The sequence below is a fragment of the Conger conger genome, chromosome 11 (assembly GCF_963514075.1).
Source record: "Conger conger chromosome 11, fConCon1.1, whole genome shotgun sequence".
Taxonomy (NCBI): Eukaryota; Metazoa; Chordata; class Actinopteri; order Anguilliformes; family Congridae; genus Conger; species Conger conger.
This window is the reverse complement of record NC_083770.1, coordinates 37,820,384-37,964,562: the sequence shown is the minus strand read 5'-3', so window position 1 is coordinate 37,964,562 and position 144,179 is coordinate 37,820,384. Positions and strand designations below refer to the sequence as shown.

At 42.6% G+C, this 144,179-nt stretch overlaps 1 protein-coding gene across 1 annotated transcript; it reads left to right on the top strand.

The window, feature by feature from the left end:
• Positions 1-27,414: 27,414 nt before the first annotated feature.
• galnt9 (polypeptide N-acetylgalactosaminyltransferase 9) lies at positions 27,415-137,756 on the top strand. The gene is made up of 11 exons (XM_061261760.1): positions 27,415-28,474; positions 49,946-50,126; positions 71,572-71,738; positions 76,768-76,942; positions 89,995-90,192; positions 99,592-99,709; positions 122,338-122,523; positions 125,899-126,036; positions 128,878-128,973; positions 133,602-133,769; positions 135,894-137,756. Exons 1-11 carry the CDS (start codon positions 28,234-28,236, stop codon positions 136,038-136,040), a joined length of 1,815 nt encoding a protein of 604 aa, XP_061117744.1. The 5' UTR covers positions 27,415-28,233; the 3' UTR covers positions 136,041-137,756.
• Positions 137,757-144,179: the final 6,423 nt, after the last annotated feature.

The following is a 144,179-nucleotide window of genomic DNA, read 5'->3' as shown; positions in this document are numbered from 1 at the left end:
CAAAACAACAGTCTGTAAGTAATTCCGTGAGCGTACGTTTATCCACTTTGCCATGGGGTGAGTGAGTGATGATGATAACCAGGCCTAAAGACATTTACTTATATCAGCTGCATTATTCAGGGTATTTAATAGCCCCTGTCTCACATGGGGGAGGTTGCGATCAGGAGAGAAGCACATTCAGTACCAGACATTTTACGCAGAGATTCATAGCACAGGTATACAGCAGATACATCAACACCTGCATCTATAGGGATAGCTCGACTGAAATAGTGTGGGGGTTTAATGTCTTAGAAGTGTGCTGCATTAATCTTTTATTACTTTTAAGTGCTTTCAGAACACATTGTATTAACCTTTTGTTGCTCTTAACTGCTTTAAGTGTATAATGATAATGCTGTTTCTATACTACTGCAATGTGCCTAAAGACCTTTCATTCGTCTGTAGCCACTTGGGCCGAGCTCAGCCGTGATGGGTTGAAATGTGTATGCAAGAAATTATCATTGAAACAAACTGTTCTGTGTGTGAAATTTTTCACCGGGAAATTTCCCAAAGGAGTGACCGATAAAGACCAGACAGTGTGGTCCGTTATCATAACAACTGTCAGGGTAAAACGGCGAAAAGAATGAAAATCTAAACAGGTCCAAAGGGCAAGATGTGCCCTCTTGATGACCGTTGCAAGGAAATCAATGACGTTTGAGGTAGTAGATTGCAATTGGGCAAAGATTGTTGCAGACTAGAAAACAATAACGTAGTGTGTTTGGCTTGTGATAGGACAAATGAGTTTTGTGAAGGCAGTCTGGGGGTGCCCCTGTCTCCTCACCTAAGGGCAAGTATTAAACCTTCTGTAACTTTGTGTTTGGGAACCCTCTCGCTGCTCTCCAAGGTGCTAAGAGACTTCCCAAATGTACATGTGCTCATTTTCTTACTATGATTGATTCGTTTTGAATCAAGTATTAATTTGCAACACCACAACCCCATCTCACCTCAAAGAATAGGAGGGCCAGAACTTTGTTCTCAATAATAGCAAATACAAATACTAATAATAATAATATTGCTTTGTTTTGATGGTGATGATGATGATGATAATGATGGTGATAACAAAGGTAGTGATTATGAGTATAAGAAATTATTGTAAATGTCACATTTTTGGCTTGGATAGTGAATCCTTTTGAATGAAACAATATATATATTTTTAACAATAAGAGACAAGAGACATAATAATGAAGTCATAATAATATTGTCCCCTGCTTCATCTTGGTTGAGGGGAACTCAACATTATCTACATTGTCCATTATATACAGTAATATTGTATTCCCGTATTTCAGAATGTAAATATCTTTCACTTGGTTTGTGCTAGCATCATAGCCTAATGGTTCAGGAGATTGTAACCCCACATTTGTTGGTTCAATTCCCAGTTGGGGATTGGGGATTGCATAACAGTTACACTTGGCAGACAATCTAATTCAGATTGAGTTACAGAAGTGAAAAACATCAGTATTTAGGCCAGTTTCTAGTTCGCTGATGTATCATCATTGCCACCAGTGATAATCATATTTAATGGTCGGTCGTAATGAAGTTTAGTTTCTACAAGAGCAATGGACGATTTGATGTGGTCGCTATCATCCCTGTGCCCGTCGCTGAGACATATACTGTATTGAACTTTGACCCCATCGCTGGCTCAGTTGTCATGACAACCTCATCTGTCACTTTAGCAAAGTGTAATCAACTAGCTTCCGTGCCTTGAGCTCGCAATGACGCAATCGGGGACACATCCTTAGTTATACTTTTTATGAGCGTCAGCGGTCAAAATCAAAGTGGAGTGATAATGCATGTTGGTGAAAACGTAGCGGTATCCATCGTCTGATCATACGTCACCTAAACTGGCCTTCAGTCTCAAGAATACGTAGCGTGCGATATAACCCAATCTTACTGTCATACCTATTGGGAAGTCTTGTCTTGTTTAGCAAAAAAAATAAATAAATAATCTCTTTTTCGGTTTTTGCAGTGTGCAAAGATTCTCTCAGTATAACCTCTCAGTGTCTCTGGCGTCTGCTGAATGCTTTAACATAATGGAATTGGGGGCTGTAATACGCAACCTCTTCAGCAATGACACTCCAGTGCCTCTGTGGGCCTTTGTGAAAATGCCTCCAATCAAGGCTCGCCGCTGCCGATGACAGGGCGGTTAATTCTGGAAAACGCACTTGGAATAACGAGCTGCTGTTTGCTTCAGAAAAAAAAAGGGAATGAATCCTGACAGAAGAACTCCATCTCCCAGTGTGCATTAGTCACAATGCAGGGGAATTAAGTTCCAGTCGACTTTCCCATCTGTGAGAGTGAAGCGGATGCCATTTTGAAAAACGGTGTAACTACACAATCCAGAATTCAAATGGCTTTGCTTCTGCGAGCTAAAGAACCACTTTTTCAATTCCCCCCCTCCAAAAAAACCCCTAAAAAAAAAAAAACCAACAACAGCCATGAGAAAAGGATTACATTGCCTTTTTTCTAAGCAGTTTTCAGCTGACAGTTTTAACTGGGTGACACACTGCTTGTCCTATATACTGTATGTGTGCCTTACGAATTTAATGTGTTTTATTGATTGGATTGTGCCTTAACATTTACATCCACAGCAACAACAAAATAAAGCTGAACCATGGCACAGCTGAAATGTGACTTTATATTTTCTTTACATAATAAAACACGCAACGTGTAGGAGGGAACCGGGAGGGTTTGGAAGTTTTTCTTGCGAAAAAACTGTGAACACTCAAGAACATGAATCATGCTGCATTCTCTTTTAAACAGAAGATAATTTAAAAAAATGAAAAAACGGGACATTCTTGCAATCTGAGAAGCTTGCCGGCACACTATGGTCTATTCAGCCTGGCACAGGTAAAATGATATATATACGCAAAAGCTTGATAAACCAAAGTTACGATGCCCTCTATTCTCTCAAAAGTGTGTTTGTTGTTTTAGATATTCTGTGCTAGTTTGTGTCCCCTGTTCCTCCTCACGGGTGCCCTGGGAAAGGGCCTGTGCTGTAATCGGATGTGTGGTGCAGGGGATCGGGGAGGGGCAGGGGTTTGGGGAGGTGCAGGGGTTTGGGAATGTGCAGGGGTTTGGGGAGGTGCAGGGCTTTGGGAATGTGCAGGGGTTTGGGGAGGTGTTGGGCTAGAGAGAGGGTAGAGGGAGGGGCCCTAACCTAAAGTCCCCTCCCTTCCGGTCTGGGTGAGTCACTGTACTCAAGCAGCCAGACGCCCATCGCAGTCTCTCCTCCCCACTGCATTCGCCACCTAATTATTTCTTCAGGGGAGACTCTCGGGTCTCTATCTTTAATTACAATCACACAGAGGGCGAGAGAGGCGTTGGAGAAAGGGGAGAAATATAGAGAGAGAGAGAAAGAGAGAAAAAGTGTGGCTCACCAGGCTCTGTGTGGGTGGCTCTTTCCTGCCCCCTTGCTACAGAAAAAAAGGAAAGAGAAAGAGAGGCTGGAATTGTTGTTTGGTTCCAGCGGCAGGAATTACGCGAAACAACTGGGATTGCTCCCTGGGCTCAGGGAAAAGGTGCCGTGGAATTGGCTCTTGAAAAAGCAGCTGTGATAGGCTCAAATGCGACGTGACTTGGCTGGAGAGAGCGTGTCTGCTTTGTGTTCCAGGAGTGGATTTGGGCCTGGCTATCTGCATGCTTCTGTCCCACAAACCAGCACCAACACCTCCACCCCACCAATACCACCAACACCAACATCACACATAGTTTTGGGTTTGGGCCTGGGGTTGTGTGGTGACGGAGGTCTGTCTGTGTGTATCTGTGTGTGTTTGTATGTGTTTGTCTGGGTGTGCGTGTATGCCTGTCTGTGTGTCTGTGTCTGTGTCTCTGTTTGTGAGTGTGTGTGCACATATGTGTTTGAGTGTGTGTGTATTTGCATGGGTGTGTGTGTCTGTGTGTGTGTGGGCATGCAAGCGTGTGCATATACTGTATGTGTTTGAGAATGTGTGTGAGCATGTGTGTGTCCGTGTGAGCATGTGTGCATATGTGTGTTTGAATGTGTGTGTGTGTGTGTGTGTATGTGAGTGTGTTTGTGTGGGCACGTGTGTGTGTGTGTGCTTACAAACATGTGCACATACTGTACGTGTGTGTGTGTCCGTGTGAGTGCATGTGCATATGTGTGTTTGAGTGTTTGTGTGTGTGTGATTTTGAGTGCGTGTGAGTATGTTTGTGTGCACTCACGTGTGTGTGTGTGTGTGTGTGTGAGAGAGATATCATCCTCCCCATCCTCCTTTTGACCTGATTTCAGTGGCTGAGACTCTAGCAGCTGGTCTGACTGCAGATGGGGACAGGTGAACAGGTGAACCCCCCCCGGGGCTCAGACAGGTGTGGCCTGTGATCCCCATCCCACTGACCTCTGACCTCACTGTCCTCCCATCAAAGCAGACTGCCAGTACAAAGCACCACCTGGGCCTGTACTCAGACAGAGCACTATTTCTTTAACTTTTTTAAGATCAGCACCCAAACATGAGATTTAGTACCTTTCAGGGTTCAGAACATGTACTAGCAAAGACCAGTGGATTATAGACTTATTCTGAAACCCAACTCATACACTGCCACCACCCATTTTGTGTCCTTGGCCGTAGTTTAACTCCGTGGTCCTCACTCCTGGTCCTGGAGAGCCGCAGGGTATGCTGGGGTCCTCACTCCTGGTCCTGGAGAGCCGCAGGGTGTGCTGGTTTTTGTTTTCATCCTAATATCAGCATCCAATTCAGGCCCAAGAAACCAGGTGAGGTGAGTTAACTGTGTAATTAACTGCTTTAATTCATCAACTAAGTGCTGGGTAACAACAAGAGCCAGCACACCCTGTGACTCTCCAGGACCAGGAGTGAGGACCACTGGTTTAACTGATCAAAGACTGATATATAGACTATGTACAGTATATGTATATTGTTGTGTGACTTCGATATGCACTGTTTTGTATGTCGCTTTGGATAAAAGCGTCTGCTAAATACAATGTAATGTAATGTACTACAGCACTTAAGGCTGTAGTCGATAAACATCAGACATGACCAGACACTTAGGCAGTACCCACACTCTCAAAGAGAAGGCGTTAATATTCATCACACTTTCTGTGTTACAATTTTTGTTAACTTCAACACATCTGGTGTCAAAATTACTACTTTTGTCTCACAAATATAAACAAGGGAGACTTTTTTTACGCAGACTGTGTTGAAAGCAGCACAAAATGTGTTGTCTTTAACTAGATATGGCGATGTGTTAATAAATGACACGCTACGCGATTCACTGTTTTTAACACATCTGTTTTGAGAATGCAGCAGCTTTAGGGGAAACTGTGATTGTGGCATAATGAGTACTCTGTGACAATAAACCGTGTCCACCAACATTTTTCATGGGCTTTTAAAACAATAACTTATCAAGCGCAGTGCCTGGGACGTCCATTCGTCTTTGATTAGATTCTGTGATGCAATGATTCATATCTGTGCCTGCCTCTGTCATTACTCTTAATAATTACCTGCACCAATTCTCCCATCAAATTCAGGTACACTGGTGAAACATAATTGTTTTTGCCATAAATCAAGAAATGCCCAGACTCCCTCAACGGGTTTTTGGTCCATTAATATCAACGCCTTGTAAAGACGGGTTTGTGCTTGTATTGATAAACTTTCTCATTAATTTTTATATTCATGGCAAATGTCTCTCCTTGTACAGAAATGTACACCAGCCATACATACATCCCATATTATCTTTATTGGAAACAGAAATAGATTTGTTTGGTGTTTTGGACTGAAAGGTTTTTAAGGTTAACAAACGCAGTTCAGAGAAATGTTCTGCATTTGCATTGATAAAGATTTCCATCCAGGATGCCCCAGCGAGACCGCAGGAGACATCAGGAGACATCAGGAGTCATGAAACTGTTCGTAAAATGAATGCAATATGTTTAGAAAAAAACTGAAATTCAGTTCATGGCTATGTGCAAGTTTAGAATATTAACCCATGAAACATACCTGGCTGTTCTTTTGTGTTTAGAATGTCCATAATATTATATTAATAAATGACCTAGAACTTTATATAGCATGGATTTTATTTCTGAGAAATGACAGAATGCTACATTTATCAGTGTAAATACAATTTGACAACCCAGCTTTATGAAAAAGAACATTTGAATTGAAAATGTTGCGATACATTAATGAAGGCATTATACAGTACATGCCTCATGAGTTCTTGAACACAATACATGTTGGAGCAGTGTCACCACAATATTTTTGTACAGTACAATTAAAATGTAAACTTTTTAAAAACAGCATTGGGTTATTTACTTGCTGGTAACTTGTTTCCTCAACTGGCCACAAAATGTAACTTTTATGATTTTATTATAAAATGTTTTTAATCTCAAAATACTGATAGTTCTGTGAATGTATTTAATTTCTTTAAACATTTTATCAATCACAATGTATCTGATTTAAGGGAACCATGTTCATTTTTATAAATGTATTAGCATGAACCATACTATAATGTTATCAGCATATACTAACATCTGACACTAACAAATTGCTTAGCCTTCTAGATCCACTGGAATATTTTAGAAAGGATGCTGATATGCTTTCAGAGAAAGCAGAAAAATATTCATCTTCAGTCTTTATGAGTTGTTCATGTCCTCAAATGGACTTTAATAAAATATGTCCTTCAGAGTTTGACATTCATTGTTGTAACAATTCACAATTTGCCCTGCCAAGCTAGCTGACTATAAAACATCCTTGAGCCATCTTTTCCAAAGCATGAGGCTATATCTCTGTGGCTAAATTCCAAGTTTCCATTGTTTCTCAGTGCCACCCCAAATGAATGTTGCAGGAAATTGGTTGACTGAAAAGTTGCAATCTTGTCAGCAAATTCAAGGAGTGTGCTGTGCTTTGATTGTCACTTCTTGCATTTCAAACTTCTTTACCTAAAGCAATAAAAAAACAACAACAACAACAAAAACCCAAAAAACCCAATTTGAAACAATCTGAGGTTATGCTGCTGTAGTTTCCTCTTTTTTAACAGTAGTCTTTGAAACTTCTATGCCTATATCCTGTAGAGTGTTTGATGGTTAAAAAGGGTTTATTTTGAAAATTGAAAGTATTGTTCTGCAAAGGACAATTCCCCTTGGAGCAATGTGGGCCTAAGGGCCTTGCTTAAGGGTCCATCAGCTGTGCGGATCCTGCCATGGACATACCAGGGCTTCATCCACCACCGGATCACCTTAGCCACTAGGTTACATACTGCCCTATTGCTAAGCTCACCAATGTTGTTAGCAATGAAGCAACTAGTTGACTCATCCACTGTTTTGGTTATGTCTCTGATTGAGTAATTCTGATTTTCAGCCTCTGATGGTGTGATTTAGTGGCATTGACACTTCTTTGGCCCTTATGTTGAGAGACGACCCTTACAGACTCCAAATGCAAATACCACACCTAGAATCAACTCTAGACCTTTTGTTAGCTTTTGTGTGCATGAATTAACGATGCAAAAACACACAGCTGACCAAGAAACAGCTGAGTAGCCAATTGTCTACTACAGATTGTTAAATCAACTCATACATAGAGGGACTTACTTATTGTCCCTGTTGGAGTTGAATTAAAACTGAAAATTTTTACTGCGTTTTTAAAAGAGCTGTTATTCCTACATGGATCAGCTGATGTGGACACACACTTGTCCAAATGACTAAACCTCGTAGAACATGCTAAAACATGTCAAAGTGTTAAATTATGTAACAGCATCTATTTTATAAAGTCTATACATGTTTATGTCACGTCACTGAGTATCTAGGAGAAACACAGCTTGATTCACCTCTACTTCAAGTTCCTGCATGCGTCAAGATTCACAACAACCTTCTGTTCAGTGTTGGAGCGCACTTTTCTCCCATTTCAAAATGTGCTGAAAAACTGAAAACATAATGCATTATCCTAGAGTTCCAGGAAGGACACAGTAGGAGCAAAACATTAAAAAAAAGACTTTTTATTTGAGTTTTTGATTAAATAAAAACAAAAGCTGGCACGTGATCAGTCCAACAAAAGCAAACTCAAAGAGCGTAGCATTTTGAAACTGAAAGGAAAACACTTTAGCGGTGCCAAGTTCAGAATCTCTCAGCAGGGCTCCTGCTGCAGCTTTCAAAATGGCAGAATTTGAAAGAAAGGAAAAGAAGAAAAAGATGGGAAACGCATTGAGCTGCATTGGCCCACAATCTGAATGTAGTGATGTAACAGTGGAAGGGGTTGGTAGTGGGCGGGTCACATGACTCTCAGACCCTACACCAGGACTACTGCCTTTGGGGACCAGAAGAACAAAAGCACCAAACCCAACGCCCGCTGACGACAACTGCTGCTGGACTTGCGCTTGAGAACACCCTAATCTTAAATATGTGATTGGAATGTTCTTAACTGAATTCGTCAGGAACCGGGACAGAGGAACCAAGAGCAGACTCAAGATAAGGTGAAAAACGGCAGGCTTTTAATAAAGAATGAACAGAGGGCAGGCAGTGGTCGATATCCAGGCAGACAGGGTAATCAGAGGCAATCAGGTGCGTAAGCAAAAGGCAGGCAAAAGTCCAAAAATGGGTAAGCAGTACAAATGAGCAAAAGTACAAAACATAATCCAGAATCAAAATACAAATAAGAGGTCAAACAGGAAGACCAAAACAATATTCTACAATATTCGCCGTATCCGTCATCTGCTGACGGAGAAAGCCATCCAGCTCCTAGTCCAGGCGCTTGTCATTTCCCGCCTAGATTACTGCAACTCCCTCCTAGCCGGTGTCCCAGCTTGTGCCATCAAGCCCCTCCAGCTGGTTCAGAATGCTGCAGCCCGCCTGACCACCAGTCAGCCCAGGTCGGCTCAGGTCATCCTCATTGGCCTCCACTGGCTTCCTATTGCCGCATGCATCCAATTCAAGGCCCAAGTGTTGGCATTGCAGGCTGCGAAGGGGACTGCTCCAGCTTACATCCAATCCTTAATCACTCCCTACTCCCCAGCTAGACCACTCCGGTCTGCCAGCTCTGGTCGCCTTATGGTTCCCTAAACCCCCCCCCCCCCCCCCAAAAAAGAAAAAGAAAAAGAAAAATATAAAACAATTGTGATTACAATGACTGTATTTTGTTTAGAACAGCACTTCATGTGTATTTTACTAGTTTATGTGATGCTTTAGCTTGTGGAAGAACCTATGCACTTGTAAATCGCTTTGGATTAAAGGCGTCTGCCAAATTACTAAAATGTAATTGTAAGTGGAACAAAAACCAAACAGAATACCACACAGGCAATGGAAATGGAAATGGGGATGCGGAGGCTAGAGCCGGGGACAGGAAAATAACAGGTACAGAGTCAGGTGCAGGATAAGACGAACAAGCAACAAAAGGACAGGCTTAAATACAAAACTAACAAGCACACAACGGGCAACAGGTGCAATTAATGACAAGAGACAGAAAGGAAATACATATAACGAGTGGAGGGCGGAGACACAGGTGAAAAGAATGAACAGGCAGGACAGAATGGACTACAGAGGGAGAACAGGGATATAAGACACAAAAATGCAAAGGAAACAGAAAAAAAGCAAGGAAAGGGAGTGAATACACAGAAAACACAATGGCAGAAGGGCACGGCCGTGACACTAATGCTGTAACAATCGCTACTGGCGATTGAAAACAACGTTCTAGAACACTGACTTGGAATTTTGAATGGAAAAAAAACATTCCAAAAAAACTACTCTACAAAGGGTTAAGTCTCATACTTGAGCCTCAACTCCCAATGCAGGGATGAGCGAAACACGAACTGACAAACACTGTAGATGCATTTTCATTTGAAGTACAGTTTATGTAATGAATGAATCTGTGCGAGATGCAGTTTGTGTAATAAGCCGCTGCAAGGCGGCTTTGATGAATTCCTCCACTCTCCTCTTAGATTAACTTAAAGACAGGCAATTGTGTTGGGCACCTGTTTCAATTACATCAGTCCCTGCACCTGCCATTCCCTCACATTAACAAGTGGCCTCAATTAACCTTGCTTAAGAACACCACCGACAACGCTGCCATTGTCTTCGCAAGCATTAGCAAAACACTTCAGCATAATAATCGATATGTGCGCCTAGCCGTAGTCATAACAAGTTCAGTCACTGTTAATCAATGTCGGAAACTGGGAAAACTTTAATATTTACGACAAGGTCAGGTGTACTCTGCCTGTCCACAGAGGGATTCTGTGCAGAGTGTTCCTTAAAGCAGAAGTGCACGTTCTAATCTTCCTCGGATATGCCGACCCGAAAAATGAAAATGTATATAAAAAGCAGATAATGCACCATCCAGTTGTGATGGTTTTGGACTTTTTATGAACACTCCCCTCTCCCCCCAATGTTAATGTGTCTTTTTTATTTCACCAGCTCCTTTATGCTATAATCCCCACCATGCTTTGTGTCTGCTCTGATAGATAAACAGAATCTATCTGTTATTATTCATCTTCTCTTTAACTGTAGACTCCCCTCAGATAGAATGGTCCATACGGTCCAAAAAAAACTAAAACTAAGATAATCTTGTAAGGCCGAAATCTGGCATTATCACTCAGGGCTGGTCAGCTTGCTGGCTTCCTCTGGTATTGTGGAATATGTAGCTGTAAAGTAATTTAGGAGCATGCATCATGAACCCCCCCCTTATCTCCACACCCATACGGGCAGGAGCCTGTGGGGGAAGACTCAGGCCTCCAGTCGTAAAACTCTTACGACAGGGCAACATTCTTTACTGCACGGGAAGGTTTCAGAGGGCACGGCCTGTTAGGCCCTGACCTTCTCCTGAACCCCCCTTCATTGTTCTCTCCCTCTTTACTCAGTCACTAAATGATGTGTACAGCATTGGATGTTTCATGACAAAGTCAGTTTAGATAATATTCATGTTTGGTATTATTCTGATTGTTTCAGTGCGACTGGTGCAATGGTTTTATTTCTGCAACAGCAAACCCTGTACATCATAACCAGGAACCAGGAGAAGCTGTGTGGAGCTCTGCCCCAGTGAAAGCCATGTGCCTCAACCCCCCTGCGCTTCCTGGGGAGGCGTGGCTCCAAATTACAGATGGGTGACTCATTTCTAGGGTTAACATCAAAGGCCAGAATTTGGATTTAAGGACAGCAAACTAAGCAATCTGGGAGAATGCAATCCGTGCACGTAGTTTCTACGTACAGGGTGTCTGTAGCCAGACTCCCGTATGTAGCTTTTATTACCAGGTATGACGTTTACGACTCCGTAATTTGGTTTGCATTGTAATGTTTTTATTTGGAACTAGTATGCAATTACGTATATGTAACCGGCCTGGTAAAATAAAATTGTTAAAACTTGATCTGTTTGGTTTTCCTTACTGACACTTAATGTTACACAGGGAATGCGTGGTTTACCCCCTTGAACTGGTCTAGGGAGGATGATTATTTCCACTTACTGTATCACGGCGTATAGCACCCGTAGACCTATGTTGGTAAATCCCTCGCTTGGTAGTTCATTCATGTCGAGCACAGCCGTAGCTATGTTGGTCTGCTTGGGTCCCTAGGCTGTAAACAGATATACCCTAGAGTAGCTATTCCTGCGACCTCTGTAATGACTACAGATAGCTAGTCAGTTCGTGAGACGTGCACATTACGCGCGATGTGACATGCGGTGGTACCAGCAGAGGATTGTTCAGCGAGTTCTTCTCAGTACAGGATTCCTATAGCGATCAAGTCAAAATTATAAATACGACATCCACTAAAGTGGATAACTAATCTAAATTATTATTCTAAAATGGAGTCAGATAAACAAAGGTGAATCTATTGGCCCTATTGTGGAGATTCTGGGTCAGCCCCGGACCAGTAAAGAGCGGAAGGCAGAGTGATACTACTGCCTTTGTATCGTGGTTTGTTTATTGGCTGATCTAGACTGTCTACATAGGGGCCACTACTTTTTAACCCTATTAGTATTCTTTCAGCAACACCAGAAGGACGAGCACGCTGATACCTTCAGCCCTCGCTAAATTCCGTCGTTGGGTTAGCGTTGGGTTTTACAGTCTCGACAAGTAGTCTGAAAGCTAGGACCTAAAATGTTCTTATTTCTTTACTTTTTAAGTTAAATAAGACAAAAAGGTAAGAAACAAGGTAAGAAAATGTCCCTTCTCGAGCAAGCAGTATCTCAAAACAAGCAAATATTTTCAACTTGAGAGAGGAAAAAAAACAAAACAGTTGTTAAAACAGATTTTCTTTTTCAGTGAGCCTATTCCCTTGACATAAACCCAAACAGTGCAGCCCAGAGAGGCTGTGGAGTGCTGTGTACGGTGTGAGACTGCGCAGTCTCCAGCCCACACACTCTGAGCTGAGCGTAGCTCCCCACGCTCTCCGGGACGTGGTCTCGGAGAGAAACGCATGCTCTACTTAAGCTAATTCCAGCCCCTCTGTGATCATTAGTGCGGAATTAAGAACACTTCAGATCCCAAAATTGTTTTATAGAAATAAATGGGCCCACTCATTTATTTTACATTATTTTAGTACTTTCTTAACATATCACAAGTTTCCTAACAAAAACGTAATTTAGCTTCAGCCGAACAAACAAGTGCAGTGCGTCTTCACAATCAACTGCTGATTGCAGGCACATAATTCTTTTTTTTTTTTTTGCAGAAATAATACATACATACACTCAGTGATCACTTTATTAGGTATACCTATAGGTATACCTTGATAATGCAAATGGGGCAGCAACTAAATGCATAAACGCATAGAGACGTGGTCAAGAGGTTCAGCTGTTTTTCAGACCAAATGTCAGAATTGGGAAGAAATATGATCTAAGTGACTTTTGACTGTGGAATGATTGTTGATTGAGGGTGGATTGAGTGACTCAAAAACTGCTGATCTCCTGGGATTTTCATGCAAAACTGTCTCTAGAGTTTGCATATAACCATAATAACCACACATTACAACGGTGGTATGCAGAAGAGCATCTCTGAACACACAATGCGTCAAACCTCTAAGTGGATAGGCCACAGCAGCGGAAGACTTAATCAGTCTAATAAATACCTAATAAAGTGCTCACTGAGTGTATATGCATGTGTTTATTTACACTGGTTAATAAAGCACGTCTCCTGCATATTCTCTTTACAATTACAGTACATTCAGCCAGACACATATGAACATAATGACTGGTTTGTAGATCGACAATATGTACAGCTAACTAGACTAGCTGCATTAGGTAGGCGGCTAATTCATGAATGGTAAATGGTTGGCATTTATATAGTACCTTTAGCCAAAGCGCTGTACAATTGATACTACTCATTCACCCATTCACGCACACACTCACACACCAATGGTGATTGGCTGCCATGCAAGGTACCAACCAGCTCGTCAGGAGCATTTAGGGGTTAAGTGTCACGGACACTTCAAGACACCCAGGGTGGGATAGAACTGGCAACCCTCCGACTGCCAGACAACTGCTCTTACCGCCTAAACCAATGTTGCCCCATGAAGGATGTTCTTCCAGCTCAGATGGCCATAAGAGCGAAAGGCTCTCAGAGTTCCATAAGAGACACGGGTCTCAATAGTAAAAGACGTCATGATTCACGTCTCAACCCGCGGGAGTGAACGTCAAAACACGGCCAAGATTATTTACAACGCAGTCCTTAAATATAAAGTGGAAGGTGCACTAATCATAAGTGTACTTTTCAGACAGTGCACTTTTACAGTAGAGCTGTAGGAACTGGCACTCGGGGAAACGGAAGGCGGAGAAGACATATATCTCTTCATTTTTTTAGCTGTCCCAAATGTGTGAGCTTGCTTGCTGCTGGAAAAAAAAAATGTCTAAAAAAATAGATTGTGCTGCTGGAGTAAGAAGGACAAAAGAAACCCCAGCATAACCGACTGTCAGAGTGGAAAACATCAGCCCAGCACAGATTCTATTTTTAATAGCAAGCCATATTTCAACTCGCACATTTACTTATGTAACCGTGGAGCATGCTATAACACATCTTCCCTGACAGGCATTTCACGCCACAGCAAACTGGGCCGTTTCTGTGCTGTTTTATCAGTTATAGGAACCAGAAGCCGGAACGATTGGTAAAGAACTTCAACTGTTATAACATATAGCCATACAGATGGAAACAACTCACTGATCATCATCACTGTAGGATGATGACAAATAGAGATGGTTATGAAAACCGCTTATTTAAAATTTTTCAGTTGCTTTATTTTTTTTCAGCTGCTGTCTTCTGCTGCTGTAGCCCATCCACTTCAAGTTTCAACATGTTGTGTCTTCAGAAATGCTCTTCTGTCTAAGACTGTTCTAATGCATTGGTTATTTGAGTTACTGTTGCCTTGCTGTCAGCTTGAACCAGTCTGGCCAAGGTGTTTTCACCCACAGAACTGCTGCTCATTGGATCTTTTAACATTTTTTTACATCATTCTCAATAGACTCTGTTGTGCATGATAATCCCAGGAGATCAGAAGAATCAGAGATACTCAAACCATCCCGTCAGGCACCAACAATCATTCCACGGTCAAAATATCACTTTGATAAAATTGCTTTCCCATTCTGATGTTTGGTTTCTGCCACACAATTGGCTGATTAGATATTTGCATTAACATACTGGCGTACAAGTCTACTGTACCTAATAAAGTGGCCACTGAGTGCACATATATATATATATATATATATATATATACAAAATGTGGGGGGTTTTTTCAGAGAAGAAGCCTAAGTGGCTATTAAGTTCTCACTGCCTGTAGAATCATACAATACACTGCATAAATTACTCATAATTGTATCTTCTCTCTTCTGGCCTTGTCAAAATGAGATAATCTTTGCAATTACAGGGATCTAAAAAAAAAAAAAAACACTGTCAGTCAAACCTTTGTAAAATCAATGCAAAAGTAAATTAATATGAAAAAGAGCACTCTGTTCTTTTCTGAGATGGCTAATTAGCCAAAGGCTTTCCTGCGCTATTACCGCTGTTATTCTGAGCAGAGAGACGTACAGTATGGTGCTGCCGGCTCTCCACCGCTTCTGCAATGTACACTGACCTTCAATTGTCCACTGTGGGGACCCATCCATCTGTTTATTCATCTTGAGGCTAAATTACGCTTTGGCGACAATGTGTTGCGCTACATGTCTGTGGGAGAAAATGATGCAAATTCAACACTTTTGGCGACCGGCCGACACGTTTTAGCGTGGCCGACGGGTGTCCTGTACCTGCAGATATTCTGTGAGGTTGCAGGTGCCTGTGAGTGCCACGTGATTGGTTGAATGAAATGAAGACAAGAGGTTTCCATGGCGACGATATTAGTTCACTACTAGGCTACATGTTTTTATGAACGAAGATGTTTTGTTTACATAACTAGCTAGCAAAATGGTTGCTGTGGTAACGAAGTGCACTGTCAGCAGACTTCGTTGCTGAAGCATAAATTTGCCTTTGGGGCTAATGTATCCTGTGATCTCGGGACCCACAGTCAACCATTTTAGTAAATCTCATGGTCGGCAGCATCTACACATTTTTTCTCATGTTTGGCTCCGGACCTGACACCAGCCTTTCTGTCAATATCAGAACAGGCAGAGACATGCATTATGGGTACTCTGCAAAAGTCTGTCTGAAAAAGTGTTTCAGCCTTGTGATGAGACTTAAAATCTCTTGACACATGAAATTGTCTTACCCCATTGCCAAAAAGATCATAGAAATGAAATTTTAAGTTGAAGTCGATGTTGTCCAGTGTTTTGACCTTTTGGTTCCATTGTGTTTCTAAGTGCGCAAGCCACAGCTCCAATAATTTGTATCAAGTCAAAAACAGCAAATCTTTTCAGTGAGAAAAAAAAAATCTTCACTGTGTTTGAGCTTCTGTAACTTTGTTCCAGCAATATTTGGAGTACGTTCTCACTTTCAGAAGAGACCAGGATTATGCCTGTAGTCAAAAGGGATCAAGAATAGTAACTATTTTTATTTTGGGTGTGTAATGTTTAAGCTTGTGTCTGGAAAAGGGGCGATACTTAAGCGATTAAATGGAACCAAGTTAAATCGGACACAAGCTGGGGCTGGGATCTGGCAGGAGTCACGTCATTAAAATGCCTCCGCTGGGGAGCTATAGGGACGTATGGGCTGATCGGCTCGAGTCAAAATGGGAGGAATGCGTAGGAATTCCTGGATGCATAGAAAAATCCCGGGCTCACGAAAAACAAGGGAGGGATCACGCTCAACGCTTGGAAGGGTGAAATCGGTAGCTTAGAGGCTGAGCTTAATGGTTCCGTGTCATATGAAATTAACCATGTCATTTGTTTTAAAGGAATGCCGTTGTTCCCTGCAGGGATTTCTGGGATATCATAAGGTGTGAGCTGTACCATTGGCTTACCAATGTGGAGCTGCACTATTGACCTACTAATATAGTGCTATACCATTGGCATTCCAATGTAGATTTGCACTACTGACTTACCAATGTAGCGCTATACCATTGGCTTACCAATGTAGAGTTGTATTATGGGCCTACCAATGTAGTGCTATACCACTGACATTCCAATGTAGCGTTGCACTATTGACCTATGAATGCAGTGCTATGCCAATGGCTTTCCAATGTAGAATTATTCTATTGGCATGCCAATATAGATCTATACTATTGGCCTCCAATAGAAGATTGATCGCTTACTTTTGGCAGAGAATGGTGGAGTAACAGCATGCATTCTTAACGTGAATATTAATGATCAGATGGCTTGAAAGAAAAGAATGGTAAAATAAAGTACAGTATTAACATCTCAAACTGAGGAGAATATCATGTGCTATTTTGAATTCATACTCTTGTGCCCTTATGAATCAATTTTTGCCAAATTCTTGAAAATTGGCATTGAATTTAATGAATATCAAAGAATTTTCATTCATTTTGATTGATATACTGTCTCATTTTTGGATTAATATTGAATCATTTCTACCAACTTGTGTCGTAGCATCTGTCTCTCTTCTTCTGTGTGCTTCATTTCATTTTTAGCAGCAGGCCCAGATATAAGAACAATGTTCTCGCAGTGAATCCTATCTTGGAACAGTTAATTTTGGCAAGTTTTATGAGACTATATTTTTTCAATGCTTCAGCACTGTTCTCAAAGTTGAATTTCAGCTGAAACACCCTCATAAATGCCTTATACAAAGTTAAGCACAGAGTTCATTGTGGTTAGATTGAATTTGGGTCGTATTTACGGTCCAGCTGTAGAAGAGACTGAGAAAATATTGATTAGGTTTTTTTTTTACTTCCCATTAAAGTTTGAGTAGGAGAAACAGAGCTGCCTTTTGATGTCTGGAAACAAAGAGAACCAACACCTCTGTAGCAGAATCCAATCCTTATTACTCCCGGCCAACAATATATTCACCCTTTGTGCTGTAAAATCACAAATACAGTATGTGATCAGAATGTTCTTCACCGAACATTCTAATGCTGATGTAACAATCACTACTGGCAGTAGTGAAAGCAAGTTCTAGAGTTCTAGAACACTGGCTTTTGAATATTGATAAAATACTTATAAAAACAAAATTCCAAAAAAGCTGCTCTTCAGAGGGGTTAAAGGGCCTCTGTCCACCACCGTCTCCAACAAGGTCAGGGAATGCATAAAAGCTTTTATCAAGGTGTCCCGTTCTGATCCTGCACCACTGCAGAGAGGTCTGAAAACAGTGTGCGTAAGGTCTTTGAGTGCTGGCACACACAGGGAAGCTTACATCTTCATTTGTTTCGACTGGCTGTAGTAATGTTCACTGGGCTGAGGGTTGCTGTGCTGCTGACACTATAGATACCTATTATCTACTGAACTTCATTATGGGTCTGACTTGGCGCCATCTTGCCTTAAAGAGCTTCCTTCCAGAATGCGGTTGGTCTTCACAGCAGTTTGCCAGGTTTGTTTTTCCCCCCAAATAAGGGGTGTTTAAAAATATGCCCATAAAGAAGACAATACAGGAATCCAATAGGGTACGAATTGACTCCCACTTCTCTGCAAGGTTTAAGCACACTGAGAAAAACGAGTGTACTTGAAATTGACTATTTGAAAACTATCGACATAAAACATTGTGATTACACAATTTAGAGGGCCATTTTGAAGATAACTTTTCGAATGACAGTACGAGATACAGGTAATTATTGAAAATAATGTTGTTTACATACCTGACCTGACATGTCATACAGTATGTTCTGTTTTAGGACAAATGACGAGCTAAATAAAGGGGTAGTTCACCTCTAAACCCTTAAACCCTGAAATTGCCCCATCTTGGAAATGTGAAGGCATCTCGATCTAGAAAATTGGCTTCCACCAGTGTGGTGGGTTAAAAAAATAAACAGACATCTGGATGGAGACTGGGATGGTTGCACATGAATGTAAGAGGTTTGGGGGATAGTGTTTCTGAACGAGGGGGGAGATGAAGTAAAGGCTTATTGGTTTATAAATGAAGGTTTTTGGCTGGGGCCAGATTGGATGTCAGCACTTGAGCCGATGCCATTTTGGCAGAAGGTTTGAGGGCTAAGAGGCACTAAAATGGAGGTCCTGCTGTTCAGACACAGCGCTCCTCTCAAACCTCTGAGTGCCACAGCGGTGACTCCATAAGCAGCTGTGACAGCCACAATTTGGGGGGAAAAGGTAAAAAAAAGAAATAAAATGAGAAAAATTGAGAAAACTATTTTTACATTTTTTTTTAAAGAAGCTTTTTACTAGGGTTTGCTTGATTAGCATCTGTTCAACCAACAAGACTATCCACCTGTATCTGAATTCAGGGAGAAATCTGTGACAGGGAGTGGCCTACATAGGAAGTTGTGTAAACAACAGGAAATGAGCAGCGATTGCCTTTCTTATACACACAGGTACAGGTACTGCACACCAGCGTTCCATATATTTTTATAGACACATTTGTTCACAGGATACCTCTAAAGAGAGAATAAAATAAAGACACTGAAAGTAGTTGTTGAAAAACATTCAGTCCATCGTCTTTGTCTCAGGCTCTTAGATTGTAGTTTAGTTAAACCTTATGGCAAGGACGACAGTTATGAATAAATGATATCATCCCTATACAGCGGATATACTGTTTAAGGGAGAAGGCTTTGAGATATCTCTGTCTCTTTCCCTTTGAGAGGGCTCTGGCCTTTACCACTCAGTTAATGTTGCATTCCAAGAAACTCATTATCACCGATCGCTTACCTAAACAAATACGCACTGAATCACTGCCGTTCACCTTGACGTGTTTTCAAACAGAGTGCCTTGAGGGATGCAAAGAATCTGTCCACTGAATGATCAATGCCAAATGCAGAACATTGGCCATTTCATTGGGACATCTAACCACGCAGAGAGCAAGAGCAGTATGAAATGTAATAGCATGATAGTAAATGGGCGGCACGGATGGCGCAGTGGGTAGCACTGCTGCCTCACAGCAAGGAGGTCCTGGGTTCGAATCCCCGTCGGCCGGGGCCTCTCTATGCGGAGTTTGCATGTTCTCCCCGTGTCTGCGTGGGTTTCCTCCAGGTACTCCGGTTTCCTCCCACAGTCCAAAGACATGCACGTTAGGCTGATTGGAGAGTCTAAATTGCCCGTAGGTATGAGTGTGTGAGTGAATGGTGTGTGTGCCCTGAGATAGACTGGCGACCTGTCCAGGGTGTATTCCTGCCTTTCGCCCAATGTATGCTGGGATAGGCTCCAGCCCCCCCTGCAACCCTGATCAGGATAAGCGGGTTCAGATAATGGATGGATGGATGGATGGATGATAGTAAATGTGTTTTTGGGGTATTGTGGAAGTGTATTCTTTTTAAGGTGTCGGTGTTATCACAGTAATCTTCTCACATAAGTCAAAACTCATTTTATGTTGAGTACAGGAACGCCCTGTACTACAGGAGCTACGACTAGGTCAGATCTTTTATTTGAACGCCTACGATTTAGTCAAAATAGGGAAATTTGTAATGAAAGCGTTAATGAGAATTATAGTTGGAAATAAATAATTTAATATCTGCCTTTTGAAAGCTTCTTTCTGGAAGCCAAGAAAACATTGAAAATGTCACATTTTAAAAATATGAAATACATTTAGAGGAATTTATTTAAAGGAAAAAATAGTCAATTTAAGTTAAGACTATAAAAGTTTTCAGGATTAAAAATATTGGCAAGGCAGTTTTGAAATCTTTTTCACTTTTGTACACAATGCCTGATTGATGTAATTATTTAATATTCCCCTGGCTTGAATGAATATCAATAGCATATGATATTGATTGATTGCTGACTGGACTTCTACTCAGGTACTATGAGTTCACTGATGACATTACAAGACTAGCCCTTGATGAAACTTGATTGAAATTCACAATTTGGGGTTTCTCTGTTTCAATACATAAATGCACTGAAGTACTGCAAGCTTCAAAAATCCTACTATCATCAGAACATTTTAGCGTAGCCTACATGAGAAGATTCCTCTTGGAGCGGAGCTGGGCAGCAGCCCAAGCGCTGGGTTTCTGTGAGAGCTAATGAAGGGAGCTGGCAGTGTGAAAGAGGACTGCTGCCTGACGACGGCGTTTTGACCTCCCTGCCTTCAGTCGACGGAAGGACATGGGTGAGGGAGGGGGGAGGAGGAGGGCGGAGGAGGAGGAGGAGGGCTGGGGGGGGCTGGCACCCTCCCAGACTAATACTGCTAAAAGGTATTAGAGTGGAAGCTGTGGACTGGCCTTCACAGCGGCAGCCCATCCCGCACAAGCCCCCACATCCCAATTATTCATCCGCCTCACCCATGCAGAGCTCACGAGCTGCAAGAGGATTTCACACAAACAGAGTAAATAAGAAACATCCACAAGGCCGCTCGTTTCAATTAAATCTGAAACGATTTAAAAAGTGGATTTAATGCATGTAATTAATATGTACATATACATACAAATATTTCTATATGATTTATTACAGCAGGTATACCTTCAAATGGCTAATATGCCATTCAGTTAACTCTGAGCTAATCATAGCATGTGCTTCCCTTAATTCTTTCTGTTAATCTTTTAGCACGAATCATATATTTCCTGGATGTATTATGTTATGTGAAAGCTTGTTCAGCTGTGTGTGTCTGTGTGAGACTGTGTGTCTGTGAGAGAGAGAGTGTGTGTGTGTGACTATTTGAGTGATATGCTGTTAAAATTTCTCCCTAGCTCATCTGTTTAAGCAGACTGCTTGACAAACCGTATCAGCTTCTTTTGAAACGTGATTCATATTCAGCACAAAAAACGTAATTAACTTTTGCAGATAAAGCTGATGGTTTAGAATTTGCTTTTTGTCATGCACTAGGGGAAAAAAAACACTTCTGTGTCTGCTGGACCTACCTGTGAAAAACAAAACAAACTAAATAACAACAATAAACAGGAGCTTAGTCTCTCACCACTGGGAGAAAGCCTTTTCACGAAGAATACGAGCTGCATTTCAAAAGGAATCTTTTTGAGTGCCGTGTCATTTTAAATCTCTGTGCACATTTGCATATTAGTCTCCCCGTCCTTGGAAATAATAAGCAATCTAATTTGCTCCTCTGGATCAGGTTAAGGCTCCGGCTTCTTAAAAAAAAAAACTGGAAATGCGACAATCACACCTCGAAAGGAGGAGAAGATGAGACTGAAATGAGATTCTCACAAATATCAGCAATATATTGTGTGCTTTAGGCAACAGTGAATTTATCATTATTCTCACCCTCTGTTTTATTGAATCTCTACTATGAATTTACTTCTGATAACCCGAGGACTTCTACCCCAGAAAAGCTTATTGGTGAGATGATGCTTTCAGTGGTGTATATCTCACATTTTAAGCATAGCAGTATTCAAAATTACATTGTTTTTGCATTTACTTGTCACTTATCTAACAGCAACTTGCATGCTGTAGCTTGGGCCTGTCGTTTTATCTATTCATATGCCGCGGTAAGGTTTATGCGCTGAAGAAATGCAGTTTAAGTGCCTTCCTCAAGGGCGAAACAGCATAATTCCACCTTATATTTATATTTACATTCTAACCATCCCCCCCACTGCCGCCAGGTCCACTATCCAAATCATTACGCTGCGCCACGCAAGGTTCGCCGCTTCATCTGGGAACTGACTTGAGTGCAGAGTGCATGGGCCAGATCTTCTCTCTCGTCTCTCCCTCTCACTCTCTCTCCAGTTCGTGGTTCGGGCGCCTCTTTAGTAAATGTTTCTAAAAGCCAATAAAGCGCTTTATGCGAGCAACCCATAATCCCTCATTGGATTTGGTATTAAAGTTAAGTAAATCAAAGAACGTGTATCGCCGCGTCACGTCTCTGCAGAAAGTGGGATGAAAATTATTGGGACGTGACCTATTTTGGGTTGTTCTAATCAAGGTAAAGTACAAGCCACAACTCTGCGTTCCGCGCTAATTTACTGGAATGGTAATTCATTTGAAATCACTGATCGAGCAGGTCTCTTGGCGGACAATCAGAATCAGCGCGGGGAGGAGGGACGAACGCACGCTTTGTATTCGCGTCAGTATGCCTCTCACATGTAGCTTCATGCCCGGTAACAAATATCCGCGGAGAAAAACGACTTTATATTATGAGAGAAAATACATTGAAAATGGTTAGAAGAACAACAAGAACAGCAGCGAAAACCATCATTATCAGCAGTGACTGCAATATGAGAGCCTAATCGTGATCTATAAATGATACAGTATGTTCTATCTATTGCGCCAAATAATTGCCCCTCAAGGAAACATTACACTACAGAAAATGTCTGTCAATGTTTGGAGTGTTAATACAATGGATGCCATGCAGAGTGAGGCTAGATTTTATTTAATTTAAGTCAGTTCAATAACATTTCAGAAACAGATTGCATTTCAGTTATTTAATGGATATAAATTATCAAGGAATATTTTGGATGCTTTCAATTAATTAACTGAATTTCAGTTTCATTTCCAGAATTGAGTTCCTTACACTATCGACTATGGGAAGCAGGGCTGGTTTGATCGCTGCCGTATGCACCACCAGGGGGCGCTGAGAGGAGCAGCGGAGGGTTTAGTATGGGCAGCCGTGTGAAGGGGATGATACCCTGTGGTTAGCGACTGAGGGGCCGGAGTGAAGATGCAATGATGGATCGCAGGTAGGAGAGCGCAGTGCCCTTGACCGCCTGATAGGCTAGCGCGGGCCAGTGAAATTGATGAATCTGATGCGAATTGCTGTCAGTCAGGGGGCGGCGAAGCAGATGCCGGGCGCGGGGTATACCTGGAGTGGCTGAAGAGCAGGCGAGCGGTCATGTGGAGCGGCCGGAGGAGCCCCGTGGAGCAGGCCGACAGGCTGAGGATCAGGGCTCCTCTGTGGGGCCCAGCCCGGCACACGCTGCAGGCTGAGGATCAGGGCTCTTCCGTGGAGCCCAAACGAGCACACACTGCAGGCTGAGGATCAGGGCTCTTCCTTGGGGCCCAAACGAGCACACACTGCAGGCTGAGGATCAGGGCTCTTCTGTGGGGCCCAGCCCGGCACACGCTGCAGGCTGAGGATCAGGGCTCTTCCGTGGGGCCCAAACGAGCACACGCTGCAGGCTGAGGATCAGAGCTCTTCCGTGGGGCCCAGCCCAACACACACTGCAGGCTGAGGATCAGGGCTCTTCCATGGGGCCCAGCCCAACACACACTGCAGACCCGGAGCAGGAGAGGAGTGGGGTGATGAGAGACTAACAGATTGCTCCCGTGCTGTTCAGCTAAAAGCCTACAGGACTGCGTGTCGGGGGTGATGTTCGCTTGTAGCTGGGAGTGGAGGAGAGCACCCAGGATTTTGTGATGCTGCAGGTGTGCAATCAGCGAGGTCTGTCTGAGGGAGAGTTTTTCAAAGTGCTTTTCTTACTTTCTTAGGAATGCAGTATATATTACACACACACATACACACACACAGAGGACATTTTATGGACTGATGGGGACATACAGATTTGATTTTAGATTTCATTATTCGCAAAACATCGTCTTGAAGGGGACTGGATTACGTTCAGCAACACATTTTTTTTAATCTCAGAAAACATTGCATTTTATGTCTTTATAAATGCGATGGCATTTAAATTAATCACATTTTTCCATGCACTTGTGTGGTTGCGATGCAATTTTGAGAAATATTTTCAATGAGAAGGGTAATTACTCTAAACCTTCACAAATGATGCAGTCATTACAAAAATACAACTACGGTGTCATTGTAAATGAAGAAAAATGTTGTTTCAGACCACCTCCATGCCACATGAAAACAGACATTTTATACACTTTAAAAGGTCCACATTCAGTTCTGTTTGTGGAGCAAGCACATTTGTGTCATCGATAGACTGATGGATGACTATTAGCTTCCTGCTGGGCATTACGGCATTGCTAATGCTTGGATACAGCAGCACATTAGCCATCGGCAACACAAAGGGACATGTCTGTGTTCAACAGGTCTACTCACCGTGTTTTTAATTTCAGAACACTCTGTTCCTCCACGCCCATGTTTCAGCCAATCACCTGTGCCGACCAGCCAGGCACGTGGAGAGTGGAACAGCTTGCCACAAAAAACTGTCAGATTTTTCACATCGGGTGTCAGGAAGACGGGAGGCTGGAGCCCGTGGAGCCAGCCTCTGAACACGCTGTGAGCTAGCGGCTGCGGGTTCAAACCCTCGGGCGTCTCGGGGGGGGGGATCTGGGTAGTGTTTGCCTCGGCTGTGCAGAGGCGAGGGGAGAGGTTGAAAGAGCTTCCCAGGATTAGAGGCATACTTTCTTGGGGTGAACAGCAGACAACCTGCTTGACTGAGAGAGACAGAGGGAGAGAGCTCCATTCTATGGAAGACTCAAAATACACAGGAAATGCATCTCACTTCATTTAGTGAATCAACCGTTGGCCCTTCTCCTTTCTCTCTTGAAAGGTGATCACCACTGTAGGTCTCTGGTGCGCGATGCAGGGCTCTCATCCCAGCCCAATGAAGCCCTCCCAGCCCTGGGCGATGCTGTGGCCAATTGCTCATTGCACTGCGGCACTGACCTATTCTGCATTCGAGACCAGATCATGGGGCCCATCCAGGCACAGAAACAGAACCTTAACAGGGCGAACCACCCAGCAGACCACAGCTGACACCTTTGAATTGTGTTCCATAGTACCACTCATGGACACATGACTCTTTACATGTTGCCACTGAGTTCTATAGCAGCAGCCAATCAGATGCACAAATGCTTACTAATGCCACTGAGCTCTATAGTGTCAACCAATCATGCACACATGCTTACTCACAACAATGAATTGTATAGGGGTAGTTACATTGCATTACATTACATGTTACTTTTGTCCAAAGCGACTTACATTTTGATTAGACTAAGCAGAAGACATTCCTCCCTGGAGCAATGTAGGGTTAAGGGCCTTGCTTGTGGCTACACCGGGGATTGTACCACTGACCTTGCTGGTCCCAGTCATGTACCTTAACCAGTACAATACAGGCTGCCCTAGTTAGTCAGTGGGATGTTTACATACTGAATACTTTGTCATTCCGTACGGCCCAAAAGCTCGCCATAAGAAACTTTCCCATGGGGATCCATTGTGAGGTCTGCATAAGCAGATTTAAGTGCGGAGCAATTTAGCGTCTAAGTTTGACCTCTCTCTATTGTTTCTCTCTGCTGATGCCACTATCGGAAGTCAAAAATCACCTCTTTAATAGGCCTTGGGAAAGAGTGTTTTAACACTTCAGCAAAGAGTCCCCTTCTCTACACAGATCGCACAAGGGTCGCCTGACAGGAAAAGAAGGTTAGCCTCGCAGTTGTAAGTACTGACTCCTTATGTGTTACATCTCCGTTCCTGTAGCCAGCTGAAGAACCACTTCCAGCAGAGCAGGCAGGAGAAGAGCGGTAACGTGAGCTTCTCAAGGTCCAAGCAATACTGAATCGTGTTTTTGTTGGTCTTTGTATTTACCAGGTTAAGAGAGCAGGCCAAGATGAATAGCCCCGCTACAGTTTACGAGCATGCATATATAACAGCTGTCCGTACTGTTCCTGAAATATTCGTTTATCTGAAGGGTGCGTCACAGAGGAAGGACGACAAGAGACAGCTGCAGGATTTTGTTCAGTGTTACTGATTATCATTACATTACATTACATTACATTATTGGCATTTGGCAGACGCTCTTATCCAGAATGACTTAAGGTTGATTAGACTAAGCAGGAGACAATCTTCTCCTGGAGCAATGCAGGGTTAAGGGCCTTGCTCAAGGGCCCAACAGCTGAGCGGATCTTATTGTGGCTACACCGGGATTAGAACCACCAACCTTGGTGTCCCAGTCATTTACCTTAACCACTACCATTATCGATTGATTATGGACAATATTCAGGATAAACAATTTCGCCTTATGTTAAAATATGTTTCTGCAAATTCTGAATGTGATTCATAACTCTTACATTTGTGTTGATGCTGTCAAAAGAATATTGAGAAATCCCCACCAAAAAGCAGAGTAAATGTATTCCTTAAAGTGAAGCCAAGCCTAAACATGAGTGCACTATAGTCATATAGGGCCCATGGTTTGTAGTTCCCATGGGGGTTAGGACAGCAGAATTGTTGTCTGTCTTCAGTTGCAGATTGAAGGCCCAACTCTACGGACCGGATTTGGTTCTCCTTCCATGCCACCCAGTAACACTCCCACTTTTGCAGTAGATCAGGTTCTGCTGTTTTATGGTTTTCCTCATATATATCTAATCTGTTTGAATTACGTAGGCTATTTATATTTTGCTTATTGGTTGTCATAGTTAATTCTTGTTACTGCTTTAGTGATGTCACACATATAGGCCATACTTGGTCGTTTTGGAAATGTTGTTAGCCCGGTCTGGCGCTTGTACTCACATAAATGCGCGTATGTATATGCCGCTCGGGATAAGAGGAGTCGGTGAATAATACAATGTATTGGGGTTATGATGCATCATGATGCATAGCATTTCGTTATATTCCGTTAAAAGCCCATCTGATACAAATGGAGATTCAAAGGTAATACGTCAAAGCAGTTAGAAGTAAAAGTGCAGTCACACATGGATTACAGTAATGTATAGCATTACTAACCCTTGCATGAACATAGTTAGTACCTTACCCAGAGGGTTAACACCCCTCCGGTCAGTTTTACGTTGGAGAACTAAAATAACCCCATATTTCCCAAAGCCATGTACAGTAAACGTGATATTTTAAAAGACATCGATGTTACTTTCAATTAATTATGAAGAATTCGTATAGCGCAAATCAAATATAATTGTTTCACTAATATAACCTCATGTTGTTGTTTTTAACCTAGCATACAGTTTTTTAAATATGTGGCGGTTACGGAATGCCTATCGCCAATTATATTATATTTCCCTAACAGTTCTTGAATATTTATGAATGTGCCTCCCAACGTCACAGCGTAGCAGAGCTTTGCCTGCGTTCTGCCAAGGAGAGACAGAAACAGAGGGAGAGGGTGGGACGAAGAGCTTGCAAAAGAGAGAGGATTGCTAGCTCACCGCACAGAAAGCAGCGAGCTTCAGCAACGTTTGACAGCATCCAAGAAGAACGCCTATTCAACTTTCCCCTGGCAAATATCGATATGTGCTGCGTATTTTTATTTTAATAACCTCTTATGTAAAATGTAGGAGATCGCGGAAAAAAAACGTTACATATCTGAATCGATATTATCAGGACGAGTCGAGTGACCACAACGTCTTTGAGAGAGGAAATGTCAAAGCCCCGCTCGAGGATATTTTTGGTACCTATTCGGAGATTCTAAATCGGTTTTCTGTGGACTGATATCGCGAGTGAAACGAAACTCGTTTTATGAACGCACAAAGAGACGAAGCACTGTTTTGATTCGCGTAGATCCGTGGCGATTGCAGGCTGAGCAGAATTCTCTCTGCTTATTTATTTCACCGGGACGGCAGAGAAAGCTTTACTGTATGATTTCTGCACAGCGCAGCCAGCTAGCCGTACTGTAAAGATAATAATTTGGCCCTGCACTGTGTCAAAAAGAAATGCAAGCTTTCGTTTAGCATCCTCCACAACCTTGAACTTCTCCGCGAGATTCAGTTTTGCCATAGTCTGGGAAACTCGATACGTGGAAACGTTCCTCCAACCGACCCTCAGCCTCCCCAGGCGTGCGACGCGCATCTCCGTGGTGCTGAAAGGATAGCTCACGTTGTTTTAGAACAACAGAAAGGTGTCTGTTCTTTCCGGAGCGGAACTAACATCATTACTAATGGTTTGGTGACCTTTTCTTTATATGGCTTGATGGCTCCAATCTGAGTGCCTTTAATGGCTGTGGCACGCAAAATTAAAACTTTGCTGACTGTTAACATTTTGGTTTTCGTCGGGATTATATTGTTCTCGGTGTACTGCAGAATTCAGGATCGCTCCGAAGAGCTGGTTCAGATCGGAAGGAGCTCCGATCAAAGAATCCGAAGTAGGAATGGCAAAGTTACCAACTTGGTGGACAGGCAGTCCATACTTCAGCGGCTGGAACACCTTGAAGACGTAGTCTACAATCAATTAAACGGTATTGTGTGGATTTCTTCATCTATTTATCACAGTGATTACAGATAATACTATTACCAGTGAAAGTATTACATAGGTGTGGATATTTCAATGGAACTATGACAATAATCGTAATCGCATTATCTCACGTTCCAAGGAGTCCAGTCCAGTTATACTTGCGAACTTCTCTGAACCAGTGTCAGTAGGTACACAATGCGTGGGCCGTCGTTTGTTAATAAAATACATCAGGCATTCTCCCATCGCCCATAAAGCAATATTGTGGTGACAGGTTATATAAGACATCATAAGCCACACTCTGTTGTCACATCAGGCTCTACAGTACGTTCCCCCCCTCTCCACGTGCTTTGAAAATCTGTGTGAAAGAGAATATTCAGTGTGGTCAAACGTGTGAACTCTGTAAGACCCGAATTTTTCATACACAAGCAGCCTTGTGGCGGGGTTGTGCTTTACAAAGCCGTCTTCTAACTACCTATATATCTAGCTATCAGTCAACATGAGCCGATAGCCACAAACACATAATGGATGTCTCAACGTTTCAACGGTAATGCTATTATTACCTCTAAGGGCCCTCAAGTGTACTCACTTATTCATCAGTTAAGTGCAAAGACCCCCATCCGCCCACACAATCACACTTTCATCAACTGTCGAAATATTAAATTGTCCACTGTCTTTAATGATCCCTCTGTGGCATGTTTGACTTTAATAGGCTGTGAATCCCATAAATAATGTTTGTGTTACCTGTGATCTAGCAAATGCTCTTTAATGGTCAAGCAGAAAATTGCTTTTTATGTCCATTAGCCATATTATTGTATGGAATGCATTTACCCACAGAACAATTGGAAAATGTAGCATTTTAATTAAAAAAAAAATCAGTTTCAGTTTATTTGATTTTCATACCAATTTGAAAACATAAAACAAAACGGGAAGCCTTTATTTACGGAAATTCAAAATCAGGGGTGACCAATCCTGTTCCTGAAAATCTACAGTCCTGTATGTTTTCATTTCAACCCTACAGTATTTTGGCACACCTGGTTCTACTAATTAGCAACTCAATGAGATTGCTAGCTGTTGAGTGAAGTGTACTTTTTTAGGGTTGGAGTGAAAACCTACAGTCCTGTAGACCTCCAGGAACAGGGTTGGTCAGCCCAGGGTTGTGTTCGCCTTTGTCGTGTTAAGTATCTTGAAACATAATTATTCTCTCATATCGCCATTGTCTCTTGGTGACAGATTGGGGAATGGTACTATAGCTGTGATATAGTTGATAGATTTAGCAACATATTGGTAATTTCCTTTGAAATACTGGAATCAATGAAAACAAGATAAATGCTAAATAATGAAATAAAGCGAACAGGGAGCCTGAAACCTGTTGAAATGTGTGTGTGTGTGCGTGTGCGTGTGCGTGTGTGCGTGTGCATGTCATTATGTGTGTATGTACTGTATGTCTTTAAAGTGGCCATTATCTGTAATTGTTTTTACATTTCCACATCTTGTCTCATACCCATTTAAACAGCACTCTGTTGATTTTTACTGTCTAACAGTTTCTTAGAACAGTGCGCATCGTTCCTGGAATGGACATTTAATGTGAGCAATGGTCTAAAAATTAACATGCGGCTTTATGCTGTTCTAAATGGCTGAAATCATAAAAGGAACCCTGGCAGCACAGAGTTCCAGAACCTCTAAACAATACAGTGCCTCTCAGCAGTCAATACAAGGCTAAGCAGACACGTCTTGTCCAAAAATTACAAATGCAGTGTGTTTCTTTAGTCAGACATACAATGACACAGAGCTGTGTTTATTGTACATGCATGCATCCATGTTCGCTTTTTTACTCAATCAACCCATTGATTATTGTTCATAAATTGAACAGCTTACATGTAATAATGGTCATTCTTAATGGCTTTTGCGACCATTGGCAGTCATGTCTATGAAATGAACCATTGAATGGAACATATTTGTGGAGCATTTATAACCAGCCAGCTTCCATTTTAATGAATAAACCCAGTTTGTATAATCTGTTTCCGCCAAGAACCGGCAACCAATTATTATCAGCTACCAATTTACATAAATCCTGAATCAGGAAAAAAGCCAATCAAGCAGTTAATTAGCAATGCATCCCCTTTAAGTACATAGCATCCACACAGGACTGGCATGCATCATTCTAATCTTATTCTTCAAGCCTCATTGCAGTTTTTACAGAGGGGGGAAAATTGTTTTCCGCATTGGTACAAATGACAGGGCCATTATCGACACATAACAGAGAGCATTTTGTGGAGAAAATGGACTGTACCTTCAGTTAGGTTTAGAGCTCAATGCAATCGCAATACACAATCATGCAGGGATCAGCAACTCATGGTCCTCGAGGGCCGAGAACTGCTGGTTTTACCTGGGAGTCAGGTGTGAAGACAGTCTGGCCAATCAGTAGCACTTATTACCCAGGAGAAAAGAAAACCAGGACTGGATTTGGATTTGAAGGCCAAAGTGGATGATCCCTGCAAGTAAAGTATCTCACCAGCGCTCGTGAAATAGGGGTTTTTCCACCACTCTGAGGGGCAGCTGGATGTGTATGGTCACACTCCAGACCCTGGCAGAAATTCAGCCGTGTTTTGTCCCTTTCATCTCGAAGTGGGGCAGAAGGGCAGTTTGCTGGAGGAAGCCCAAAAGCGCGGGCCTTGAGTATTTCCGTTTGATCCTATTATACTTCTGCGGAACCACAATCATTTGTATATGAAGGAGGTCACTCTGCCAGTTGGAATTATCCCCTGCATCTGGAGACCGGCCAGCTCTCACTGCTGTAACAAAAAAGTACAATTCATCTTCTGTGTGAGATGGCTTTCATACGCCAGCAAAGCCGCCTCGTACATATCTGCCCCCGGGGGGCAAAAGCAGTGGGCCATTACCCTCTCCGTATCCATCCCTATTGTGCACGCATCGATACTTTCGTATTTTTGGAAGCGCTTGCAAAGTCTGCGCCTCCTATTAATCACGCCATACCGCCGTTGAGGTAGGTTTAATTTGAGAATCTTGCGCATCAGATGGGGCAGCCTGTAGCGTAGTGGCTAAGGGGCTTGACTGGTACCTGGAAGGTTGGTGGTTCAAGCCAAGGTGTAGACACAATAAGATCAGTGCAGCTGTTGGGCCCTTGAGTGAGGTCCTTAACCCCACATTGCTCCAGGGGGGATTGTCTGCTTCTTAGTCTAATCAACTGTAAGTCCCTGCTGTGGATCAAAGCATCAGCTAAACTATAATATAATGTAATGTAAGGTCCAGCCTGTAATAACGGGCCCTTTCCTCACCTGTGTTCGGGCCCCAGTGAAGGACTGGCGAATGGCATTTCCCACAATGCCTCTGGAAGCGATCCGTCGCACACGTGCGCCGCTGACATCTGCGGCTGGCGTAGGCGAGCGCTCTGAAAAATGTAGCGCCGGAAAAAGAAGCGCGGAAAAACGAGAGGTGCTTTCTTTTGGTGCTTAATTCCAGTGGGAGCGAGAGCCACTGCACTTGCTTTTTTTTGTTGTATTATTAACTCTATAATTTTCTTCATTTCCAAAGGTTTGAATGCAGAGTTACATTTGTAGGCCGGTTCAACTCGGTATTACCGTAAGACACACTGTACAGGCTTTGGGATGGAGCATTGCGAGCCTTTTGTAACTGTGATAGAGCGGTCAAAACTCAAAGTCAGGTTGAATGAAGAGTGATGGTACTTAATGCAGAAGAGAGTCTCAGAGGGACTCAGAGAATCAGAGTGGCCATCGCGCAGGGTCAAGTACAGCGAAAAAACCCTTCTCTGTCCACTGTGCTCGCAGCACCGTATGGTTATTTTTAACGCCTTGTGTAAGGGGGGGGGGGGGGGGGGGGGGGGTGTTACTTCCTCTGGAACACAAAGAGTAAGGAGTGAAAGTCCATCTTCAGCAGAAACATCATCTCTAAACCCGCGGAATGATTTATCGTGCACTGTTTCCCAAACACTATTTATCAATAACAGGATGCATCTATGCGCTATGAGTGGAAGTCCACATTAGACTTGTGAAAAACAGGATGGATATGCTGGCAGATTGCACAAAGCTGGTTTAGAGATACGCAGGATGTTAACCTTTTTACTCCATGGCTTGCTATAAAAGCAGGGTGAATTCAGGCAGCTCAGGACCCTTCAGTTCAGAGTCCTCCCTCACCACCAGTCTTATCATTTACAAAAGATGACCTGAATTCACCCTAATGTAACACAACAAAGAATAATAATGAGAGAAATATTAAAATATACAATCCAACAGTCTCTAAAACTGTTACAGGTAGATGACAGCTTCTCAATGTGTTATGTAGTGTGTGGAAAAAAATATTTGCTTCTGCCAGTTAAATGTCTTAATGCAGTTCTTTTGGCCGGCTTTATCCGATTTCCATTTCTGACCATAGACCTCACTGTTACACTGAGACAGCAGCCATTCATACTGGCTGCATCGCCCACCATTCTTTCACGTTACGTCCTGAATCATTTCAGCTATGGGAAATTCTTCAAGGATAAGTTCTGTTCAGAACTAGGGGGCATGAACGGAAATTGGCAAACGATACAAAAGGATTTTTTTTCACACAGAGAGTGGTCACTGTGTGGAGTAGCTTACCAGGTCATGTAGTGGAGGCAGAAACTCTGGGAGCTTTCAGGACCAGGCTTGATATGGTGCTGGATATGCGGTAAACTAAGCATTAGATAGATAAACTGATTGATTGTGTAGCATGCATGGCTGCCATTTTGCACCAGAACGCTCACCACACACCAGCTGAGGTGGAGAGGGGAAAAAACGATGTTTTTGACAATTGAATCACTGTAGTGGTTGGAAAAACACAAACATTGCTGGACTCAATGGCCTGTTCTCATTATTACGTTATTTTATGTTATGGTATGTTATTTATGCAAATGATTATTTTACACAGCACTATCACTACACAAATGGGAATGGATATGGGCTGAAAATAATAAGCGAGTGGATTGGTGTTGCCAAAAAACGCCCCTTTAAAGCGCAGGTGTCAGAATCGTGTCCTCCAGGGCTGAGGCGTCTGCTGGGTTTCTGTGCGTTTCGGCTCCAGTGATTTATTCAGGTGGTCGGTCGGCTGAAGAATCCACATGCCTTCTTTTCAAGCTCTTAATTGGCTGCTGATTGAGCAGAGGCCTGCAGACACTATGGCCTTGTAAGGCCGGAGTTTGACAAACCTGCTCTGAAGGTATAATGAGCTTAAAGAGACTATAACATTAAATCCGCCAACGGATTCAGACTACATTGTATGGTGGTTATTGTGGTAAGTATTGAGCAACAGCAAAATTAGAAATCAAATGCATTGCAATATTGACTTTAAGGTGGTGAGGGAGGTGGGGCGGTGAAGCAGTCCAGACCACACGCACAATCCTGATGTTGTTTTCAATGCAGATTTTGCGTCTGACTTGAAATGATATGTTATTACATGTTATTATAGTTATTTACATTACTTTGAATACATATTTGATGGATGCATAGTGGATACACCCCTCTGTGATAATTTATGGTTATTTCAACTATTTCCTGCCACTTTTCAGTCAGTATAAAGATGCAGTCGATTGAGAAACTGTTATTACAACAACCATGAAGTTTTGAAATTGGAGGACAGCACTCTATGTGAGCTGAGACATGAACAACAGAAGTCACATGAGCATAATAACAGAATAATTTTAAATCGTGCGCTTTACTGATAAATTAGCCCGATATGCAGAACCCATGTCTTATACGCCAAACCAATATTCCTTCTCTCCCATGGATGTATCTCCCATTAATAATTGAAAATTGAGGTAGACTGGCGTGTCGAAGGAGAAATGATAAAACATTGGAGAAACACGTTTGAAGTAATAACATGTAAATTTGGCATGATCCGCACAGCGTATTACTTATGACGGCCCATGAATTAATTTAGATCCACCCCTCAGGAAATCCGCGAAACGTACGCCCTGCCATCGCTGAGAAATGTTCTGCTTCAGGACGAGCGCTGATATGCCTATTGCGATTTCCATTGAGTGGAATCGGGCATCGGATCATAATACGCCATTTCTGAGTGTTGAAATGCCCACGATTGTGAAGGCTCTGTGGTCATTCAGCCCATATCAGTGGAAGAAGATGCATTATTGCTTTTCTCGCCTGTTTGTGTAATGTGAGTGACTAATCCCATATTGGTTGGTACATGGAAGAAGAGATAAGGTTAAGGAACTGCCTAACTGTGTACCCCCAGGGTAAAACGTATTTTACATACAAGTACAAGGCAGTAACTGATTCATAGTTCATATTGACGCACATTTTGATGTGTGCATGTACAAAATGAATTGTACTGTAGTTAATACACAGTAATTGTTCATAAAATAGGGAACAATCTTTTGATTACAGAGAATGAATATGTAATATAATACCAAGAGTTTCCTCAGACTCAAAAACAATAGACAAAACACATGATTTACATTTACATTTTAGTCATTTGGCAGACGCTTTTAATCCAAAGCGACTTACAAGTGCATAGGTTCGACCATAAGTCAAAGCATCACATCCAGAAACTAGCAAAATACACATGAAATGCTGTTCTAAACATAGTTGTCATCATAAGTGCATTTTTTTTTTTTTGGGGGGGGGGGTTTAGACAAGGATAGGGATATCAGAAAGGAGGGGTAGGGAAATCAGGAGGGAGGACTAAGGTAGAGTTTGAAAAGGTGGGTTTTGAGTCTGCGTCGAAATAGGGGGAGGGATTCTGCTGTTCTGACAGTGGTAGGCAAGTCATTCCACCACTGAGGAACCAGAACGCAAAACAGGCGTGAATGACACGTTCCCACATTTAGATACGGTTAACACATTTTCACCTAAATAATTTAGCATATTTTCACATTTGCATTGCTTTGTTTTTGGGTAGGATGCACATATACGTAAATACGTATCAGAAATGAGTGGTTTCACCCAGAAAATAACATTTAGTTTCGATGAAAACGATTTTGGCCGTAGTCTTTGTATGTTGGGATGCTTACATTCTGCTGTTTCGCTATGTTAGTACTGTAAGGCACAAAAACATCCGACTATTTCCTTCGTTCTACTTTAGAGTCATTGACCTCAATCCATCTCCACAGTACCGATTGCTGAGTTACTGAATGACAGTGGCATCCATTTTTTAAGTCTGCTGTGAGACCTTCTGAAGCTGGAGCTTCAATATTCAGAGTCACTTTAACAAGAACAGACATTTTAACTTCAAATCCGCTTCACTGATAAAGAATGCCACGATGAACTAAGCTGATATTAAAATCCTTTTTGTGTGTGTTGCATGCAGTTGGTAAACAGGCATATTGTCTCACTGTTTGATCCCCTGTGTTTTAATTTGAAGAGACTGCACGGTCCCCTGTGATTTAATTTGATTTTGTGGGTTTTTTCACACCTTCAAACGCACTGCGCCTGCCCTTTGAATCCGCAGCGCAGCAGGAGGACGCTCAGATTACTCCGGTTTCACGCCGCACTGTCAGGGCAGTTCCTGCTGCAACACGGAAGTCTCAGACTGTCTGCCGCTTCTCTTTGGAGTGCGTTTGAAAACACTAAGACAAAACATTATTCCCCCTGTGAGAGGCAAGGGTGAATCTGCATGAAATGAAAATATTTTCAAAGGGAAGAATTATTTTGGAATTGATAAGAGGTGGCTGTGAAATTTTTTTAAGTACCCATAACACACCAGCAGGTAACTTATTTATTTATTTATTTATTTATTTTTACGATTAATTCATTTATGAAAAATGAGGAAGAGAACTTCCGAGAAGCTTGAAGGTTCAGGCTGGGGCCTGCAGTGTGGGAACGGTATCGACAGGAAGAGAATGTAGGTCAGTAGTCGAGGGCTCCGGTAACCTCTACGAATGTATGCACTGCTTCAGCTACTTTATGATTCATCTTTGGCAAGGCATAAGCTATGAGCAGAAGGACATCCAATGATGCCCCCCCTCCCTCTCCTCCTCCATACGCCCCTCCCTCCCCTCTTCCATACACCCCCCCCCCGGCTCAGCAGTGACAGAAGAAAATGAAAATCCATTCCTCAGATTCCTCTCAGCCTTTATTCTGCATGTACCAGTAGGCATTTCAGGCCCCCTGCTGAGGTAGCTTCATCTAGCCCCATCCACTGAACACACGACACTGTGAAACTGCGCCATTCATCCTGACACACTGACACAAAATGTCACCAATTACACTCCATATTCATGCTTGAAGTTATAACATGAGAGTACTGGGGCATTTGCTAAGTGTATCTTAGCAAGACACCGAGAAGAATTAGGATAGATATATGTTGGTGATTGCGTGTATGTCGTATTGTCGAAAAGGACGTGATTTTTCACTCGTTATTTTAACTATCTGTTGTTTACATATGCATGAAAGGCACCGTAGTCATGCTGAAAACAATTATACTTGATTACCTTCACAAAAACTATTTTCCGAAGAATGTCACAAGCAAAATGCAGAAATTGTGGTATAGCACCATGACCACTGGTGATATTGAACTGACCAGGAATGGTGAAAGACTGCTCTGTGATTGGGTAGATGCTGAGTAGGACACGCCCATGAAAGCAGAGAACGTATGTGTTTTTCCAGTAGCGGCCATTTTGTGCATTAGTACATGTATTAGTGCATTGATATTATCTGTGCAATGCAGTGCAGTGAGGTGAGAGAGTGGTGGTGGCCCCCCGGTGTGTGAACAGCCATCACTCAGGGCACGGACGTGGACAAGCATAGGTGCGTGAGGAGTGCTTGAGCGAGAGTGCACACATCACAACCAGGAACGAATAAACAAGCAGTGTTTACACCAGGGCTTCTCAGCCCTGTTCCTCGGGATCTACTTGCCTGTAGGGGCAGCCTGTAGCCTAGTGACTAAGTTACATCACTGCGACCCAGTCCTTGTGCAGCCACAATAACATCCGCTCAGCTGTTGGGCCCTTGAGCAAGACCGTTAACCCTGCATTGCTCCAGGGGGGATTGTCCCCTGCTTAGTATTATCAACTGTAAGTCGCTTTGGATTAAAGCATCAACTAAATAACTAATTATTATGTAGATTTTTAAACTGTAATTTGGCACACCTGATTCTGCTATTTAGCAGCCCAACGAGATCTCTAGCTGTTGAAGGAGATGTGCTTTGTTAGTGTTGGAGTGAAAACCTGCAGGATGGTAGATCTCCAGGAACAGAGCTGGGCAGCTCTGCACCATCCAGAAAAGACGAGGACAACAAAGGATGATGGAAAATAGTCCACAGTTTAATCGTTTTGCTTTTACTGGGCTGTTGCAAGTCATGCTGTTCTAACCTGGCCTACTCTTCTCCGCTACTGCATTGTGGGTATTCAGCCAAAGTCCCCCTCCTGGATTTTTCTCACAATGGTTCTGTAACATCATAGTGAGAAAAACATCACAGCAGCACAGGGAGAGCTGTGAAGGCTCTCTCTGTCAATGGTGCTATTTTATTCCGATTCATACTGGAAGCCCGAATCGGATAGGAAGCACCTCGCTGCAGGCTCTGTATAATACAGGAGATCCTGGCCGCTCCGAGCACTCCAAGTCTGGGAGAAGGAGTCTGCTTGGAAATATTCTTCATGAAATATAATTGGAATAAGCTGGTCTAGCTGGGGCGGCACGGATGGCGCAGTGGGTAGCACTGCCGCCTCACAGTAAGGAGGTCCTGGGTTTGAATCCCCGTCGGCCGGGGCCTCTCTGTGCGGAGTTTGCATGTTCTCCCCGTGTCTGCGTGGGTTTCCTCCGGGTACTCCGGTTTCCTCCCACAGTCCAAAGACATGCAGGTTAGGCTGATTGGAGAGTCTAAATTGCCCGTAGGTATGAGTGTGTAAATGAATGGTGTGTGTGCCCTGCGATGGACTGGCGACCTGTCCAGGGTGTATTCCTGCCTTTCGCCCAATGTATGCTGGGATAGGCTCCAGCCCCCCTGCGACCCTGTTCAGGATAAGCGGGTTCAGATAATGGATGGATGGATGGTCTAGCTGGGCATGAGCTGGTCAACCAGCAAGTGCTGGCAGTTTGTCTGAGTGTGAGTGCTGGTAGTTTGTCAAGCTGGTCAACTTGAGCTGTTTTTTTCGGCAGGGCTGCTCTTTATCCCTCTTCTGATACTGCCTTTAGAAAGCATTTCTTGCATATTGCCTGCTTTACTGTAATTCATTACATTTCATTACATTATTGGCATTTGGCAGACGCTCTTATCCAATTCAGGTAACAGCCCCCATTTTCAGAGATTCTGAGTGATAGTCAGATTTTGAAGATGTGGATTGGAAAGTATGATTTAATATACTTTGGGGAAATTTGACCTTGCCGAGGGTCATGACCTTTAGTAGATGAACAGATAACTAATTGGGAGATCAGGGTTAATTTGCATTTAATAATAATATTAATTCCTTGAATTTCTATAATGCTTTTCTCACTAGTGCTTTACAGTGATGAGGGGGAAACTCACCTCAGCCACCAACAGTGTGTAGCATCCACTGGGGGCGATGCAGCAGCAGACATTTTGTGCCAGAATGCTCACCACACATCAGCTGAGGTGGAGAGGGAGATAACTATTCTTTACGCAATTCAATCAGGGGATGATTAGGTGGCAGGTTGAGAGAGCCAGGTTGGGAATTTAGCCAGAACACCGAGGAACCCCCTACTTTTTGCATGGCGAGTTTGAGGCATTTAGAAGACACTCTTATGCAGAAACACATACACAGCTTAGAGTGTTTTGCTTTCCATCCAGTTATAGAGTTGAAGTGATTCAGGTTAAATACCTTTCACTGGAGTACAATAGCAGTGGCCTGCTTGGGTATCGATCCTGCAACCTCTTAGCTTAACACTCAGTTCCCTACCCTCTATACTACAATGCATTATATGCTATACTTGGCAATGTGACAAGATAAGTATTCCTGCTTATCATGGGGTGTGCCTTTTTTGGCGATGAGGTAATATTGTTGAGCTACAGGGAGACCCCGGTGTAGCCATGATAAGCCTTGAGCAAGGCCCTTAACCCCACATTGCTCCAGGGGGGAGAGTCCCCTGCTTAGTATAATCAACTGTAAGTCACTTTGGATAAAAGCGTCAGCTAAATAATTGCAATGTAATGTCATGTAGAGTTTCAACATGTGTCAAGAAGCCCCACCTCCTTAATAATTCAAATTTTATTACCAAGGTGTGTGTCCATTATGGGCAACATTTTTTTGTTGCTGGTGTTGACTTGTGTCTGTCGGTATTGTAACTGAAAATGCTTGAATCTGACAGGACAGATAGCTACTCATAAAAAATAAATAAAATAAAGGCTCTATGATTGCAGTTTGCTAAACTACAGTATATCATTGGGAAAAATATCACCATCATGTAAAATGGGGTTCTGAGAAAATGTGGGACTCTTTCCTATGTAAACAAGGCATAATGTAAAGTGATATTTCTATCAGTAAAACAAGAGCTGGAACAATCAGACAGCCAATCGCATCTTCTGCAGACGTCTGTTCAACTGACATTCAGAAAAACGATGAATATTTGCCCTTTGACCCCTTCCCCCATGTGTATTGCTTTCTGCGGCAGTGAATCAGTGCTTTATGATGCAATGTTACAGCCTTCATGTTTACAGGCAGTGGCTTTCACAGTTTTTTCGCACTTTTCTTTCCAACAACGGATCGGCCGGCCGCATTCCACTTAATAAATATGTATGAACTTCCAGCGTCACTTTAAACATGCATATATGCATTCTGCCTTTAAATCATTCACGGTATGTCTTTCAGTGTGGAGCGAAACTCATAAAAATACTCAAAATCATATACTTTTTTTTTTGGGGGGGGGGGTCGTTTCATTATTTATCACTGTTATGATTTTAATGCGTCTTACTGGCTGCGGTGAATTGAATAGATTTGAGGGGCGCGCTGAGAGAAATGTGTTTTTTTGTACACTTTCAGAAATAAGACATTTCTACTCCTCAAGGATCAAATTTACCACATTTTGCACTAATGTTCTCTTTGGGTACAAATGAGTATGTTTTCCAAGCAAGAAAGGTAAAAATGTATTATATATAACTGGCGATGGGTAAAATTTTATGTACATACCCTCAGTGAGCACTTTATTAGGTAGACCTGTACCCCAGCTTGTTAATGCAGATATTTAATCAGCCAATGATGTGGCAGCAACTAAATGCATAAAAGCATGCAGACATGGTCAATAGGTTCAGCTGTTTTTCAGACCAAATGTCAGAATGGTGCAAGGGCCTGATCACACATTACAACAGTGGTATGCAGATGAGCATCTATGAACACACAACATATCAAACCTCTAAATGTATAGGCGACAGCAGCACAAGACCAATAAGTAAAAAAATGAAATAAGTATGAGATACCTAATAAAGTGCTCAGTGAGTATACATGTTGCCACCCCAGCTACAAGCATTTGTACCTTTTTAGGCACTTTTCATACCTCTATTTCTGAGAGTGTAACTCCGGGCTCTTTGATGGTGTGTTCTCCACGGGGGACTTACAGACGGCAGACTCACTCAGGTCATTTATGTCTCTCAGTTTGTGTACTTCCTGTGATCTTGGAGGCTGGTGCCACAAGCCCTCTTTTTGTGTAGTCTGTCTCTATTTCTCAAACACCCACTCCACCCCCCCTCCCCATCCGCCCGCCAACACTCCTAAAACCCTTTTCATGCCTCCCACTACCATATAGCACTGAATATGAGAGAGAGCTTTGAAGCAGTAGCGGTCCAGGTCATACAAAAGAGTGCAGAAGCAATGGAGATGCTGACAAAATGATGCAAAGCCTGTGGTGCTAGTTATGCCGGGCAACTCGAGAAGCACTGCCCCCTCACACGATGCTTACGTCCATTGATAGGGGCTGTATAGAGCACCAGCCTTACCCGTTCAGGCCCTTGCTCATTTTACACTGCTCTGCCATGCTGTGCTGCCTGCTAGCTGTTGCTGCAGTGCTAGAATTGTCCCACTCTGGAAATCATACAAAAGCTGCCCTGCTGTCTGGCTCATTCTGCATGCTAAAGCCATAGTGCTGCCTGGCTCTTTCTGCACGCTAAACCCATAGCGCTGTCTGGCTCATTCTGCATGCTAAACTCACAGCACTGCCTACCTCTTTCTGCATGCTAAACCTATAGCACTGCCTACCTCTTTCTGCATGCTAAACCTATAGCTCTGCCTGGCTGTTTCTGCATGCTAATCCCATAGCGCTGCCTGGGTCTTTCTGCATGCTAAACCCACAGTGCTCCCTGGCTCTTTCTGCATGCTAAAGCCATAGCACTGCCTGGCTCTTTCTGCATGCTAAACCCACAGTGCTCCCTGGCTGTTTCTGCATGCTAATCCCATAGCGCTGCCTGGGTCTTTCTGCATGCTAAACCCACAGTGCTCCCTGGCTCTTTCTGCATGCTAAAGCCATAGCACTGCCTGGCTCTTTTTGGTATGCCGTCACTCCTGTGCTGTCGTTGCTCATATTGAATGCTGTTGCCACGTTTGGTAGGTGCATTTGCTCAAAATGATCCTCCTCATTTCTAAATCATAGAATTTTTTTGCACTCCCACCACCACCCCAGCATCCAATTGTGAGCTCTGCTTCTCAAGACCCCCATAAGGGGGGGGTTTGTAGTTCCTCCCCGTTATTTCAGTTGGCTTACAACAGGGAGTGATGAGAGACAGAGCCTTGACACCAAAGTTTGCATTTACATTAAACCTCAGTAAATATTTCTTAATCCATTGTGAGTTGTCTGACTGAAATAAGATAAGCGTCAAGCGAACCCAGAACGCTAGCAGGGATAGCTACACTTGGAGATCACCTTGGTCGGTGACACGGTGGTGCAGTTGATAGCATTGTTGCTGCACAGTAAGAAGGTCCTGGGTTTGAATCCAGACCGGGGCCGTACTGTGTGGAGTTTGAATGTTCTCCCCGTACCTGTGTGGTTTCCCCCGGGTACTCCGGTTTCCTCCCACAATACAAAGGCAGGCAGGTTAGGCTACTGGGTTAGGTAGCTGTAAATGAGCGTGTGTGCTCAGTCAACCTACCCTGTATAAATAATGGATGAATAAAAAAAAAAAAAGCAAACCCCAAAACATGTAGTCAGGTGTCCAGCCAGTTGCATCCTGGGAGCAAAAAGATATCAGTACGGGTACTGAACTAACGGTGGATGATTTCAGTACTTATGGGTCTTACCTCTTAATCAGTGTGAATTAGCCTGTTTTGTTTAGAAATGTAAAATGTTGTCTAAACATTTTGTCTAACATGCTTACTAAAGGAGTATCAATTGCTGTAGGTGCCCAGTAAAATGATGTGGGTTAATTTAGCTGTCACGGTTTATATAAAGTCCTAGAGGTGTCAGGTGTTCTGTATCAGAGTAAAATGTACCCTCTCAGAGTCGATTTAATACGGAAAATTATACTGTGCATATTTCATAAATAAAAACAGCTTCAGATGAAGTCTTTGCTTACACGGTTTAGACAGGGTTACGCATCTGCATTTCCAGCCTCATCCATTTCACAAGTCCAGAGATTACTGCGAAGGTTATAATGCGTCAGTATTCAGCCATGTGAATATTGCATGTGAGGTTTCAACTGCTAATATTTTTGTGTCGATATGCAGTCAGTTTAAATGTGTCTTTAAGAAAACATCTGCCTTTTGAAAGATATGCTTGTCGTTTTACAACAGCCAGATTTAATCAAAACACCAATCTAAAGCATCTAAAATAGAGTATTTAATGATTATTTTCTTTGTAAAAGGCACCATCGGATCAGTCCCTTCGGAGGGAATTGGCTCGGGTAAATAAGTGGGGCCTGTCTGATTGGATGTTGTGACATCATTGGAAATTGTGCCTCGCCTTGGTTGTTTCTGTAGCAGAACAGCCCAATCAGGAGTCAGCATCGCAATCAGGAAACGGTGTGGGATTGAGAGACAATAACACAAAGTCACAATCAGAGGGCGCAATCAAGCCCAATGTCGTCTCGTTTCAGCCCCACAACGAGACAGCGGTGCCAGCCCTCAACCAGACCCCAGCGACGCTCACACATTCACGCTTGCCATATTTCAAAATCACGGGGGTGTGGGGAGGGTGGGGTGGGAAATGTTTTATTTATTTTTGGATTACACTGGTGGATATTTGCAGTCGGGTTAACATAGCAAAAATAAATATGAATTATTTATTTAGTGATTTTGAGTTGAAGGCACAGCGAGCAACGCATTAATAATATAATAATTCACCCCGTAATTGAGTGGAAAATTTTAATATAACAAATAATTATTAATACTTATCGGGAGACGCAGGACGCTGGCAATATGCAAATGCGTTCGGCGCTTACGGTAAATATGCACACAGTAAGAGCTCCTTATTCTCCGCTGTCTGTGGCGTTGGATAACCTCACGCTCCCTCCTGAAGATAACGTAATGTTATTCCTTAACGCTCAGTGACAGGGCACTCGCAGCAAGCCGCAGGGAAATTTCTATTATTCCCGTATTCCCGGGTCTTCCCGAGTGGCTCCATTGCATTGCATTGTCTGGGAGTGACACCACCCAGGGTCAGATCATTTAACAGAGTCAGAATCAATGTTTTTCATTTTTCACAAACGCCAAGAATCTATCAGCACAGGCAATACAACCTGCCAGTGCGTTTCATTAGAGAAGCCCATCAGCCTTCGACGTGATGGAGAAATTCTGCCTCCAAACCTCTTAGGCTGGGGGCGCGTGAGGGTGAATAAAAGAACATATGGTCAATAAAATAGCTGTGGCTACTATTCTAACCTTACTTTTGAGCAAAATGCAGAAATAAATGCATTTACAAAATATTGAGATGGTAAAATGTTGCATTAGGTATTGGAGATAAGGCATTGAGAAGGCCAGGGTCAGAAAAAGGTTTATTTCTGGAATGATCCCCACATTATATAACAGATATACTGTAATATGTTACTGTAAATATTGTGGCTTCCCTTGTACTGTATATCAAGAGTGTGAAAGAAATGCAAAGTAGGAAACTGCCAAAATGTCTGTCTTAACTTTAGTGTTTTTAAGTGTTAAATCTTTAAAGGGTAAATCTTAATTTCCTTCTCTCAAGTAGAAAATACTTAAATACATTGGCTTGTTTACTGTTACTGCTTCCTGTTATCCCATTGGGAAATCTTGAAATGAGTCAAACCTCATTGGCATTATTTTTGACTTAAATTCTTGTTGAGATTGACTTTTGACATTTGTGCCGTACAAATCCAGCACTCTGTGGCTGTGTGTGGCTCTGTGTGCAGCTCTGTGTGTGTGTCTGTGTGTGCCTCTGTTCTGGGTGTGTGTGGCTCTGTGTGTGTCTCTGTGTGTGGCTCTGTATGTGGGTCTCTGTGTGTGTCTCTGCTCTGTGTGTGTGTCTCTGTGTGTGGCTCTGAGTGTGGCTCTGTGTGTGGCTCTGTGTGTGGCTCTGTATGTGGGTCTCTGTGTGTGTCTCTGCTCTGTGTGTGTGTCTCTGTGTGTGGGTCTGTGTGTGCCTCTGCTCTGTGTGTGTGGCTCTGTGTGTGTGTCTGTGTGTGTGTCTGTGTGTGTCTCTGTGTGTGGCTCTGTGTGGCTCTGTGTGTGGCTCTGTGTGGCTCTGTGTGTGTCTCTGTGTGTGTCTGTGTGTGTGTCTGTGTGTGTGTCTGTGTGTGGGTCTGTGTGTGTCTCTGTATGTGTCTCTGTGTGTGGCTCTGTGTGTGGCTCTGAGTGTGGGTCTGTGTGTGTGTCTGTGTGTGTCTCTGTGTGTGTCTCTGTGTGTGGCTGTGTGTGTCTCTGTGTGTGTCTCTGTGTGTGTCTCTTTGTGTGTCTGTGTGTGGGTCAGTGGATGGTCTGAAGTGGTGAATAAACACCAGACTGCAGGATTGTTAAAATAATGAATCTGAAGAGCTGGGCATCAGAAAGGAAGTACATCCCCTGATGACGCATAAACGTCCCACATAATGGACAGTTCCTGCCCTACACACATACACACACACACATGCACATGCACACATACACACACACACACACACATGCACACATTCACACGCACACGCACTCACGTAATGGACAGGGCCGAGCCCAACACACACACACGCCCACACACACACATGTAATTGACAGTACCTGCCACACACACACACACATGTAATTGACAGTACCTGCCACACACACAAACACACATGTAATTGAGAGTACCTGCCACACACACACATGTAATTGACAGTACCTGCCACACACACACACACACGTAATTGACAGCACCCCCCCCCCCCCTCACATTCTGTGGTGACATTGAGGTGATTCGGCACTGGAGGAGAAATAAACGCCCCCCCACCCTCACTGAACCCCCCCTTCCTGGCAGATCCACAGAATTCAGTGACGAAGATATCGTTCCCCCCCCAACACACACCCCTGTGCATTTAGCAGATTGTTTTCCAGTGTCATAAATATAGATAGATAGAACAAACAAAAGACAGGTCTTGTCCCTTTACCAGAGTTCTCCTGTTCCTAATGATCACGTATGGATCTGCGCAGAAGGGCTCATTCACTGTCACACAGCCGACAGAATTCGAATCGCATTATGTGACCGGAGGACGGAATTAATGCAGTGTTTGAATTCCGGACCACATTAACATACATATCTGCCTATCCTGATAATTGCTTGCGCAAAGAACGTTTCAATTATTTATGCTTCACTCGCATTTCAATTAAGCCAGTTTATCCATATGGTGACTAATTTACTTATCATAGGTACACATTAACTTTAAACATGAAGGACTTTTTTTTATCAGTTGTACAATTTCACAATATTTGGAAGTTCTGTTTTCCTGACCCCGCCAAATTAGCACAAACAAGTCAAGCATTACACCATTTGAGCCAAAACAGCAAGGGGCATTGCAACTACTGAATATTATTCTCCAGGGTACACTCCAGGAGAATTGGAGGCTTATTAATAACCACAGAAAGAGAAACAATAAAGACGAAGTTCTGAAAATGGCCCGGTCGCTTTTGTCCTGGCTCTGCGAGCGGGTTTTAATTACGGCCGCTGTGAAAGGCTGAAAGCAGGGGGGCCGGATCTGATCCGAGACGATAGCCAAACGGGGAGAGGCTACAGACTCATATTCTTCTCCTTTCGGCTCTGGATGAACTATCTCGCGGAGTTCACTGAGAGTGCCTGTTCTTGGACTGCAGCGGAGGGGTGGTGGTGGGGTGAGGGGGGTGGGGGCAGAGTAACGAGAATAGGAGAATACCAAGCACAATAACACATTTTGGGAAAAGCGGGAACTCTGGGGGATGATGAGAACTGGCAACCCCCCAGTGAAGACACAGAAGGCAGCCCAGAGATAGCCATGCCCTTCCCGAAACCTCGGTAATGAAACTCCGAACCCCAGCGCCCCACCCCCCCCCCCCCACCCCCATTCCGAGCTGCCGGCAGTAATCTCTCTTCCGGGATGAGACAGATTGCATCCATGCAGCTCGTAAGCCAGCCTCAGTAAAGAAGCTGGAGGTTTCGTAGGCTTTGCCAAAATGGTGGCTGGCACCCGGGATCACCGCTGATTTCTACTCATTGTTTACTCTCGGAGTCTCTGTCCATCTGGTCCAGAAGCACAACAGCAGAGTGAGAGGATGTGGAGGGTATATGAGCCTGGGAGCGGGGTGTGGCTGACGGTGGGACGTCCCTCTGTTTCACGCTTGGGTCGTCCGTGCTCGAGTTGCTCCTTATGGGCAGTGTGATGTTACATTAGATTTGACATTATAGTCATTCGGCAGACGCTCTTATCTAGAGTGACGTACAATAAAGGGAAAATCATAATCAGGGACAAGTGCGCTGAAAACCCGAGAGGGAAGTATGGTTCCAAGTGCTAAAAACTTGAACCCTTGTTGAATAATCAGATAACTGACCAAGTAGGAATACGACAGTTTTTGCAACTAAAACACCACGAATAGTAGAATAATAGAAAAAGAATCCTCTGTTTTGTATGCTCAGAATGGAGTCTCATTTGTCAGTTCTTTGAATCTGCCCAGGGGTGCATACCTACTGTTTGAAGTTCACTACACACACAGATAGCCATAGGAAGGGCTCACATACAGTACATGATCCATTCACAGATTTAAACCAACACTCATTAAATCCAGATGGGGGCATCAGCAAATCGGGCATGATGATGTTGTCTTCATTTCTCGTTTCTAAAATGGCAGCCCTCCTCCCCCATATGCACACCCCATTCCCCTGCTTAAAGGTCAGAGACAAAGACAGCAGTAACTGACAGCTCTTTTTATTTTTCTGACTGCAGTCGTGTTCGACTCGGCGTAGCGTCATGATTTAAGGATGGCAGCGTTTGGCAGCCTCAAAGAAATGTCAAGGAATTCAGACGGCGGTTGCAATGCCCAAAGAGCTCTCCGGCAACAGGTTCTTTATTGACGTTTGATGAAATAAAATTTGTCTCGTCGTATATACGGCGGTGATATTATACTCGGCTTCTGTCGTGGGTCACGCCCCGCTGAGCGCACAGTAAAACATTCTCACAACGTTGCTACCATGTAGTGGCAATGTTATAACATTGACAGAACATTCCAGTAATATTGCGTGAACATTATGGGTTACAAGGGCTGTGTGTTTCCCTTGGATGTTTTTTTTCTCCCTTTCCCCCCTGCTGGTAGCAATGAATAACAACAGGGCAGTCTGTTGGACCCTTGAGCAAGGCCCTTAACCCCACATTGCTCCGGGGGGGGATTGTCCCCTGCTTATTCTAATCAACTATAAGTCACTTTGGATAAAAGCATCAGCTAAATATGGCATGAATAATAATTCCCTGGAATTTTTCTCTCGCTCCAGCAGTAATATCCCTCCAGCCTCCGAGTGGGAGTCTCGATGCGCTTTATCAAATGCTAATTAGCGCGAGGCTGGAAGTGAAAGGTGACATTCGGCTCATCTTTACAGGAAGAGGAGTGCAGACGGCTTAAAGGCCCACACACATACTTTCTTATGCTTTTTCAGCTTTTCATATCCCCCTGGAGCTTTCGATTTGCGTTCCACACTGATCCAAGTAATACAACTGCAATTTTGGTAGAAGTGTGCATATTTTAGAGCCTAGCTGCTATTTTGCTGAGCTGTTTGTAAAACATTACATTACACATTACATTATTGGCATTTGGCTGACACTCTTATCCAGAGCGACGTACAGCAAAGTGCAAAACCATAACCATGGATAAGTGCACTGAAAGACCCGAGAGGGAAGTACAGTCTCAAGTGCTGAGAATGCAGCAAAGATAAGGACAAGGGCCTATTTGATTAATCAGACAATGGGTTATATCTAAAACTGTTTTTATACAGCACAACGCAATGGAATGACACTTATGCAGGAACAATTACAAGCTTACTTAGCCAAACAAAACTGGCAAAAATACTTCAGTTTTCCGTCTGTGCTTCAAAAACGATTTCCCACCTGACATGACGTACGTTTTTGCGTAATTATCGGATGATGTTGATAAATGCTAACGCAGAGAGCTGAGCACAGGAGGCGGACGGAGGGAGGGCAGGGTTAGAGACCTAGGTCTCGGTGCTTTGTGAATGTTTTATGGGTGATTTAGAGAAGGCGGATGCGTGTGGACCTTCCAGGTGTGGCCGCTGCTTGTGTCTCCGTGTCAGGGTATTTGCTCACTGGAGTGTCGGCAGGTTTCACCCCTTTGAACCGACCAGCCGAGTGTGACAGACAAACGAGTGCATCCACACTGTGGCTGTAACCCGAGGGACACGCTCCTGCACCTGTGTCCACCTACGACACAGCAAGAGAACCAATATCACGCCGTACAAAACACACATACACCAAACAAACACTGCGCATGTTTAACCCTTTGAAGAGAAGCTTTTTTTTTATTCATTTATTTATCTAACTTGGTGTTCTAGAACTCCACTGCTTTCAGCTATCGGTAGTGATGGTTACGTCAGCATTAGGAGGTTCGGTTAATCTCACACCTTAAAGGGTTAATGAAACTCAATGAAATGAAAACCTAACGTTCTCCTCAGCTGCATGCCTCTGTGCGCACACAGCATCCGGACAGATGCACTTCCCGGCTGATTACACAATGTGTGCGTGAGTGTATGTATGTACATGTGTGCTTGTGTATGCACAGTATGTGCGTGTGTATATGTGTATACGGTATGTGGGTGGGTGTGTGTGGGTGTGTGTAAAAATGAACTAAAAAAAAGACTTTTAGTCTTAAATGTAGACTTAAAATCTTATTTCTATAACTCTTTTGCTAGATAAGACAAAAAGAGAAAACATTTTAAACATTTCAAAATTTGCCAATGGGGTAGGATAATTTCAGGTGTCACGCAACTTATACAAGTTAATATTTTCCAATAAAAGAACTCGATTTTATGTCTCATTATAAGATTAAGATTATATTAAAACGCTTTCTTTCGTTGTCCTGTCCGTGTTCCCCCAGCGGGGTGGACTAACGCCCCCTCCTCTGTTCCGCTGCTCACCCCAGGTCTGGCCAAGCCCATGGGCCTGGTGGAGGGCCCCGGCGGACTGGGCCAGGGGGGACTCGCGGCCACCCTGAGGGACGACAGCCACGAGATGGAGGGGAAGTACGAGGAGTACGGCTACAACGCCCAGCTGAGCGACCGCATCTCACTGGACCGGACCATCCCCGACTACCGGCCCAAGAAGTAGGTGCACACTAGCGCGGACCACAGGTCCTTAGACAGTCTCAGAAATAAAGGTAGAAAAAAGGTCACTGGGGCAGTACTATAGGTACATACAATTGTTCCCCTAGCCAGCAATATATCATTAATTTGAACATTTTCCGCTAGTAAAAATTACTCATTTTTACCCAAAGAGAACATTACTGTACAGGGCACAAGAAAAATGTATCTCCACTGTCACTTTATTTCTGAGAGTGTACACACATCAATGATGAGAATAAATGGGCTGAGAGCACAGAGACACACTCCCACACACATACTGTACACATACACACACACACACACATACATACTGTACACACATATACACACTTGTACATGCATGCACATACACGCACACATGCACAAACATCAGTTCCTTGCCATGTTAACAGCAAATTCCTTCAGTGCTACCGCACACCACTGGTGCAGTGAAAGGAGTGGAGAAGTCTCAAGAACACAGTGGAACCCAAATCAAACAGGCATGGTCTGTGACATTACAACAAAAATGGGACAAGTGTGCTTGTTCTGCCTCTCAGATATCACAGAATTAAAGTCAGTTTTTATCAGAGAGACAAAGGACACGCAGAATCAGTCACGTGTTATATTTAGAACATGGAGGGTGGGGGGTAGGGTGGGGGTCAGGCAACATCTCACATACAGTATGTAGTCTCTCAAAACAGTGCTGTTTATATCGACTTGGGGAACAAAAAGACAGAGAAATGGAAAAAAAGAGAAAATCTTGACAGCAAGAGATGGGCTGTTCTTCTGCCTTTGTGCGAGTACAATGGATCCACTTCATCCCATCCGCTTTGTTCTCCTTCCAAATCTGTACTTGTCTGCACATCCGAAAAGGGGGGAAAGTTAAACGAGAAAGACTAATTAATAATAAAGCAGAACCAAAGTGCTTATGGAAATGGGATTTACTGGAATTACTGTCACCGTGACAAAAGCGCAGAAATCCGAATCGGGAAGAGCTATACTGTACTGTACTGAGTGGGATTTGGGTCCTACAGTACACATTTTTCTTCACTGGCTGGTTTTACGCTCGTGTTCCTGCGCCTCTGTCTCTGACAATCATATTATTCAAATTATTTATACCCTGTATGATTGGGACAGTTTGTATCCTGGCAATAACATGCTCCAATGGTATTCCAGATGAAGCACATGTTTTATGCCACCATAAACGTCTCCCAGGGATGCGTTAAAATAACGATCTGAAACAGCGTGAGGATGCATCGGCATAAGAGCGCATTTAAAAAGAAAGAAATAAATAAAATCCCCCCAGTTCTTGAATATAAAAACTCCACCGGAATCGCTGTTACTTCTTTCCATTTGCGCGAATGAAAACCTTGCCGAGAACCATGCCAAATATCAGCTCATTTGCCGGAAGCTGCTTGAGCTCAGTTTTGCATGCAAAGCACTACAGATATATTACTGTTGGGCTCATTTTTCACTGTGACACTCGAGAGAGTGGTGGGGGGGTGGGTTGTCAAGGGGGGGGGGGGGGGGGGGGGGATCCTTTCTCCAAATAGTAGTAAAAGTAAAAGCAATACTTTTATTACCTGAGGTAAGATTTCGTTTCAATTGGCCGACTCAACGCTCAAGCATAAAACAGTGCACATAAAAAGGTAATGCCATCCATCTGCACCGGGTCCTGACAGCCAGACTCTCCCTGCGCTCCTGCAGGAGCAGAGAGCGGGAGGCGCGTGATTGACAGCGCATCGCGGCCTCGCCAGTCGCGCGGCGGAGTAACGCAACACACTCCCATCATGTCAGGGTGTGAGGGAGAAAAATACTGCACACGGTTTATTCTGCTCTACTGTCTCCACTCTGTCATAAATCTATCATGCTAATAGTGTAGGATGAATACGTACTGTAACAGTCAATAGATTACCGATGCAGGGGTAGCCTGTAGCCTAGTGGCTAAGGTACATGAATGGGACCTGGAAGGTCGGTGGTTTAAGCCCCGGCGTTGCCATGAAGTCTGCACAGCTGTTGGGCCCTTGAGCAAGGCCCATAACCCCACATTGCTCCAGGGGGGATTGTCCCCCGCTTAGTCTAATCAACTGTAAGTCACTTTGGATAAAAGCATCAGCTAAATAGCTTATTATTATTACAATGGCAACTCACACTGGCAAGTTTACGAGCCTATATAGAGGGGTATATGTATATATATTTTTTTTTCATTTAATTTATATATGAAGAATCTATATATAACATAAACATACTGTATCTCCCTCTGTGCCTTGTCTATAGTTTGTAGGCAATGTTATTATGCTCCTGCAGTCTAATACCGGCCGTGGTTTTAGAAAAATCATTTTGTTTAAGCAGCCCTTTGGGAATATTTTAAAATGCACTCGACAGAGGCCACGCTCAAGTGGGATGTGTTGATGGAGGTTTTAATCGCCTGAGACCCTGCGTCTGTGTTCTATTTGAGAGGACATTACATCGGATTGACATTACACTGGCTTCCCTGAACTCTATACTGTATTTCTCTCAAAGGTACAATAGGTAAGATTTTTGTTTTAAACATTGTTACAAGACCATTGTAAATCCCTTCCTATCATTGAAAAGGGCTCACTGACATGTTGACTCACCATGCCATCTGTTTACAGTCCTTAAATTCGGGTTTCAAAATATGCAGTTGATGGACCGACACTCTGTACCAAAACATTGTATAGCTGCACAATAATTCAAGCTCATTGGTTGAAAATTGGTTCTAATTGCCACAGCCAATGGCGTAAGAGGGGCCTCAAAGTCATTACATTATTGTATTGTACCTATTGTATCTATTGTACCTTTTGTACCTATTGTACTTTTAACATAAGGGACATTCATGTTTTTGTCATCCAAGACACTTGTATTCTGTCAAACAATGTGGAATATTTTTTTCTCCTGGGTCTCAGGAGGGTACTGAACAGAATGTGTCGTAGTCTTTGGCTAGCACTCAATCAACTTAACACGCAAATTAAAGTGTTACTTGTGTTCACAATTGCTTCCTTGATTGTGGCGGTCATCGAATTTGCCGAAATGTGTTTGTGAGGAGAGGAAAAAGAAATAACGCAGCAAAATTGCGTGTCAAAGTTACGGACAAATATCGACTGAACCCAGACCTCTGTGTGCCATGGAAATAATAAGGCTTTCTATTACCGCATGAAGCCTATACGTTACTCTGGTGTGTGTGTGTGTGTGTGTGTGTGTGAAAATAATGTAAACAAATGTAAGAACGTCGTTCTGGATAAAAGCGTCCGCTAAATGCCTTGTAATGCTAATGTGAGCGGGCTGTTGTGACTGTATTGGCAGCGAAAGCTCTAAATAATGTGCATTTAAATGACTTTAACAAGATAAAGTATTTAAGCACTCTGTCCCTGTTTTTCCCCAAAGTGCTCTAGAATCTGCATTTCATTGAACAAGCTGATTCTCTGAAAGAAAAAAAAACCATACTGCTCTCTCCAATTATTTGGAAGCTGGAAAATTAATAATAGTTTTGTATGGCTCCACAACAGTAATATTTATCATAATGAATAACAAATAATGTTTCTATTAATTGTTGTCAGTAAAGCTTTTCTTGATAATAGGATCTAATTCAAGGTATCAATCAATGGTTATAGTGCTGAATATTCATGAAATGGAATATTAAAACAGGCATTAAATAACGTAGATTCTCAAAAAATACTCAACAGTAATGTAAGCTGCATGATTATTGCTATCATCAAGGCTAAATTGGCATAATAAAAATTAGCAGATATGGCTGTGGTTTATGAATAATGCAGCTACAGTAGACCATAATATTTAAACTATTGTCTTTGGCCCGGAAAATGAAAAATATAAAATAAAATAAAAAAAGCATGGCAGAAAATGCCAATGGAATATAACAAGGCTGATATAGTGTAGGGGGATTCTGTAAGAAAACAGAATAATAAGGAAACACGAGACACAAATAGCAGTAGAAATGACATTGAATAATCAGATTTTCCTTGTCGATGCATATATTCACATAGAGACCACAGATGACAATGGCGGAGATTCCACTGGGAATATAATTCAGTTATGTCGGAGCGTGATGGATGCAAGGACATCAGCTCTCTTTGGAGATATGGGAGTAATGGGGGCATGCGTCATAATTATTTATCAGTGCAGCAGAGTGACCTATCCCATGCTGCCCTGTTTTCTCAATGCGTTAAACCACTGGAGTATTGGTTCAAAAGTACAGTATACTGAAATTTAAAACATACAGTCAAGGCAATTATTGTGAATGTAAGGAGGCTGGCCAAGTGCACAATATAAGAATTATCTTAGAAGACGCTTGTTGGTTCTTTGGCTGGTCTCCATAAGGGAATCCTTTTTAGCTCTTGGTGGATCCCCTATGGAAAGTGTGAAAAGCTCTCAGAACCATTTTTCCTGACAAAGAATCCTCCCTAATGGTCACATGTGCACTCTTCACATGTTCGCTGTTCACATGTGCTTTTTGGACATGCTGTTTTTGAACATGTGAATTTTTGTTAAGGGCTTGATCTAGATAGAACACTCTCAGAAACAAAGTGAGGTATATATTTTTGTTCTTCAAGGATTACATTTCCCAAATGTACCCTGAAGTTAATTATATATTTCTGGCTTGGGGTACAATTGTATGTACCTGGCTATAGGGTACCGCCCCAGTGACAAGCATTTGTTTCTTTTGACTGCTTAACCTTGTGAGAGTATCATTACAGATATTTTTTTCCATTTTTTTCATTGAATTACTGAAATACATAGTGTGGAGTCACTGCATATTTTGGCATATTTGGCATATACAAGTTTCCCATTGGAAGTTGCAGTGTGAACTTCATATAAATGAATTTATATCCCTTACATGAATTACATTATAAGACTGCAAAGAAGCACAGCTGCCTTTTGCCTGGTTAATTTAGAAAAAGTTGGAATTCATTTCTTTTTCAAAAGGGGCAGGCCTCAGAGGTCAGTGTTTTCTTCGATGGGACTGAGAAGGCAACTTATATTTTCCAGTTCGTGATTTCATAGACACTAGTTCACTGTGCTTTTTTTGAAAATGACTATGCTTTTGAATCAGATTCCTTTCAATGCTGCCAGTTAGAAACAGCTAGCCTTTGTTTCAGGGATCCCTGCAGTTTCCATGTCTCATGTATAGCCCTCAACGGCAGTTGACGTGGTTTCATGAGTTTAACTATGCCACAGTAAAGCCATGAAGCTGAAAATCTGGCACAAAGACACATCCACCATCTCTGTGTTCTCAGTGTACTGTTAGTTTAACGTTCATGCATATCCCTGCTGTAAGATCCAGGTATGAAAATGAAACTGGTCTAGCTGGTCCTAAGCTGGTCTAGCTGAGTATGAACTGGTTAACCAGCATAGCCAAGCTGGTCATGAATCTGGTCAAGCAGAGTACAAGCTGGTCAACCAGCTAGTGCTAGTAGCATGTCTAAGCTGGTAGCTAGTCAACCAGCTGGTCTGAACTGGTCAACCTGCTACCGGGTGTTTCAAAGCCTAGCCTGAGTTGTTTTTTCCAGCCGGGAAGTCAATAGTTTTAGAGCCACTGTGGAGAGAAAGTAGAACCGGCCCATGGAAAACAACATTCATTTCACAGCAGCTGTTCAAAGCCAGGTCTTTACCACCCGAGGGGGGGTGCTCATTGGCTCTCATCCTGAATGTTTAAAACTGGAGTTTTGGACATGATGTTATATTGGTGGAAATCCATATCCTTTGATTCTGTGTGCTTGGACCATCCAAGGGGCCAGGCTTCTGGCTGTGCAGTCGGGTCATCTTTGAATGTTTTCGGGGAGAACAACTTCTGACTCACTCCTCTGTGTGCTACTGAACTGAAGAGAAGTTCAGAATACCGTGGCGTATAGAGCCAGCTTGTGATTAAACATATGTTGTGCTTCTGGAGGTGAAAGTTTTGACAGATTGAGGTAGCAAGGGGCTCAGTAAATAGGGCAGAGAAAGTGGGGAACAGTTGTACCCTCGTGTTCCCTCCAAAAACATTATAATACGAGTGATATATGACTGTTACCGTTGACTGAGGCAGAGGGGGGAATCGGGAAAGATCTTAATCCGTTTGATAAATGATTTGTCAGTTCCAAAATGTTCCAAGTCTGAGAAAAAAGGAAGGACCAGCTTACTCAGTCTAAAACAGTTTCCACATCGGTGGTTGTGGTTATAGGAAGGGCATTATTTACTCGAAAGATTAATTACATTATAAAATGGGCACGGGCTGTCTTGTGAATAGCCGCCTTTCATACTGGGTGGACTAATGAATAGATTATTTAGTAAAACCATGTAGCTCATTTTAGGATCTAAGAAGTAATAATGTATTGTTAAGGACATTTTCAGTATCTATTTTATGTTCTCATAGATTGGGGTGAAATATTTAAAAGGAGTCATATCTGTTTTGGTCTGGGTATCTGTTCCTAATGAATTTGTGATGACAGATTTTTTTCCGTTTGATTTGTTAACCGCCTGCCCTTATCACAAAATTCAAAGTGTTTCTGCCTTGGTCGCAATGCAGTGCAGCAAATTTAATTTTCAGCATATCAGTGTTATCAAGTATATCAAGCATATCATATCAAGATTTCAGAAGCTGAGTATGTTTTTATCAGTATGTTTTAGAGAACAATTCATTCTGTTTAACTTTTTCATGTAGTTTCACTTCTTGATTATCAGCCTTTGTTCTATTTGAAAATACATTTTTGCTGCTTTTGTTCTCCAGCGCACTGGATTTGAAATGAAACAATGAATATGAAGTTAAGGTACAGACTGTCAGTTTTAATTTGTGGGTATTTACAGTACATCCATATCAGGTGATCTGTGTAGGAATGAACATAAATCCAAAATCTAAAACACAATCTAAAATGACTTGCAGATCAAAGCATTAGCTGATTAATCAGACCCATTAATATGTTAATCAGAGCAGTTTTTCTATATATCAGGGGTGTTTAACTCCGGTAGTGGAGGGCTGATCTGCATGCTGGTTTTGGTTCCAACCGATCACCGATCAGCTTTCTGACAGCTCTCTAAACTACTATGGTGTGCTATCTTACACTCAAAGTCTGGGGCTGTAGCTTGTGCTCATGATCAAAACAGATTTGTCAGATATGATTGAACAAATGAACAAGTTCGGGGCACAAGTTGGTACAAAATCCTGAAATGGATCTCATCTTGTTGTGTACCCCTAATACAGGCCTTTATATTACATATATTACATTATATGGAAGTATGAACTGAATGACATTTGTTTGCAGCGATGCCTTGAGTTTAGCCCCAGGAGGGGGTAGTGCATTGGGTGGGGCCCCAGAAGGGGGTAGTGCATTTGGGTGGGCCCCATGAAAGGGTAGTACTTTGGGATGGGCCCCAGGAGGGGTAGTGCATTGAGGTGGGTCCCAGGGGGGTAGTGCATCTGGACGGGCCCCAGGAGGGGGTAGCGTAGGGTAGTTTTGATGGAAGGACTGAACCTCACTGAAACTCAACTCAGAGTTCATTTTCCACTGAGCTGTTTTTCATACAATTTCTGAGTTATTGTAAATATCAAGTTGTTTCAAAGAGAACAACCAGTGTACAAATGGGATTATATGTACAGCTTGTTTATTTGTGTTCATTTTCGGAAATTCTGAAAGCCAGAATAATTAGTGAGTCAGTAGGTCCAGGCACGTTTGCAGCTGAGCTATCTGCACTGCGTTTTGGACCATTAGTAATGGGGATAATCATCAGGTAAGCGTTGCCCTTTGAATAAGCATTTTATTAGCAAATAACATACTATGTGCCTTTCTGAATAGAAAGGGTGGACATGTTGCATCTCAGCTTTTGAATTAGTCTCAAGGAAAGTGTGCTTCCTGGATTAAACACTGCATACTGTATGTCTTTAATCATGTAAATTAATTCAGGATCCTTTAATTTTGAGCAAGAGACTGCATGCCTATTTATAGTTCTATCCATTGTGCCATATTGTGGAGTGGACTGTATGTCCCAGTAAGCTTTGCTTATTACCAGCACTTATACTGTATCTAAAAATAAAAAATGAAATGTAAAATAGGTTATGCACAAAATCAGACAATATAAAGAAAGGGGGCAGTACAGGGAGAAGCAGATACAGTCAATGCGGCATCTAAATACAACAAATACATTTTTGTGGAAATTCAGCATAATGGGTATGGAACTGCGAGGTTTGAATCCCCAGAGTCAGCAGTGCCTCTTTACCCCTGAGCAATGGACAGAACTTTACCTGGAATGCTTCAGTGACAGTTCAGTGTTATCAATGCAAGTGACATTTTGTCCAGTATTTGTTGTGTATTAGGAAGATATGGCCTATGAGTGTAAATATCATATTAAAAAATTCAGTATATAATATAATATATAAAATACATATTCACATTTGTAATTAAGAATTTGTAATGAATTATGTTGAAGTTACTTAGTGATAAACTCTTAATAAGCTCGTATTACTCAGCAATAAATATGTTATGAATGTGAGCTCTGAAGTTCACTCTACATTAGATTCTGCTACAAAAATGTAAACGAACCATGAGAGGGAAATATGTGAAGAAGTATGTGTGTGGAAAATTCCCCACAGAAACCTTTTCTCTTTCCTTACACTGCAAGAAGCAAAAAATAAGTCAATATTAACAAGTATTTTAGTCTTGTTTTTAGACTTAAAATCTTATATCTATTACTTTTTATTATAAGATAAAAAGATTGCAAATTAGGTCAGCTAGTTGGACTCATTTCAGCATTTGTCAATGGGAAAAGAAAGCTTCACTTGTCAACTTGTAACTTAAAACAGGCTAATGTTTTATTCTTGAGTGAAATAAAAATTGTACCGTAAGTCTCATTGCAAGACATTTTATTCAGCACATGTACAGTATGAGGGTCAATGGCTTCTTTGCTTTACAGCATAATGAAACCCAGCCAATTGTCATTTATGGCAGAACATGAGACAGTGATTGCTGGCATCCCTTACACAAAGGCAAACCATTTTCTGTGTTTCTCAACTTCAATAAGCCCATAACACAAGGGGGTGGGGGGCAGGGGAGGGGGAACACAAAAAGAAAATAAATTAGAGGCTTTTGTTTGGTTTGGATGATGCTAGTTTATATTCCACGCTGGTAAGTGAAGATAAGCTTACATTACCGCTAGCTATAATCACAATGACATTAGCTGAAACCAGTGTTTCTCCAGCAAACGCATATTGCGCTGTGATTAAAAAAGGAAGTTTACTATGCGTGTTTATGCCTCTTCAGATTTTACTTTGTGAACTTTGAAATGAGTTTTCAGTCAAATAGTTTCGCTCTTCCTCCTGAGTGGCTGCTCAGTAAATTAAGTTCTCTTCCTAAAAGAAGTGAAAAATGTTACCCGTGTTGCAGCCTCATCAGCCAATCCTGCTAGCACAACAATCATCTCATAAACAGGAGCTGGGAAATCAATGCGATCAGTTGTGACTGCGGTTCATGCAAAAAGACAATTACTGTTGTGAATTTGTGTAGGTGCAGAAAAACCTTCACTGAGGTAGCTTTGAATGTGTATATTTACGTGTCCAGGCATGACCATGAAAATGGTGGGGACAAACTCTTCAATTTGATTCTATTGTGTTGCATTGCACAGCACCCTGTATTGTTTTTAAAATGCAGATGAAAGATATTCTCTTACTAAATGAAATCGCAAGCTGTGTTTTTATGAATGTATTTTGGCAACAGGGGTATGACCCCGGCCTGTGTCATTACCGGGCTGTTCCCATGGCAGCAGGATACCGCTGGCTGTGACAGCGCTCCCATCTCCCAGGGGGTGGGGGGCAGAAGGAGAAGTCCTGCCCTGTGTTTCTTTCCACCCATTAACTCAGCCAGCTGATTTCACTAATTAGGTACTCTGCATGGCTGAAGAATTGTGTTATCCAGGTGACTGGAAAAAAATCCTTGGGAGGACATTAACTTTCTGAAACTGGGATTTTTCCACCTCTGGTAGGAGGGTTACCCTGGCTGGGTTGTGTTGTTCAGGGGGATCTCTCCCTGCCATAATCATAACTGCAGGTTACCAGTTGTGTGGCATCAGTGAGATCTCTTCTGGAGGCCTGTACTGTGAACAGCAGTGGGAAGCCTGCTAGCTCTCCTGTAGACCTGTATGGACTAGAGTGGGCAGCAATGAGAAATAACATTACAGTGGAGGTACACCTTGAAACATCAAACAAATTGAAAGTTACAATAGTGTTCCCTTTGGGTACAAGTAAATACCTTTAACAAGCAAAGGAGCTACACTTGAATTATTAAACAAATGGCTAGTGGTACAATTGTATGTACCGATAGGCTACCAGCTCAGAGACAGGCTTTTGTACCTTGGGCATTTTCCGTACCCTTTTTCCTGACAGTGTAGTGTGGACAGCAGTGAGCAGAGCTCTGAAAGATGCCTTGGAGCAGTGCTTGTGTATCACCTGTGGAGCTCCTGGCACAGGTGTGGGTGGCAAGCAATAATTCAAAATGAAGAAAATGGTTACAAAAAAGTGCAGCCAAAGCTATCTAAACAATATTATGCTTAAGGATATAACTCATTTATTTTCATTAAAATCCTTGATGAACCGTATCATCCTCTGGAAAAAAAATAATGCTTTCTTGTTCATTACCTGGAACAGATCACAAAATATGATTTATGTGCTGAGTAAATATTTCTCATATTTACTTATTTGTAATGTACATCGTTTTGTTTTTATTTCCACTGCATTATACAAGCTGCCTGTCGAGTAACCATGGTGAAAATAAATGAACATTTCCAAAGGTTCATATGCGTATGACATGTTCACCATTAGGCTGTGCAACAAAACAGACCTTCGTTAAGCTAATTTAACTCCAATCAGAGGGATGTTCAATTTCAATTACCCTTTATCTGCAGTGCCGTTGTACAAGATGTGTGAGGTCATTTGTAATTAAAGTACAGTACACTGTAAAATGTTGAGTATTAAATCAACTCTTACAGTCTTACAGGGACTGGACGGTAGCATGAAAGATGAATAAATAATAAATAAATACGGATGGCGCGGTTAGCACTGTTGCCTCAAAAGAAGGAGTTCTGGGTTCGAGTCCCAGTTGGCTGGATCCTCCCTGTTCGCCCTGTGTTTGTTTGGGTCACGCTGGGTACTCCGATGTCCTCCTGCACTGAACAACGTGCATGTCCAGTTAGGAACAGAGTGCTCCTGCCATTGCCCTTGACCAAGGCAGTTGGTCCCCCGGTGCTGCACTGTGGCTACCCGCTGCTGCTAAGTAACTAGAATGGGTTAAATGCAGAGGACAAATGACCCCGCATGGTTCAATAAAGCACAACGTATCTGATCTTATATGGTCCCTATTCCCTGTTAGAGTGGATTTGACACCAGACATTTTTCTGTGTACTCTTTGAAAAGAACACATGGTCCCATCTACGGCAGACATGAACCTCTAGTTCTGTCTTCAATATCAAGTGCCATTGATTTCCTTTCCTTTTGATGTTGGCGTTATGTTTTGAAATCCGCTGTAATGTATACAATGTTGGGCAAATTTTGTTAAATATATGTCCTTTCAGCCACCACATTCTAGACAGGAAGAGTGCTACCAACTGACTGCACAAGTGGCAAATTGGCTCCTAATTGCACAGGAATTATTGAACAGAGCTCTTTGATGACTAGGGGGCTAATAGACGGTCTTCATATCCCGTCCGTGCCCATCTGATATAATATTGATTTCTCCTCTTTGCTTGGGTTGGAAAGTCTATCTAACCAACCATTAATTTTAATTACATCCACCCGAAACCCACGCTGTGGTTCACTGTGACGATGGGACCGTGGAGGACTGAAGAATTTATTTTCTCCTTCTGAATTCCCTCACAGTTATTCAGATCTTTGAATATAGAATATGAATATAAATATACCCTCAGTGAGCGCTTTATTAGGTATTTATTAGACTTAAGTCTGTAGCCTTGGTGTTATTGGTGTCCAGAGATTCTCTTCTGCATAGCACTGTTGTAATACGTCACTGCGGCTGTTTGCATTATAATTCTGTTATTGGTTATGTCTGAATGTGACCTATTTAATTCACCATGCATTTGCACTTACACTCAGTGAGCACTTTATTATGTGTTTATTAGACTTTGGATTTGTGAGAATTATTGGTCTTCGGCTGCTGTTGACTAAAGAGGTTTGATGTGTTGTGTGTTCAGAGATGCTCTTCTGCATAGCTGTTGTAATGCGTGGTTATTTATGCTACTGTCACCTTCCTGTCAGCTTCGACCAGTCTGACCCTTCTCCTCTCACATCTCTCATTATCAATGTATTTCAGCCCGCAGAACTGCTGCTCACTGGATGTTTTTGCCCCATTCTCTGCAAACTCTAGAGACTGAAAATCCCAGGAGATCAGCAGTTTCTGAAATACTGAATCCACCCTGTCTGGTACTAACATTCATTCCACGATCAAAGTCACTTAGATTATATTTCATGCCACATGATCGGCTGATTAAATATTTGCATTAGCAAACTGGTATACAGGTCTACCTAATAAAGTACTCAGTGAGTGTATATATTTGAATATAAATGATGACATTTGCGATCCGTGTAGGTCAGTTTATATAGGATAATCACATTTGTCAGATTGTGTGTGTGTTTTTTTTAAAAATAATTTGCTATGATGAAAATGAAAATACATATTTATGTGAATTTAGGGTGCCTGGGCTCTATATTTGTAAATGAAAATATATTACCTGTTAGTATATGGTAGGTTTGTTTCAGTGTAATTTATTTTTCTCCAATTCACATTCGATCAGAGCCTGTTTTTATGAGGTATGCTACTTATTCATATTTGGACACATTTTTTCATCCAACTTGTTTACTGTTTAATTCCATGGCAGATTGTGTTAATACAATTTAATGAGAATTGACACTTTTTTTTTACCATCTCTGCACAGGTTTACCAAAAAATTTGATGTATGACAGTATTTACGGAATGAACCGAACCATTTGCCAACCCGAATACAAATAGTTTGCTGTACTGGATTTTGTTTCTGTTTATTTCTAAAAAAAAAGAAAAAAATTTCTCAACAGTCTGCTGAGCTCCAGGTGTAAAATGATACTGGACAACTGCCCAAAAAAAGTTTACAGTTTCGCCGTTTTCTCGAAGCACAGGGATGCTATTAATCCGCGCCATCGGGAAAGTGGGATTGGCGATTGCTCCTTTTGTTTTCTCAGCTACTCGATTATCTGTCACTGGCCGATAACTACCGGCCGGGTCTAGAGGAGTGCTGGTCGGCGTGGTTCATTTCCCGGCCCTTTGATAGCGGCAGATGGGATCACGGAGGCTACCTCAGCGCTCGTTCGGAAATAAATGCCTGGTGCCCCCTGGTCTTGCTCTGGAGTCTGCTCGGAGATTATCTCCTCAACCGCTGGCGAAACGACACAAACGGAAACGGCCGCGGCTTGGAGCGGGGACGCTCCGATTGGACGCCGGGAGTCGCGGGCGCCCCGCAGGTTATCCCAGGTTAATGTGAAAAATTTCCCCCCGCAAATAAAATGGCCGTCGCGCGATGATGAACTGCCACTGTGTCCGCGGACGGGCGGCGGGCGACCGGGGGAGACAGCTGGGGGAATACGTCTTAATCTGGCAGTCTGCTTCTGTCAGAGCTGGTTCCCGCTCAAATTATGATAACTTGCGCTGAACTTACTTTCATTACAAGCAGATGAGCCGATCCCTCATCCAGTTACGGCCTACAAGCCTGCCCGTTCTGTCCGACAGGTACAAATTCCAGGTTGAGCGATGGGCTGGACTGCATTCAGTAACTGGGGTAAAGGAACTACGGGATCACTCTACATTTTCAGCAGGAAGGTCTTTGGCTGTAAACTCCACTCTACCCTCTTTTCACTGACTGTGATCTTTTTCCCTGCAGGTCTAATTGGGTTTTTATTTCACACTCAAAGGCTAAAGGCTTCCTTTAAGGCCAGTCTATCAAATTATGTCTAAATATAGCTTAAGCAAAACCATGCAATTGTCTTTAAGCAATAACTCATGTCAGGCAGCTTTTTATTGTGTCTGTAATATCTATATTATTATGTTTCATAAAAGCAATAACTCACTCCTGGATGTGGTATATATAAACGTTATCACAACTACAGGGGTTGCGACCCTCTGCTGTGCGTTGGGCCGAACAACACCCCGTAGCTGTGATAAAATTTCTATATATGGGAGAGTGGGGTCTGTTGTGAAACATGGTCGATTGTTACGCAATGTTTTATGAGCATGAAATTGATACAAAACCTGTCCGTTGAAATCCAAGGTGAAAATGGATGTGTAGGGAGGTGGGCAATGTGATTTATATCTGGCTAGCTTGTTTCTGATCGGGCAAACAACTTTGGGTAACAATGGACCCGTGTGTAACAGACCCCGCTCTCCCCCACCACTGCCTGTCATGAGCTCTTGCTTTTATAAATCAGTTACCAAACATAATAATATAGATATTATAGACACAATCCAATAAAAATGTTTTTATTAACAAGAATAATTTCCAAGAAAGTAGTTCCCCCATACTAGTAAGCAGTGGGAGGTGGTTGCTATGCAACGTTAGTTAACTGTTGTCCTGCCTCCAGTATAGCAACATAACATCATTATCAGCATTAATTTTTGGAGATTTTTAAAGAATTTAAGTAATACATGGAAGTTATTATCAATGAGAATTTTATGAAATTATGGAAAAGACATTTTAAACTACACTTACCTATAAGTCAAGAAGTAGAACTGTGTCAGCTTTTTAAATTCATTCAGAAATTATATATATTTTTTCTCCTTACATTGAGACAGAGCATTGCTAGAGAACTATTGTGGCAAAACTGTCGCAAAGACACATTATTTTAGAGATATTGCTTTCTGAAATACTTGGATTGGCTGATTTTCAGACAGTGATATTTGACATTCAAAAAGCACGTAATTTCTTGGAAATGATATTTCTTTGTCTCGCTGGCCCGTGTTTTTGTCTGAAAACGAGTTCTGTAATCTACGGCCAACAGTGACTCGGTTGGTGTGCAGTTGTCGGTGTACAGCAAGGTGCCCTTTAAGCACTGTGATTAATATAATGTCATGGTTACGGAGCTGGCTACAGGTGGCTATGGCGATGGAGGCACAGACGGAGCTGCGACAGGTCTGCGACATAATGACAGGCAGTGGCAGTGTGATTAGGAGGGGGGTTAGGATGATTACAAGGACTGGCAGGGGCCCTTAGAAATATTAGAATATAGGATTGTCTGGGGTGACCTTGGATGGTGGGGCCCAATGTGAGATCTATTCATGGGTCCCAAAATCCCTTGCAGTGACCCTGCATACAGCCGTGGAATCCCTGCAAAATGAAACCCACCCTCTCCCTAGGCCTGGTGGGTTTGAGTCGGTTTGCTTTCGGTTTCTGACTCTGAACAGAAGAACAATAGACACTGTGGCTTTCCATGACCCGGGCTGTAAAGTTTGGAGTGACTAGGAGTTTATTGTTCGAACATCATCCGATTTAAAGATATCACATATCTTTGAAAGAATATTTCTGGCATTCACCACAATAAATATCAACCCTGGCAAGGATAACGGTGGCAATATTAGGAAAAGAGTTACAACTGACATCTCTAAAGTTTTGTTTTTGCCCCTGATGTCTGGTGAAGGCTGATAAACTAGACAATGGCAGTATCCTGGAGCAGGCAGGCAGCAGTAGTCAGTCACTATGTTCTGGAAACTTTGGGTGACACTGGATTACCTATGCTTTAATATCACTGCATATCTCCTCAGTTGGAGAAAGGTTTATTTAGAAAATCCTTACGCACGTTTATTTAAGTCAGCGGAGGAGGAGGAGAACCGATCAAGGGTAAATAAAATATGGTGAGTAGGTTTGTTTTTTAAAACATCATATTGCTGCAGATTTTTTGGTTATTATGTGAAAACGTGGGTTTATACTGAGTCCGTACTATGCTACGTTGGTTTGTAGTGAAGTATTCATGAATAAATGGAATGGCTGCTCCTCAGGGACTGAATACTGAGTCAGTTTTGTAATTAAGCGTATCAGACAGAAAAGTTTCACCAGTGTCTGTGAAAGTCGGTGAGAGGTTGAATAATGACCCTTCAGATCTTGCCAGTAGCGTGGAGAGGATTGCTCCTCTGATACATTTTACCCAGGAAAAGGAGGTTTACCGTAGTATCTCCACTTTGAAAAGGGAAGAGAGATAAGAGCAGCCGTTCGTCTGGAGGCTGAAATCACTTCTTTTTTTTCAGCAGCTTTGCGGGAAAGCACAATAACAGATACTCCGGTGATTGAACTTTGCCGTTTGTTGTTGGTAGATCATCCAGGCACTGTTGATGATGCGCTTCGGTCGAGTTATCAGCGACCCGTCCGGGAAAGTGTGCAGTAAGAGAATACTGCATGGCGCATTCGCTGGTGACTGATCTCCAGGAAAGCTCTCGGACAAAAGACCGCGTATCCTCCGCGACTGAGCGTGCACTCTCCGAAATAACGCTGCAGTCCAGGTACACTTTTGTTCTTTAAGGAACTGATTTACCAAATGTACCCTGTTAGGTACAATACTATTTCGTTGGGCAGAAACAAGTACCTTTTATAACCAAAAAAGGTAGAAATTAATTATTAACCCAATCAGGAGGGATACAATTTTATGTACCTATAGGGTACCACCCCAGGGACACGCAGTTTTGGTACCTTTTTTTCTGCGAGTGTCCACACATCCTGTACTGGAAGGCTGTATATGAGCAATCTGTGCAGGCCTCCATTAGCTGTGAGGGAGTAGTGACACACTGCGTACCATCTGGTGCGAGCGTATTCCAATAGGACAACCTACCGTCGCACCCAGACTCACTACAGAGACTCACACAACCTCATATTTACAGCTGACCGTGTTTCGCATCATTTAGCCTGTGTTATCTGACATTATTTAGCCAGATACATAGCCTGTTATCCATTTCAGGGAGGTTGGGGCAGTCTATAGCCCAGTGGCTACAGTGCTGGACTGGGACATGGAACATTGGTGGATCAAGCCCCAGTGTCGCCACAATACGTTCTATGCAGCTGTTAGGCCACTTAACCCCACATTGCTTCAGGGTGGGATTGACTCCTTCTTGGTCGAATCAACTGTAAGTCACTTTGGATAAAAGCGTCAGCTAAATAACGTGTAATGGTCATTGTACTGAAATTGTCCGCTACCTCCTCAGCAGTCAACTTAAAGACAAGCTGAAATGTTACGGCAGCACTTTTCCATCCATGGAAAACAATTAAAATTTAGATTTTACGTCATCGTGTAGCAGTGGACTTGTATGTCGATCAAATGTCTGTCAATTTTTCGTTCTCCTCCAATCAATATCCTTTTCACGCAGCAGTGCGCATCCTCATTTGACGTTATTCATATCGACTCCCCGTTCAAAAATACCCCCGAAAAGTGTGTTTTGTTCGTGTACACGTCATATCATGGAAGCTAGGGCTGCCCTCACTTCCATTTCACCTGGTCTTTAATCTTCTGCTGTTTGTTGCCACTGGCGAGCTGTCTTATAGAACAAGCTTTTGAAATGCTTTGCTTGCCTGTAACATGTCTGTATAGTTCCGGCAATACATGGAAATACGTAAAAACTGCTTGTATTTGTGACCAGTTAAAGGGCCTCAGTTAATTGTGAATGAAAAATAGGTTCTTCTTTCTTTTTTCAACGTTCAGACCATTTCAATCTCCATTTCAAAAACCACTCATCTTAAGATGTTGTTGAGATCTCCAGGTTATGTCACAAATTTACCTTTCGTGAAAGTCAAGAGCACGTCCTGACAAGTGCTTTATGGGCTCGTAAAAGCTTTAGTGCTCTCCCTATATAAGAATCACATTTTCTGAATGCGATTGGCTCCACACAGTGCCGGAGTCCTGTAAGGGAAATATTTTATTGGGGCTTCTAATGGTTTTATCCCAAGGGTTCTTGATCATATATCACTGTGTGAGATCATTTCAAATGTAACCCCCCCGCCAACCACAAGACACCTCACCTCACCCCTTTCAGAGAAGATATCTACTTTAATACCTTTACTGTTCCATCGATCCATAGGAAGCAGTTCATCGCAACTCTCATTTACTTTACATACGCACCAAAACACTGCGTGAAAACGCCAGTTATCATTAAATCATTAAACTGGAACAGTGGTTTGTGCCTACAGTGCATGTGCTCGTATGCACAGCGTGTTACGTGTTCAGAGACGTGTTGCCGTGTACTGTATGTGTAGCGGTGACTGTGATGAACGATCAGAGCCGTTGGAAATGAACACGGTTCCTTGTGGATGTAGCTTTATGACCTCTTTACGGCATTGATTTTTGGTTGGTGATCAAGAAAAAGCACGTTGTGAATAAGTCTTTAATTGTTTTAAAGTGTGTGTGTGTGTGGGGGGGGGGTGTTATTTATTTATCCCCTCGTTTCTCCTCCGTTTCATAGTGCCCAGTCATCAGCACTCTTTGGTACAGCGTCCGCTATCGATTTTGGGAGAGGACAGACAAGCACGCCATTTCCGCCTAAGCATCCAATGCCAAGTGTCGCTTCTTATCACATGACAGTTCAAAACTGAGCAGAGTTAAAAACTGGCTGGTCTTTTATTGCCCCTAATTATAATTAATAAGAAGAATCATAATTTCAATGTTTGGTGACATGTCCAGGGTCCTGCCTATTGCCCAGTGCATGCTGGGACAGGCTCCAGAACCCCCCAGGACCAAGCCCAGAAAGGTAAGTAATGGATAGATGGATAGACCTCAATATTTGTTTAGTTGAAGATAGACTGTCATTTTCAGGCTCAAAGCATCAGGGCGCACATGGTAGTCATTGTGCATTTAACAATGGCAAGATCCAAGCCATGCGATGGTGCCAAAATTGTGTCATGGAGAGAATAGGCGAAAGGAGAGCTCTGACTGCCCTCCATGATGGTTCATTAGCTGGTTTCATCACAAGAACATCTGCCGGGATGGGAAAAAAATAAAAATCCGTCTGTTGTCATTTTACAAAGGAGTGGAAAAAAAAGAGAAGTTTGACTTTGGAGGCATTGCAGTACAGTTATTTAGCTGGCACGTTTTATGTCCTAAGCTACTTACAGCACCTGGAGCAATTTGGGGTTAAGGGCCTTGCTAACTGGCCCAACAGCTGTGTGGATCTTATCGTGGCTACACTGAGGCTTGAACCACCAATCTTCCAGGTCCCAGTCATGTACCTTAGCCGCTAGGCTAAAAGCTGCCCCCTAAGGTGTGTGAGAAGTCCAGATTCTGGAATATGTTTCCATGTCACTGCATCCCCCCCATGTGTTTTTTGCCCACTTTGTAATATTTAGAGCCTATATAAAGTATGTCTATTTATGCAATATTATTAGTTGTTAATGTTTCATTTTTGAGTTGTGCTCATTGTTATGCAGAGTATAAACACCTTCTGATGGGATTGCTGTTTGACATGTCTGAAAGGGGATGGGCAGCCCGAACATGAAAATGCTGATGCGGTACATGCGGTTGCTATAGGAATCTGGCAGCTGGCACAGCGTATGTTTGTGTGAGACTTGGCAACCGCTGGCAACCGTGCTCGGAGACGCCACGTTGCCATGAGAACCCAATCATCTGGGGGAGATGGGCAGCAATGAATTATGGGATCTTAAACAAAATATGCACACACACACACACACACACACATAGACACACACACGCCCCTCTCATTTGCAGGTCTCATCCTGTGATGTTGAACGGTGTGTGTGTGCGTGCTATCATAGCATGCAGTTCAGCTCATTAAATGGGTCGTCGAAAAACAGCAACGTGAAACGGGACTCCAATTGGTGGTCCCCAGGGCTGGTTTCCATGACGTTCCTGTGACAGGCCTAATCAGAGCAGGTCTAGTTCTGTGGTTTCAGAGCTCCGTCCTCCTCTCTCTGTATGCCTTCTCTACCTCTCACCACTGCCTAAGTGAGTGAGCCAGCCCAGTGAGAAAGGCCCCGTCGTTCAGCAGCCGTTTGGCGTTCTCTCACAAGCAGACGCCTCGACCGGCCTTTCAGCTAGCAGGGCTGCTGTTCTGCTGATTCGGCGAATGCTGGCAGGGTCACAGATGTGCCCGTGGTGGCTTGCGCGTGGGCCACCGTATGCTCCTCCATGGGGGGTGCTGAGATTTTCTGCTTCACTTCACAGCTGTGAATCAAAAAGTGTTCTCAGATTGAAAAACGGATCGCTGCCTGATTTTCCCCCTAGATGCACAGGACGCTCCCTGTGCTTTTGAAACACGAAAATACTGAGTGTTTCTGTTACTTAGCTGAAGCTTGTATCCAAAGTGACTTACAGTTGAGTAGACTAAGCAGGGGACAATCCCCCCTAGAGAAATACGGGGTTAAGGCCTTGCTCAAGGGCCCAACAGCTGGATCTCATCGTGGATCTTATCGCACACCAGGACTTGAACCACCAACCTTCCGGTTCCCAGTCAAGTACCTTAGCCAGTAGGCTACAGGTAGCCCCTGAGTATAAGAATGGTGATGGCCTCTGGGCGCCCGTGGTACACATATATATTCCACGTTCAGCAGGGCTGTTGACTCAGCGCGTTTAGTAAAAGAGAAGCATTAAGCTGCAGCTTACACGCTATGACCCTCTCTGGGCCAGATCCAGAAGCTTCTACATTTCACCTCATTGTTTTTCCCAGTATATATATATTGTATGAATAATTTACATTTATTACATTATTTATTATATTGGTTCTAGATCATTTGTTTTGTAGGTCGTCCTGCATTAACCGTGTTTAAGAGCGGGAGCTCATCTTTCCGGGCCTTTCCGGCAAAGGAAGGGTACAGTTTGTTCAACGTTGGCAATGGTTAGAGACACACAGCTCAATTGTGCCTTGATTTCGGCACTGACTTCAGTTGAATTCCCACTTCAACTGACTTCAGACTTCTGTCACTTGGCAAGCTACAGTAGGTCTGGCAGGAATGGTCAACACAGACACCAGTGCATTGATTCTGCAAGCCATGTGTGCTTTTACCTGGGTTTGGGCACTTCTGCTATATCCTCAAAAACCCGGAAATTAATTTACGTCCCATGTAAGGGACATTAGTCTCTGGTCTTAATTTCAAGAACCATACATTCTATTATGCTGAAACATACACAGACATTCAATATACATAAATTAAATAATATATATTTTTAATATTCTCACTGCAGAAAGTTGTGAGACACTATTCTGTCAAAAGAAATGTAAGGACTTAAACTTTTCTGCTCGGTTTCAGGAGGATATAACATGGGGCATTATGGCTGAGGCTGGTTTGCTAGCTGAGTCGTGGCTATGGATAAGCCCTGGGGTCCCCCATGGCATCTAGACCCAATCAAATCAGCGGGTGTGCTCCAGATCCGCGACAGCTTAGCCATCGGTGGGAAGTGAAGTAATCACGCTCCGTTTCTTCACAGGTGCAAGCAGATGGCCTATCCCGACGACCTGCCGCAGATCTCGGTGGTCTTCATCTTCGTGAACGAGGCGCTGTCGGTCATCCTGCGGTCCGTCCACAGCGTGGTCAACCACACGCCAGCGCACCTGCTGAAGGAGATCATCCTGGTGGATGACAACAGTGACAGCGGTAAGAGCAGCACGGAGCTCCCCCGCCACCTCACTGCAAAACACAAAAAATAAATCACTCTTAACAAGTATCTACCGCCTCATGTGTGCATAACGTTGTTACAATTAGGGGAAAATCTGAAAATGTGGACTTCCAACTAGCAAGCTAGTGATTGTACCAGATAGCTCGAATTGTACAAGCAGTCCCACCACTGTAACTAGCTGGTATCTGAATAGCAAGTATTTAAATTATGAGTAGAATAGGAAATGTGGATTTTGAAATAACTTGCTAGATTTCGAAAAGCAGTTTCGACTACTGTAGCTACAGTGGTTAGTATTTGAATAGCAAGATTGTATTTGAATTATGAGCATATGGGAAAATATATATAAGGAAATGGGCAATATGGACTTAAAAATAGCAAGCTTGTGAATGTCAAATTAAACCCTCAACAAAATAGTATTTTCACAAACAAAAAGGCTGTCAACAAAAGGTTATTTTCAAAACCTGTGTTTTATATTTTAGCTTTTAGCTGTGCTAGTTGCCAAGCTGTTTATTAAATCGCAGATGGTGCCATGTTATTGGTACACAAAAGTGTGCTTGATTAAAGTATTTATACACTTTTTTTAATTCTTTTTAATTAATTTCCAGACATGGTTTTCATAAAGCTCCAACAAACAAAATAAATCAATAAAAGCAGCAGGAGAAAAACAAAGTATATATTGACACTGATTTAGCAGCAATGTACAACATATATTTATTACATTATATTGTTTTACATCTTGGTCTTGAGACCATCTTAACAACAAAAAAATGGCAAGTTTAAAGAGGACAAAAGGTCAGAAATCCAACACAGGTCTATACTGTGTGGAGGGAGTGTTAGGTTGTACTTTTTCATTTTTGTGCAAACAATACTGAGCACGGGGTATACTTTTCATGGATAAAGCACTGTTGTCAATCTAAAAATGACTGTACTCTTTTTACAATTTGCTCATTTAAATTTTCAAGCATTTAATTACTGTCAGAAATGGGCCCTTACGCAGACTGCCAGAGTGGGTCATGGGTAATTACATTTTGAACAGAGAACCATCCTACACAGCAAGTGGGTTCTTCAAAGGCTCCGTGGATGTTCAGCTCGTCAAAGTCTGCATTAAAAACCCAAAAGGCCCCACATCTGAGTCACAAGAGCATGAAAGACAACAGCTACTGTCGAGTATCTGGACTACTGATAGTGAGAGAGCCAGCCAGGCTCAGTCTCTAGCGTGCTTATGCAGTGTGAGAAGGTTCATTATTCTGGGTAGGAATGTCATGAACCGCAAAACACATTCAAAGTTCCTTTTAATTAAATCCCTGAGGTGTTTGTTTGCCTTTTTTTTGTGGTCACTGATCCGCTGAAGAACAGAGAGGCTTTATTCTATGATGACACCCACTTACTGTAGGTAGCTTCAGCTTCCGCCAAGGGCGATAGAGAGAGGGGGGGTGGGGGGAGAGGGAGAGAGACGGAGAGAGAGCGGTGGGGGGAGGGATGAGAGATAGAGAGAGGGGGGAGGGATGGAGGGATGGAAAGAGTGAGAGAAAGAGACTTTCTGTGCGGCGTGCAGCGATTGTCAGATCTCTCTCTGGTTTTCCTCTTGCCAAACAGACAGAGCTGGATCGTTGCGGAGGTGACTCTCTCGCGGAGAACAGGCAGAGGAATGCACTCCCTCGGAAACGGATTGGCAGCGTTTTTATTTTGTAACCTTGATATAATTAGCATGTTCCCTGGACGTGCCTCACAGAACGTGAGCTCATCATTTTCTGAACCCTGCCACTGTAATTATGCGCTTCTGTTTGTGTGCGCGTGGATAGAGAGAGAGAGAGAACGAGAGAGGAGGAGAGATAAAGAGGAGGAGAGGGGGAGAGCCTGGGGGGGTGTACACTCAGATGCTGTAAAGAGTTTAAAAATAACAGCGAAAAGATGAGACCTGTCCTTTGGTGAACCGCTGTGAACAGTCTCCACGGTGATGGCAGTTGAAGTTCCTTCACCCATACATGGCCTATGGCACCCAGTGCGGTCCCAGAAGCCCGCTGGTTTCTGAGGAGTTACAGAAAACGGGACACTGAGGGGGAGGGGGGGGGGGGGGGGGGTGGTGCTCTGCTTCCCTGGGACAGGCTAAAAGGAAGGCGGGGGGGGGGGGGGGGGGGGTGAATAACATCAGAAAAAGGGACATTGGGTGAGATGTGTGGCTCAGACCATCGGCTGGCAGAGTCTAAATGTCTAAATCCATGTACTGTATGACCCCCGCTCCCCCCGGACGGCTGGTGGTATGGGCCTCCCCCTGCAGCACCCTCTGCACTGTCATCCCTCCTCCATCTGCTACCCTCTCTGCTTTCCCCCACTACCCTCCAAAGGAAGGACGGACTGTTCGCTTTTCCTTAAAAAGAAAAAAAGAAGGACCTTGCTAGAGTCCACACCGAACCTTTAAAATGGCTGACGATTCCTGACACCGAATGATGAGACATTGGCTGCATTCAAAAGCGCGTACTTAGCATACTGCTCGCGCTACATTTCAATGAAAACCAGCCTACAATTTTGCATGAGTAGTACGCTAGTAAGCGGTTTCCAACGCAGCCGTAGATGCAAGAAGTGGTGGCTCCACCTCCATCCTAGCCTGGGGAAGGGCATTTTGCACAGGGCCAGGCGCTGGTCCACCGATGGTCAAACATGAACATTAACATGCGGGGCTGGCTGCTTGACCTTTCGTCACTCGCCTGTCTTGTCTCCGCCTGTTGAGCATTGAGCATTTGCCCTGTGAAATGACTAGAAGAAGAATAAGTGAATAATGACCTAGCCACCCTCCGCCCCCCTTCGCTGGAGTAAGCATGGTTAGGCTTCTATTTGCAGCTTTCTGTGCTGTGACATTTCACAGAGCAAGTTTGACATTTATGAAAAAAAAAATAAAGTGCCATTTATCTCTGAGTGGGCTTGAGAGGGTGTTCCAAGCAGGGTAGCGTCTTTTAGTGGTGTGAGAGGGGTGCACGTCTGCTGTATTTCAGGACAAACGCACAATTTCACACACATGCTCACATTCCCCTTATGTAAAACTTTAATGATTCTCTGAAATGAATTTCCGTCTAACATCACAAGTAAATAGATTATATTTTAATTATATCTCAGAAACACTGAGCCTTTTAAACAGACCAGCATTGGTTTGACGGGGAAATTGAATTTAAATTGAGGCTTTTGGCAATCGACCAAGTCACATTAAACACCCCAGTTCTCTTTCCACTGTGGACTTGGAGTATTTAAAATTATTACGCTATTTATCGTCAGGCTTTCATTCTGCAGATATTTTTGCACACTCTTTTTTTTGTGCTTGGGAGTTTTTCCCTGGCTTCACAGTGACTGTGGCTCTTATCTCCCTTTAAATAAATAAGGAGTCCTCAGTCTCTGTCATCATCTTTCCTTTCAATTACTGTAAGGCTGCAGTCACATGACCCAACAGACCAATCAGCTGCTTCTCTTGCTACTTGCCTGTATTCTTCTGTTATGTCTGCAGCATTATGGAGGAAGTCATAGTGAACATGGTGTCATCATATTGATACTCCAAGGATTTTTCGATTTCCTTCTAATGCTATGCATTACGTTTTGCCTTTGATTATAGCTTGTATATATTCTTACAGGGGTTACCGTGCTGCAGAACCTCTTTGACTTATTGTGTGTGTGTGCTGGCTACTGTAGCATTGTTGTGCTTTCCACAAGAACAGATTATACTTCATGAGACGCATTTGTTTTGGGGTATATGTTGTGCATGCATCCACTCGACAAGTTCACTGAAACATGGAACCACAAAATATAAATAAACTTTGCCCAAATGGAAAGTTAGATAAGAAGCTCCAGACCTGTTTGTGATGGTGGTATCTACACACTGACAGAAACATACATTAAGCTTTATCAGTGTAGTGGTGATTTATCTCCCCTAAAAAAAGCTTCAAAGCAGTGTCAAAACAGTTATAGAGCAGCCTTTGCAATATTCCAAGCAAAAAGCGAAGCTCTGTGTGACCTAGGGAGGTGGGGGGGGGGGGGGGTGGGGGGGGCTGCACATTTCAGACAGTGATCCATCTCCCCAACTTGGTGTCTTAACCTGCCCTGCTGAAAAATACTGAAGCTAGGTTTTGAAACTAGTAGCTGGTTGACCAGCTCCCAGCTCAGCATGGTTTAGCTGATTGACCAGTTCATACCAGCTCCCAGCTTGACATGGCTTGACCAGCTCAAGCTATGTTTCTGGTAGCTGGTTGACCAGCTACCAGCTCAGGCAGGCTACCAGCCCTAGCTAGTTGACCAGCTCATGAACAGCTTGACCGGCTCAATTTTCAAGCTGGCATATCTGGACTGTACAGCATGGTGGCGATACCAGTATCTGTCTGTTTAAAGAAGACAGACAGCCGTGTATAGATATGTTATCTGAAAACCTGGAGCGGAATTCTGTAGTGTGACCTTCATTCAACCGCGTAGAACGTGATGCATTTTTATTACCTGTTTTGTAGAACAGTGGGGAGTCAATACCATAACATTGTGCACACATACACAAAAGCACGCAGGCACACACACACACACATACACACACACACACACTGCAGACACATTAACACATACACACACACACACACACACACATACACAGTTACTTACACACACACACACACCGCACACACACTAACACACTAACACACACAGATATACACACTTTATTTATCAATGAAAATATTCTCATTAACGTAATGTATTTATTCAGCATTAGCAAAAGAAAGCAAGATGGACAGGTATGGTATTTGCTGAATTATCATTCATTATATTACATTAGTTATTTTGCTGACAAAGTGACATACAGTTTATTTGACTAAGCTGGGGCCAATCCCCCCTGGAGCACTGTAGGATTAAGGGCCTTGCTCAATCTTTTCGATATTATTGTGGCTACACTGGGCCTTGAACCACCAACCTTTCAGTCCCAGTAAAGCTAGGTCATAGCCTGGCCCTATCTCAAACCAAACTGACTGTCTGTGTCTTTTGCAGTGGAGCTGAAGTTCAACCTGGACCAGTATGTGAACAAGCGGTACCCAGGCCTGGTGAAGATCGTCCGGAACAGCAAGAGGGAGGGGCTGATCCGAGCCCGGATCTACGGGTGGAAGGCTGCTACCGCGCCCGTCGTGGGATTTTTCGACGCCCATGTGGAGTTCAACGCAGCGTGGTAAGAGCGAGATCCTTTATCCCAGATCATTAGTGGTGCAATGGTACACTCTAAAAACCGTCCGTGAATTTTACGGTAACCGTCTGGAAAATAGTACGAAATTGTTAATAATTGTTATATTTATGGTGAAACACTGTAATATGTTTAACATTTTATATGATAATGTTCTGCCAACCCAGTTTGCCAGTATTTCATCGTAAAATGTACAGTTTTTTTCAGTGCGCACATATTCGTACCGAACCGTTTCATATGAGATGACATTCTAAATTAAAGTAGGTGGTGTGGATGAATGGTCATTGAAGATAAACCATTTTTGGAGTTAATCAAAGGCAAAACGAGGGAAACTGTTCAAATGTAACCTTTTCTGATCAAGAATTTGAAACAAAAACCAGCATACACAGGAACCAGTATACACAAAAACCAGTATACACAAGAATCAGCATACACAGGAACCAGTATATACAAGAACCAAACCAGCATACACAGTAACCAGTATATACAAGAACCAAACCAGCATACACAGGAACCAGTATACACAAAACCCAGCATACACAGAAACCAGCATAGACAAGAACCAGCATATTGTAAACATAAAACAGCTTACACAAGAATCAGCTTACTGTACACAATAACTAGCACACACAAGAGAGCCTATGACTGAGACTGAGTACCCCTGTGCTAGAGGATGCAAGTTTCTGACCATTCCTCTGGATGTGGGCCTCTACTGAACAAATTAATCAGGATAATTACAAACTTCGACCTACTTACTCCTGACAAATTGTGTGCCTTGGCCGGTGATTGCTCCACTGACGATCAAGGAACGCTTTAATATCATGGGGCAAATTGCCATGGGCACCAGGTACCTTGTGAATTTCAGGTAGGTCCAGTTTTTGATTTAACGCCGGACTCTACCTCAGCAATGCTTAATTCTAATTAAAGCACCACAGTTATGGAAGATGACCTCCATTTCTAACTATGGATTAACAATTAATGACTTCTCCATTTTGTTCCAGTACATGACTTTTTTTCTCTCTCTCTTTTCGAATCTGTGATTAATAAGTTTCGAAGCACAGTGCTTTGATTTTGGATAAAGTGACAGCATCTGCAGATTGCTGAAATAGGTCAGAGGCAAGCAGGGTTCTGGGGGTAGCGAAATGTGAAAAATAAGGAGAAAAGGAACGAGAGGGTGCAGAAAAGGCTGTGCTTTCTCTCCCTCGTTCATCCCCCTGGGATTCCGCCTAAGAGGCTTAATGAAATAACTTCAGAGGGTCTCAACCCAATTTCGCGTTGACATCTCTGCTTATCGCAAAACAAGCAACACAACTGGACATAATTGGCACCTAATTTGGGCTTGTCAGCCCAGACAGGTCAGAAGATAGAGTGTGCTCTGGTTGCTGAGGAAGACGGAAAGTTCTGGAGCGGGAATCTTGCCAGCTGGACTTTATTTCTGAAAGGTTATTCACAAGTTGACTTTCACAAGCTGTTCCTTCATAATCAATGTCCAGGACAGTAAATAGCAGTCATTTGAAAATTGACTTATGCAGGAATCAGACCTTTGGAGTTCATCTATGTAAGTCAGATTGACATGGCGGCCATTTTGTGACAAAACATTTTCCATCCCCCTCTTTTTTGGTGAAAGGCTTTGCTGATCACTCCTTCCCCATTATAGGTTGATACAAGAACTTATGATGAACTGACCCCTGGCTGAAAGTGTGGGGGCAAGGGCCATTGACTGGTGAAATTCAATAAAATGAGAATAATTTAAAAGCAACTGTTCAAGGATCAATCATTCATGCCTGCCATCATCCGGCTAATTCTGCGCCTAATTTTACCAAATTATAATGTTTACCTGAAGTGAATCAGGAATGGACTTGGTTAGTAGATAGATTGAGCAAACTAAATTAGTGGTAGAAGAGATAGATGTTGGTCACCCCACATATAAAAGGCCCAGTGACAGGGGCCACTGTTCTGTAGGTGGTTCTGTCCATTAGATGTGGAACTCGGGGCTTGATAATTAAAGATCCTATAGCACTTTTCAAGAGTAGAGCCGTTAACACTAGTGTCCAACATCAACTACAACTAGATCTTTCCACCTGGCTGCCTAATAATCCCCTACATCTGACTGCCCACACAATCCATGGCATTCCCCCGACTCCATGAGTCAGCACCACTGGTCCTGGAGAGTCTCTGCTAGCTTCTGTTGTTACTCTATTTAATGAATCAATCAAATAGAGCAGTTGATTATGCAGTTAACTCACTTCATCCCGTTACTTGGGTCTGAATTGGGTGCAGATTTTTAGGGAAAAACCAAAACCAGTCAACCTTCTGGCTCTCCAGGGCTGCAGACCTGTGGCCTAACCTCATGGATTTCCCAGCTGGTCACTGCAAAAGAGAATTTGCAGTTCACCGACTAATACTAACACTCTAGCAAGCCATACACTTTTCCCCTAAAAAAACTTTCACAAGACTTGCCAACCTCTTCAGAAAATGCTACAACCTTTTACACCGCAAAAAGTTCACACCTCTCCTCATGCCTCCCTCCCCTGGATGGTGGGTGGTGGGCTGAATGAATCACAAATGCTCCATTTGTGGCCGATGCTGCAGCAGGAGGAGGCAACACCTCTCCAGCAGTCTATAATCAGACGTGAAACTCCTGCCAGGCCTCTCCACATTGTATCCCCTGCCCAACTCACTGTCCCAGGCACAACCTCTCTCTTATGTGCCCAATGGGTGAGCTCCCCACTTCAATCGGGATGGTAAAATCACTCTCTCTCTTCTGTCTCAGACAGAAAACACACCTGTTTAAACTGTGTTTGGCTCACATAATACTGACCTCTGCACATTGATCATAGTTTTACTAGCCCCACCTCAGCTATATCTGAAAATGTAATGGCAAACCCATTTGAAGCAAGGCATATTCAGTATCCCTCTTACCAGGAGAGTAGCTGGTAGTACGGGGCGGCATTAGCTCAGGAGGTAAGAGTGGTAGTCTGGCAAGACACCCAACCCCCAATTTCTCCTGACGAGCTAGTTGGTACCTTCCATGGCAGCCAGTCACCATTGGTGTGTGAGAATGTGTGAATGATAAGCATCAATTGCAAAGTGCTTCGGGTTTATTTACTTATATTATAAATGCAATCCATTTACCACTTAACAACATTGTTAGTACTAAGTAAGTGAGTACTGAGTAAGTTATGTATTAAGGGCTACTATCACTAAGGGCAACTAATAACTTGGTGTGCACTTATGTAAGTCAGTGTTTATGACAGTCTCTGACAAATGCCTGAAGGTAATGTAATGCATTGTAATGTAATGGGAAACACAAGTCGAACTTCCTGTTTCACAGGGAACAGAGAATGACTTGCGATTTGTTGCTCGGTGAAGATAATTGATACCCTGGTGGTTCCCTCATCTGTTTTCCCATCTGTTCCTTTTCAAAAATGTATGTGCCTGCCTCAGCCCCCGCCCCCCTCCCCTCGCCCCCCCTGACCCATTCACCTCCCCGCTACCTACATTCATTATTTCTGATCTTCCCTTCTGTTATTTCCTGTCAGAACTCCTTAGAAATTCATATCCACCTGTCGCTGTGTGTCATGCCTGTGTCTCTCGCTTTGTTTGTTGAATTGTGTACAAGCCATATTTTATTTTCAGAAGGGGGGGGGTGCAGGTCCACAGCATTAATTTGTTTTATTGGAGGCTAATAGACATGTAGAACAAGACAACAGGAGGTACAAATTAAGTAATGAGTGTTACGATTTTCAAAGTATGAAAACAGCATAAGAAACTGTGATGTTTTCAATGACCCAGGCATATGATTTGGGTTATTATGTTAAGTAATAATGGATACCTTATGCAGTTTGTTTGCCATGATAACCTCAAAGCACTTTTAATTTAGTTTAAGCCACACATTATCTGTAAATTTAACACCTGGGCTGTTCATATAGGGACTTGGTTTTTTCACGGTTTGTACTGATTACCCAAATTTAGTCCTATATGTAGGATTCTTACAGTGTGGACTGATTACCCAAATCCAGTTCTACATGTACACTTCTTTATTCTTATTTTTTCCTGAAAATGGTTTTGTGGCTGCAATTCTTATGAACAGAAGCAACAAATTAATAGTCAAGTAGATAAAAAAATAAATCATTGGATTAATATGACAATGCATTTACAACCGAGCATGAAGTAGTAAACTCACATACCACTGAAAGTCAGGATACGCCTATTAGAAAAGCGTATACAAAGCCCATCAAGCAAATACTACATTATTTTATTCAAGCATATAGTGCAAAATTGCCCAAGTGTGATAACAAACAATTTGGCAGCTAATGTTTTGGTCAAAAGACTTTCATTGGTGCTGGTCTTTTAATCGAAATGTTTTTATTCAGTGCATTGACAACTTCAATTTCCTGTCCTCTTTATTAAATTGAATTAACTTGATAATAATTCACCTGAGAGAGGTCATTCGAACATGTGTACAGCAGGTAAAAAGCCAGCTCAACATTTGATGAGTGTTGCAGAGCAAGTTAACACCATATGGCCTCATTAAAACTAGCAGAGCCAGGAAATTCAGCGCTGACCTGTTCTCAGGCTTGGACGCTGAAATCGGGTCGCAATCCTAATTCAGTCTGGTGCTGAGGACCCCATGTTCTTCCATTGCGGGAACTCTGTCTGAGCCGCAGCGAACATGTTAATACTTTGGGAGAGGAGCCTGGCTCGCCTCGAGACAAGGACTGAGCTTCCACAATGTAGCGTCGCTCCGATGTGACTTAACACTTACAGATGCAGACATTGTGCTCCATAAGGGAGAAGACGGAGTAAACGCAATAGGGTGACTTTACGATAAGGAACGGTTCATGATGATCCTCACCATTGACTTCTGATCGTGTCTATGGATTTTCACGGGTGTTTCCGCTGCTGAGCTGAGCCTTCGTGGAGATGCCATTACACTATTGATCTTTAGGAAACTTGCACTGTCAACTTGCAGCCGTAATGAGGACAAAAAAACCTAAACGTTTTCACAGATGTGGTTTCAGGAAAACAATGTGAGCGTTCATTTTCATACAAGGAAAATAATTTAGTTGAAGTATAGGCCATGAAGCCTACACAACCATAATCATAACATAAGGCTTGCTGTTACTATACCATACTGTATTATACTATGACAGCATATTAAATCTAATGCCGAGCATTATATCATTATCATAATTTACGCAGTGCATTTTACAAAAGTGCACAAATATAAAGTACATGCAATGAATAACTAAATAAAAGGATATATCATTATTACTCCATCAGTATACAGTGTGTAGTTTCATAGTTAAGTTCCTTGACAAGGACCTGGAGGTTAGTGGTTCAATCCCCAGTATAGTCCCCACATTGTCCCAGGGGGGATTGACCCCCTGTTTAATCTAATCAACTGTACGTTGTTTTGGATAAAAGTGTTAGCTAAATAACCATAATGTAATATAAAATAACTACAGGAGAATATGCACAACTGGGGTATATTTTTTTCTTAGGTTTCTGAATTCATTGCAAAGCTAGGGTTGACCGACGTCCGGCTTTTGACCGGAATGTTAATTTTTCTAATTATTTGTACAGTCTTGTTTTTTTGTACATGTCCAGTTTGTGGTCTGACCGGACAGTGTCAATCAATTCTGAGTAATCAATTGGAGGGAATTCACAGGTAGTTTGTTATGAATGCACACGTCAGTGACTCCCTGATTCAACTTTGGTTCCTAGCTTTGTTTGCAATCACTGTTTCAGATGTGCATGTTGTCCAGTTTGACAAATTCTAAACCTGGCAAGCCTATGCAGAAATAACCTTCCACCCCTTTCTGACCTTTGCCCTATAGACATTGCCATGACCCCCTGACCTGCCTCCATTTCCTGTTCTGCATTGCTTCTCTGATCTGTCCAAGCGTTTTTGCACAATTTTTCCCAGAGGCATTTAAAAACTCTGTGAATATGAAACTGTTACAGCACATGTACCTGCTCTCTGCAGAGAGACAAACACCAACAGATGTTACAGCCATACTGTACTATGAAAATGGCGGTATTATCCAGCATGGAATAATATTTAAAAAATCAAATGATGGGATTTGACAGAAGGGTGGCAGATGTTTGAGGCAAGCCTATCTTTCCATTTATGAATATGTACCATGGTAAATGTCCATGAAAACGTCCCCAGGGACAGACCATCTGTGTCAGCTTCTCTGCTGAGGCTGGTATCCCCCCGTCTCATAATGATCTCAGCGAAGTCACTAGCCCTTCTGTCTATGGCCAGCAATGACATTGCTTGTCGTTGATTGCTCGTTCTCCATTAAATAAATAGCATTAGCGGAAGAACATGCATATGCTAATCAGTATCGCAAACACCAGAACCACAGTTCAGGAGAGAACTGTTGATAAATGTATTGGGTTTTGAATGCCGCTGTTTTGTAATCTTGGGCCATTAGCGTTTGGTGATTAATGGAGGCGGTGTGGGTGCTGAGCTCTATGGGAGATAAGATACCGGCATGGCCCCTGGCTTTGATGAAATACACAGCCTCGCATTCAAAGCTTTGATGATGCTAGAACGCGTAAACGTAGCTCTTTCAGCAAGTATTTGCCCTGTACATGCTCTTTGCCTGTAGGTTACAACCATGAAATTTGTTTGTAGTGTTGCTGAGAAATGTTTTTTGTTTTTTTTTGTTGTTGGGGGGGGGGGGGATTTTCATTCTGACGCCAGCTGACATCAAAAGAAAAAAAAGCCGTCCTTGCTTGAGTAGTTGCAGCCAGGGAAGCATACTGTAAAAGGCGATGAGGCTGAGAAGACAAGCTTTGTCCTCTCAACGGGGGGGATCAGACTTCTAAACAATTTCAGAATAAAAGCGCACAATGCGCCTCTCGCTTCTGGCAGGCCCCGGGTTTGTTTAGCGCGGCTGGTCTCTGTGCAGTATTTATTCCTCTTTAAAAGAGACGGGAAGTACTCCGTGTGCACTTCAAGCCGGCGTTCGCACTCAAAGGAGCATATGCACATCCATAAATACGCAAATGACGGAGGCTTTCAAAACCTCGTTCGTGCTCGCGGCTTGCTTTCCATGCAGATTAAGAGCTAAAAGTTGCATGTTGCTGTGATTTTTTCCAGGGTTTTTTTTATAATTAGCTGATTGAATGTTTAACTGAGCCTCTCCGTAGCCAGATCTTTACCGTATGACACTGTTTGTTCTCAGTGGCCTACCCGTGAGGATACAAGGGACAGATCGATGTAATAAATGTGATACATTGAACAGCGGTGCCTGCTAAGAAGATATGCCTCAGCCTCCCCGTAATTTTGCCGACACGCGGCCCACGGTTAGAACAGCAGGCACTTAAGTTACACCCACACTTTTGCTCACATCACCATCCCTCGCATTAATGCAGGGCTTTTTTGAGCCTTGCAATTATCTGCCCTACATTTTATGTTGATTTCCATTTTATTGCAAATTAATGACGGAACCGTGGATCACCCTTAGTGGGCCATAGAATTCACCTTTTTTGGTATTTGACGGCAGTGTAATTGACTGTTTACTAAATGAACACTTGATGATATTTTTGGAACTGGCCATTGTACTTTGGAAATGAAATGCGCAGAGCTACAAATTGCCCTTGAGGCAGATTCACACTGACCTTATAAGCATATTAATTTATTTTCAGCCAGCGACATATTACAATTTATGTGGTCATGTAGTGTGTAATATTCAACATGAGCTACAGCCAATTTATTTTTGTGAGGTGAAAGCTCACCTCAATCACACATACATACCTATAGCCTGTAAGCAAATTGCATCACATTGATCTCATTAAGGAAACGAAGGGCAAACCGTGATCGAAGTGAAGGAAACTGAATCCCGCTATCTGATGAATCCCAGGGTGAAAAGCTTCGAAAATCCCAGCTGTGCCACAAAGGATTCCCATCAATCTCAGAAAATGGGGCCAGTAAAGTTGGCAGCACCCTGAATTTCGAGCTTCTAAAGGACAAAGCTAGCACAGATGGAAAACTGATTTTGGGAAAATAACAGACAGAGCCAGGTATGGGGAAGATATTCATCGCATGGGGGAGGGGGAAGGGGAGGGAGGAGGGGTTCAGCCAACCATGTGGCTGAAACCCCAGGCAAACCAGTGCATTGTGGGTCAAAAGAAAAAAAATCTGGTGCTTTTTGTTATCTTGCCCACAAGTTTAGATCTTGAGTTATTGCTCTCGAGTGGCCAGGGTAAGAGAAGAGACAATACCCTTGGGCAAGTAAACAAGGTTTCTGCAGGTTTTGCAGCCTAAATAACTCCATGCACACACTGTACCAACCTGGAGGAAAGTATTTTAAGCACCATTGTGGTATATTCTAGTGGTCTTTTGAAAGTATTTAAGAGAAATCAAGTCATGTGAATGCTTATTAGGCGAGGAAATAGGACAGTCAGAGACAGGAGAACAGTGCAGTGGAGGAGGGAGATTGGAGTGAAGGAGAGGACGGGGGCAGAAGCAAAAATATGAGCTTCTGCAGTCAAATGTGATGTCATATCCTTTCCGCTGATGGTCCTCCTACTCGTCCTCCTCTTCTTCTTTGCATTTGATTCCCCATTAGGAGCCTATTTTTTCTTTATTGCCCATGCAGTTAGCCAGCTTCCCTGTCAAGGACAGAGGGGAAAGAGAGATGACGGATTGCCGCGAGATGCGGGTGTTTGAAGGTTAGCGCATCTTCCTTCAGTAGGGCCAGTGTCTTCTCTCTCCAGGTGATAGCTCTTCAGCCGTCCCTTTAGCGGGAGGAGACAGAGTGACACTTGCATATTGATGAGCGTGTTACCCGTACTTCTTCAGTACGTCATGCATGCCGTGGACGGAGTTTCATTCTGCCTTAGGAAGGGGCTGTCATTTTGGCTTCCAATGACAAAGCCATACTGTTTGCAGAGGATGTGCGTCACAAACATCAAAAAAACAATGGGTGTGTGATTGTGTGTGTGTGTATGTGCTTGTGTGTGCGTGTGTGTGTGTGTGTGTGTGTGTGTGTGTGTGTGTGCATTTTCTAATTGAGCTAATTAAAGCTAGAATTTTAATATTTTGTTGGAAATTTGTATTTGTGCTAACATTCTTATGGTGTTTAGGTAATTACAGGTTATTTTTTACAATATTCATAGGGGTGCCATTCAGTATGTTTAAGAGGTAAATAAGGCAAATATAACAAATATGTTACGTGTGTATGTGGCAACCCTGGTTGAATGAAAGCTAAAGTTGCATTTCCTTATGGAGATACTGTATGTATACAGTATATGCATAAATTCTATAGTTCAAAAATTGTTTTTGGAAAGTACATTTTTTTAAGCTGTGTTGACTGGAAAGTGCTAATATCTAAACGCATTACATATCTCTAGAAATACATTGAGGAGCTTCTCTGAAAATGTATCATTGAAGTTAGCCATTCTTGATGTATTTCCTGTCCTTTTTGAATTATTTAACAATCGTTCATGTACATCTATCAAAATGTTCCACATTTATTCATTTATTCCGATGAGAAAAAAATACAGTTCTGTCATCCCTCACTGTTTGCTGGAGGGGGAATCTTTAGCACAGTGACTGTCACTCGCTTTACTCCCAAGTGAGTCCTGCTCACTCCCCCGGTTTTAGGAAAACGCGCTGTCAAACTTCCCGAAACTCCCATCGCAAAATATTCATCATTTCCTGTGAATGAGGTGAAGCCAAGGTCCCTTCTGCCAATCTCACTAACAGGATAAGAAAGTCATTTTTACTCTGTTATTCAATCATCCCTGTCACTTAAGAGCACATTCTGCCAGTCATTTGTACTGTCATTGTGGTGTATAGTGCAATTTGGACACCCTAACGCACCCCTTTTGATACTATTTTACTTTCTTAATGTATAAAGATTAACCATGCCTGCAGGAGACGAAGATGGATGAGGGTTTCCTCATGACATCTGGACACAGTGTTACTGTCGTACGTCCAATAGCCACTTTTGTTGTAACCCTCAGGGTAAGATTATTAGACAGATTGCAGTATTAGGCCAAAAAACGAATACCTTGTTCTTGCGCAGTCTTGTACAAACAGTTTTCATTGTAGCCTGGAGATTTCTGAGGGATCAGCACATATGCCAAGCTTAGAGCCAGTTATTTTGCTTTTAAAAGCCCATACGGACCCCCCAGGTTATCTGGAATTTTACTCAGGGATAATGAAATTGGGGTAGGGTGTTTGCATCATCAATTTTATCTTTGAAACCAGAAATAAGCTTGATAGATAGATAGATAGATAGATAGATAGATAGATAGATAGATAGATAGATAGATAGGTGCATTTATATAGCACATTTCTAACACTCAAAGCACTTTACAGTGATGAGGGGGAAACTTGCCTCAACCACCACCGATGTGTAGCACCCACTTGGGTCACGCAACGGCAGCCATTTTGCACCAGAATGCTCACCACACATCAGCTGAGAGGGAGATTTTTTTTTGCCAATAAAATCAAAGGATTATTAGGTGGAAGGTTGTAAGAGCCAGTTTGGGAATTTACCCAGGACACAGCGGAACCCCCTACTCTTTGTGAAGAGTGCCATGGGATCTTTAAAGACCACAGTGAGTCCTTGGTTTAATGGCTCAATCACAGAGTATGTTGGTAGCAGCAAACAGAGAAAGGCATGCAATAATTGGTGGCTTCCTTCTGACTCGTATCCACCAATCACCAGCTGGGTTGTTCTATTTCTTCCTTCCAACCCTGTGATTGGTGGAGCTCCTGTATGGGTTCTATGTGAGAAGTGACAAGTGAACCGTATTTTATTATCCCAGATGTCACTGTTCTGTTTAGATTTGAAAACCAACGTTCTAGTGCATTGAATTGTGGGAAATTACCAAGAATCCCCAAAAGCCAAAGTGATAAAATGTTTGACAGCACGCTCAGGCGGTTATTACTCTTGTTTGCAGCTCTCTGCCAACGGGGATGTCATCGCAATCACTGTAGATGGATTTCATATTCAGCCACTTCCTCTAGGGTCAGACAGCATTTGCAGATGCCTAGAAAAAATGAGAAAGAATCCCATTTGTTCCATATTACTTCCCTGATTGTATGTGCAGTACAGGTTTCAGGTAAGAAAGTGAGGAGATCGACGTCAAGTTTAGAGGTACAATAGGTAAGATTTTTGTGTTAAAACATTGTTACAAGACCATTGTAAATCCCCTCCTATCATTGGCTCACTGGCATGTTGACTCTTGACCTCTGCCCGTGTTTATAGTCCTTAAATTCATTCCTCAAATTATACATTTGACGGATCGACACTCTGTACCAAAACATTATATAGCTGTGCAATAAGTCAAGCTTATTGGTTGAAAATTTGTTCTAATTACCACAGCCAATGGTGTGGTGGGAGGTTTAAATGTCAACGCATTCACAGAAAATGGGGAGGGATAAACAGTGTTGTGGTTTGAGATTGTCTGTTGCTGCAATTCCTCTCTTGACCATTAGGAGTCTGAAATTACCTATTGTACCTTCAACCTGATGTGTTGGTCTGAGGTTTGCTCAGTGGATGTTTTTTTGTGACAGGGAGAGTGACGGTGGTGCGATTATTTTCATCTATGTGGTTTGTCCACACCAGGCACCACGTCATGCACAGGTTTCTGTGTGAGGGTCATGGGAAACTGAGAAACTATAAACACCTGAAAGGTTCAGCATGGAGTCCCCAGTGTATTCACACTCAAGCGCAGCCATGGCAACCACAGAGGTGTAATATGGCTGACAAAATCCCCACTGGGGAGAAGTTTCGGTAAACAACTGGCACCTTGAGGAAAAACAATCAGATATTGCATTTGTACTAAAAATAAACACTTCACTCTGATTAAAACGCTGTCCTCTATCTCTCCTCTACTCCTGTAGCACAGAGAAGATTCCCAGGGTGCTCAAGAAGTATGCTCTTCCTGATGCTTATGTTGTGGGGTTTTCTGGGAAATTGAGTTTTCAACAACGAATTGTAGGCTCCGCTTCAACCATCGAAGATGGAAGCAAAGGAGAGTGGCAGGGGAACTGGATGTTAAGGGGAAGAAACACTGGTGTGGTTGGTCTGCAGTTGTTTGTTGCCTCTTGTGGTATTGTTATCACAGGACATCTACAAGAACAGGCCTGAATGTGATAGTATATCCCTTTGCTTGAATTTCTTGCATTTCCAAGGTCTTGGCTAGACTCACTGAAGGTCACTGAAAGACTGTTTTCAAGGTCTCTCACATTTTCACTACAATCTTTTCATTAGCAGATATTATATAATGTAATGATTGTCTACATAAATAAAATAGTATGAAATACTTGCTAGTGATGAAATTGAAATTACCGGTAAGTTAAATGCTAACATAAATATTTCATCTGCAGTAACAGGAGACTTTAGCACACAAAATCTATGAAAACAAATAATTAAAATCCATTCAAATTTGATGAGTGTTCTTTAAGCTTTATTATACATGTCCGGTTCCGACCTCATCAGATTCAGAGGCTTAATTAAAAGAAATAGAACTGTGATGCAGCAACTGATGAGCTTTGTTTCTTCATCTAGTTCGATAAGAATAGATAATGCACCTAGATATAGTACAAATAGATATATTATATATCTATATAATAGATATAGTCAGGGGTGAACCAACTAATTGCTTGGGAATACCTCTATTGTTACACTTATGAAAATAGACTGAAAACAACTTCAGGGGAAATCTTCAAATGTGTTTGTTGTTCATGTCATGAATTACCCTTAAATTATGCATTTGTGGATTTATTCTTTCTGGATAACAGTATACTGTGACATTCTGTCATGTCTTATTATTGTGTTTCTATACTGATGTGTTAAGCGATATCTCTCCAAAGCAAAAAATGACATTAATACTTATGACTGTAAACAAGTTGAGTCAACTGCTTATCATTTTGCAGCCTGTCTTTCAACTGACACTGTAAGCAGTTATTTGAGTGTCCTGGAACGCCATTGAAACGAGACACACATATTTTTTTCTTTAAAAGATAACAGCAAGATTATGTTTACCTGTCTGTCTGTTAACAGGGCAGAACCAATTCTGACCAGAGTCAAAGAAGACCACACTCGGATTATCCTCCCGGCGATTGATAACATCAAGTACAACACGTTCGAGGTGCAGCAGTATGCTAACGCCGCCCACGGCTACAACTGGGGCCTGTGGTGCATGTACATCATCCCCCCTCAGGAGTGGCTGGACAAGGCTGACGAGACCGCCCCCATCCGGTGAGCACCGTGCCCCTGTCGCTTTATTCTGCCGCAGTCAAATGTCCAGCGTTAATCCTTGTGTTGTCTTCAGGGTCAAAAATTACCCGCCACTATGTGTAATTGCAGAGAAAACCCCCTATATGATCTTTTTTCAACTTGAAATTTGTGATGAGTGGTAGGTTGTTTCTTCATACGAAATAGAATTCAATTAATTCAAATTAAATTAAGCTGCTTTATTTTCAGGGTTTAGTGAAGGCGGTTCTTTTTTTACCCTTAGGACAAGGGGAGTATACAGAATGTGAAGACTACACAAGAGTTAATACATCTCTAATAGAGCATGCATGAGCCCAAGAGGGACTGATAATTTTTTACTGTGTAAAATGAATTATGAATGAACTGAATCCTTTAAACTAAGGGGGCTCATCCGGGATAGTGTGTGAGCCTGTATTTGAGGTGGTCTTTAAAGCATGTACCCTATTCAGTTTAGGTTTTCAAGAAAAAAAGTATTTGCCTTTTTTTTTTTTTTAAAGGCTTTGTGCCGCTTGCTGGTACCTGCTCTCATCAGGATTAGAGTCATGTCTGTTTGTTTGCTCGCTTGCCTTGCCCCCCCCCCTGGGGGATGAGGAGGGAGCGTCTTTGTCCTTGTAATTGCGGATTCAGCTGTATCTACATTCCGTTCCGGTGGGCGACAAATTGAAGAAAACAAGAATTATGCCAATTTGCTCTGATACCCACCGCTCTTCCTGTTTCATCACAATAATGTGTTTCTTATTGATTTTTCTCATTATTATTCATTTTGCCTCAGACATTTTTAAAGTTTCTGCTCCTGTTCGATACATTTGCCTGGTGGAAGTGTAGGCTTTGCATGGTAATGCAAATGTGTACACACACACATACACACACATACACGCAAACATGCATGCACACACACACACACACGCATACATGCATGCACACACACACACACACACACACACACACACACACACACACACACACACTAGCAAGCCAGGAAGGCTGATACCAGAACCAATAAGATACCAGAACTCCATTTTATTATTCATAAAACAGCAGCCATTTGGATGCAGAAACTAAAGCTAACTCTCGAGCTGGGCCATTGAATGCTTGTGGCAGAGTGCAAGGCCCCATATCAATATTGTCTCCGAAGACTGTACCCTACTCAAGCATAAAGCACTTGTCTGATAATCTTGGACGCAGAAGACTCGGTGCTCTTGCTTTGGCAGCACACCATGGGCTCTTTCTAATCATTTATATTTCACCACCGTATTCCTGTCCTTGCTCCTTTGAAGACGGGGAAATTGAGAAAGTGTGAATTAGGCAAATGGAGGGTCCTTGCTCCCTCACACATCAGTTTGAAGTCCCGTCAGTTACAGACGTGGCAGATGGGGAGAGGTGGATCCACAGGTCACATCATTTATATATTTCATCCATCCATCCATCCATCCATCCACATGCGTCTCTCCTCTCCCCTTACTTATCCTCCCTCACACGTCTTTATAATTGTTCCCTCTGTTTTATCATCATTTAATCCCTATTCCTAATATCTTCATTCATGATTAACAGTCTTAAGTCTCCGCTTATCTTTAGTGATTAATTAATTTTCAGCAAAACGTTTAAACTAATCTACAATAATTTAGATAATTTGAATTTGTGGTAAAGGCGCATCTATTATTATCTTTCCATCTACCTGGCTGCACACAGTATGTTGCTGAAAACAGGCTTTGTCCCAGTGAATTCTCCCATTTCAGTACAATAGACACTATGACCCAGCTTTAAAAGTCAAGCCAAGCAAATCTAACTTTACCATTTTGTAGCTCTTGGCCGTCTGTAGTGCTGTGTATTAAGCACTAAAAAAGACAGAAAATGTCCAGGCTTGTGGTGGAGGACTATAAAACTAGCACCTAAGGCTTAATTGTACATAACCTTTCTCTCACATACAATACTTAATGTGAAGACTTCTGTATTTGTCAATGCAATACACACTGTGGGTCTTGTTTATTTATTTATTTTTTATGCAGTTTCCATTTGTGACGATTCTATCGACCATTTATTGATGAGGCATTTACTTCAAATGGACTCTTGAGAAGCAGCTTCAGGGGCCCTGTGTCTGTGGGCATTGTGGATTCATATTGGAAATCACTTCCTGAACCTCATCTTCCAGTTCCCTGCCCATCAACCACCAATGGCCACGGGCTGTTTGATGGAGAAAAACAATCAGGACTGGCCTTAGATGTGTGGCCTCTCAGATGTTTTAGCCCTTTCCCGATTTACAATGGGCCAAACTGGATTAGATATACCTCCCTGCTGAAAAAAACTGCTTCGGTTATGTTTGGAAACAGCTGGTTAACCAGTTCAGACCAGCTCAAGCTGTGTTTTTAAAGAGCTGGTAGCTGGTAATTTCAAGCTGGTTATAGCTGGATTTTACAGCAGGCCTCTTTGAAGTGTGTGACTTCGCCGGGTAAGCAGCCCATCACAAGGCAGAAAATACACAATTATAGGCCTTTTCCCCCTGAAGTCAATACAAATCAATTACCAAAGCGATGCCGTCAAAATACCTGTTTTGGCAAACTCAGGGCCCTTGGTTGTGCTGAGAGGTGTGTAGAAATTTGAACGATTTTAGAGAAAGTGTTTGTGTCTGTGTGTGCATGTGCATATGTGTAGGCAGGGGGGAAGCTAAGGGGATATTTCTGAAAACTAACTGGTCCAGGGTACACCCCCCCACCCACCTCGAATATAGAATGCAATCCCCCTCTCCCGAATATAATCCCCCCAACCCTGGTCCACGATTGCAATCTTCTAGCACCACAACTAGACTAGTACGTGGGCCCTTTATCATGTTTCCCCCTGGCATAGATAGCTCCTCGATCCGTCTCTGCTTGTATGCCTACTGTTACACCTGGGTAAGTCATCTGTAATGGGAAAACACTCATGTAAAACTCACTCTTGCATATCCCTGGGGAGTTTCAACAAAAACATGCTGCAAAACAAAGCTTACAATCACACCCAAGAAAGATTTTGTCCCAATTATTTCTGAAAACATGCAGTTTAAAAAGCGAGCTAAAGATCAAGACTCCACTTGGCACATTAGCCATCATATGACAGTTCCTGGCAGTAGACCTTTGGGTATTTTGACATGAAATGCCCCGTATTGGTAAAATATTTACCATGGATTAAACATGGTAGCTGGGCAGGGTGCTCGACAGGGGTATCATAAATCACTTTGACAGGGAAAGTGTGTCAGAAGGCAGGAAGCAATTCTGCTCTCAGCGAATAAGTGGAGAAGGTGGCGAGGCAGAGTGTAGTGGCAACTTTAGTGCTTTAACTCATTTTCAGCAATCTTCTTTGAAACGATTCATCGCAAACGACACAAAACACACTTTCCTTCAGAAGACATTTGATAACAGTGGTTTCTCTCTCTCTAAGGCTGTTGTAACCCTTTTAAAGAGTTTATTTAGATAGATTTCTGGAATGTTTATTTAATTTTCTAGAACTCCACTGCTTTCAATCACCAGTGGTGATTGTTCATAACTGAACATTCTAATTCTGATGTAACATTCTTTGAATAATTCAAATCAGGTATAGTATTTCATACAACGTTTTTTTCATACAACGTGCTAATGTCATTTCAACACCAAATGAACCATGAGTGCTAACACACAGAGCCACAAAGAGTCAGAGGAATTCCTATACTCATAAACCTCTGTTAAACTGCTTATGTGTGTGTATGGAAAGAATTGGCTAAGCTTGGATTTTCATTAATCACTAAATATTTAAACACAAGCTTACATGCTTGTGTGCATATATAAAAACATGACTTTGGTTGGACTTTGCAATTAGCAATACAAATTAATTCACTCAAAAAGTTTCAATCTCCTACAGTACAGTATAGAAGTGTAAATCCAGTAGTCGTAGTTTGTACCTAGAACACAAGCTTTGAGTTAGCATTAATGTAGCCTACTTCTCGCGAGTAAACATTGGCTCTCTACCAGGCTGTTAATCTTGATTAGAAGTTTACATTATAATTTAAACAAGGGCGTCAGGTAATCCCCAACTGGACACAATGGGACCCTCTGCTCTGCAGTCAAAACATCTGTTGTAATAATTCCCACTTCATACGCCATCGATTTACTCAGCTGGGTATTTTCCCCGGTAACAAAGGTAAATGCGGTGTTTGCGGCCGCTACAGCACAACCCTGCTTGGAGTGCCTCTAACCCAGGGGTACACAAAGAGGGCCGATCCCTTTCATTTTGTGACAACCTCCGGTCTTATTTATTTAATTGACTCTATCAATATCTTATCTTACATGTGTATGAGTACCGGCTACAGCTGCAGACCGCAAGTGTAGCCTAATGATTTTACTGTGCTCAAGTGCTCAAGCTCGAACCAGGGGAATTTATAGAGCCGACAGCAAATTAAAAACAAGGCAATTGGTTGGAACAAAAACCAGTACGCAGACCGGCCCTTGAGGACCGGAGATGTGCACCCCTGCTGTAACGAACCGAACAAATCAGATCAGCCCCTCCTCAGTTTGCTTCCTGTGAGACAACTGTGAAGGTGTTTTTTGTTTTGTTTTGTTCCAATCAATTATTCTGCTGTAGTTTTATAAATTAACAGATGACGGTTTGCTCCTATGTTGGATCACAGTAAATATTTTCCCCAAGAATACACACGCAGTCTGCAGCTGTAGGTCATGTGACTTAATCAAACGTTTCAGGGAAAAAAAAAAGAGTAAAAAAATGCTTGGGCTAATTAAACAATTAAGAGCAGACGCTGGCATTAAATCACTGCCAGGTGTAGATAGTAGACTCGTCTTCCAGCACCTGGCAGGAACCTTAAGCTTTGTGTTAACTTTAATGAGAATCCCATAAGACTAAGCATGTTTAGTGTCTATCCATTGTTTTCTTTTTCAAACAGTTTTGTCATTTAATGATTTTATTCTTGTATGATTTTGAAATATGTTTTCAAACCTGAAGTATTTGTCATATTTTAGTGGCTGTCCCATTGCTGCAATGTCAGTTTGGGAGTATGCCGACTAGCACACAGCCCTCTAGTGCACAAGGTTTTCACACCTGGGAAAGTTAGACAGCAAGACCCAGGTGAACTGACCGGTTCACACTGAGGTTGGCGTGGGCAGAAGGAGAATTACTGTACGGGTTATCAGCCTCATTCTCAAGACCAGCTTGTCCTTGAAATTGTGTGTGCCTTATCAGCGAGTGCAGCTTTTAACTTTTTCCACACCGCATTATCAAAAGGACCTCCGAAATGAGCTGAACCTGGAATTCCTAGTTCGGCAGAAGGGGGGTTCTGGGGGGTTAATCCAGAACCATATTACAAGACCTGTTGCTCATTCCAATCGCTTATTTTTCTCCACTCTTTTCCTTTCCTTGCTCCTGACCTGGAAATTGATCGAGGTCTGCCATCTTTAAGGACATTACAACTCCTTAAATATTCCTTCTTGGCACTAGAAGTAGAAGTTATAGCAACTCCCAATCTTTCCCTTGAGCAATAAAACATCAGCGCATCCTTTGCGGAAGTACTTTTTTGGAAAGGCTAACGTATAAATGGTCGACCTGTAGATCCACCTCTCCCCATCTGCTACGTCTGTAACTGCCGAGGCTTCAAACTGAGGTTGGAAGGAGCAATGGAATTTTTTGTCTAATTCACGTTTTCTTGACTTCATCATCTTCATTTCTTTTTCTTGCCACATCCCAGAGGGTGGAGCTAGGAGTGGATAAAGAGTAAGAAAAATAAAAAGAGAATAAATAAGTGATGGGGATGAGCCCCGGGTCATTGAGGTCACCTGCTTTCAACCGAGTACCTGCTGTCTCCGTCTCCTCTGTTAATTATGCCGCGTGTATATTTTCCGTCGCACTGTATATTTCTGCTGTCGCTGTTGTTTTTTGTACTTTTTGTTAGCAGTAAAAACAGACCTCCGCCTCGAGGGGATTCCTTTGAGCCATGACTGTGGTCGCCTCTGCAAAATGTGTAAAACCAGGCCTGATAGAGTGCCTTTGTCTCTTAATAGAGTATGTTTGATCCCTGGTGGACTCATAAAAACGCTGAGAATCTTTGCTGCGCTGGGCTTTTTCTGTGCCCCCGGGAGACCCAATCATACCAGCTTTCGGCCAAGGCCTCTTCATCACCTATAGAGCACTTGTTAAGGGAGCAGCTCCTGGCCCCTTTTACTCGGTTCCCAGTACAGATATACGGAAGAAGATCTATGTGTGCGTTCACCGGCCACGTTGTTATAAACCTGGCATGATGGCTAGAGTAGTTCTCTTTAACCCGAGGACAGCAGTTGATTATATGCAAATTGTATACATTATTCATTAAGAACCGACTTCAACATGTTTTACATCTAGTTAAATCCAATTCATTGCACGTTTCACCCCTTTATATCCCACCAGTGGCTTAATTATACCATTTTAAACCATTTTATGGGAGTACACTGTAGGACTTTGCGTCAAAAGTAAGTAAGGGTGAATACGTACAACAGAGATGAGGGGGTTCTGTAGTTTGTGCGAAGGACACAGTTAATTAATCGGATCGCAAAGCACCTCCTCCATGCAATTTCATTCAAAATTTTTATTTAATTTGATAAAATTTCATAATAATAATAATAATAATAATGAATTTATTTATTTGTACATCACTTTTTACACTCCTAAAGCTTTTTCCAATGTGCTACCTGTAAGCGTGCGCATGGTACTATTGAACTGTCTTCACATGAATTCGAAATTACTTAACGGCATGAACTGGTGAATGAGATTATATTATGTTGTGTGTTTGTGTCTGTCTGTGTTCATGGTGAACTTTCATGTGTCCCTGTATCTTACTTACAGAAATGTACAGGACTGAGAATCATGAGTGTCCATGGATGCATCATGGAAAATAAAAATTTGAAAATCCCTTTCTGTATAATAAAGGCTCCAGGGTCTTCTTTGAATAATCTCCAGTCAAAGCTCCAGCTTGACCACTTTACTTTAAATCAACTCAAACTAAATACAGTGGTGTGAAAAAGTGTTTGCCCCCTTTCTGATTTCTTATTTTTTTGCATGTTTGTCACACTTAAATGTTTCAGATCATCAAACAAATTTAAATATTATTCAAAAGACAACACAAGTAAACACAAAATGCAGTTTTTAAATGAAGGTTTTTATTATTAAGGGAGAAAAAAAATCGAAACCTACATGGCCCTGTGTGAAAAAGTGAAAAAAAAACATAACTTAACTGTGGTTTATTAAACCTGAGTTCAATTTCTCTAGCCACACCCAGGCCTGATTACTGCCACACCTGTTCTCGATCAAGAAATCACTTAAATAGGACCTGCCTGACAAAGTGAAGTAGACCAAATGATCCTCAAAAGCTAGACATCATGCCGAGATCTAAAGAAATTCAGGAACAAATGAGATAGAAAGTAATTGAGATCTATCAATCTGGAAAAGGTTATAAAGCCATTTCTAAAGCTTTGGGACTCCAGCAAACCACAGTGATAGCCATTATCCACAAATGGCGAAAACATGGAACAGTGGTGAACCTTCCCAGGAGTGGCCGGCCGACCAAAATTACCCCAAGAGCGCAGCAACGACTCACCCAAGAGGTCACAAAAGACCCCACAACAACATCCAAAGAACTGCGGGCCTCACTTGCCTCAGTTAATGTCAGTGTTCATGACTCCACCATATCCAAACCTACATGGCCCTGTGTGAAAAAGTGATTGCCCCCTAAACCTAATAACTGGTTGGGCCACCCTTAGCAGCAACAACTGCAATCAAGCGTTTGCGATAACTTTCAATGAGTCTCTTACAGCGCTGTGGAGGAATGTTGGCCCACTCATCTTTGCAGAATTGTTGTAATTCAGCCACATTGGAGGGTTTTCGAGCATGAACCGCCTTTTAAGGTCATGCCACAGAATCTCAATAGGATACAGGTCAGGACTTTGACTAGGCCACTCCAAAGTCTTCATTTTGTTTTTCTTCAGCCATTCAGAGCTGGACTTGCTGGTGTGTTTTGGATCATTGTCCTGCTGCAGAACCCAAGTTCGTTTCAGCTTGAGGTCATGAACAGATGGCCGGACATTCTCCGTCAGGATTTTTTGGTAGACAGCAGAATTCATGGTTCCATTTATCACAGCAAGTCTTCCAGGTCCTGAAGCAGCAAAACAGCCCCAGACCATCACACTACCACCACCATATTTTACTGTTGGTATGATGTTCTTTTTCTGAAATGCGGTGTTACTTTTACGCCATAATGTAATGGGACACACACCTTCCAAAAAGTTCCACTTTTGTCTCGTCAGACCACAGAGTATTTTCCAAAAAGTCTTGGGGATCATCAAGATGTTTTCTGCCAAAATTGAGACGAGCCTTAATGTTCTTTTTGCACAGCAGTGGTTTTCGTCTTGGAACTCTGCCATGCAGGCCATTTTTGCCCAGTCTCTTTCTTATGGTGGAGTCATGAACATTAACTGACATTAACTGAGGCAAGTGAGGCCTGCAGTTCTTTGGATGTTGTTGTGGGGTCTTTTGTGACCTCTTGGGTGAGTCGTTGCTGCGCTCTTGGGGTAATTTTGGTCGGCCGGCCACTCCTGGGAAGGTTCACCACTGTTCCATGTTTTCGCCATTTGTGGATAATGGCTATCACTGTGGTTCGCTGGAGTCCCAAAGCTTTAGAAATGGCTTTATAACCTTTTCCAGATTGATAGATCTCAATTACTTTCTTTCTCATTTGTTCCTGAATTTCTTTAGATCTCGGCATGATGTCTAGCTTTTGAGGATCATTTGGTCTACTTCACTTTGTCAGGCAGGTCCTATTTAAGTGATTTCTTGATCGAGAACAGGTGTGGCAGTAATCAGGCCTGGGTGTGGCTAGAGAAATTGAACTCAGGTTTAATAAACCACAGTTAAGTTATGTTTTTTTTTTCACTTTTTCACACAGGGCCATGTAGGTTTGGATTTTTTTTTCTCCCTTAATAATAAAAACCTTCATTTAAAAACTGCATTTTGTGTTTACTTGTGTTGTCTTTGACTAATATTTAAATTTGTTTGATGATCTGAAACATTTAAGTGTGACAAACATGCAAAAAAAATAAGAAATCAGGAAGGGGGCAAACACTTTTTCACACCACTGTATGTACAATCTTATGCAAGATATGTGCTCCTGTTACTGATGTAGATCCTCCTGTATAACTTCTACTGCACTTTTTTTTACTACTGTTATATACTACTACTACTACTGTATTGTGTATCTTTTATGTGTTTACTGTGTAGCCTGGCTGCCAGTTCTTTCTTGGCCAGGCCTCCCTTGGAAAAGAGAGTCTCAATCGGAATTTGTGGTAAAATAAATGCTAAATAAAGAAATGAAATGTGATAATGCTCTTTGATTTCCTTCTGTAGGACCCCGGCGATGATAGGCTGCTCGTTTGTGGTGGACAGAGAATACTTTGGAGAGATTGGTCTCCTGGATCCAGGCATGGAAGTCTATGGAGGGGAGAACATTGAGCTTGGCATGAGGGTAAGTGGTGAAGTCTGTGCTTCCTCCACACACATCCTGGAACAAGCACCGTCTTTACGCAACTGTTGGCCAACCTCCTTCAAAACTTCTCTAATATTTCATATTTATTTTCAAAAGTTTAAAGATTAGCGGGTTACTGCATGCAGCTTCTTAAAAATAGAGAAATGCAGTTCAGTCACTCTAATCCTCAAGCTGAAAATGAAAAAAATGTGGCAAATAAAATAGCAGGTCATGGATGTAATTGTAAATCCTATATGAAGCAGTGGCAGCTGAGAAAGCCCCAGCAGGTATGATTCCAGGAAGTTATACACATTCAGGTTTTTTGGATATGGTTTATAATTAAGTTTCTTCATGTTTATCAGCCTGAGGGTTAAGCTTAGAAAACCACCCCCAGAGCCAACAGAAAGATTCATCTCTTCCAAGTAGGAAATGTGTTTGGAAAGGGAATCCTTAATGCTGAATTACAATGTTCACTTGAGTCAAAAGCTTTAAAGTCCCCAAAATGCTGAAAATGTAAAACTAGGCTTCAGGAACTATGCCACGTAATTTAATGCTTCCTGTGAACTGGAGGGTTTGGAATACAAATTCATACTGAATTAAAAACAAATTATTTCAGCCTTGCTGAATGGTGTTCTCAAATTCTCAGTAGATGCAGTTAAATAATAGCTGTTAAACAATGATTGCGTTCTTCTTTTAAACGTTATTATCCATTCAAAATAATTCCGGTGACATCAGTGACATTTTCTGTTAGTTTTCTTTCTTTTCTTTGAGAATATCTTCATGAGAGTTATAGCAGTAAGTATGCTTGTTCAGTTCACAAGGGTGAAGAAGACCAGAACAAAAAAATCCATTTGGAAAAGTTGTTATGAGGATGCCAATTTCAGACCAAATTTATTTTACATAGATCACATAGATCACACTCAATCCATTGTGACCTTTGGTGACCTCAGGTTCTTTGTCGCAATAAGAATCAGTACGCATGCCGCAGCCTCATATTACTGTGTCCACAGATGGTAAAAGACCAAAACACTTACAGTACATTGTTTTTGTGGTCTGGCTCTGTAACATGACTCTAAGCTAAGCATATTATGAAATGAATCAATGTAAACAGAATGTAGATAGAGAATTTAAATATTCATAATTCCATGCTGTGCTTTGCTCTGAACTATATATTTTAATGTAATGTTTATGGCATTACATATTTTTGTTTGTTTATCATATATTCAAATCAAAGGAAATGTATGCATAAATGTTAAAGCTTTTATGCATCTTAACTGCCATGTTTAACTCTGCTAAATATTTAATCTCATCACATAGTGTCCTCTTGGTCTCGACATTCATGCAAGTTCATACTTAGCAGTTATCCAATTCATACCTACGTATCGATTTTTCATTCTTGACCTGACAACTCATTCACTGAAATCAATTCCATATCGGAATGAACCCCAGACTCAAAATGAGCTCATATGTTGAGGAAAGCAGGGCTGTCAGGCATACCAGCACCAGAAAAATGTAATTCAATAAGCTAGACTTTGTAAGCAATACAGTAAATGACCTTAAATGCGTCGAAGAAAGGCTTAAATATTTAACTACATCAGTAGAATAAGCATTTTCTATTACGCTCTTCAATTTCACATGCCATATACATGCATTTGTTAGTGATTTTCTGTTAAACCAGCATATTAAACCATTCAGTGCCAGATTACTCTTTAAACCAGGAGTTTTTCCCCACAGGAATAGTGTTTCTTAGTGCAGTGCATTCTCTTTTGCCTGCGAGACAACTCCATTTGTTTGCATTTGTGTCCTATTGACAACTGCATCTGTACGAAATTAAATTACACGATCAAACGGGCCGATGGACAGTAGGGCCGATGGTAATGTGTTCTGTGTAATGCTGACTTTGAGGTAGCCTGGTAGTGATGCTACAGGGAAGATTCCAGCACTACTGCAGTGAAAATGTGTGTGTGTCGCGCATAGTAAAATCGTTAGTGGTAAACCAAGTCAGTTTTACTCTGAGAGCACATTGCAGCCCTTTGCTAATTAACATTGAGCATCAGAGCAGTACACAGTGTTTAGCAGTGTGCTCGTCTACTGAAACGGAAGGGAAGATACGTTATTACACTGATTACGACAAATCATAAATTATGTATTATGTATCATCTATAAATTCCGTAAACTTTGAAACATAGCGGTCATGACATATAAATTCAGAAATAGCTGAACCTTTGACTCCCGTAGCCCCTCCTATGAGGTAGGTACAATACACGCTCACCATGACTAGACACCGTCCAGGACCTGGGAAAATACGTAATTGCTTTGGACTCAAATACTTTTCTGTGCTTGATTACTCTTGCCTGGTGCAATAGAATAAGAGGACCAGAAGTCATGGTTTTTCATACACTAATACACCTGACAAGCTCAGTAAAGCATAGAAAGGTATTTGAATCCAGAGCAATTATGTATTTGACCCAGGTCTGACCTCAACTAGCATGCTTCCAGTACTGGTCCAGTACATCGGCTGGCTGACGCCTGACCGCTGTCTCATCAAATCTTCCGCTGTGGATGTATTTTACAAAATCAGGGGGCTATAATCACAGGAATCAGCAATGTTTTTTCCCCCGCTCCCACGCTAACAGGTGTGCTTTCCTTTTTCATCTTGGGGGAACATGCGAAAGCGCAACAGTTCTGGGATCATCGGCTTAATTACGATTTCAAAGGCGCCAACACGAGCTGTGAATATGGGATGAGGGTCAATTAACCTCTGTCGAAATCTTCCTGACCACAGAGAACAGAAAAGAGAGTGGACTTCCCCCACCAGGGATTTCAGCTTTAAAATTGGCAGGAGGTTTAAATCTAATTAAGGTGAACAAAATACACCAAAGAACATTTTCTTCTAGTGTGCTTTCTTCTTCTAGTCTGGTTTATTCTTAACTTTGGGTAACAACTTTTGAGCAGATGTTAAATTTTTCCTTGCTTTCAGGGATCAGTGTTCAGTGAACCCATTGGTTTGTGCATGAAAAGTAAAACAAAAGATAGAACTTGGGTAAATTTGTTATTCGAAGCTGAGAACAAAGTCCGCTGTAGTTCGACTGGACGATGGCCAAAGTATATTTAGGAGCTGAAAAATATGATTCTCGTGAGTCTACATGGGAACACGTACTCAAGTGCTTATTATCCACTGGCAAAACCAAGTTTATGTGGAGAAGCAGCAGACCTTGATGAAATTGTCAGTGGAGTATGGAAATTTGGAGATACGGCGAATGCAAGTTGCAGATAATATCCTTTGGTATCAGCCCTCATATGTGAAATGGAAAATAGTGCAACAAAAACTTTATATTAGCTTTCAGTGATACTGTAGTAGCTAATAGTCTTCAGGTTTATGGGAATTTTAATGGTTTGTATGCTGCTTAATTCTCCTCGGCTCTCAAATTTTCAACTAGCTGCAAATAACTGCTTTGATCCTCTCTACAGTCGCACAATGATGAAGTTCGCAGATTTGAGCCCCAATTACATCTGTTAACGTTGAGCTTGTCACACGTTTCCTTGCGAACCGAACACTCACGGGTGAAATTTAATGGTGTTAATGGCAACACAGCCGGTGACACTAAGCAAATGCCCCTAACGCGCCAGACTCATGCGGACGTGTTTGCAAACACACTGTCCAAATGCCCAAATGAACCGCTTTGAATGCGGAGCCTGGTTTAAGCTGTGAAAATGACTCATTATTTTAATGGGGACATCACCTCCTGAATGTCATTTACACAGTAACCCACCTAACGTATTGCCACACTGCTCCCCGTATAGAGGCAATGGGTATACTGCGAGATGGATTGATGACATGCAAATTGTTACTGGGCATGTGCTTTGGATGTAATAATCAACCACATAATTTTGTATTGGTGAAAAAAATGCTGAGAGAATGGGTGTGAAGGACAACACTTTTGCAGTTCGGTAATTTGAAGTTACAAGATTTGAGACGGATATCGAAGCTTCTGATACAGTCTGCTATAGAGGAAATGCAACAACGTCCGACATGACCCCTACCATCCCTACCATGAGACACCTTCAGGAAGGAGACCATTAAGTTATTACAGGTACATATTAAGCCTAACCACTGACCGTCCTCACCTTGGAGGGACCTCTCCTCTGTCCCTCCAGAACGGCACGTGAGCCACACGGACCCCACTGAAAACAGACAGGCCCATTCTCCACACCTGCATCACACCACAAAAACCAAAAAATTACTCGTTCTCAACAAGTATTTTAGTCGTACGTTGAGAATTCTTAACATCTTATTTCTTTTACTTTTTTGCTATACACGACAAATATAGTGCAATGAGAGTTTTCATTTCAGATTAATTTCAGGATTTGCCAGTGCGCTAAGAAAATGTCACTTGTCAAGCAAACAGTAACTGAAAACAATATTTTCTACTTGAGAGAAAAACATTTATCTAAAGTCTAATTACAAGACTAAAACGCTTGTTACGACAGGGTTTTTCTGAATGTGAAAATACCTTCATGAATGAGGCCAACTTTTCTAGCTGCAGATCGTATCTTGGTGGACAGATAATGGAGTGGGGGGGGGGGGGGGGGTCAGTTTAAATAGAAATTGCTCTTTATTGATCCTATTCTGAATGAGTTCCATTCTCCAATTATCAGTTATTAAATATTATTTATTATGATTATGATTATGATTAGGATGATGATGATTATTATTGTTGGTGTTGTTGGTATTGATGATACACAGGGCTTCTGTAAGGAGAGGGTATGAGTGATGTACTGTACATCTGTAAATAAGTATGTTGAACACAAATGTAACAGTGAGGTCAGGGGGCGGGGGGCATTCAGGATTGATCATGCATTTGTCTTTCTCTTTCTCAATACATGAATTATTTAGAAAGCTCAGATCAATGTCTCTGCTTAATGGACTGAGAGGTATTTACTCCGTGGTTCATTACGGTATTATTCACTCCTAACGCTGCCGAGCGGGGCGGGGTGAGTGTGAGTGGAGAGAGATGGACAGTCTCGCAGACAGAACAACAAGCAAGCTGTTCGCAGGATTGAAAAGCAAACTGAAATATGGGACCGGACGTAGTGCTGAATTAACGTCCAGCTTTGGCTTTGGTGGATTTCAAATACATGAATTAAATTGTAGCAATTAAAGCTTCTGCCATTTCTTTAAATGAAATGTGTGTTTGGATTGAAGCAGACATTTTGTGCAATTCTATACAATAAATGCAGTGGATTTATTATTTCTGTTGTCAGGTTCATTGTGCTTAGCAACCGTACAAAAAAATCATGTTGTTTAATGGTTTGCCTAAAAATTTCAATTTGTGTTTCATGTGTTTGCGGATGTTTAGCCTTTAGTTAATGGGGACGCAGGGGATATAGCGGCACGCTACATTAGATAGCCTACTGTTAAACGGTAATAGGACAAACACGGAACAACCACTTTCTGTCTGACATTCAGAGGGATTGTTCTCAACCATGTGGAATCATATCACATAAAAAGCCAGACCATGTCTCTATCAGGCTGTCAAAGAAAAGCAAGTTTGAAATGTGCTAAGTGCAGGGTTACTTTCCAGAACTCTCCTTGACTTGCTTGACAACTGCCCCCAAACCTGGGAGATTGTTGAAAGCTTTTTGGTCAGTAGCCTAACATTCATGCGTAATTTCAATACAGATTAAAGCACTGTGCTCTCTCCCAAGGACAGTTTTTCACAAAGGAAGCTTTTAGGTGGCTTGCAGGAAAGGGAAGCTGCTATTCCATAGAGAGTAGGCCAAACAAACAGTTACAGTAAGTGACATTTTGGTTTTTACCTTGATTTCATACCAGGGTTAAAAAACTTGTCATCCACCAAGAGAGCAGTCAGCCTCCAACAGAGCCTGTTGTGTAAAGCAGGATCCAGGAGGTAATTATCGGTTTCCGAATAATTTTCAGAAACCCGGGACCTTGGCTAATAATTGGCAGAGTTATTACTGTGCCGTCTTGTTAGCCGTCGTCATGGCGACCGTTGCCGATGGTTGCATTGGCGGTGCTGCCGGCGCTATTGTTTGATAATGGAAGCGGTGGAGTGATTGAGCAGAGCGGAGGAGAGGAGAGGAGTGTGTAATCCATAACGACAGCGATTCAGAGAGCAGCTTCACTGTAGTGGATGGAGGGGGGGGGGGGTGTAGTGGGAGAGACAGGGTGCCATTAAGCTGAACCGGTAATTAAAAGCACTGCATTTCTTCAGCTCCGCGCTCTAAAGAGACAGCCGGAGAAAGAGAAGGAGGGCTTCACTAAAAGGGTGGCGGAGCAGGGTGGGGTCTTCCTGCCGTTATCCATTACGCTGGCCTCCGCGCCGATCTGATGAGGCGAATGATGATGTTTCACAGCGTAATCGGAAAAGCGTCACGATCTCTCCGCCGAGCCTGGGCAGGAGCGCACGCAAGCGGCCCCGTAATGTTTCGCTTGACGGTGGAGATGAGAGCTTTGACAAGCGGATTTTATAGATGCTCCCCTGCGTTATTCACGGTCTCCTTCACACGGACGCGCTTCCATTCGGTGCGAAATGACCCGCGCTTTTATCGGAACGCCGGCAGAGAGGCCCTTCCGCACGCACGTGAACGAACACCGCTTACGGGATTCAACCGAAAAATAGAGCCGGGTCGTTTCGCTGAGTGGCCCAAAAACAGCCACCACACACCACACACACAAGAAAAAAGCATTTTCAATACATTCACCCGACTTCATTTCTAGTTTTCATATTTGATATTTAGTTTGTGGCTCTTTGCATCCACCACTTGATGTGAGTGTCGGGGCTGAGTAATGAGAGGCCAACAAAACCCGATTGTGAAAGAAGTGAAATGAGAAATCCGAGTCAAAGGACCCACTCACTGCGGAGAATGGGCTGTGAAAATTATTTCCTCGATCCGATGGGCTGGCGTAGCAGTTTGAATCAGACAGCGTCGTTTGTGTTCGCTCTCCTCGGCAGTCAGCTGGAGAGGGCCGGTGAGCCGTGGATGTTGGAAGCCTAACGCTGACCCGTTCAGATGCTTAAACGCGCCAAGACATGGAATAAAACATGGGGAAAGAGGGAAAGCTCCCATCTGCCAGGACTAGGAGCCAGGAAATGAGCTTAATACATTCAGCTTGATAGTGTTTCATTTGAGGACATCTGATAGAAAAATCAGAGGAAGAAAATCTAGTTTTGGCTATAGGGGCAGCTAAGTGGCTGAGGTGCATGACTGGGACCTGGAAGGTTGGTGGTTCAAGCCTCATTGTCGCCATGATAAGATCAGTGCAGCTGCTGAGTCCTTGAGCAAGGCCCTTAACCCCTCACTATTCCAGGGGGGATTGGCCCCTGCTTAGTCTAATCAACTGTAATGTAATGAAATGTAGTTTAATCTATGAAGCTGAACTAGCAGAATGTAATGAGCTCCATATGATCTTTCAATCCGTGACCTTTGTCCAGGGGGCTAATAACAACATACAATATCATAGCTGCCCATTATGTTCACATGATTGTTGTCTATTCCACCCATCACCTTGTGATTAAATTAATTGAATTAAAACCCATTGTTTGAGTCACTTTGCATGTTGTGTTCAACAGCATAGCAGATGCTAGACTTGATTTGTAAAGAAATAAGAGGCTGTTTCAGATTCGTGCACACATGTACAAAGAATCTATCATGTGTGCTTGTGGGAAAACTCTGGCTATCTCTGACCTGGGTCTGGTTAAGGAGGATAATTCATTTTAACGTACTTAATCCACCATGATCCTTTAGTGTCTTTTTATTGATTTCTTAGGAGGATAAATAAACCACTTCAATTAAATGAACACTCTTGGTGACACAAACACTCTTTTGCATCACCACAAGTGGCAGTACTTGAAGATGGTGTACAGTGAGTGCACCTTCGAATGATCCTCAAGACCGGGGCTTCTAATTGAGGCAGGCTTGGGTCAAATACCAGATTTTTTTGGATTCAAATACTTTTCCATGCTCAATTGATCTTGCCTGGTGCAATTGAGCCAACCAGGAGGACCAGAAGGTAGGGTTGTGCACTCTTTGAGATTATCTCACAGGTTTCAATACACCAGACAAGCTCAGTAAAGCATAGAAAAGTATTGGCATCCAAAACAATTACATACATATTTGAGCCATGTCTGAATTGGAGTTCCCAGGTGTGTCACCCCTTTTGGACCCTTGTGTAAGGTACTAAAACACCCATCACTTCCCGAAGGGTCCCAAATATCTACCTTTACAGACAGATAAATATGAAATCACCCAGGGCAACAGAGTCAACAAAGCAGAAAAATAATGTAATTTAACAAACAGAAAAGATGACACATGATCCTCACAGATAAGGCCCAAGCGGGGATAATTAGCTGTTTTTAATGACATGGTTAGCATGCAGTGGAGATAAGGCTGATTGACAGGTCATCATCCATTTCTGTATCTTAATTTTCCCAGTGCGGACTCATTAAGTGTAACAGGCTATGATTTTATCTGGTAAGAGCAGAAGCGAGGCAAGGCTTGGCTTTGTTCACAGTCAGCGCTTGTAGGACAGCTGTACACTCTTAGAAAAATGGGTTTTGAAAGCGTTATTTGGCCATTTCAAACCTAAGATACGTAGGTGTGAAAAGCTCCCAGATTGAACCATCTTGTACCAACAAAGAACCCATGAACTAGATAGGGTTCCCCTGTGGAGGCACAACGGTGCCTGTTGGAACCCTTTCTTCTGAGAGAATAGAGATTCTCTAGAAATTGCCTTTGTGCTTTTTATTCAAACTCACCCACCCACACCGCACAGATTTTTCACACTTTTCCTACCAGACAAACTGGACCTCATGTTTAGCATGTAACCTGTTGGCTATGTCACAGATTCAATCAGATTCAATCATTTTTTAATAGATATATATATTTTAAAAACACTTAAATCCATGGGTGGCACAGTGGTGCAGTGGCTAGGATGAAGGGCTTGAGTTTGAATCCCGGCTGGGGCCTTTCTGTGTGGCACGTTCTTCCCGTGTTCGCGTGGGTTTAAATTACCTGTAGGTATGAGTGTGTGAGTGAATGGCGTGTGTGTGTATGTGTGAGTGTGTGAGTGAATGGTGTGTGTGTGTGTGTGTGTGTAGGTATGAGTTTGCGAGTGAATGGTGTGTGTGTGTGTTTGTGGGTATGTGTGTGTGTGTAGGTATGAGTTTGCGAGTGAATAGTGTGTGTGTGTGTGTGTGTGTGTGTGTGTGTGTGTTTGTGGGTATGAGTGTGTGACTGAATGGGCGGCCTGTAGCGTTGTGGTTGAGGTAAATGACTGGGACACACAAGGCTGGTGGTTCTAATCCCGGTGTAGCCACAATAAGATCCGCACAGCTGTTGGGCCCTTGAGCAAGGCCCTTAACCCTGCATTGCGCTCCAGGGGAGAATTGTCTCCTGCTTAGTCTAATCAACTGTACGTTGCTCTGGATAAGAGTGTCTGCCAAATGCCAATAATGTAATGTAATGAATGGTGTGTGTGTGTGTGTGTGTGAGTGAATGGTGTGTGTGTGTGTGTGTGTGTGTGTAGGTATGAGTGTGCGAGTGAATGGTGTGTGTGTGTGTAGGTATGAGTGTGCGAGTGAATGGTGTGTGTGTACCCAGCATCTCCACCAATGCATGTTGGGATAGGCTCCAGCCCTCCCCCATGACCCTGACCAGGAATAAACAGGTTAGAAAATGGATGGATAGATAGATGGACTTTTAAGATGGAATCAATTTTAAGGTCAAGCTAAGAACATTTAAGGTCCTAAAAATGCCAAAGCATTCTGGATGGAAAGCACAGCCGCCTCAAGGAGCAGGCTATTATGAACAGATAAGGAGAAATATGAATTCAAGCTGTGAGTGGTGCCTTGATTGCCTCTCAAGCACTTTAATTTACACATATTTTTGGAGAACTTCAATTAACTTCTGGTTAAAAAGTAATAAATATGTTTTTTTGAAACAGTGGTTGGGCAGGAACAGTTCCTTGCTAAGGTGCAGTATATGACTGGGACCAGAATAAGATCTGCACAGCACAGGCCCTCAAGCAACGCCCAATGCAGCTTAACCCCGCATTGTTCCAGAGGGGAATTGTCCCCTGATTAGTCTAATCAACTGTAAGTCACTTTCGATAAAAGTGTCAGCAACCAATTAATTAAAATATTTAACTCAGTATTTGCACATTGCCTGGGGAGGTCGTTGCTTGGTCATTTATAAAGTGCAGCAGATTCACATATGCCAGCCATGGGGTAATGCTACTTACAGGTATATGAGCATCTATGCCTAAATTTGATATCTTATTATAAACTTTTTAAATGTACTCTTTAAGTGCTGATTCAGCTTGTGCATATTCCTCTTCCTGCCAGCCAGGTATGTATCGACTGGAGGTAAATTTCTCATAGAAAAGCATAAATGAGATTTGTTAACTGAATATAAACATTCTGCACAGTCGAGAAATAAAACAAAGGGTACAGAGAGGACAAAATAATGCTGAAAGCAGACATAGAAACAACGATAATAAAAGCAGTCATTTAAAAGCACAAAAGATTTAAAGGCTGCATTTAATTGTAGAACCCCGAGGACTTTGGACTGGTACTGTAATGTAATGTCCTTATAAACAATAACTCGCCAATGAAAAATAACCAGGATAAATGCTGCCATGGCTGATATTTAGCAAGTATACTCCTTCTTCTGAAGGTCTCTATCGTTTTCATACTTCCTCCTCTGGAAATTAAATGACAAATGAAGCTGCCTTTTGGTGTGCAGAGATTTTTTGTGTGCCTGTTTTCACAAGTGTAATAAACAAAGGGCTGTTCAATCGATACGCAATAGACAATCTTTGAATTAGAGTCTTTGAAATGTATTTTTGTCCTTGAACATGCGCTTAAAAAGGCTTCCAGATTTTTCTCGGAGAAGCCGTGAAATTTCAATAAATTGCTGACAGAAAATAAGCATACCTATTTCTGTAGCTGATATGTCTGGGATATTCAGTCCTTTTAAAGTAATCATATGTAAAAAATGAATCATAATCCGTTTATTACACTTATATTTTGTTTAAACTAAGATTGGAATTGTATGTACAGTCCAAAGCAGTAAAAATAATATTTTGATATATAAAATGTCACTATCATATTACTATACTAAATTCAAATATCACAATTACACTTAATGTTGTTTAATTGTGAGAATGTATATAATGTTGTAATACTGTCAATTGCTCAATAGCCTGTTTAAAAGTTTTGATTTATGTTAATGCAGCTTGTTGAATTTAGATTTTCATACACAGCAGGTAAATTCATTAACAAAGTCAACAGGAGCACAGTGATGAATAATTCAGCGTTTTTGGTGATTGATTGCACTACACCAGCAGTCTCAAACTCCAGGCCTGGAGGGCCACAGCCTCCCTCAGCTGTCATTTCCTTTCAGTCCAATCAATGTAGGCCTTGGAAACAAGGTGTGCTGAGTCTTTAGCCAATCAATGGCTTTAATTAAGCATTTAAGTGTAGGAACGCATGAAAATCCAGCAAACACAGCAGCCCTCCAGGAATCCAGTGTGAGATTGCTGCTAGTAGTAGTAGTCTGTGTGTAGCCTGTGTGTTTAGTCAGTGGCGGGGCCTTCACTTGTGGGGTGTAATGTGAATATTTTTCACTTTACACTTTGCGTACAGCTGGAGAGGGTCCACAAATGGTAAATGGTTGGCAATTGATGCTTCTTGTTCACCCATTCATACACACACTCACTCACCAACGGCAATTGACTGCCATGCAAGGCACCAAACAGCTCGTCAGGAGCAATTGTGGGTTAGGTGTCTTGCTCAGGGACACTTCAGAACAGCATGGGCGTGGGATCGAACCGGCAACCCTCCGACTGCCAGACAACTGCGCTTGCCGCCAATGTCGCCCGGAAAAATAACATAGTTTCTTTCTTTAACTATTCTTTCAGGGTGGCTAGAATTCCTGGCTACGCTCCTGTTTAGCGGTACAGCCGTGATCCAGTTCTCAAAGCTAATGGAGAACAATAATGTTCGCAATCATAAAAACACAAATATTGCTGAGAGGAAGTTGTGTTTTTCAGCGGGCTTGTAAAGCCTGCATGTGGAGAATGCGGATCGTCTGCGTGCGTTTACTGCGTGTCGCGGACGTGCTTTTCCGCCTGGCAGCAGTGCGGTCCTCGTGTCGCCGTTATGCCTTCTGTGTCCAGGGGAAGGGACTAATTTGGTCTGATTTGTTTTGCTAATGTTCTGGCGGAGACCTCAGAAGGTAGGAGAAGCGACAGCATGCTCAGACATCTGGGAACCAGACCCGCAGCCACGCCATTGGTCCATCGAGCTCCACCTGCCTCCACCTGCCAGGTCCTCCAGCCTCCCCTGTGCGAGCTCACAGTGCCCCATAACAGCCCGAAAAAGTGCCAAATTTAACCCTGTGTGAGCTCACAGATCCCCAAAAAGGGCCCAATTTAACCCTGTGTGAGCTCACAGATCCCCAAAAAGGGCCCAATTTAACCCTGTGTGAGCTCACAGATCCCCAAAAGGGCCCAATTTAACACTGTGTGAGCTCACTGCAGCCCGAAAAAGAGCCAAATTTAACCCTGCGTGAGCTCACAGATCCCCAAAAAGTGCCAAATTTAACCCTGCGTGAGCTCACAGAGGCCCAAAAAGGGCCAAATTTAATAACTTTTTCCAGTTGTATTTGTCTGGCCAAAGTGTATTCATGTTAATTGCTACTACCTCTCCCAGTGTGAGAGCACTTATAGTCGCACGCCCTCTGAAAAACGTGACATGGAGCTGATCTTAACGTTCCTTCTGCAGTGCAGCTGCTGAGCTGGGGGGTATTTCACAAAGCCGGATAACACAGAACAGTTCTTCTTAGTTCAATCCTTGATTCACATTCCAGGTTTCACTCAGTGCAGTTATCCAGCTAACTCAGTAATTCTGCTTTGTGAAATACCCCTCTGAACACGTCATGTGCAGATGGGCGGTGGAGTGTGCCTTCCCGATTGACCAGAAGGGGTCACTGTTGTGTGGAGAGCCACAGGTATATACCACCAGAGTTGCAACTAAATAAGGTTGGATAATGAACATTAAGAGTAATGTTTTATGAGCTGTCTGTATTTAAATTTATACGGCTCTTATGTAGCAAACAAAGCTTGAAAAATGTAAGTGGGAGAGCATTTGCAGGTGCAGGTGAAATAGTTCTTATCCAATAGGAGACAAGCTTTGATGACTCTTTGCCTGGTTGTTACCTTGGTAACTGGTCGCCAGGAGACCCACTGAATGCCAAATTGGTTCCAATGCCCATCATGCATATGCAACTGAAACAGTAGATTGAGTTATATTGAGATGTGCAAAATGCTTTGAAGTACATCTGTAATTTTGGACATTATTCAGTCCACTTCAGGCCATGTACCCTAAAGATAAAAAATCTGAAATGCCTTTATCAGAAACTGACAGCAGCATGGCGCATGGATTGGATTATTTTGGCCAGTCTAAAGAACTGCTAAAAAATACCATTCCCAAGAACAGGTAAACAGCTTTACCAAGAGAGCTCACAACAAGTAATGACTGTTTCAGTGAAGGCAAATACTAGATGGAATTAAACAAAAAAAGAAACATGCTTTAAGAGCCATACTACATCCAGTACATTTACAGAACATTTTGGCATTTCACAGATTAACATATCTGTAGCAACTTCAACAGTTTATGCTGCAAATCAGTCTGTCTTAACAAGTGTTTCAGTCTTGTAATGAGACCTAAAATCCTATTTTGGAGAAAATATTGAATTTGTAAGATTTGAAGTCGAAATATGTGTGAAACACTTGTTGAAATCGAGTTGTGTTTTGGTTTCTGCACAATGCTGCATCTTTTTTTTGTGCATTTCATCTATTTATACCGCTGGATATTTACTGAAGGAATTTTGAATTGGGTACAGTGCTCAAGAGTACAGCAGTGCCCTACATGGGAATTAAACCTGCAACCTCCTGACTGCAAGCCCTGTACACTTATATGGCTGCAAGCCCCGTACACTCATGAGGACCCCAGTACACCCTGCGGCTCTCCAAGACCAGGAGTGAGGACCACTGATTTAGGCTAATGTATCTATGGGCTGTAGCATGTAACATTCCCATGAAGGCTTTCACCCCCTGCAAGAACAGATCTCCTGGCTCTTTTCCCAAAGGGGCAGTCCTGCCAATGACGTCCCACTGGGGAACAGGCTGTTGTTGTTGCTGCGGATTCCACACTTCATCTGTTCTGACATTAGAAACCCGTGTGACAGGAAAGGGAGGGGTGGGGGATATGGGCGGGCGTGTGAGGGGTGCACCATCCCAGCGCTAAATGGAGATGTCTGTGTTTATATCACAGGAGGGTATTTGTCATGAAAGATTTGTGTGTGTGTGTGTGTGTGTGTGTGCATGTTTCCTGACTTCTTCTGTCTATATGGTATATGCACCATCATATAGTATGCATACAATACAAAATGCCAAAAATATGAAAGTTCATATTTCATACTGATCATTGACATTTCTTATTGATCACTGATTTAAAGGACTTGTTCCTGAAACATACACCCACATGTAAGTCAAAGTGTCGGAATTGAATTTTCTGTCTAGTCTTGGGAGGCGGACACCTTGTGTTGTGTTGTAGGTTGGTTAGCTAATGACTCGAAAATTATAATATGATCCAGGTGTCCCTATAAACTGTACAATATTTCACAGACAGATCAATGGTGAATGTATGCTGTAATTATATACTATAAATGTACTGTATACCGTTTCCACACAATCACACCAATCACACAAAACTATGCAGGGCAACCTTAGCCCAGTGCTTATTGCTCTTAAAAAGAATTAACATTTTATTTATGCTTAAATTTACATAATGTGCCAATAAAGCACCTTCAAATACATATTGAAGATTGAAAGTGACTGTGTGTGCATGTGTGCATTTGTGAGAAAGAGAGAATGTATAAGAGCGTGTGTAAGAGAGTGAGTGTGTCTGAGAGTGAAAGAATGGGAGAATGAGTGAATGTGAGAGAGATACTTGATTTTGAGGCTCCTTTATTGAAACATAATCGTCAATTCATTACTTAGAATGAAAAATTTTTTTTAAAAATTAAAAATAATAAGAGAGAGAGAGAGAGATGGGGAGAGAGCGAGAGAGAGACAGAGAGCGAGAGAGAGAGTTGAAAAGCAGCCGTAATGGCACCCGAAAAATGCAGACAACAGAATAAAGTCTTGCTGGGCCACAGCAGTTTGAGGAGTCTGGAGGAGAGGGAGAGAGGTGCTTCAGAGAGAGAGAGAGGGGGATAATTACAGCCTCTATATTTAGAACAGAGTGCTGTATTAGTCCTCAGGGGCGTTCTTCCCCGTCTGCACCTGAAATGGCTGCCACTCTTCACGCTTCACCACGCCATGCAGCGTGAGTCACGTACGCCCGCGCACGGAGAACGGTTCCGGCCCTGATTGAGAACTGCAATTGAAAACCGCCACGGGCCGGAACAGTTCCTGCCCCGATAACCTGCGCTCGAGAACCACGATGGATGGAACAGTTCCTGGGCTGATAACCTGAGATCGCGAGAAACCACTGCGCTACGCCTCTTTATTCCGGAGGCGACCTTGTCCGGAGAACATCAAAAAATGTCATCGATCACACGACTGCTCCAACTTAACGATGATTAAACGGCCTCTCCGTGGAGCCCCCTGCAAGCGGCCATCTAAAGATATTGATCTTTAATTTACATGCGGTATTAGGAATCCCACACCTCCAAAAGTCAATGCTGGACGCTGGGAGGCTCCAGCCAGTTCATCCTCTGGGTAGCACTGTCACAATACTCCTGCAATAGTTGTCAATATTTTACATTTTTGAATGAAATGAAACAAAAGAACCACACTGGCATCTTTTGTAGGGGAAACAATACCCGATAATAAACATCATAGTGAATATACACGGATGAATACAGATGAATTGTAATGCTGTACTTATTGCATTGGCCTTTGAATTTGCTGCACAGGACTATGTTTCATTAAAAGCTCAAGTCTGAGACCGCAGGTATGGGCAGTAAGGGGGCTTTGCCATCTTTCTTGCTTATACAGTTAAAGAGCTGTGTGATTGTTTCTGAAACTGGGTGAAATAAATACTCTTTTCCATTTAGCGTTAATTGAGAATACAACCACCCTATATTGCATCAGGGAACGTTGTCCCTGAGTGGTTTGAGGCGATATTATCACCAATCGGCAAGTGCAGGATGCGTAGCCCTTAGCTGACAAACCGTATCAATGAACACACCGTAAGGGAATGACAAACTTTAGGGGGAAGAGAAAAGGAACACGAGCTCCCGAGAAGACCGCTTTTACTTTTTCGACCGGATCATTCTGTGGATCATTGAAAAATTTAAGTGGATAAGACTTCCTCTGAGGGACACCTCCTCAGTCAGGTTCTGAAGTAGACCACGTGACTCGGCAGGAGAAAGGGACATTAGAGTACATTACATTACAATTATTTTTCTGGCGCTTTTATCCAAAGTGACTTACAGTTGATTAGACTAAACGGGACAATCCCCACCGGAGAAATATGGGGTTTAGGGCCTTGCTCAAGGGCCCGACAGCTGTGCGGATCTTATCGCGGTTACACCAGGGCAACCCTCCGGGTCCAAGTCATGTACCTTAACCACTAGGCTACAGGCCGCCCCAGCCAGGGACAGCCACGGATGGGCTGTCATGGAGGGAAGGGGACTAGCGTCAGTGCAATAATTCAATTACGCACGCAAATGTATACAACACATGCATCGCTGTGCAGCTGGGAACTCAGTGAGTCATGCGCGCGCGTGCACTCAGTGAAACGCGTACACACCCAGCGCGTGGAACGTCCCGCTGGGACCACTTCCACATTCAACTTCCTGTCCCGGTAACAAAAAAAAATGTGTTTTCCATTGCGCCAAATGAGTCAGATCTCCGGTTCATCTGTCTCCTGGTTAAGTGAAATCCACCGGGCCATTCATCACGCCAATTACACCGCTCTCGCGCCGCACAGAAAATGACTGCGGAAGATTTTTCATGATGGAGAATCAGTATTCACGGGCATATTTGGCTGCATTCCAAATTGATTTTTCTTGGATTTGACACAAGGTGCAGCTTGAATTGCAAATTATGTTTTACAGCGAACCATTGTGGTAACAGAAAGGTGAATATAAGTTTTATCTTGAAAATCTTGTTTCAATGCTCTAATCAAGTCGACTGATTTACTTGTATTGTGAGATAAAGTATGTTCAAAGGAGGCAAAAAAGTGTTAAAATGTGAAAACAGCACATAGAATCAGAAAGATCTTTTCGCCACTTCAAGTCATCCTGCCTTTTTTTTTCTTTTTTAATTTGAAAGAAAACATGTCTGGCCCCCACAGGTTCAAGTCATGTTGCATTGAGTGTATTTTCGGTGAAAACTGAGACGTTTCAAAGCAGCCACCAGCACCTGTCGGGCTGGAGAAACAGGAAGATTAACTGAAGCAGACGTTTCAATTGCCTGGCCCCAAAATGAACAAATTGAGTTTTCTTCTGAAAGCTTGTCTGATCCATCACCTCAAACTACTGTATGACCACTCTTCACCCAGTTCTTCGCCGACGACATTTTATTTGTTTCTCTCTGAAATTCGGAATCGGCAGGGACCCGGAGTCACCGCTGCACAACGAGTGCATTTCCACGCCTGTGATTCCAAAGCTCCAACGTTAACACGGAGGCTAACGGGAATTCTCTGCTGTTCTCTGCAGCGGGGGAAAAAAGGAAAACAGGACTCCTCCACACACTACGGAAGGTTCTGACATTTTCTTTATATGATGTGTGAAAATTATAGCATGTCATTTATTAAAATGGTAACAAAGGAAGAGGGAAGACGAATGTGTTGGAAACTAGTGCAGACAGGCTCTGGTGCTTTAAGCTCTTTGGCAGTCTGTTCTTCTGGTGATTAGAGGCCATTTTGTTTATTTTGGATCGCTTTACCTTTGACCCGTATGCACTTCAAATGAGTGAGACTCCAGCACATGGAAAGGGGTTTCATTCTAGACCTTGGGATCTGGCACAATATCAAGTTCTTTTGGCTGGAGGACATTTATTTTCTTACAGATGAGCATCAAATTTTTGAACCACAATTTTACAGTGGTTGTCACACAAGTATTAGCCTAGTCTACCCAAACTGTGGCCATGTGTAATTTAGCTGTGACTTTCAATGGTTACAGTTGAAGAACACCAGAGGTGGGGATCAGAAGGTAAAAGTTCTTCCTCATTTCTATGTTTCAGTCACCTGGATTTGCTAGTTGCTAGCACAATTCTTCATGGGTTTCATAATTCTTCCTGGGTGGAAGAAACACACCGCAGGACTTTTTTTACATGCAGACCTCTGGACTTTCCACTGATGTACAATAGAATATCAAGGGTGACATAATTAAGTCATAAAAAAATTTCCTCTAACTGTTGTCCTTGTGGCAGCCTCAGGGAGACAAGCAAGCCTCCACCTGAATGCCTCTACTCGCATTTCATTGTATAAAAAAGCACAATGACAGCACCTCTCTAAAAAAGATCTGACCTGTACAGATGGCAGACAATAGCAATGTTAGCGCGCTGTCAGCCAGGTTTCACCAGACATCCCAAGGGTAAGAGACACTAGCTTAGGGAAGGACACCAGCACTGCCTTCATGGCATGGACAGTTTAAAATGAGAACCGTCCCCAATGACTGTCAGTCGGTGGCTAAGGTTGATGCACCTTCACAAAGGGACATGAGACTCTCTTAAATAACTCCCTGTTGCCAACTCCCTGACCACATTCCGAGCTGTGGTGACAGGTATGTTTCACAGGCTCGGTAAACCTTGATCCCAGAACCACAGGAGGGGGGGGGGCGCTACCTAAAAATAATCATTGGGAACTGTTTATTCTGTCTGAACAATAGTGAAACACTGTGTTGCAGGTGGCAAATGTGAATCTTTCATCTGCGTCTGCAGAATGAGGTGATACAGGTTGAGGGACACAGTTGGGATTTTATAATGTAAAGTCTATTTTTTTGGGCTTTTGAAATATAACCTACTAATAAATGAATCTGTATGTGATGGAAAGCAACCTGAACTCAAAATAGAGTTAAACACGAGACCTTTCTATATATTTTAAAGCAAGACTGATTTTAATTTTAATTTTTTACTGTTTATAAATTCTTAAAACAAGGAAAATGGGCCTGTGCAAACATTTGGGAACACTTTTGGATTATTCTTTGTTACTCTAAACAGTTGTCCAAGGATTTCAGAATGAAGATGGTTCATTTCCACTAAGAAGGAGAAGGTTACAAAAACTATCTTAATGTTTCAAACTACCTGTTTCCACCGTCAGCAATATTAGAAAATGGAAGATAAATGGAACAGTTGAAGTCAAGGCAAGGTCTGGAAGACCAAGAAAGATTTCAGATAGAATGGCCCGAGAGCTGGTGAGAAATGCTCAGAAGAATCCACACATCACTGCAAAAGAGCTGGAAAAAAGATTAGCAAACACAGGTCTTTCTGTTCACAGGACAACAATAGAACTTACTTTAAACAATCCCTTCATGGCAGAGTTGCCAGAAAGAATGTAATCTTGCTTTAAAATGTGAAGAAACGTGTCATGTTCACTTAGATATTAATTGTAAAAGGCTTTTTGACCAGGGGTGCCCAGATTTTTGCACACTACTGTATTTTTGAAGTCACCAGATAACATAACTGGAGATTTGGAATGTTGCTAAAATGAAATATGAACTGCAACCTCTGCTACATTATCTGAAGGTATTCAATGAGTTCTCTCTACAATGAGGGCAAAGGAAGGTGTTAATGGTCAGGTAACATTTTTTGGAGAGTGGCTGTGCAGTCCGTTTTGTGGTAAATTATTGCACTGTATGTGACTCACTAGAAATGGGCCAGATGAATTAGAAAGGTGAGGACAACACATGACAGGGTTTTAGTCTGAACAAGGGTTTTAGTCTTTAGACTTCAAATGTTCTATCGCAAGTAGATAATATTTTCTAACCCCATTGGCACATCTTGAAATATGTCTCACCTCATTGGCGATATACATATAAATTGCCCGTGGGTATGAGTGTGTGAGTGAATGGTGTGTGTGCCCTACGATGGACTGGCGACCTGTCCAGGGTGTATTCCTACCTTTCACCCAATGTATGCTGGGATAGGCTCCAGCCCCCCTGCGACCCTGATCAGGATAAGCGGGTTAAGATAATGGATGGATGGATATATATAGTTTTTTTTATTTATTATTTTGCCAAAAAGTAATAGAAATACAAGTTTAATTCTTAATTCTATGTAAGACTAAAATACTTGTTGAGATTGACAATTTTTTTGTTTTTTACAGTGTAGCCCCTTTTGTACCACAGGAACCTTTTCCGGAACTCAGGAATGTTTCGCGGAACTAAAGCCCCTTTTCCATCGGAGGAACCAGGGCCGATTTTGGTCTGGGGGCATAATTCCGTCTCCCCAGTTTTGGTCCCTGCTTGTGCGGTAGTACTGTTCTGAGGTCCCATCTTACCTGAATCTGCAGCAGGGGCCTTTCTCCCAAAAAGCCGGTTCCACACCCCGTCACACGGGGAAAGTGATGGCCTGAAGGTGTGTGTGTGTGTGTCTGTGCCAGCGGAATTGGGCCTGAAGGTGTGCGTGTGCCAGAGGAAGGGAAAAAATTAGCATACGTATTTGAGCCAATTAAGCGCACGTCAGCGAGCGGATAACTGCGGCGGAAGATGCCGGGCTGGCGGAACGCCGGCCTATGCGATTCATTAATCATGGAAAACCAAACCGGCGTCTGAAAAGCGGCGCGCTTGCGAGGGACTGCTGTAATTACACAGACGCACGGAGCCGGTAATGCGGAGTGTGTCGCTGCTGATCCTCGGAGAGAGAGAGAGAGAGAGAGAGAGAGAAATAGACGCGCTCTACTTTACTGCCCCGGGATAAAAGGGCTGGTGGCATTGTGGGAAGGATTCGGCTGGCGGTGATGAGTTAGCGAAACGGCTCACTCGACGCACAACTTCTCTCTCGAACCCTCGGCCTTTTGACCTTTGAGTATAGTACCGATGCGGTCCATCAGCCTGCCTTCACGGCGGGCAGAGAATACGCTGCAATACATCATAAATATGTGGACCTATGAGGAAAATATAATTACAAATATATTTCACAGAAGTGTAATAATACTATATCTTAAAGTGACAGTAATTAGTATATTTGGCAGTGTTGCGACATAAGATATAAGTATAAGTGTTGCGATGTATAGATAATATATTTATTCCAGTATACTGCATATTACTGTGTATTGTGGTTCCGTAAGGGGCTGGTGACAGCAGGAGGACCGATGCTGATGAACTGGCCCGGGCTCACACTGCGTCTCATCCCATTACAGACGGGAAAGCAATAAAACTAAACATGACAGGGTGTCGCCCTGGCCTATTGTGCTGGAAACTCCTGAAAGGGGCTGCTGAGCTGAGCAGCTGGGGGGAGGGGGGGATAAGGGGACAAAGAAAGAATAATAGCTCATAAAATAGCAAAGGCTCTTTCCTCCGCTAAACCCTCTTCTGCAGCACGGGGCCACACCGCTGAGGGTCACGTCAGGAGACGCCCGCTCCACAAAACAGCCTCTCATCTCTCGCTGTGCGGCGGAATAACAATAAAAATAGCAATAATGATAATGTACAGTACTTAATTTGTTTAGTGTGTTTCTGAAAGGACACTTGCCATGAGTCATGTAAGGAGGATACAAAATGATGGAAATATCTCATAGAGAGGAGGGAAGCATGAGGGTAAATATAGAGGTATAATTAATAGCTGTACAGCATAAGGACAGTCCACACCACACTCACTGTGAGAGCCTTGGGAGGCTAAACTAAGCGATAGCTAGTGGGAGGAGGGATGGGTTGTGCACGAGGCCAGAAACTGGTTTCCTGAATAAGAATTAGAAGAATTAGAATAAGAATTAGAATTAGAAGTTTTTTTGAATTTAAAATAACAGCTCAAGCTAGGTTTTGAAACAGCAGGTAGCCGTTCTGACCAACTCATGCCCAGACTAGCTGGTTGACCAGCGCATACTTAGCGAGACCAACGTTATGACCAGCCTGCCCATGCTGTTTGACCAGCTCTTCCCCATCTTGACCAGCTCAATTTTCAAGCTGGTGAAGTTGGCATAGCTGGATTTTACAGTAGGAACTTTAGTGGAATTTATCTGTCAGAGACGGAGGCTATATAATTGGGAAGAACTCTATAACACAGGTGTTTATGGAATTGGGCCGAAAGCGCTAATGCAGGTATTAGTTTGTGGAATTGGACTGAAGGTTGTAACACAGGAATTGTTTGTGGAATTTGGCTGTAGGAGACACAGGTGTTTCTCTGTAGAACTGGGCCAAAGTCTTGGTAACAGGTGCTGGTGGAATTGGGCCGAAGCCTACGGTATAACACAGGTGTCTGTAGAATTGAGCTGAAGGCTATGGTATGACACAGGTGTCTGTAGAATTGAGCTGAGGCCTACGGTATAACACATGTGTCTGTAGAATTGAGCTGAAGGCTACGGTATAACACAGGTGTCTGTGGAGTTGAGCTGAAGGCTACAGTGTAACACAGGTGTTTGTTTGTCCAGGTGTGGCAGTGCGGAGGAAGCATGGAGGTGCTGCCCTGCGCCAGAGTGGCCCACATCGAGCGCACGAAAAAGCCGTACAACAACGACATCGACTACTACGCCAAGAGGAACGCCCTGCGAGCCGCGGAAGTCTGGATGGACGAGTACAAATCCCACGTCTACATGGCCTGGAACATCCCCATGAATGTGAGTGTCCACCTCTTTACCCCCTTCACGGAGCGTGCTCAGTACTAGCCGTTCACACACTGCAAAAACGAAATAAGAATCTCATGTATTTTAGTCTTATAATTTAACTAATCTTTCTAAGCTAAGTAAAACAAAAATACCGCCAATGTGGTTTCAAGATTTGCCAATGGGGGAAGAAAATGTAACTTGTCAATTAAGCAGCAACTAAAAGCAAGCTAATATTGTTACGACCGATCAAGGAACCAGATGCAAACCACAGGGATGAGCAAAAATCGTTGTCTTTATTACAGTCCGAGTTCGTAGCCGGGGATCAGAGATTCAGACAGTGCCAAAACGAGATGCAGAAGAATAGTCAAAAAAACACAAGCAGAGGTCGTAGCCAAAAATCAGATGAGCAAAAGTACAAAAGGAGCAGGCAGGAGAATAATCACTGAACGTAGCAAAAGTCAAAACCAACAAAACAAGAAAGGCAAACAGAACAGAAGGGCACGGCAAATCGTAATCAGGCAGAAGGGTGTCTCAAGAATCTCTCTACAAACTGGTGTACTAGGAACAATTCCGGTTACGCACCCTCCAGAAGGGTGCAAGGACAGAGCCCCAACTGGGAATCAAACCAGCAGCCTTTGTGTTACACGCCCAGTTCGCTAACCATACCTAAACCCTCTATTATACTACACACCCTATATTATATTATATTATATTATATTATATTATATTATATTATATTATATTATATTATTTTACACACTCTCTCCCTAGTAGTAAGCGCTGCCATCCCCCCTTGACCTCTGGCTGACCTTGTGCTGTTTAAATGGGAACGTTTCCCTTCGAGTGCCGGAAAGGTCGCTTAAAATGGAGGGAAGGCTTTATTTAGTCATTGCAGCTGTCACATAAATCAAATTAAGTATAATTGCTTTAAAGTGCTTCTAAAAAGCCTGTCGCGCACAGAAAATAATAAACAGGTATTACCTGGGATTTTGCATACAAATATGGCAGAAACTTTATTGCAATAATTTACCTTCATAAAGGTGACCCTCTCAAGTTTTCCTGCACTGTACTGCAAATAACTGTGACCTCACTGTCTTTGTCATGTGTATCCTGGTTTTCGAAGTACTATTGATTGATATCCGGTTTTTTTTGGTTAAATAATTCACACGCCTTCGCGAGTGTAGACAGGATGCAGCGTTTACATAGACTGCATGAAATGCATTTCACTGTGAGCTGAATCCATTATTACAAAATTGCAAAAGTGTTGAACAAAGCACCTTGTGAAAAACACAGGAAAAACACAGCAGGGAATGAATGTTTTCTACAACCGCTAACAAACATGCCCATTGTAACATTAGCATTTTTTTTTTTACCCATGTAATTCAGAAACTGGCAGTGATCGTGTCCCATTATCGTCCTTGTGTCTGCCTGCTGTGGACACACACTGTTTTGTTTTCCTGTTTTTTTTTTCTTCCGTGTGTTTGTTATTGCCTATGATTCCAGCTCAGAAGCAGCACCTGCTTACCTCTCGCCCACTGAAAATATCAGCGGATAATTGCAGCAGCCTTATGGCGGTTCAGATTACAGAGCAAGCAATCTGATTGTGCTGGCCCACTATTAACAGACGGCTTTTCACAGGATATGGTTTCATTCTTCAGCCCCGACCGTGATTGTAAGCAATGTTGCCAAATGGAGAACGGCCTCGTGAGATTTCTATGGAATAAATGATCAAATCCATAACGTTCATATCCGTAGCATTCATAAGGTGCCACACTTCATTTCTGGAGATAATTTTCTCCAAGGCACAATCAAGCCAACAGAAATCCTCAAATATCATCCACGTCGACACGGATCAGGTTGAGCGCTTTCTTTTGCCAGCATGCCAATTTTTCCGATGTCTATATGTATGGATTTGAAGAGTATAGTAGGCTGGGAAAAAAGAAAAGCTGCTCAATGATGTAGACAGAGAAGCACTTAATGAAGCAGATCCAGACACATTTGGAGGTTAAACTGGAAGAGCGTTTTTGTTATTAGGCATTCGCCGCATCAGTGTTGGACGCCTTCCACCCAGTGCCACTGGAACCGTGAGCGCTCATAATTAAACAGCTGATTAAAATTTGTCCAGCATAACGCCAAGCCTAATGGAGGAACAATGAGAGTCCCAGACCATCGCCATGGCGATCCCCTGCCAGAACAAACACAGACAGCCCGACAGTGGGTTCCATTCCACACCCATCCCCTCTCCCCCCCCCGCCCCCCCACCCCTTTCATGCTCGCCATCCTTCTGCTGTTTCTGGCCTCCCTTCCCTTCATCATCCTGAATCCTCCTTTCATGACAAGGCCCGAGGGAAGAGGTGGCTCCCCCATAGACAAGATCTGTGGTTTTCTTGAGGGTTTTCTCCCATATTTCTCCCCTATGTAGAGTACCCGGGTAGTGTGTGTGTTTTTCATGTTCATCTTTTCAACCAAGAGGTCAAGCAAGCAGGTGGCCACTGGACGGAATTTAATGGCAGGCCAACTCTTCTTTTAGCTACACATTCCAGTAGAGAAGCTTGTGCAGACACAGGGCTTATTCAAATCGCTTATTATTATTTTCTTTTATGTTTTCCTTGCTCCTGACCTGTAAATTGATCGAGGTCCGCCATCTTTAAGGACATTCCAACCAATTAAATGTTCCTTCTCGGAGCTAGAAGTAGAAGTTGGGAACTCCAAATCTTACCTTTGAGCAAGAAAACTTTTTTTTTGGGAATGCCTGACGTATAAATGATCGACTTGCGGATATCACCTCTCCCCATCTGCCACGCATCTGCCACGTCTGTAACTGATGTGGCTTCGAAATGACGTTTGAAGCAGCAAGGAATTCACGTTTTCCCACTTTCCAAGTCATTAATTTATTTTTCTTGACACATTTCCTAGCCTCTCTCAGTGGGTGTAGCTAGGAGTGGAGAAAATAGCAAAAAGATGAGTAAAATAAGTGATTACAATGAGCCCAGTGAGTCAGAGAACAGCACTTCTCTGCCATCTTGTGCAGGCTGACTGTGGGTGCCTAATTAATCAGAGGGAACAATAAGATAGTAGTCCCACTGACTGACACCCTTCACTCCCTGTGTGATGCCTTGGTCAATTATGTATTAATCTGTAGAGCTACCAGCCACAGCCACAACTAATACAGAGCAGATTCAGAACCAGATGGGAGTCTCGACCTTATACCTTTTCAACCGGTCTGCTATGACTATTCTTTTGATCCTCTATTAAAACCCTATTAAATTTTTCAAAGCCAGAACCCCTTGGCATTTGGGTGGAGCCACTTCATATTGGGCTTGGGACTGAGACTCAGTTTAAACTGGCCTGTGTTTCTTTTGTCTTTTTCTAAATTTGGTTTGACAGAACCCCGGGGTGGACTTTGGCGATGTTTCAGAGAGAGTTGCCCTTAGAAAGAAGCTTCACTGTCGCAGTTTCCGATGGTACCTGGAGCACGTCTACCCCGAGATGCGCATTTACAACAACACCATCACCTACGGAGAGGTAAGGAGAATTAATTAATATTATTAACCCCGAGTTAATAGTTAGGTAGGGAGGAAGGATTATTAGCTGGAAAAACCCAGAAATTGCATCACCAATAAGAATTCAGGATAGTTAGCAAACAGGAAATTACCTTAATTTGTACCCCAAGAGAACATTACTGTACTTTCAGGGTATATTTGGGACATTTGATCCTTGAAGAACAAAAATGAACCTGCACTGTCACTTTATTAGATCGTGTAGCTGAAGCTTTTTTCCGTACATACAGTACAATAGGCATGTCTCAATCTGTTCATTCGCTTACAGACATTTCTTGTGCAATATGTCAGCTGATAATGTTGCGTAAAATGTTTACATGGCTGAGCTCAATGTGCAGTCAGTTCCTTTCTGTCATTCTTTTATGGAATTAGTGATAACATAAAAATGACAATATAAAAATATATTGTTGTTTAAACGGCTTCTGCCAGGAGAAAATCACAAAAATGAGGATCGCATTTCAAAGCTGTCAGGGCAGCCTGAATAATCTAAAAATATCCTTCTTTGTGTTACTACTATTTGTTCTGTTTTCTTATTTAAATTAAATTAAGGGGCTTGTGTGTAGCACGTGGGTTCCATTATAATAGTGACTAAAAGCAAGGAGCGATGAAATCTGTCATTCTCTTTTTTCCATTTCAGTGAACAAAAGGATGTCAGTGCGTTTTATTTTTCTTTGTGGTTTTTGTACTCATAGCTACAACTGAGCTGTCACTGTAGATTTATTACACAATGGATTACTCTGTGGCGTTGCTTATTCCTTTATTTAATCATTTGAGCTAAGACAAATGGCCTCATCTGTTTCAGATTGTTGTTGTTTGTATTCTCAGCATTTTCTCAAGCAAGGAAACATAATCGAATAGGCTGAAAATCATATTTTAATGTTTTGTCAGAGTGATTTTTTCTCAAAACGTGAAATAGGATGTTAATGCTTGTTTTATGATCAAGCAGACAAGCTTTCCACACAGAGTAGAACCTCTGGTGTATTACACAATCCAAATACAGGTTTCTCCCTCCATTTCTATACTTCAAAGGCTACATTTTGCCAGGAAAATAAATTATTTAATAGGAGTTACACTTTACTGCAAGGTATAGGTATCGGTATCTTGTTTCCATAGCAACACAGTTCAGCTACAAGATTAAAGAGTCAATTCCCCTTTAATGAGTTTTAATTAAACACTTATTAGCTTTAGATGTCTGCTTGATGGATTTTTTTTTTGCATGACATCCATGCCTTGCACCGAAAACAAGGCCATAAATGCTTCCAGAAATTAGAAACTATTTTAACAGATTTAGGAATAATTGCAATTAACGACCGTTATTGGGTAAAATTATAGCTTCAATTTTCATGTTTTATTGTGTGTTTTGTGCTGTACTGTTACCTACTAGTAGTAGCATCACAGCAGATGATAGATTGTGTTTAAAAAGCATCTTATATATCTTATATACTATAAATGTATTAGGGGGACTTGTACACCAGCTTGTTAATGCAAATATTCAATCAGCAAATCATGTGGCTGCAACAAAATGCATAAAAGCAGGCAGAAGTGGTCAAGAGGTTCAGCTGTTGTTCAGACCAAATGTCAAAATGGGGAAGAAATTTTATTTAAGACAGGGTGGTTTGAGTATCTCAGAAATGACTTTTCACACACAACAGTCTCTAGAGTTTGTAGAGAATTGTGCTAAAAACAAAAAAAACATCCAGTGAGCAGTTCTGTGGACAAAAATGCAGAGTTAATGAGAGAGGTCAAAGGAGAAGGGCCAGACTGGTCAAAGCTGACAGGAAGGTGACAGTAGCGCAAATAACCATGTATTACAACAGTGGTATGCAGATGAGCATCTCTGAACACACTATGCCTCTCAGTGAATAGGCTAGAGCAGCAGAAGACTAAGTTTGATAAATAATAAATACTTAATAAAGTGCTCACTGAGTGTATATCACCTTTATGGAGTTGAATGTTTTCTACATGTTGTAGTCAGTAAAGAAAAAAAAATCTCTTTCCCAATATATATTGTATCTTTATTTTGTGATTATTTAATGAAGGATCTTACTGCCGTTTTTGGTACTTTGTAACACCACAGCTGCTGAATGTCGCCTGTAGAATCTCTCTTCTTTTTAGTCTCTCTTTAGCACAAAATTTCACACCACACAATATGTTTGATACTGACAAAGCTGTAGGCAGCTGCTACAGCTCGATGGCAGAGCACAAGAAAGCTGGATTAGTGTTAGAATATGGGTTGAAACTTTTACATATTGGCTGTGAATTATCATAGTAGTTGTAGTGCACACGCTTGTCTGCTTGACCCCAAGGTACGAAAGAGAAAATGGTAAAAAAAAACAAAAAACAGATACAAGCTTGATTAATAAAAGTTCAGAAGAAGTGCAACTGAATAAACACTTAAAGTACCAGCCATTGCTCAAAGCGATAACAGCACTAGGATATAGTTGTCAGCTCCATGTCCGCTGGCTAGTGGTCAGAGGTCGAAGGTTAATCAGGCTGGCTAAATGGAGAGCAAAGAGACTGGCTCAGTCTCCTCCATTATAGGCAGTCGCTGTATATGGAGGACAAGATGGAGGTTTCATGTACCTGTAATTCCTGCTGGTGCATTTAAGATGCAAACGTTTATCCTGCATTTTGTTTGCTGTACAGTATGGCAGCAACAAAATGCAAGTGTGCCTACTGGTATTTTTTATGTTATTTAAGTGAACAGCATTAGGCAGCAACTGAAATATATTTGGGGCCCCTATAATGTCTTTTACAAATGTGGACCTAAATAAATAATTTAAACGGATGTCTGCCTGTGTCCTAGGTGCGAAACAGCAAGGCCAGCGGGTACTGCTTGGACCAGGGGTCTGAAGACGACGATAAGGCCATCCTGTACCCCTGCCACGGGATGTCCTCTCAGGTGAGGCGCTCTGATTTAACGCCTCGCTTTCCCGCCTACCTGCCTGCGTTCCTGCGCTGACTCTCGCAGTGAAAACCCTGAGGAGAAACAGCACTTCTGGAAGAAAATGCCTTCTTCTCCCTCCTTCTCTCTGCAGCTCCCTTTCTGCCACAGATTGCTCTTGGGCTTTTCAAACCTTCACATTCAGTTCTTCAGTTCACGCATTTTAATGATCTAAGATGCATGCATGCGATCGAGACGGCAACATATTCAAACTTTTTCAGTTCGCCGCAAACATAGGCTGTCTTCGACTCGTGTCTGGTATTCAGGAGATCTTGAGACATTTTGTTTTCAGTTGAACACATCTATTTCCCTTTATTGCACAAAAAAAATAAAAATAATAATAAAGGGTATATAATAATCTGTAAAACAAATACATTCATAGTAGTCTGGTTCCCATGTCCTGTTTAAAATGGTGACAAATGTACATTATATCCTCCTAATACCCTGGAAATCAATGCAGACCACTACAGACAGAGCTGCAGTGCTAATACAGACCACTACAGACAGAGCTGCAGGCACAGGCTTAGCCTCATGAGTTCAGCATCTCACCAAAGGACAGTACTGTTGTGTGAGGACAACAGTTCATCTGTTTTTTGTTTTGTGTTGTACACGACACAATTGGAAGGGGAAAGACGGAAAGCACAAAGACTCGTTTCTTTTATTTTAATTTTAATTGTATTTCCTGAGGACGGAGCGCAGAGCACACTTAGCAGGAAATGCACTCTGACAATAAATAAATTAGCGATCGCGTTCAAAGCCCAGCGCGGAACCCTTCACCGAGGCGTTTCCTTGTGAGCCCGGCTCAGCGCGGCCAAGTAACTGGACGCCACGCCAAATCCTCAATCCCTTCCCCCTGCGGCACGTAAACAAATGGAAATGAATTAAATTCGCGCCATTGTGAGATTAAATTAGGACGAAAACGCTGTACTGTTTGTCACCACACTGCGTCTGAAGGCATTACAGTGTTTAGTGCTCCTGCAGGCCCCAGAAAGCAATTTTCCTTTTGCCTACATCGACTTACACAAATATTGCTCATACTTTACAATATGGTACATTAATTAAAGGTACATCGGTAATTTCGGACCTCTAATGGTCAAGAGAGGAATTGCGGAAACAAACACCCCAAACCACAACACTGTTTATCCCCCCCACGCCATTGGCTATGCCAATTAGAACCAATTTTCAACCAATGAGCTTGAATTATTATCCAGTTGTAAATGGTAAATGGTTGGCATTTATATATCGCCTTTATCCAAAGCGCTGTACAACTGATGCTTCTCATTCACCCATTCATACACACACTCACACACCAATGGCGATTGGCTACCATGCAAGGCACCGACCATGACATTTGTTAATGTATTTGTTAAAAACAAAATACTCTCTTAGTTACTTGAATATATACATGAGCAAACCATAGGCTAAACTTAACCATTAACAAATACTGTACATGAACTGTTTTTTTTTCATTCCAATATGATTTGGCAACTAATGTAGTTGTTAACATGAATTCATGATGTACAAATACATAAAGCTGTACGGCTTAAATTTTCAGTTGTTAGTTAACAACTACATTGGTTAATACCAATTCATGTAACCATATGTTACCAAATATGTATTGTGTTTCAGACAGTCTGCTCGGGGAGGGGGCAGTCATGAGTGACTGAAAGGGGGGTACAGGGGGACTCGGGCATGGCCGAGGGCCTCACGCTCGACCCTCATTCCCAGAGGAATGTGGAATATGTGCGGCGGCGTGTTTGGGAGCACCATGCTCCGTGTGCGGGGGTTATGCCGAGAGGCCTCTTAATCCGGGGCGGATCTGTGGTGGCGTTGCGTGTACACTCGCAATCCCGCTGACCGCGTGAACCCCCCTCACTCTGTGTCCAGTCCCACCCCGCCCCTCTCTCTCCGTTCAGCCCCACCCCGCCCCTCTCTCTCCGTTCAGCCCCACCCCGCCCCTCTCTCTCTGTTCAGCCCCACCCCGCCCCCCTCTCTCCGTTCAGTCCCACCCCGCCCCCCTCTCTCCGTTCAGCCCCACCCCGCCCCCCTCTCTCCGTTCAGTCCCACCCCGCCCCCCTCTCTCCGTTCAGCCCCACCCCGCCCCTCCTCTGACTGTCCAGTCCCTGACCATGAATAATCCAAATAAATAATTGATGGATGGATAGATGAATGGATCCAGTCAGTGATAGGTATAGCTACCCATTCATTTGAACAGATCCATGTTCCAGTTTTCCTTCCTTACATTCATTAGATGTTCGTGATGAGTGTTTTGTGTCAGTCGGTCCTTATACTGCACTGGTATACTGTTCAAGTCTTTGTCGTGTCACTGGCTTTCAGTTTGAAAGTTGTAGCATATACTCACCAGTTCAAGAGGGAGAATTAGGCTGTTACTATTTTCGACATGAAACTAAATTCAGCCGATAAGCACTGTATAGCACCGCGGACACACTGACGCATCCGTTGGGCTGTCTCAGAAAACATATCATTGGCGTTTGCGGAGGCCTTTCCACCACTTTATCATCTCTCACAGCACGATGTTGTGTGCATTAGGAAAACAGAGAACATCCACAGAAAGCTGTAAACACATCTTAACCAGGGATTATACAGCTTTTCCGGTGCCAACTTATGCCTTTACACTACTGACAAATCAGCTTAGGCACTATGGGACCTGACAAGGAAGAAATGAGGTACTGTAAGTCTTGGTTCTGAGCTTGTGGGAAAATCTTGGCACAGAATGGAACGAGGTAGGGAATCAGGCAAAAGTAACATTGTGTTTACAGTGAAACGCCTTTTTGGGGATACCAGACCTGGGTCAAATACGTGTTTAGGATTTCAATACTTTTCTATGCTTTCCTGAGCTTGGCCTGGTGTATTGGGAATGCTCCAGAATACTCTCAGAAAGTGCAGACCCTGCCTTATGAGTTGTCTCAATTGCATCAGGCAAGATCAAGAAAAGTATTTGAATCCATTTGAAACATTTATGTATATAAACCAGGTCTGGGTGATACCACATATTTTTCTATTCCAAAGAGTAAGACTGACATTCTCCACTCTGGTATGACATTCTGGATAAGAGTGTCTGCCGAATTACTGTAATATAATGCAATGTAGTGTCATTTTCCAATGCACCAGGCGGGTGATATCAGCCAGAAATGCTCTTCCCTTTCCTCTCCCTTTGAGAAGGTTAAAATAATGTTCTCCAGGGCTCATTTTGCCCCGTCCTGCAACTGCCTTCTTACAGTATCTGCCTTATATCTGACCTGGTCACCGAGCACCAAGCGGTGGATCACATAACCCTGACTACACCGTTTAACCTCCCGAGATGACCCTGGCCTTTGTCTGAAACGCATCGGGTACTTACTGTGACAGATTAGCATTAACGAGCGATTTAAGTGGTGGCAGTAAAGCACAAAAGGGCAACTAAATTGCACAATGTGTGTCACCAACGACCGTTTTGAGTCCGCTTTTCTTTGCAGGGTCGAGTTTCACAGGGAAAATCCTGCTGCTCAATTATTTAACCCGCTACACTTCTGATCACCTCTGCCTCTGTGCTAGTGTCCTGCTGGGAGACAGCTCTTTTGTGGCTGAAATTAAATATTAGGGGATCAGGTTTGACAGCCAAATGTTTGACAGATAGCTGTACACTCTGCTTGAACCCACACAACCTCCTGTTTATAGCCTCCAAGGAGATCTCATTATAAGAGTGTATTAGAATGTACAGTACTCTATTGTGGACTGTGTACACTAATCGCTCACACAACTGGTGTTAAATACAAGTTAAGTGCATCACTATGAAACATCTATAGAGAAGTTTATCCACTGATATGTGACATCCTTTATTGTGCTTTCGGAATCAATATGGTTATTGCGATAGCCAGAAACGCTGGGTTACAGCCAATTAAAATGAAGAATTTTCTTAATACTGATAACTGTAGACATTTGCTTCCGTGGAAATATAATGGTAACTTGTTTTTTATGGAAGTGGCCCATTAGACTGAATTTAGCAAGTCATTTTCCGCTTGCATTTACTAGATTAAAAGCCACAATAATATTTTTTTATAATCCAGACCCAATGCTTGTGAACAGTATTCTTGTCTGCAAAATATAAAATGTAAATGGTTTTGTAATTCATTATTGAGAAGAGCTTGGTTTGGCTTGAATGCCCACACAAAAATGGATTGTTTTGTACAATCGAAACACTGAAGGAGAAATCCATGTATTCACAGTGTACAAGGACCTCCTCTCAGGGACCAATAAAGATGGCTGAGATGGTTTCTGGGTAGAAAAATATATTCTTAACTATCTTTGCTTTCTGGGTGCTCTTATGTGTAGAGGTGGCTTTCATAGATCCTGTGCTCATTTCCTTTCGGTAATGAAAGGAAATGAACTTTTTCTGTAATTCCGGAACAGGGCTACAATTAAACCAATTTACAAACCTTAAAAAGAATTCTACCTGTCATTAATTGAGGTTGTCACAAGAGTGATTCATCCCATTTCAGTCTGTTTGCTTTTTTGTATTTTCATTCAGAGCACACCCACTTACGTAACGCTGAGGAATAAATCGTTTCTGAAATGATGTGTTTCAGCTTGCCCGCTACTCAACGGAAGGCCTGCTGCAGTTAGGACCCTTAGGGTCGACCACGTTTCTGCCCGACACAAAGTGTCTCATCGACGACGGGAGAGGACGGGTTCCGAGCTTGAAAAAATGCGACTCCGTTTCACGGATATCACAGAGGCTTTGGGACTTCACACAGGTGAGTTGACGATCGGTTTTGGACACGATCACATCTGTGTTCGTGAGGACTAATGTGTGAACTAAAACAAGTGTAATCATAAAACTGTAAGATAAAAGAAGAACCAATAACCTGGTTTATTTAGAATGTGAGCAGTAAAAGCAGTAATAGCAGTAAAAGCATCATCACAACAAATAGCAGTATTAGCAGTAAAAGAGACATCATACTCTTGTCAATCTCAAGCAGACAGCAATTATCTGCATTATTCTTGACCTTGATGAAAGAAAGAAAGATGAAAAAAGATCATATTTGTACCTGTTTTGCGGTAGTTAGACCTTCAAGAATTGTAAAGGCTGTGTGTTTAGAAGTATGTACAGTGTCATCCACCCTCTCACTAAAAGGAGATGCAAATGTGCAAAGTGGGTGGGATGACTGGTTCTTTCACCTCTGTAGATTATCTGAGATTCACAGAGGATAGAGCCAAGAAATAAGAAAACCCTATGCATTATCAACCTACTGCATATGACTCTTTGTACGTTGAGTAGCAAATTTAGAGGGTATTATTACATATTATTAAAGGGCTTGTCATAATAATAATCTTCTTCAAGCTTGCTTTTGTTACCAAAAGAGAAGTAAGGAAAATAGATATGCTTTGATTCAGTTAAAAGGTGAATTAATGGCTTAAAATAGCCCTGTTAGGTTTCCTGTAAAGGTACTGTTCTGTGTGGATGGGCCACACAGTGTGGTATCTGTTAAGGCTCTGTTCCAGTGTATGGATGGGCCCCATGGTCTGGTGTCTGTTAAGGCTCTGTTCCAGTGTATGGATGGGCCCCACAGTCTGGTATCTGTTAAGGCTCTGTTCCAGTGTATGGATGGGCCCCACAGTCTGGTATCTGTTAAGGCTCTGTTCCAGTGTATGAATGGGCCTCACAGTCTGGTATCTGTTAAGGCTCTGTTCCAGTGTATGGATGGGCCCCACAGTCTGGTATCTGTTAAGGCTCTGTTCCAGTGTATGGATGGGCCCCATGGTCTGTGCTGATCTAGTGCATGGAAGGTCAGGGGGGGAGGGACGGATTCACCCAACCAGGAGGACAAGTGCTTCAGTCAGGCACCTGTGCTCTCCTGGTTAACCTGTGTATGAAGTGTCTTCTTCCAGCTCGTTCCTGTGCTAGCTCAGCTGACAGAAAACAGCTCGAAGGAGAGCACACATGTTTCCGCCCTCCCCTGGATTTAGAATGCAGCTTGCACCATTGAGCACAGTTGGAGCACAATTTCTGCTTCCAAAACTGGGAAGAAAGTGGGAGGAAAGGGGTGATTATGACTCACTGCGATTTTTTAAATGATGTGGTATTTAAACAGACCTGTGAAAATCATAGAGCTTGCTCTGATGAAGACCTACAGGTGGAGACATGAGCCTTCGCATTGGTCAGATGAATATCTTTTTCTTTTCCAGAAGTATTTTATTGGAAAACATGTTGTTCAGAAAATACAAATTGACATCCAAAGTGAGTCTCTGGAGCTGGCAGCATGAGGCCCCATGCTTGTACATAGCTCCCTGATTGGACATTACAGATCCGGGTGGGATTGGAGATGCCAAATTATAGAGAACAAAAAAAATTATATCGACCATTATCCCACAAATATCCCCACATGTAAACCTTCGACTGAGGGAACACTACCCCTTTCCAGTCCTGGTCAGATAAATATCACTTATTAGTATAAGTAAGCATGAGTACAGTTATTGTGTCTGGAAGGACATCTGCTCCATTCGGGTTTTTTTCGTAGCAAAAAGAACCAGTGGACAAAACTTCATATCCACCCCCAAACCACGTCTCACAAACAACCCCACATCAAAACTTTCCACTGAGGGAGAACTTCCCCCATTTAACCCTTGGGCTCTGTTCCACAATGCAGGACTACAGAGTTAGCTGGATAACTGCACTGAGAAAAACCCAGAACAAATCTGTAACTATGACCGAAGTAAAAAGAGCTGTTTCCAGGTTTTACTCAGCGCAGTTATCCAGCTAAACTCACTAATCCTGCTTGATGAAATACCCCCCCGGTCAGATGAATATCACTCAAGTTAGCGTAAGTGAGTGTGCAAGTTTTCATTGTGGTTTCTCTGGAAACGTCTCTCTCCTGCAGAACGGTCCGATCATCAGCCGGGACACGGGCCGGTGCCTGGAAGTGGAGATGTCCAAAGAGGCCAACTTCGGCCTCCGGCTGGTCGTGCAGCGGTGCTCCGGGCAGAAGTGGATGATTCGAAACTGGATCAAGCACCCCAGACATTAAGGACCGAGGGAGGCCGCTACTGCTACTGCTGGCAGCCAGGACCTCCGCTTGGAGTGCCAGCGTAGCCGAACAATGTAGCCTAACAGGGCCTGGGGGGGTCCCCCCAATGCTGATGCCCTCAAAGATGAATGTGTCTTCAAGGGAAGCCTGTTCACTACATCCTCCCATCCTCCCCCCGCCCAAAAATAAATGTTGAATTTGTGAATCTTAAGAAGAAATTGATTGTCCTTCTCCCCACTGGATACTGGTTCCTGTCTCAGAACAGGCAAGCTCTACAGTACAGGATTTGAAAGTGTATTTCAGTGTCTAAGCAAAATGTCTCGTAATGGATCTGACTGCAAAAAAGCCTATTTCTATCTCCCAGCGCTGTGGAACCAGTGAACAGAAGAAGAGAATCACAAAATGATGTCACAGGCGCTATAACACCATTTGAATTGTGGTGGTACCGGTTGTAATTTTGTAAAGCTGTAAATTGCTTTGGATAAGTTGTCTGTCCGGGAGTAGAGATGGTATTCAGAGCGCTGTCATATTCTCAAAAGGAGCCATCTCTTTTCACACGACAGCGGCAATCTTTTTTTTAATTCTTGTTTCATTTAACTTAATGACTGATGCACAAACTGAAAGGACTTATTGTGTGCCTTTTTCCATTGTCCAACTACGTCTGACCTGGGAACGTGGGTCCCATGAGCATGTAAGATACTTTCACTGCAGAAGCGAACAAAACAACCAATATATAAATATATGTAAAGATGTCACATAATAGTAATATATTGTAAATCTGAAATGGGCAGCAGCCTTCAATTAACAATTATCATAATAAAAAAATGTTTTTATGACAACATTAGCAATATTTTTGTTAATGTGTTCAAACATGACTTAACAATAAAGATGAAATTCTTATATATAGGCCACATCTGTGCACTGCACCCTCCTGAAAATGTGATATTTAAAAAATATGAACGAAAATAGCATAGTGTCCTGGTTAAAATACAGTCTCATGCTCTATATCACCGTTCGACTGCAGTAGCCAGTGTTTTTTAACTGTCTTTGATTCAGTGACTAACATCTAATCAGACTGTAGGAGTTAATTTTATGGAGCAGTGAGTCAGGTCATTTTGCCCTCTGGGAAATCAATATGTTCTCTTGGATCAGCTAAAGTGTGCCCTTTATTTATATATTCCAATATGTTTGGTGTGAATTAAAGCATATTCCATATGCTTTAATAAGGTGTGAGTCTTTTGATTATTGGTATTTTGAAAAAGATTTCCAAAAAGATTGCTATTTTATATTTCTCAAGTATGACCTTTGACCTGACAGGATGAGTGAGTGAGTGATGCTGTTAGGAGCAGGGATATCACATTATTATTTTTTCCTTTTGTTCCGAGGTTGTGCGGTATGGCAGAGTAAAACCGCACAGTGATTCCACCACGTTGACTCAACAGAAACAGCGTATGCCTTCCCGTCTGCAGCTCTGTCCGATGGTTTTCTTTCTCTTGTTTGTTTAGTATTGTGTGTGTGTTTTATTTTAACCCACTCACTTTCTGATTGTATGTCAAGACTCCCAGAAAGTGTGGTCTCCTCATTGCATGGATGTTCAGAGGCTCTATTTTGGTGGTGGCTGCGAAGTTTGCCTTGGGTTGCCTGACATTGAACATTGAAAGTGGAACACAATTACCTGTCTTTGTTGTGCTTTTCAATAACAGCACTCCTACACAATTCACAGGCTCGTCTCTTCCTAATCGTTAAAACCCGCCCACGGGGTAGCGTGGCTTGGGAGAGCACTGAAGGCCTTCCAATTTATAACACTCAGCAATCACTTTCTCCAGCATGTTCTGGTGTCCAGCCAAAGGTCCACCGCTCAGAGGAGTGAGAAAACCCCAATTTATTTATTTATTTACCTACTATTTTCACCTCTGTGCGTCTCCCTTCCCCCCTCTCACTTTCTCCCAAAGCAAAGATCTGTCACACATAATTTCACATTGAAAAGACAGAGAGAGAGAGCGGGAGAGAGAGAGAGAGAGAGAGAGGGAGAGAGGGAGAGAGAGAGAGAGGGAGAGAGAGAGACGGGCTATGCAGAAGTCGTGGCGCATTTCCATGAAAGAACCCCGTTGACTGGTTAAAGGCGGAAAGAAATTAATAAACGAACACGTGCGTCGATTAAACGGCCGTTCTCAAAAGGACCGTTCTCTGCACCCTCCCTGCCCTGCACGTTGGCCTCCGGATGAGCTGAAATACTGCACACAGTGCGAGCAGAGGACTGCTGGAGCAGGAAGGGCCATTACATATACAGTACCTGCACAATCCCGAGGCAAGCTTTAATTTCATTTCCAGCTGGTTTACCACAAGAGATTGCAGGGCACCCCGTCACGGCACAGCTGTTTGCCTCTAATCATTTCATAAAAGCAATGCATCATTTCTACACTCTCGTCTCCAAATGCATTTACTCCTGTGCTTTAATATCTTGTTTAAACCAAGCAGGAAATTTAACAAACACCCGCGAGTGCAATTTCACAAGTCTTTCACACGGTACAGTGACACCGTTACGGGGGAAATATTAACATTAGTTTGCCAGCTTCCAGTCGACTTGTTCTCCTTTTTCTTCTGTTTTTTTAGCATAGACATAAGGATGCACTGCTTCTACAGTCTACAGAGTGGCCACACCACAGGCATCTACTGTGAAATGCCTTTTCATTCTGGTGCCGTTTTTCAATTGCGAGGAAAAATGTTGATGGAGTGCAGAATGGCAAAGTGCACGTCAATTAGGAGCTTTTTTCACGGACTGTGTGCAATATGGTCGGTTTTCCTCTAGCCAGGTAAAGGCCAAGTGCAGCATGCACATTAATCCTCACTGGTTGACCTTTGTCTAGGATTTCCCTTGGTCATCAGAGAGGATGTTGGGGAGGAGTACTATAGGCACATTGGGGGGGGGGGGGGGGAGCTTGGTCAACAGGGAAGGGGGGGGGACTTGGTCGCTGAACATGGCCTTATTTATGTCCTACCTTCACGATGTTTCCTGGTGATTCATGCGCATTATCGAAATATTTTCACTTGTTCAGTGTGGTCATTGACGTGATATTGAGAGCAGTTCGAGGCATAGGCGATATAGGGGTGCCAACCATCTAGGCATGATGCCAAACTAAAAATGTAGACAACATTTGTACCTGCTGTGTGCATGATAATCGGTGAACCCCGACCCCGCCCCCCCCACACACACACACACACACTCTGGACTGGAACTGCTACCCCCATCCCCAGAACATGATCCCTAACTACACCCCCCTGATCCCCACCCAACCCCCCCACCTTATTGATGAAGGCAGGAAGCAGCGGGGTTGTGCAATCTGGTAACTCTAGCATCTTCAGCTTATAGTATGCACCTTACTTCATGCTGCTCAGCCAGAAAAAAGCCCAAATGTCCTGGAAAATGAACCAGGAGGCAGGGGCAAGAGGCGCAGGGGCTATGCTAAAATTTTTTATAAAAGTATTAGAGGCTGTTTAGAGGCGTTTTTTTGCCACAAGGTGTTTTTTTCTCTTTTTTTTTTGCTTGCTCTCAGCACAAATTGTGCATCCAGCCATACTGGTAGCTTTCCTGAAACCAACCATATATAGCATCCCCACAGCTGACATGTTGACAGCAATTACTGGATTGCCTGTCAGAGAGGAGCTGGCCACCCAAACCAACAGCTGTCAAGATTTGCTGAAGATCCATCAGGGTTTGGTAATGCTGTACTATTCTGCTATTCATAATGAGGTCATTATCGAAGGACAACTGATTTCATCAACATGTTTGTGTGGAGAGAGATCAACTGCCACTCTAGCAACAGAAATTGAAAGCAACCATGCTCTGTTGAGACTCTGTTTATACAGTACATATATAATGTTGTTTTCAACAATAAAGGCAGCAATTGAGAATATCAATTTTATACCTGATCCAAACAATCCAACAATTTCTGATTGACTAAGCCTTTGTATGTTCTTTACCATTGAGAATGTAGTAAAGGCTCCCAGTTTGTTAATGAAAAAGTATCACAATGTTGGCTGCATTTTACCAGGTGGATTTGTGGGAGAGGATGAGATTGAAGCTGAAAGATCTTCAGTTTAGTACGTTCCACACATCCTGGCAGAAACCCGATTTTTTCATCAAAGTTGAATCAGACCTCTCTCACATCTTCTACTCGGTGATATAGGCCCTGTTCACTCCCAGTGGCACATGTCAATGTTATACACTTAATTCCTACTGTATATAATAGCTTTAATGTGGAACACTTTTGGGCCATGTTAAGCATCCCCTTGACAGGTAAATATCCTTTTGACAGCAATTACTGTAGCTATTTCCTGGACAAAACCACCATGCCCTTTTTTTGCTTTGATATTTTAAAACACCTATTTTATAAGACAAAAACAGCCCTAGAGAACACGACTGGATGTCCAGAGAGCTCAGGCTATTAGCAGTTTCACTGTCATTACTGATAATCGTGAATACGAACAGCTCAGTTGTCCTCTGGGAGATGTTAAGTAGAAAGATGGGTCTGTAATTAAAAACTGATTTACAGCATATTTTTGGATTCTGAGCACATCTCCGTGCATGTACATGCATCCTTTCATTATAATTATCTTATTCAGCACACACAGGCAAATTGAACTTGTGGATTGCAGTTAGGTTGCACATTAATGAAAGCCTGATCTTGTGAGAATGTGAAGAAAGGCTATCTGAACAGCTTGGGGAGGCAGTAATGAGTTCTCCAGAGATACCACGTAGCTTCAAGACAAAATTAGGTTCAGTATTTCCCTACCTCCCAACAAGAGGTGGCAAGGTATTGCTGTAACTGCATACTGAGGATGATTGTGTTTGTGTGTGTGTGTGTGTGTGTGTGTTTCTTTACCTCCCAACAAGAGGTGGTAAGGTAGTTGCTGTAACTGCATACTGTGTAACAGAGCTATAACTGGATACTGTGTGTGTGTGTGTGTGTGTGTGCTCACAACAAGCAGTGCTAAGGTAGTGCTGTAATTACACACTGTGTGTGTGCCCGAATGTGTGTGTGTTTGTGTATGTGCCTGTGTAGGATTGTCTATGCAGTTCAGAACAGGAAACTGCATCTCGACGTGCCTCGAGTCTGATTGGTGGTCTTTTGCTGACTGCCCTGTGTCTGATTGGTGGTCTTTTCCTATGGACGTGTGGTGCCTAGTGCCAGTCAATGGAGCAGGTAATAAGGCCTGTAGCATGTGATATAGGCAATTTGTTTCTCAGACAGTGGCTCTGTCTGCTTCATCACTTTTCCCGCCCGTTGTTTGATTTATTGATCATGCCAATGTGTCCTTTCATGTCTTCTCCAAAGAGTTCAATCACTTCCCAGCTAAGCTGTATAGATGAGTACATTAGATAGTCAAGGCTGAGTAGAACATTCAGCAGCCAAGGCTTAAGCATTAGGCGACGTAATGATTATTGCAGCTGTAATTACAGTACAGTGAAACTGAGTAAGTGATGAAATATTGAAATAATTAAATATCCATAATGAGCTATACTCAGAAAATACATACATAATCTTATTTTTTAAAATGTTGTTTCCACCATAATATTTTGTTGGAGCATTTCATGTGTTTATGGTGTACAAAATAGTGAAATATAAAAAAAAAAAAAAAAACAGCAGCATCAAGTCAGCAGAACAGTGTCCAAGAATAACTCATTCATATGGATCATTGGTTTCCCACCTTCTTCGACTCTACCTGCATTTGGCAGGCTAGTGTCCTAGGCAGTGGAGTAATTAAAACTGGTCAGTCCCTGCAATCCTGGAGGGCCAAGTTTTAGCAGCAATGCACAATATTGACATCCCTTTATTTGGGGAAGGGCTGTACCATGTGGCAGTAGAAGCTCATGGCGTGTTTGTTCCATTAGACGTCAAGAAGGAGACTTGGTAGCTCTCCAGATCTCCAGGCTGATTGGATGACCAATGCATCCCACACACCCGATGCAGTGCAGAAATCAGACATGCCTTAGGGGGTGTCTGTCGATGGCAATGGGTCTAGTGCTCTGTGGGGTACCATACTGTAGTTTTTCCACTGGTGTGAAATTTATCTTTTATTGGTTGAGAAATGTATTTTCCATTTCAAACACTCCATTACTAAAATGGTAAAGGCAGAATCCATTAAAAAAATAAGTACTAATTAAATCAACACCACTACAACTGCATAGAAACAAGCTATACATTAAAGGAAGGCATTAAGTCTATATAAAAAACAAATTGTATTTAAACTTATAATAACCGTCAGTATGGAAACAAAATAGATGTACGCAAGACAAAATGAAAAGAATATGTGAAGAAAGTCATGAAAGGCATGCTAAAAATGACCTGTTCCAAACGAAAAGGTCTTTAGATGTTCTCTGTCACGGCATGAAGGACAGGTGTCCATCCTGGTACTTTGTGAGGTCACACATTCCAGAAAATTCCACTGTCCAAACACAGCCTTGTAATATGTGCTTGGAGAGGAAGACAATATGTGTAGCATTTCAGTGTTTAGTCTAAAACACAGCTGCCATATTTTAACTGGTTCTTCAATCCCTCTGCTCTTTATTCACACAGATCAACAATATTCTATTCTGAACCTATTCTGCCCTGATTTAGCAGGATATGTGCATCTAGAATATATGGCACTCTCCAAAATATGGATGCAGAAAGTTAAATAACCTTTGGGCTCTACAGCCAGGACAAATAGATTACATGAGACTCATTACCCGGACAACTTCACAGGGACAAGCAGGAAATAAGAGACGGTGGAGCACACTGTTTAATGGACAGGGGCTACTGACGTTTCAACGTCTTCCTCAGAGTCAAAAAACACTTTTCTTTTGAGGTTTGAAAAATCTGCTTCCATTGGTTTCCATCACCCTTTTTCACATTGTAAGGCCGAAATCTGGCATTATCACTCAGGGCTGGTCAGCTTGCTGGCTTCCTCTGGTATTGTGGAATATGTGGCTGTAAAGTAATTTAGGAGCATGCATCATGAACCCCCCCCTTATCTCCACACCCATACGGGCAGGAGCCTGTGGGGGAAGACTCAGGCCTCCAGTCGTAAAACTCTTACGACAGGGCAACATTCTTTACGGCACGGGAAGGTTTCAGAGGGCACGGCCTGTTAGGCCCTGACCTTCTCCTGAACCCCCCTTCATTGTTCTCTCCCTCTTTACTCAGTCACTAAATGATGTGTACAGCATTGGATGTTTCATGACAAAGTCAGTTTAGATAATATTCATGTTTGGTATTATTCTGATTGTTTCAGTGCGACTGGTGCAATGGTTTTATTTCTGCAACAGTAAACCCTGTACATCATAACCAGGAACCAGGAGAAGCTGTGTCCCAGTGAAAGCCATGTGCCTCAACCCCCCTGCGCTTCCTGGGGAGGCGTGGCTCCAAATTACAGATGGGTGACTCATTTCTAGGGTTAACATCAAAGGCCAGAATTTGGATTTAAGGACAGCAAACTAAGCAATCTGGGAGAATGCAATCAGCCTCCCGTGCACTCCGTGCACGTAGTTTCTACGTACAGGGTGTCTGTAGCCAGACTCCCGTATGTAGCTTTTATTACCAGGTACGACGTTTAAGACTCCGTAATTTGGTTTGCATTGTAATGTTTTTATGTGGAACTAGTATGCAATTACGTGTATGTAACCTGCCTGGTAAAATAAAATTGTTAAAACTTGATCTGTTTGGTTTTCCTTACTGACACTTAATGTTACACAGGGAATGTGTGGTTTACCCCCTCAAACTGGTCTAGGGAGGATGATTATTTCCACTTACTGTATCACGGCGTATAGCACCCGTAGACCTATGTTGGTAAATCCCTCGCCTCCGCTTGGTAGTTCATTCATGTCGAGCACAGCCGTAGCTATGTTGGTCTGCTTGGGTCCCTAGGCTGTAAACAGATATACCCGAGAGTAGCTATTCCTGCGACCTCTGTAATGACTACAGATAGCTAGTCAGTTCGTGAGACGTGCACATTACGCGCGATGTGACATGCGGTGGTACCAGCAGAGGATTGTTCAGCGAGTTCTTCTCAGTACAGGATTCCTATAGCGATCAAGTCAAAATTATAAATACGACATCCACTAATGTGGATAACTAATCTAAATTATTATTCTAAAAT

Excerpts from the sequence above, each read along its gene's own strand:
- galnt9 (XM_061261760.1), top strand. The coding sequence starts at position 28,234 with ATGGCTGTGGCACGCAAAATTAAAACTTTGCTGACTGTTAACATTTTG. Across the intron at positions 122,524-125,898 it reads CCTGGAACATCCCCATGAAT|AACCCCGGGGTGGACTTTGG; the intron begins GTGAGTGTCCAC and ends TTGGTTTGACAG. Across the intron at positions 133,770-135,893 it reads GGCTTTGGGACTTCACACAG|AACGGTCCGATCATCAGCCG; the intron begins GTGAGTTGACGA and ends TCTCTCCTGCAG.